The sequence below is a fragment of the Crassostrea angulata genome, chromosome 2 (genome assembly GCF_025612915.1).
Source record: "Crassostrea angulata isolate pt1a10 chromosome 2, ASM2561291v2, whole genome shotgun sequence".
In the NCBI taxonomy this organism is placed as follows: Eukaryota; Metazoa; Mollusca; class Bivalvia; order Ostreida; family Ostreidae; genus Magallana; species Magallana angulata.
The window spans coordinates 46,294,355-46,438,533 of record NC_069112.1 but is presented as its reverse complement, the minus strand read 5'-3'; the positions used below and the strand labels follow the sequence as shown (position 1 = coordinate 46,438,533).

Sequence of the window (144,179 nt, the reverse complement as noted above, 5' to 3'; positions counted from 1 at the left end):
ACAACATCTACATGTATGATGTGCAAACCTACCGATATTTACTAATTCTGCACCACGACAAGCTAAAACTCCGTTGGGCATGTGAACAGCCTAAGTGGATTCTTGACTATCAGGCCCGTTTGCGTGTCATCACAGAACCCACAGGTAAGGAACCGATACAGGCGCAACCGGAAAAAAAAACGACAAGCGTGGCGAAGGGTCAGTGGTACCCAAGACCGATAATCCGATTAATGCACCGGAGCCGGACTCAGTATGCATCGGAACTATCGCACTAGCGCCGGAGAACAAACGCAAACGATATGAATGTTGCATTTGTAAAACCGGACATCCTGTTAGTCTTATGGTACAATTTCACCAGTGTAAAGATTGGTTCCACCCCACCTGAGGAAGTCGGGGAGTTGTCAACATGCTACTGCCCTGATTGCACTCTGGTAGTAGAGTAGGCTTTGGGATTTAGAGGGGCCTTAACTAGGGTTTAGAACTATAGCATTAAGGTTTGGTATATAACCCTCACGTCGAGTAGGACCCATGTATAGGACCAGGGAGCAAATAGGGTATTTGTACCGCCGGCTGACGGAGATCCACCAGGTGAGTTTGGCTTGGCTTTATTGCTCTGTTCGGCCAACAGATAAGTAACTCTCCGGTGCCGTGATCCAGGAATGCCACCCAGAGGAACACCAGAGGACACCAGTGTGTCGGAAGAAGAACCAGGAGTTGTCAAAGATGAGACATGTGGGGTTCTTACTAATGTCAAACCCTCACTTTGGATGTTTTTTAAAAATTAAGTTTGTTTAATTGTGATTTTGGACTTTAGAAAATTCTAAATTTTCAAACCAGATATCTTTATTTACGTTACATTACGAAACCAATACATGTAAACGTAATCATAACGGTTAACTTATAATTGACAAACATTTTTGCATCCGGAATGAACGCAGAATTTATAAACGTTACTTTGTAGTCGTGGCCAGAGGTCGTTGGATGGCAGCGTAACTTTTTTTTTATTAAAAATCTTTATTATGTTTCTTTTACTCATAATTTTAAGTCGAGGCTTATACTTCTTTAAACGTGTAACGCCTTTATAAAAAGTTTCGCGGTGGTACGCTATCACGTCCTTTAGATAAAATGACTTCTCCTGTATCTACGAAGCTATGTTTCTAAAAACTGCAATAACACATGATACAATTTGACGAATTATGATAGAATCTACAGAGAGGTAACTTTTGAAACATAAATATTCAAAAGAATTGCCAGTTCGTCTTCCACCAGTTATTGGTCTTGATCAAGTGAATACTTCAAACGGTTTACTGTAGCCAAGTAATAATTGTTTGAGATTCCTGGTGCATATTTAAACGCTTAAATATATATATATTAATAACAATAATAATCATCACAAACATTGCAATAACTGTCAAATTGACATATACCTGCCCATATATTATACGGTTACAAGAATAAGGTCTGAAGAAAATCTATCGGCATATAGAATTACACGCAAAATATAAAATGGCGAGTGTAGAACTTTTAATAAAATTTCTCTCAGAAAAATACAAGTAAAAGCGAGATTGTAAGATCTGCGAGGGGTTTATCTCGCAATTTAACGCAGTTTCATTAATTTATTTTGTTCCTATCCCATTAACGTTATTATTAATTTGAGGTACATATATTAAAATGTATGCTGCATGTTAGGAAAAAGCAAAGACATAAACACTATCAATTGGATTGCAAAGCAATTTGTGATTTGATAATTGTCATTTTCAAGCAACGCAGACATGACAAAATATCGGTTGATATTCACATATTTTTAGGCCAACACAGAGACAGACTGCTTCAAATTTAGACATATAATTGATTAGTTCCTTTCTATACTGAAAAAAATTTTTTTGTAAAGGACGTAATTGTTCAAATCCAAAATACAATGTGAACACTTGAAACGCTGAGCATTACCATCACTCACAGTTGGAATATCTGATGTTGAGGCCAAGATAAGACAATGCTAATATTTGCCCTGATTGTTTACCTGCTCTTAAATACAAGTGATAACCATGCGACGTCTGCTTTCAATATGAGTTTTTCAAAATGAGTTGTTATCATAAAAAAAAATCGGTAAAACAAACGGAGAGAGATTGACTGAAAAACCACGATAAAGACTAAAATCCTTTGATTTCACCGGTAGGGGACTATTGACTGAAAAAAAAAATCAAACCATCGTTCGTGGTGTGTTCGTTTTGCTTTGTAGTTTAGTGATTTGTTGAGATTAATAATTCACTACTGACGTAGAATAAAGAGCACGTTTTTGGTAATCAATAAGCCTTTTTGTAACTTGCATAAGCTGCTAAAAATAGATACATGTATCGATGGTAGAAGATTAATGTCTCAATTACATTTTGTATTTTTCTCTTATTTCGAGCGCATTGATTATATATCAATTAAAACAACTTGTTTACAATTTGTTTACAACTTGATAAGATAAGTAGATGTTCAGCAATAAATACCGGTAGTCAAATTAGAAGACAGATGTTACTTCAGCAGCTTTCCAAATGTTACTTTTAAATGGGAGCAAAGACTAATGAACATTAAAGCAATTTAAGTGACTTAGTGACCCCCCCCCCCAAAGTATGTCAGAGAGATTGCCTATGCAAAAAATGAAATCAAATTAATCATAATTCAAAAAATTATTGGGGCACTTATGTCAGGCAGTTGAGGAAAGAAAAATACACTGGCAGCTTATCATTTCATTGAAAGTGCTTCGATTGTTCTGAGTGAATGCATTTATCGAACACTCTATGAATATTTCAAACTTCCTCATCCCATTTACAGGTGGAATCACTGTAACCATTATAATTACACAATTTACAAGAGAGCTAAATACACATTCTATCGTTGTATAAAAGAAGCTGTTTTAGATAACCTAGCTATTATCAAAAACAAGTTTTCAGTTCAGATGGTGGATTGCATTTACCTCTGATTAAAATGGGTAAGAGAGCTTATTTTCTATAAAACATTTTTATTCAGAGCAGGGTTAATCGAATTGGGACATTGAGATAGACAATGGTTTTTTTTTTCAAATGGAATGCATTTTTGTATTAAAGTTGTAAACTTACAATCTCATTTCTTCGAGTGTTAAAAGTTAAGATAGTTTTTATCTTTACCTTACTTTAAAAATATATGTCCGATAAAATAAACTTATCCGGAATCTAAACATACTTTAATTTCATAGACCAATGTGAAATATTATCATGAATGGCGTATAAATGGAGTATTATAAAATTACAATCAGTCAGAATAGATCTGTATGATTGTCAGGAAAAAAATTGAAATTATCATTCGCTGTGCACTGATAAAAGACAGTTTGGACTATTAAAAAACATAGTGAAAGGTTTATTGCATAGTGGCAGAGTAGTGTAAAGATTGTCATATGGGTGTTTATCGTTCACCAAACCTTTGCGCCTTGTACATGTAACGGTGTGTTTACGCAGATTCCTTTTGGTCAATATCTATACTTATAAATTAAGGCATTTTGCAAATAAACTACAAACTGCTTTCACCAGAGAGCTTGCTTACACCTATGGTATTTCAACACATATAAGATGATGTACGTAAGATGTAACTGAATTTTAACTTATAAGTTATTATTGTGAAATTAATCAAAAATCTACTTTCATTTTCGATAAACAAGCCCGAAATAGAAAAATGAGAGTACGGTGGTGGACACGCTTTAGCAGATCCAAGTCATGGATAGTCTCGATCAAAATATACACTTGCAATGAAATAATATTGAATGATTACGTAAAGAGTTAATATATTTACTGTTAGCCTATTTAGAGAATACATAGAAGCTAATATTTGACAAATTGTATTAGGAAAAGACATAAATGGTAAACTAACAACAAAACTTTATGATTTACATAACGACTTCAATTTTTCTACCGTCAATTTTCCTTACTTATGTAGCAACTAGATGTTACCCCGCGCAAGCACGGAAATGAACACTTTACACAATGTTATCATATAATGCGTAATATGTTGAACCATATTTTTTGGATGTTTAGGGGAGCGAGCAGGGATGAAAAATTTAAACTGAAATGGGTAAAATACACATGTACATGTACGTGGCTTTTATCCGGTTTGTTTCCGCTGACTTAAAAAAAACCCCTTTTTTTATTGTACAAGTATTTATTTCAAACCAGTGATTAGGTATTTACTGTATCTCTCCTTAGGTCAATTTTCAATATTATTTCTATAACTGTCGCAAATAAGCATTTCAGATAAACGAAAAACAATCTGGAGGGAGAGGGGAGGCATCACCATTTCACTTTCCCGTTTTATGCATACATCGTTTATCCATATAGTAGAGCATTCGCAACTTCCCCAGAAGTTGCAAATGACAGTATATAGACGTAGAATACATTTATCTGTTCATTAATTGATGTTTAAGGTGTACAACCCATCTGTCGTGGTATGAAAATGTATGAATTCAAATTAAAACACGCTAGGTTACGCATTATTATTCATGCATTTGCATGCATATTTAAATCCAAAGTTGTCAGATTCCAAGTAGCTGGTCAATACCGATATTTAACTTGCCCTACACTTTCTGACATCGTGTCAATTAGTAAACCCGTTTCTAGGCACTCCGTTCTAGAAAGTTCTTTCCATTAATACTAAAATCGTATTAATTGTTCCATTTTACTCATCAACTTTTTGTAATAATCGAAGTCCGATCCAAAGTATCTGCCTGCGATGCATAATGAACTCGTCCTACACTTTTCGTTAATTAGTCAATCTGCGTTCTTGGTTACCCCGTTCGGGAAAGTTCTATCCACTTCTCTCACCAGAGGTCGTGTTTCGCAAGCGAATGAGTTTAAAAACTAAAATCGACCACTAAAGAAACGAATTAACTTATTTTATTTATTCAACATTTGTCAAATCATAATTTTTATATGTTTTCTAAATAGGCTCACAGTAAATATATTCACTCTATACGTAATCATTCAATATTATTTCATTGCAAGTTTTTATTTTGATCGAGTCTTTCCCGGACTTGGATCCGGCAAAGTGTGTCCACCACTTTACTCTCATTTTTGCTATTTTGGGCTTGTTTATAGAAAATGAAAGTAGGTTTTTTTATTAATTTCACAATAATAACTTATCAGATAAAACTTATCTATACTTTCGGGACATCATCTCACATATGTTGAAATACCAAAGGTGTAAGCAAGTACTCGGGTGCAGGCATTTTGTAGTTTATTTGCAAGATGCCTTAATTTATAAATATAGATATACATTCATCACTCGCATTTGGATTTTTGTCTCTCAGTTTATTCGATACACAGGGCATGTTGTTCGTATGATCAGTTTCTAAAATGAAGCAAGCTGTTGACAAAACAAGATTGGGGTCGATACAACGACCTTGTCAGCGAATAAAATGTTCTGCTAGGTCGAATACTGATGAGCGGTTTTCATACTAATTGTTAGAACATAAGTAATCACCTAATTGTGTACAGACTTTTCCGTTTTTCCGGATCACGACAAAGAGCATTACTATTCACCGAATTGTCTACCAAGTTTTACGTTTCTCCGATGATGACAAAGAAAACACGGTTGGTGCGACTGGTCAGCAGAGAATGCCCACTCCTTCATGGCACCTGATTCTATTGTTAATTTGTGTAGAAGGCCGTGTTTGTTCTGCTCCTATTATATATTTTCCTGTTGAATTTGAACACTTTTATCATCACATTTTATTATCAATCTATGTTGCAACTAAGTCTTGTGATTGACTTAAACTCTTTATGGCATGAATATATGTATAGGTATAAGCTTTTCACCTTGTCCTTCCTTGCAGAAACCTTGCATATCAAAGACTAATAAAATATTCATTTGCTTTGAGCTAACGTAATGTAAATAACATATTTTTATGATATCTTTTTAAAGTTTGAGTTACGTACAGAAGTAATATTATTTTTTATATTGGAGAAATTAAAATACTTCAGAAAGACAAAGTATAATGGAAGCACAAATTTTTGTGAAATATTGCTATTTCCTATTATGATGCGTTCTGTCAATATGTCGCTATACATTCAATACTCATCTATTTTCGCATTATATACAAAGGGTTTTTTTCTGTGAGCATACCATGCCCAAAAAAGAGCACGGCAAATGTTTTCAACGAAAACTTTGCAAGCGCCGACAGCTGGTATCGAACTCTTGACCCTAAAATCATTACGTCTGAAGCCCAACGCGTTATCGTTACGCTTCATAATGTAACAGATGGTATATATATATATATATATATATATATATATATATATATATATATATATATATATATATATATATATATATATATATATATATATATATATATATATATTTATATATATATATAACGTAGAAACATACGATTCACGTCAAGCAATTAAAATTATTAATCTTTCCAAAAACACCTCATTATTGACGGTAATTTTATAAGTTAAAGATTTGATAAACTTTTGAACACTTATCAAACACTCATCATGACGCTTGATAAAGATTGTACAAGAAAAAAATCAATGAGATTTCGTCTGCTAAACCTTTCGAGTTTTCTCGGTAAGATGAAAGGTCTCTCGTTTCGTGAAACGAACATAAAGCTTTATTGATTTTTTTTTCAACAACTTGTTTATTAAATAATCAAATCAATTGATTAATTTAAAAGAACAAACGCTAGCTTTTCCGGTGATTATTTTTGGGGACAAGACAACACTCAAACGCCAAAGCTACTTATAGCAAAGCACGTCAGTATATGCAACACTCGGCATAATAATAACAATAGTGTTGTGTTGTGCATGTACTATGCCTAAATAGTAGTCGGGGTTTGAAACATAGTGCACTCGCCTCCGACTCGTGCACTATGTATCAAACCCTGACTACTATTTAGGCATAGTACATGCACAGCACAGCCCTATTATATAAAAAGTAATACTAGAACTTTTGAGTTTTATTTTGCAACAATTTTTTCCATAAACTTGGTATGATTTGAATTTTTTTTTTTTGATGGATATCACATAAGGGAAATACATGTCTGTTGTTCTCCTTTCTTAACAATCAAGGAAGAATACAGAGTTTATGGTATTGGTGATGAGATGTTTATGTCCTCCTGTATGACTTTATAGCACTATTGTTCTTCTCAATCCTTAACCCAGGATAGATAAATCAAATTCTCGTAAATCTGTTTTATAGCTAAAACAGGTTTACATTTTTGAAGAGCCTCTATCGGTTTTCATCTGGATCAGAAAGTAAAGACTGTGTGGATACCTTGATCCACAACATATCAATTGTATGTATGATTACGACAAAGAGCACACGGCGGGTGCGACTGGTCAGCAGAGGATGTTCACTTCTCCATGCAACCTAATCCTACTTCTGATTTTTGCACAGGTCTGTGTTTGTTTTGCTTCTGTTTTGTAATTTTTCCTTTGGACTTTTGATTTGGAATACTGTTCGTCATCACCACATTTCATATATGATATACTTTACATTTTTTTTTTCATTTGTCAAATAGAACTACCTGGGGTTTTTGTTATACCTATACACTGTATGCTTAGTTAACAAACTTGAAATAACAATAGATAACCGGAAAGTATTGCGGTAATTTTGTATCATAAAACTTTATTTAGTATGAATATATAGGGAAAACGTAGTATCGTCATGAGCAAAACTCAAACCACACCAGAAAGTACCAAATAACATGTTTAATTTCTCACTTTCGTTAAAACCAACTCTATCGGAAACGTTTCAGCATTGCTCAGGTTCTGTAAACCCAGTTTTGATGTCCATGATATTTGAACACCGGAATGTCATAAATAGGAGTCCACTGTTATCTAACAAAGTTTTAGTCAACAGGTAAGTCAATATGATCGATTTAAGTCAAATAAGTAATCTCATTTATGTCCTTTGTAACGTTTTTGTAACGTTTTAAAGTGTTGGTTTTGGTGCGTTGCCCGAAGTTTTTTTTTTAATTCAGAGTCACACTGAAAATGTTTGTTGAAGTTTTTGTTGTTAGACAGCCCGAAAGAAGTCTCTCCATGAAATATGTACCTTAGTGCATCTTGCATAAGGTGGTACAAATAGAATAGATATGAGTCCTTATCATTGCAAGAAGCGGTCATAGAATGTATAAATATAAAAGAAGTGCAAGCAAACTCAACATTCCTAATGAATTGTAAATAAGTAATCCTTACTTAGAAACTCACGAATCGCCAACCAGATACATGTTTAATGACATTAACTAGAGATGATAGTAAGATAAATGTGACAAGCTGGAGAGAAAGGTTTTAATTGATGTTATAGCCAAAAAGGTTAGTTACTCTATGTATAAAAAACAAACTTTCAAATAGATAAACGTTTATATACGAAATGATAAAAAAAGCTCTGATACAATGGGAAAACGGTATCGAATTGTAAATAATAACACCTAAAATAGCATGGCAGTGTGTATTATCCCCACGGAACATGCATTTAAATGATATGTTTGCATAGTGAGATAAAATCATTGCTACGCCACTGGTAGGTACATTGATTAATGTATGGACACGTAAACCAAATATTGATAGGACCAGTAATTTAAATACGTTCCTTCAAAAAGTTGTTTGACGTGATTTTTGTGGAATATGGACTAGTTGCTCCATTACCTTATACTTATGAGAGCCTGTAAAAAAGATCAAGAAAGTGTATCTTAAAAAAGCGAAAGAGAATGGGTAAGATGATTAATACTTCATACATTAATACATAAATGAAGAGTTTTTTATTGTTGGATATGTAAAAAAAAATAGTAGTATTGATTACAGAGCTCAGAAAACAATTCTGTAACTTTCTAATTCTATGCTGTCGATCTCGATGAATTTTTGTAGAATTTCTAATTTTTCATCGATAAAGACAATCTCTGTAAACTTAACGTGTGATAATATGTATATCATAAAATAATATTACTATACTACACTATTACATGGTGGATTTTGGTGTGAATTTTAAGTAACTATGAATAATTTGCATATAGATTTCTTTGCTGGATAGCAATGACTTATAACTTGGTTGACCAACTTTGATCTAAAGGATTATACTATTAAAATACAGGGGGTTAATATATACGAAAAATTATAATGTATCAAATTCCCAACAAAAACAGAACATGTTGTCAAATGTTTAAGCAAAATATGGCTTTGCACGTAACAATTATTTTTAACCTTTTTGGAGGACGAACGTTTTCACTGTGTTCTGTTGACTTTAAAAAGTTATATTACATTCATAAAAAAAAATTTTAACATCTAAATGGCGTACCTTAGAACTTTTCAAACAAAAAATATCAAATTTGTTGTAGATAAGTGTTCTTTTCACATGAAGCGCATATCAAATTCATGGTTGATAATATTTTCTACAGATGGTTTTATAGTAACGATGACTTAAGCTGGAGAGAAAGGTTTTAATTTCTGAAGTAGCCGAACAAGGTGAGTTTATATATTCAAAAATCATGTACATAAAAAGTTTACAGACGAAATGGGAAGAAAAAGTTATTATACAAAGAGAAAATGGAATCGATTTGTTAAAGATATTAATATAAACCATACGATGTTTTACACCTAAAAATAGTTAAGCATTATGCATTGCTCTTTATCACCACGGCATTCCTAAGCCCCTTGAAGGTACATTGATTAAACGTGTGGACATTTAAATCAAATATTGATAAATCCAGTAATTTGAATACGTTCCTTTAGAAAATCGATCGTAGCCAGAGGCGGATCCAGGATTTAAAGTGATAGGGAGCGCCAGTTGTAGGCAAAAGGTCTTGGCAGCCTTATTGGGGGCCTAAGGGATGCATTTTAATTTATAAACATTTGTAAATAAAAGACAAGCAACATTCCAACATTTCTGTCTACTTTTTTCTTACGAATGCATGTAAATCAATTAGTTTTAAAAAATCATGTTCAATGGGACGATGTTTATGAAGTTGAAAAATATTTGTGATAACCATGCCTATGGTGGCATATTTCTGCCATCACTTGTCAGATAATTATGTCCACTTGTCAGATAATTGTTGACTTGTCAGATCTTTAAGTCGACTTGTCACTTATTCACATATTTAAAAATTCAAAACTATAACATTTCTGACAAGTCGACATAAGGACCTGACATTATACTTCACCTTTGAAATCGGTTTAATGTAGAGAAACCCTAAGAGTTTCCAAAAAAGTTCATTTTTAAGACTCGCAAGTTTTACATTTTCTTTGATCAAAGGAGTATAATTTAACTTTATTCTGGGAATCCGCCACTGGTCGTCTTAAAAGTATTGATTAACAGGATTTATGTGAAACATTGACTAGTCACTCGATTTTCTTATACTTATTAGAGCCTGTGAAAAAGACCAAAGAATGGTATCTTAAAATAGCGAAAGAGAATGAGCAAGATGATGAATATTTTGAACATTTATTTATTCATTAGGAGTTTTTACAGTTGGATATGTAAAATAAATACACTGTAAAGGTATTAATTACAGAGCTCAATAAAACAATTCTTTACCTTTTTTATTCTATAATCACACGTTAAGTTTACAGAGATTGTCCTTATTTATGAAAAATTAGAAATTTTACAAAATTCATCAATATGGACAGCATATTATGAGTACATCATAAAATAATATCACTATTTTAAGGTGGATTTTAAGTAAGTAACAAAGAGTTATAAGTTCTGTATATTGCTGTATATTGCTTTTAACTCTACGACGAATATTCAAATTGTGAAAGATAATTAGAAATGCATTACTAACACATTCAAAAGAATATAAGTATAAAAATAAATTTATAAAAAAAAATTGTGATTATACCCCTTTACATTAAGAAAATGGAATTCAGGAAAGAAATGTTATACAAGGTTACACATTTAATTCATTTCTTAATATTCCATCTAAACTTGGTAAAAAAAATTCTGGATTGCCGCATGTACAGCATATGAAAATAATCTTGTCAATTATTCTTTCAGACAATGGACCAATTAAAAAAAATTGGCTTTGTGATAAAAGGTATGGTTTAATATAAGATCATTAGAAATATTGTTGTTATAATTTTGAAATCTAAGAATAGGTTTGTCACAAAAATAAAGTACACCATTTCAATAGAAGTGGATGTACAAGGCCATTATCCTGAATATTATATTTGGAATATTTACAGTTAAATGCTCCCACTTTTATTTGATATACAGTTGTTTGAAGATTAGCAGATAGAAAGAACCTTAAGCTTGAATAATGCGATAAGACACATATTGCATATTTTCATATTTGAATTAAAGTATGATAATCTTTACAATTCCTACAGATATTACTTTGAATGTATAATAACTTTAGATTTTAACGTAATTAGAAACAGAGTTAATAAATGGTTTCGTAAAGGGATGAGACGTTGTTCACGTTGATAAATGCTTACCTAACCAATGGTTTCTTTAGGGTTTTCTTTCCTTTCTCAGAAGCCTTTGGTCTTCTCAAAGTAAAAAGAACACAAAGCGCTCCATCAATTGTCGGACGAGTAGAGGAAGACCATGAAAAGAAAGAGGTTTATTGACTATAGTCCTAAAATTTAAAAACAAAAACAAACAATACTTCATTTTTAAATAAATTTATTTTAAGTTTAAATGAATAATTGCAGAGATATCCAAAACAAGAACGTTCATCATCATGTGGAGATTTGATTTCAAAATCCAGAGAAATTCCAAAGAATTGTTCAGAAACTAGCAAAGGTAACACGACCGGAGTACATAGCTAAAACATTATCACTCAATTCTTCTTCAAATTGTTTACAATGATTACTATGACCATTGTTAACTAAAGTTTTGAATATTAATCACAGCTGTATAGTCTTAATGAAACAGTTCTTTTGAAACTTATCCATTAATCAGAAAAGACAATTTTAAAAATTCTTTTTTTATCTTAAATGCCTCATTCTTAAGTCACCTGGTCTCTGGATCATGAAGCAATTTCAGATTTAAGTCAAAATATCAACCAGTCATAAAATAATGGTTTATCATAAAAAAAAGATGGAAATTTGTAATTGACACCATTATATCGAGACACTTTTAATAGTATTTCACTTTTGTCAGTGTTTTCAATCAAGAGACATTAAGACAGCTTACAATTTTTGACGTAAGTTAACGTTTGCTTTATGATCCTGGGGCCAGAGTCCCTGTTTCTATTGGCCTTTGTCGGTCGTCCTATGGCTTGCATCGTGCGTTTACAATTCTACATTTTAATTTTTTTAAACTGCAAGGCCATTTATTACAATTTTTGGTTTGAAACATCTCTTTGATAAAAAGAAACTAAATGTAAAATGCGTGACTTTACCATCCCGGGGCTCATTGGTTGAGCCATATATATAAAAAGACATGCATTGCTAGGTGTCCATGAGCCCTTTACTTCAATTGAAAAATTCATGGCCCCTGGGTCCGGGGTTCAAGCCCTATACCAGGGCAATATGAACATATATTAAATCCTAAAACTTTCCTCTATTCCCATATACATTAGAGGAAACTGAACTCATAATCATGAAGTATATGAAACCCTACACTAAAATTGTGAAATTCCCTTGGTCAGGGGTTCAGACATGAAGGTGGGACAAATATGACCAAATTGTGAAAATGTATTTTATCTTAAAAAATCTACTTCCATATATATTTCAGAAAATCCATGTAGCTCTCATCCTTAAATTTATAACCTTTAGGTGACAAGTTCAGGCCTTTTAGATTGGGCCAATTTGGCAACATTGTGAAAATTATTAAATTTAAATAATTTCTTCTGTACATTCATTGTTGTTCAATATAAACTAGATGTATTTTCATTATTTTCATAAGGTCTTTAATGAAACTTTTGACGATTTAATTGTATGTTTTTCTTCCTATAATAATACACATCATACTAAAAAATGGTACTTGAGCAAACCTGCGCTCGATGTTTCCCAGTCGAAAAACCATCGGAAAACACCCATATTTTGCTACAAAATCTGATTTTTTCAAAAGAATATGATTGTCATGACGTATTTTCTACATGATGACGTCACTGTGGTGACAACTTTTTGAAAACTTGTTTTCAATATGATTTCAACTATCTGCCACCTTAGTTTTAAAGCTCTTCAAAAGACTTGAATTTGGGGGGCAAAAATTGCATAATACCGCACATAGTCCTTTGATAATATAATGAAAAAAATTGAAAATGTATTAAATCCTATACTATCTTATTTTGTGCTAATATCCATAGTTGGGGGAATAAACTGAATGCATTAATCTGATAATCATGAAGCCCTCCACCGAAATCATTGCTCATGTGTTTGGGGTTCAGGAACTGAGGCGGGGATAATATTACCATAATGTGAAAATACATTAAATCGTAAAAAGTTGTTCCTCTTCATCCAGGGTAGGGGAAATAAGTGTTTGCATAGTTTTGATATTCATGAAACCCTCTACTTAAATTTTGAAATTCACAACCCCTGGATCAGGGGTTCAAAACCGTTGAACAGATCTGTTATGTCCTTATAGTACAAATGTATTGAATTTTATCAGTTTTTCCTCTGTACTTTCACAGTTGTGTGAGAAAACTACATTCATTGTTTTTATGTGCATAAAATGAAGCTTATAATGTAAAAATAGGACCTTCTGACTCGTGAAGCTAAGCCTATGGTAATCAGGTGACCGTAATTTTCTGTTGGCTTCCTCTTGTTTCTTGGGGATGAAACACACGTGAGGTTATTGCTGATTTCTTATTTAATAAAAATAATAAATGATGTGGCATTCTTATATTTAGAATGTTCTTTAAACAGGTTTTAGTAAACAAATGAAGCTAGCTAATTCAATACTTAAAATGACAATTTAATCAAAGTGTTCGGTTTTAATATAATGAGGCTAGACATGAAACTAGACATTAAAGACTGCCAACTTTGAACCGTATAACTTTTAAAACGTCCCACCCCAACCTTACAGAGTATTACCAAAGTTGGGATGATATAAATATCGCACTGAAAATGATCTGCTTACTATATAAATATACTTTACAAATCTATGTTAATTGAGTTTGTGCTTTACATTGTAAGAAAAGAAGCGAATTGACCCTAAGTTAATTTTTATTCCAAGGTGCTCGAAAGCTGTTGAAAAAAATCAAAGGTCGAACTGGAGTTTTTTCACCTGAAGAAAATGTGGTGGGTTATTAAAACCTAATATCCTTTGATATTTTCATATAAAAATGTTTAAATTTGTTGATGTCTTTTAGGAAGGCAACCATTTTTAAATGGGGTTTTGATATTGTGGTATATATTTTTAGAATTATGAAAATCGTAAACAATCATTAAATAAGGATTCAAATCCAAATGTCTCAAAAATAGATGATCCAGAAGAATCGGATAAAACAACAAAAGGTAAAACATTAAAGAGAGTCTAACTCATTCTTGTTAAACCCTCATTAAACCTGATTTAATTTCAAATTCAATTACCGGTAAATGGAAATAGTTCTCTTATTATTAATTCAATTCAATTTAATTATTGTCATGGAACATTGAAAGTCTCAAGTGTGTTTTTTTTAAACAAAACACTAAGTAGACGAAATGAATTATTGTCTGGATCTTTAACCACTGCTAAAGATAGTCAGACAAAAGTCTATAATTTGAAAATTTTTACAGCTTTTTGTCACTTTATATAATCTAAATTATTGATTCTTACTGCAATATTTATAGGTTTTGTTTTAGTTTGAACTTTTCGCATTTAATTCTTAAATTTGTATAAACACTCTGATTGATAATTTAATATTATTTCAGATATCTGTATACTGTATGTAATCGAATTGTAATATTTTTTTTAAAAAGCATTGGATAATTGAATTTGTTTCGTACATTTGCAGGTTCAAGAATTTCTTCACGTTTTAGTTCTAAAACTGGGGTTTATTCAGTACAAAAAAATGAGGTATGTGGTATAAATGTTGTTGGCATTTTTATTTTTATATATCATATGCAATAATGTTTTTAATTTCATTAAACTTTAATGTTTACACTTAAAATTATTGTTTCAGAGTTTTGAAAAACGTAAACAATCACGTTTTACGCGGCTATGTTAAGGCTGTCCGAAGCTAAATATATATCGAAAAATGATACTATTTTAATTATCGAAAAATGCTTTAACCGAGTGAGTTTCTTTAAACTTTTATTACATAAGTTAACAGTGTCATCCAACACTATATTTGATGTATCTTTGTGACGTCATATATTTTTCTTAAGCACGTGACGGGTGTATTCTAACACGGTAAATAATCTATAAAAATCGCATCGCCACAAGTGAATACTGACATTTAATCAAAAATATTTTTATGACAAATCCTTCGATAAGTAATGTATTTTGCAGTTCTTGCTGGGGGTTCATATAAATATTTCGTTTATTTGAAATATTGTCAAAACATTTCGCACCGCCATCGAATTTAGGCACATTTTTACCTTTTAGGCTCGATTTACAAAAAATCGGGTCAATCGGTAGGTTTCCCCCAGCAAGATTCACAGTGGTACCTATTTTCTCTCCCGATTTCACGTAAAATATACTAAGATTGTTTTTATCTTTCACTTGTGCCAAGCCGTTTTTTATATGCACATACATATCACCATTCATTAGATTACACGTAGCAGGGGGAGTCTCAAAACCATAAGTTTATGAATAGTAATTTACCTATTACGAAGCTTTAAAACTGTTGATTTTTTTATACTCCATATCGGTGATATTGAATTTAGTATCACTAGTATTTACAACAGTGTCTATGTAAAGGAATGAAACGGTTTTATTATGCACAATGAATATCACTTATTACGTTACGATACATTCCCTAAGAACGATCGAAAGGAATGCAGATCGTGACGTCAAAGTTAACTATGACGTCATATCTTATGAAGTACAGACAAGTGACTTTCTACATATCTCTGTGAAATTAATCGGGCAGCCTTAACATAGCCGCGTAAGCGTTTGAAATCAAAGGTTTCCGTAGGCGAATGTTCAGAAGGATCATTTGAATTTGAAACAGAAACAGGTAAAACCATTTATCACGTTTTCATCAAATATGTTAGTATTTTTTTGCACAAAGTTATTCTTCATTGGTTAAAATGAGTCAACAAGTACATTTCGATATATTATAGATCATTTTTTCGATAGTATTTGTAATATTATTTGTGTTATGCATTGTTAAAAGTAAGTGATTTTTATTTTTATTTGATTTATCCATTTTTTTAGGTGTTCCTGAGCTGACAGTTTTCACGGTGAACATCAATGACAATGCTTCGGTTGGCTCCCTATGTCTGTCTTTATTTATTGAGAATTTAGATTCATAGATTTTGAATCTAATATTTTTATTGAAGTTGATTAGTAAATTACCATTTGTACCCATAGAAATATTTTAATTGAAAGATATTAATTTCAGAGTTATAAAAAAAGTGAAGAGGTATCAGATGAAGAAACTAACCCACTTCTGAAGAATGAATATTCACTGGAATCAGTAGAAACAAGACAAGGTAATATCATCATGTAAAATTTCTATAAACATGTTTTGTTAAAATTCATTATAATCAATGTCATAATCAAATTATTTCACTTTTTGAAACAGAAAATAAATTAATTTCACGAAATTCATCGTTCGGCCTCCACTAAGTATATCATAATTATTTGTTTTGTTAAAGGAATATCTAAGAGAATTATCGGGAAAATTAAATATTGGTCAGAGAGTTTTTAACGTATGTCCTGACAAACCGATTTAAAAACGAATAAGAATAAATCAATCAATCAATTAAAACTCTTTTGGTAAATTGAAATAAAAAAAGTGGTGTTTTTTTTTTTTTTGTTTAAGATTTTTGAAAATTTTACGTCGCCACGATTATAAAAAATAATTTAACAAAAGAGTTTTTATCACAAATTATTTTTTAAAATGAAATATTTAAAAGGTGTGCTTATCTTTGTCTAATTTTGATATTTTAATCAGTTTAATTATCTGCCTCGAAATATTAGAGAATTATGGCATAAAAAAGCAATAAATACCTGTAGAAACTTTAGAAAATTTGTAAAAAAAAAATTGAATTAAAAAAAGTAATTTGTAACCTGTAATTTGTTAAAAAAAAAAAGCATCACAATCCGGAGAAGATAGTAGATAGAAAAAATCATTTTGTACAGTAAACTGAAACTACATTTTGCATGTCAATTTGGTAAGTCAATTGACAAAGGTTATTTTATCGTTATTTTCTTGATTGTATTTAACTATTAAATTAAAACTGATGTCTCTGTGATAATTTTTAAATAAGTTATGATGAATTACAGTTGTTTATTTATAAAACGATATAGAAAGATAAGGAAAGAAAGTTTTAATCAATGAAATACACTGTTTGAATTATAATTGTTAAAATTCAATAAGATGTACGGTATTAAACCTCCTTTTTAGCTGAAGAATTCAAAACTGCTCAAACTAAATTCCATTCCATGGCTGAAAATGTGGTAGGTATAATATATATTATTAACATGAATTCTAATTTTTTTTATTATGTTTGTAAAATTCAAACGAAAAAATAAGATTCAAGAACAATTTAAATTAAGATATTTATTATTACATAATATTAAACTGAATTTCAGATAAGATTGAAGTTATTTAATTTCTAAACTCACTTCAAAATTAACGTTAAAACCAAAACATATTTATTCGGCGTATTCTGTCTTAAAATGTGGCTATCTCTACTTCTTAAATAGCTTTAAACGAAGCCACAGATAAAGTGATGTCATTTGATGAGAGGATAATCTTCTATACCTGTCTTATTAATCTAGGAATTCTGCTTCGATGATAAATTGAAACAATGTTCACCTTTTGGAGAATCATTACGAGAGGAGGAGGGAAATCTACTAAAACATCCAAAGAGCAAAACAATAGCGATCACCGAAAGAGACTCGGGTATATGTGGATTTGTGGGACTTTCAGTTGGAATTAGATTTCATTTAAAGCTTGTTGGAAGTTTTAATGGTTGTGTAATCATTTTTTTTTTATTTTGCTTATTTTAGATAGGGAATCAAAGTCATCTGTACAGTATATTTATTACAACGCCAAATATTTTCAACATTTTTATTATATTTACAATCTGACGAGGGACTGCCATGATCATATAGAAGGTTTGAGAAAGGCCAGTGATCGTGCGAACTTTATGGCTAAAGACATTGTCATAAGAATAGGGATTGTTGGAGAGTTTACTGAAGACAAACTAAACTTATTATCTAAAAGAAGAGGTAAAGTGTACGATAAAATGGTCTAAATGATTTTGATGTTAAACATAAATGCTAAAAATAAATTGCTAAACTTTTTTTGTAAAAAGGGTCAAAAGAAATGCCACCACATAATCAGAAAATTTGGGAACAGTCCCCGATTCTCTGTTTTCAAGAATCAACAAAACCAGCGTTAAAGGTATTTTTGCTTTGCAATTAGATATTTAATGTAATTGGTTATGTTAATATTAATTACATTGTAGTCAAAGAACCTAAAATGTTGTTAGGCAAAACTCTTATGTTTTGAATATAAGTGTTCGCATGTGTTAATTCAGATGTTACGCAGGGAGAAAGCCTGCCACAAAATACTCATCATATCTGATCCCAATTACAATGAAACGAAAAAAGTTGAAGACTCAATTTTCATCATAAGAGAAGACAAAGAACACATTCTCAGAATGATATCTATCTGTTTGGAGGAACAAATTCATCAACTATTACAAGAATGGTTGTTAAATCTGCCTGTTGAAGGTTTTGGTAAAAATCTACCAGGAATCGTGACCGAAATAAAGGATATCCGTAAACAGATATTGACTGATGAAAACAACCAACACACAACTGATGCCTCTGCCGTACGGGGTGCTGTCAATAAATCAATTGTTCCAAGCAATGTGAAGGAATACCTTTTAGGGTAAAGGCTTTAAACATTTTTTTTTAATTTTCATAATAATATTGCATTTCTTATCTTTTAAAAGGATAACATTTTTGTCCTTATGATTCTTATTTAAATGTCTAGTGTGGAAACTTAGTAACTGACTAATAATTCAAATGGTCAAATCCTTTCAGTTTTTGAATTATTAATCAAAATTTTATAAGCTCCTCGTGAAATTAGACGAGATGGTTTTTAAAAATCAAAGTATACTTTCACTTTTTAAAAAATGTGTAATCTTTACAAATAATTCGGTGCGTTATATTATTGATTAATGAATACTAGCATTCATTAGTCAACATCAGACACCGTCACAATATATCAAATGGTCCAGAAGCCTATATACTCAATTAACATAACATTTCATTTGATTTACAGAAGTTCTGATGTTAATTCATTTGGAATCTGGAATAATTCCTCAGTTAAAGTGTTTGTAAAGAAAACGACTAATGTCAAAGAATTAAAACATCGCATTAAGAAGTTAAACAAAACCTTCTTTAAGACATATAACTTGGAAATTGTAAAAGGAAGATTGGTAGCATTAAAGTCCTTAAGGCAGGGTGAAAATTTACTACTTAAAGATGGAGAGACCAGTCACGCGGGAACACTTGGTGGGTTCGTTACAAAAACAGATAATGAGAACAAGATATATGCATTGACTTGTAATCATATCTTTCCTAGTGAAGAACTTTTAGCGTATACGTGTAACTCTACCGATGAGGATATACATGTTGGTACCTGTGTGTTCACAACAAGGGACGGTTCTTGTGATTTTGCCGCTATTGAAATAAATGAGTCTTTTTCAAATAATTGCGAAATATCCTTAAGAAGGGAAGACAAAAAGAAAACGAGTGCAAGAATCTTTGATGAAAGCTTAGAACATATAAGCATTGTGCATAAAATAGGAGCCACCACAAACATAACCAATGGAAGTATTTGTTGCTCGGAATATTATGACAGGGATATGCCTGACAACCTTTTTCTTGTGAAGGGTACAAGAACAGTGTTTTCAGAAAAAGGGGATAGTGGATCGCTGGTTTTTTCCAGACCAAAGACTGGACGGCAAAACTACATTAATGTCGTTGGAATGGTATTCGGCAATAACTACCTGTCACGTGAAGATTATAGTGATGATGACCAGAAACTGGAAAAGGACAAAGATTTGGAAGGTTCTCCGAAGAACGATGCAGAAAAGGTAGAAGCAAACGTAGACGAAAAAACAAGCTCTAACACTCCCGCCTCTTCTGTTGGAGACAATGATCAAAATACTGAAAATTTATCTTGTTGTTACCGTATACACCCTGCTTTTGATCTGTTTAAAGAAGAAAAAGGTGTGGAGGTAAAATTTAAGGATGACTTGCCAACACCTTCATCTTCATCTGACGATTCGTATGAAGAAACCAATTAAATAAATGCAAGATATGTTTGGCATTCTCGTGTGTTGATATAGAAGCCGACTTATAAGGATTTTTTATGTCTTAGAATTACTGAAGTTACTTAGATATTTGGATAAATTAATTGTTGAGTACAAATCAAGCTAAAAAACAACCATTTTTTTTATTTAATAATTGTGTTTGATTCACTCATTGAATTTAGCTAAAGCCGGGTCATTTACCATAGCACATAGACATCATCAAATTTGTTCTTGTGATATTTTTTTTAATGAAATCTTAAACTTTATAATTGATCTCAATCAAGTGCCATTTCTTTTTTGTATGTATTGTTTTTTCATGGAATGCATGAATTTAAATAAATTTTAAAGAATTTCTGGATTCTTATTTTAAAGATAAAACCTGCATTATTTTGGAAAAAAATTCCATACAAACTTTCCGCCGTAAATCAATAATATCAACTTTTGCTTAATTTTACAGCAAAACAAATTGCTGGGAGTTAAGATATTCCAAGTATAAGGCGTTGAAAATCCCATACACTAAAGCTCGGTTATAGGACAGTCCTATGGACCTAATGATTTCATTCCCAATATGCATACCAGTGTAATTTGTATATATAATGTGAAATAAATCAGAATCTAAACGTTCTCTTATGATGTCAGGATAGGGCCATTTGCGTTAGCGCGACATCGCGTTCATATAAACGCGAAACCACGCTACCAAAAGACACCGTCGCGCTAACGCAACGTTTAACGACATGCCGTCGCGTTGACACACAACACACCGTCGCACTTACGCAGTTTTGCACAAGCAGTCATTCTTACACAACTTACCACAACGCACCGTTTTTTTACACACAACATGTCATCGCACTAACGCAATTTTTGTAACACGCCATCGCACTTACTCAAAACATGCAATCGCGCTAACACAAATTTGCACAAGACGCTGTCTCGCTAACGCAGCTTTATATTTTAACAGTCTAGTAGTAAGTCGTGTATGGAAATGGCAATCAGAAGTTAGAGAGTTAATCGCTTTTCAGTAATCATTGTTTGAATAGCGAATAATATGTATTATTTGGTTAATTCGCTTATCAAATGACCGTCAGTATGCAAACTTCAAATCCAAATTAATTTACTTTTTATATAGAACAAGCAGTGATATATAAAAGAACTGACCTGATATTTAGATAGCCTGGCAAAATGGTAAGAAATAAATCATATAAAGTTATAATAGGATTATTATTTAAGGGGCTGGCTTACATCCTGTTTCCTATATTTGGGCTTCATATTCGGTGAGGATGGGGTCACGGGAAAGGGCAGTTGACTCTGAAAAGGCATTGTGTGTACACAACCAGTAACAAGCATAGCTAGCCTGCTGAAAAAGGGAAATTTCGTATATCATTTGTAATTGGACTGGCTTACACCCTGTATCCCCTATTGGAGGCTTCATATTCGGTGAAGATGGGGCACCAGGGAGACCAGTCGACCCTTAGAACTGATTGTCTTTACAAGACCAGTAACAGGCATAGCTATCCAGCTGAACATGCGAAATTTAGTATATATAACATTTGACATGTAATGAGACTGGATAATACCCTGTATCCCTATTTTGGGCTTCATATTCGATCAGGATGGGGCCTTTATAAAATATTTTCGGGTATGATAAGGCAACTCTCAGCGATCGATTTAGTTAACATTTCTCCGATCGATATGACGTCACAATAAGCGGCATGATGTCATATTTTAATCAGAAACATCCAAAATTTATCTTTATCTCTGTTTTAAATTATCAAACTACAGGCATAAAATGTCACATGGCACTCCTCCAACTGAATACTAGTATATCTTCGATTTCTCCGTATTACGTATAAATATCATACATATAGGAGATCAATGCCGGTAGACAAATTATCGGAATGGAGTGAAACTGAAATAAATATAACAGATGACGGATTTTAGTAAATGCCCAGATCTAGTTATTTTTACGGTTGAAGATGCAACATACACTTTCTACATTAGAAGTTAAAGGAAATGTGCATGCAAACAATGACAATTTAAAGAATTTCTTTTAAATTGTCTGCTGTAGAAACAAACAAAACAGGCAATTCTGTATTAGACATCGTCCGATGATGCATGTAGCACAAACCTACTTTTATCTTTTAAGAATTTGATAGCAAAAGTAGCAAAAAGCAACAATACGTGCTGTACATGTATGACAACAAAATTCATTACCATTGTAAATTAAGAGAGCCCATTTCTTTACACGTCTCCGATTAAATAAAGTTATGATGTTTGTCATTTATATTCCACTAGCAAAATTTCAAAAACATTGAGGATCTTCCTTGGAACTTCCGTACACAGAGGAAATTTTCTAGGTGAACATGTAATACATGAAAATGTGTTAATTCATAAATCCAACGCCTACTTCGACAACGTTTTCGGCTGAAATCTACAATTCTTACTGAATTTGTATTACAATTTGCATTTATTTGAGACAGTTTGAAATTGGTTCTATATATAAAGTATATGCTTAATTGTAATTATCCATGTGCGCTGGTTCCGTTTTTTTCTTTTTCGTTTTTTTTAATTGATAAGGTATTGCACTGACAATGTTGACATTCTTCTTTTAAACATCAGAGAAATTAGAATCTCGTGGGATATACTATTTCAGTTTCAATAAGTAACATATCATTACCAGTTTTCAACAGCTTTTTTCAATCAAACGGTTTAGACGTACAAAAACAATCTGTAACACAGTTGAACCAGTATTATGCATGGTGATGAAATACAGGCAAATATAGAAAATGATCATGAAAAGTGTAACCCATGTACACTAGGTAGAGTTATGACGAAACCTGACGACCAAAACAAAAACTATGCATTGATATGCAGCCATAAGAAGAGGATCACTCATAAACTAAAGATTTTGAAGATATCGGAACATGCATATATACAACAAAAACCTCAATACTTTTGTAATTTCGATGCCATCAAGATACAAGAATCATTTTCAAAGAAGTGTGATGTGGTCTTTTAAAGAAATAATGGTTTAAAAACTGGCTCAGGCCAAAAGCTGAGAAAATATTATCATTTGTCATAAAAAGGAGTAAAACAAATGGAAGTAAAGGCATCCTTTTTTATCCTGGATATTTTTGAGAAAGTTATGATTGATGACAATCCTCAGTGCTTTATTTGAATGGCAGACATAAACGGAAAATTCTCCAAAGAAGGCGACAGATGGTCGCTAGTAAATTTGCAGATCAAGAATTGCACCCAGAGCAATGTAAATGCAAAAGTCACATTTTTATGCTAATAAAATTACAATGTATGATAGTAATGAGAATAACGAAAACATCGAAAATAGTCCCCATGTTTCGGATGGACTTGATCGTCAAAAAAGCAAGCAACTGAAGAGGGTGGAAACATAAAGGGAAAACAAGTCACGTCAACTTCTATTAAAAGTGATAGTGCAGCTTTAGATATTCAAGACGCTGAAAACATTTCTTCTTGCTTTGTATACACTCTGATTTTGAACTTAAAAAAAAGAACAAGTCACGCCAACTTCTAATAAACGTGATAGTGCAGCTTTAGATGTACAAAAACGCTGAAAACATTTCTTCTTATTTTGTATACACTCTACTTTTGAGCTTAAAAAAAGAAGATTTGGGGGTAAAATTCATCTATTTTATCATTATTTTTGTCTTCACCATGGTTTTCAGTTGATGCAGCATTAATGAACCTATAAGTTTCATATTTCAAAGAGTCCCTTTTATGCAAAAATGCTATCTTATGTAACCCTACAACATGTTTAGGATTACATTGGGAATAAATTGCTTCATTAAATTTCGAAACTATACCTAGCTTACTTTAAATAAGTGATGAGTGTGTAATCAAACACATGAACATTATAGGTTTCAATTGCTTATTGATCCTAAGCTTATTCATTCTTGGCGCTACCAAGTCGTTTTGATTTCTTTATTCTTTATTTTAATATAATCCTTTTAAGTACTATTGATTTACCACGTGAACGAATTCTCATCAATTGTTAATTGTAATTCACTACTTCTTCAAATATGCAGATTTAAATAACCAAATAACGTGCACGTGTTGAAAGTATCACATTAGACAAAAATAATGTAATGTTCCTTTGTTTTTGTGAACCCACATGTAGAATGCTTCTACTTTCGAAATCAAAGATAGTTGAAATTCGTACAGTAGTTTTGAAACATTAATGAAACTCAGACACTTTCAAAATCTCAGCAAGCTTCTTCATTTTTGTACGTATTGATATGTATAAAATTAAGAAAACTCCTGTGATATTGAATAATTGCAATATTTAGAAATTACTAGCTGATTTAAATTGTAGCAGTGATCAATTTCGAACGTTGTTGTAAAGAAACATTTAACTGTTGTGTATTTTGTCTTTGTGAAATAATTAAATAAAATGAGAAAGTGAAGGTCTAACGACTTGTTTAAATACTTGCCATGACAAATTAAAATCTAGGATATTGGATATTATCGACAGTTGTTTCTTCAATAAAAACGGAACTCATAGAAATTGTAAAAGTACCTTGTCATTGGAAATCTAAAAAAAAATGTTTTGTTAAAATCCATTCTGATTGCACACACAAGTAAGTACTCTGTAATTGACATTAAAAGATGCTTGAGTTTCTAATAGACAACATCTAAGTAGCTTTTGGACATCAGGTCTTCCAACAATCTTTTGGAATTCCAATGGGTACCAATTGTGCCTTATTTTTAGTAGACATAGTTTTGTATTCTTGTGAAAAGAATTTATTAAAAAAAAATCTGTACGTGAAAAAAACTTAATCACACGCTGAGACCTTTTACTCAACATTCAGGTATATCGACGACGCATTATCAGTTAGCAATTGCTATTTCCATACTTACGTAGACTTGATATATCCAAGTAAACCTGAAATAAAAGATACCACAGAGTCTGTGTCATCTGTATCATATTTTGATATTTTACTGCAAATGGACATTGATGATAACCTAACAACAAAACTTAAGGTAAAACGTGATGACTTCAATTTTTCTATAGTCAACTTTCCATACGTAGCAATATACCTAGGTTCATCACCTGCATATGGTGGTTTTGTCTCTCAGTTAATTTGATACGCAATGGCATGCTCTTCGTATGAACAGTTTCTAAGGCGAGGCAAGCTACTGGCAAACAAGTTGATTAAACAGGACTATCGACACTCTCGTTTGAAGTCATCTTTTCGTAAGTTCTATGGTCGATACAACGACCTTGTCAGTGTACAATCTTCGGCTTTGTCGCATGCTGACTGACGTTTTTATACTTATTGTAAGACCATAATTTTTCACCTAATAGTTTACGGACTCTTCCGGGTTTATTCCTGATTACGACAATAAGGTTTAGTCATGTTGACTTGAGAAAAAGTTTGTGTGTGTGTCTCTGTGTGTGTTTTTCTTACTTGGCCAATTTTTAGACCATACAACTAGAGGAACAACATTGCTTTACTTTATCATTTCAATCAACTTATTCAAGCCTACAAATAGTTGTCGTTATACGATTATACCCTTGGGCATTAATCTTCAATACTCACGAGCTCTAATCTCACTTTTTTAATTGTAATAGCTTAATGGTATATAATCTCAACATATAGTCCTTTTCTCATGGGTGTAGCTCTACTGGTGGTGCAGACTATGCTGTGCATAGTCTCGTGGCGGCATTCTGGCTCACCAGTAGTGCTTATGTTAACAATATCAATTGACAGTTATTTGCATTTATATATATATATATATATATATATATATATATATATATATATATATATATATATATATATATATATATATATATATATATATATATATATATATATATATACATATTATGAACTAATAAATAGTAAATAGTTGAGCATCTGTTTCCAAGGCTCAAGCATTTGCTTTGCTTGTTTGATAGGAATGCCCTATAAGGCAAGAATTGATGCCTGGTCCACACATTTTTAAGCAGCCATGGCCAATCATCGCCAAACAAAACTTAAATTAAAATACTGAGTAGTTATTTTTCATTGGTCGAATCCCTAAATTTATTTTGTGTTCTGTATTTCATCTTTGATATAGAGCACAAGGCGGATGTGACTGGTCATCAGAGGATTCTCAGTCGTCTTAGGCCCCTGATCCTACCTCTATCTTTTTAGAGGTCCGTGTTGCTCTGCTTTGAAGTAGTATTTCGTTTTATTGATTTCTGAGATGGTTGACAGTTTGTTATTGTCATGTTTTATTAATGAAATTTAGTAGTTTGAATTTGGAAAAAAAAACAGAATCCAGAATTATAAAGTATTTAAATTGTTCTTTCATCTTAAGATATTTCTTTAAAATCTTTCAAAGTCTTTATGGTTGATGACGACTTCAGCCTTCCCACTTCCGGAAGAAATATCCGTTATTTATTATTTCTTTCTATAGATTTCATATTGCTGAGCATTAAGACATTTAAGCTGGTATCTTTTCATTTGAAAATTTATACGTTTCATAGTTAAATAGATTCTTTATGCATATATTATTCTCATTATATAACGACAAGTACAAGCTTGTCTGAAAGCTAACAAAAAAAGATTGTATCCATTGTGAACAAGAAGAATATTAGGTAATATTGTAACGTGCAAGGGGGTCACTGCCTGTGTTCCCCCGCAGGCCCGTACCCGAAATAGAATCGGATAGACCTGTTTGCTGCCAATATTTACAAGTGCAGTCTTCAATTACCGCGCCTGCACATATATAGAGACTCTACATCACACAGGCAGGGATAACCGCACACCTACGCAATTCTACAGGAACAAATGTTACTGCAAGCAGGTATGACCACACTTGCGGCAACAACACAACCTAACGCAAGCAGGGGAAGCCGCACACTTGCGCTAGAAAGGCCAGAACACCAGCAGGGATGAACACACACTAGTGCTCCGCAGCAACCACCATCAAAACAAAGTAATTAGCAAAATCAATTATTATTTATTATTGAATTAACATTAACATAAACATTAACTACATTATCAAAAATTGATATTTCAAAGGGCGATAACTTTAACCAAAAATACATTGATAAGGTTGTATTGTCGAGATTATGATGAGTTCAATATAAGTATTTTTCATATTTGTAAACTAGTAATATATATACCGATCTGAGTTGAACAGATCTAAATATGTAGTCAAAAACGCACAAGTAACCTCGTGTAAAGTGCAACTACTGACCTTCACTTAGAAAAAATATACACAAAAAAATCACATTTAGATCGACAAAAGGTGTCTTCAATTTCTTAAGGGGAAGTTTAAATCCCCTCTATTGAATATATAAAGTAAAACTAAACGCCAGGTGTTCCAGAGGCAATCGTTGCACATCAGATTTGTATATTTTTTTTTCATCTTTATGTTATCAATAAGGGAACGATCATTTACAAAAACAGCTGTATATTAGGTTGTTTAACTGTAACTGGAAACCAAGCTTATGTCATTAGCTAAATATATATCAAATTTTGTCAAAGAGAAAAACCTAGTAACGAGTCGAGATGTCTATTTATATGTTTCTTTCGTTTTAAATGTGAGAGAAAGATATCTATCTATCTATCTATCTATCTATCTATCTATCTATCTATCTATCTATCTATCTATCTATCTATCTATCTATCTATCTATCTATATCTGATTGTATGAATGTTTTGTTTGATTTAAGAGGGAAAAAAGTTGGCATTAAATATATGATATTCATGAACTTATTATCACAATGTTTTCCCTCCTACGCCTTCTTCACCTTCTGATTAAGTTTGGTTTGAGAATGCTCTTCTTTGGGAACCGTCAATTGTCAGGAATTTATGAAAACAATATTGTATTGCTTTCATCTGCATATCACGATTGAAAAATATTCGAGTACGCTTTGCGTGGTAATCCACAATTCAACAGTACTGAATAGAATGCACTCTTTTACTAGAAATTCAAAATGTTATTCAATCGGTTCAACTGAATTGAATATTTTTGAAATCCGACTAACGCTTTATTTTTTTATCTTTTTTCTCTCGACTGTCGAGCACTCTTGGTGTTAAAACAAAATATTTGTGTCCGATTAGTCATCGGCTTTCTAATCAGATATATCACTAATCTCTCAGAAGGTCAACGTTCAGGATCTTTTTTAGCAGAAACCTTTTCGTCATATTATGCAACAATTATCAAGATTACAAAAGAGGGTATTATTTAGATAGCATAATACATGTAAGTTAACCAAGTATTAACTTTTCTTGTTTTAAAATAGCAAGACAGGCAACCTGAAACCATCAGTAAAAATAAAATGTTTTAGGATAAGAAATTGATCTCTCAAACATGACCACAGCCACTAGCTATTTCGTCTATTGTACTAAACGTTTAAATATTAATCAACAGTTGGTAATATTTGCATCGTTGTTATTTTATTTCACAAAGAATGGTAAATTCTGTGGTTTTTCAAAACACAATAACATATTTTTAAAATGATCTAGTTTCACTAAGATTTGAATTTTGAATTTATGTTGGTTTAAAAGCAAGTTAAAAACAAGTATCAGCTTTCCTTCAATTTCGTCTTATGTAAAATGATCTCTTCCCCCTACCTATGAAAAGGTATGAATTTACATAATCCTTAACCTTGGTTAAAATACCCTTCAATTTAACTTGGGGAAATGTAATATACACACCATCTAATGTTGCAGAATATCGTCCCTACATATTTAAATATAACACAATGAAATGGCCCGCAACTCTGTATTTATTAATGTAGGTAACTAGGCCTTGTACATTTAAATAGAGATCTTGAAGCACTTAAATGCTAGTAAATTGATGAAAGATATACGCAAACTAAATGGGTAAGCCATTTTTTATTTAGCAATCGACTTTTAAAATAAAGCAAAGTGAATTCGAGAAATTGTAAAATTTTATGTCGGAACAGAAACAAAAACTTCCTATCTCCAAAACATAAATTGTTTAAGTTCTAACTGCACGGAAGCTACTCTGGGAATTTTGACATATTAACATCCATGGCTATTTTGACTGTATAATTTATCATAGCAGTATCATAACATTTCTGAAAAATGGGTATAACAGTAACGACTATATTTAATTGAACCTTTTTAAAGTTGATAATTCTACCTGTAATATGTCAGTTAAACTTTTATAGTCTATTTTTTCATTAATACGTATCTTTTATGTTTTTAAAAGAACTTTTGCCGAGACACAAAAATTAGGTTTTATCATATGACATACCCTTTTACACCCCCCCCCCCTTTTATTTTTGATATCTTCATAATATCCGAGAAGATCTATGTGATACTATTATCATTACTACATGAATGTTTTTGCTAAAATGAGTATTGACTTGGATTTCGTCTTGACTTATTTCTCTTCCTATCATAAAAAATTTAGTGACATTTATACAATAATACTTAAACAATATGAATATCCAGAAACCTAAAATTTGAATAGTCTAGAAGTAATTCATTGAAATGTACAGAAGTATAGCTACATTTTATTAAAATAATAATGTAGCTTTTATATTGTTGTATTGAAATTTCTTTGCCAGAAACCACAAAAGTTACCCTGGCGCCCGTCAACAGTTAAAAATGTCATAATTAACCCTATAATCACATCGTTTTTGTGTGGAAACAATTAAAAGACAGTTAACACGACAAAATTTGAATTAGATCTAGATACATGTTCTGTTTTTGATACCATTACATTTAACACCGATGAACAATTACCGTAACACAGCCAATTATTGTTTAAGATAAAGTTGTAATGCTAAGAAAATAAACATAGAAATAAATTGCGGAGAAACGTATGAATATAAATAATTATATAGTTGTTGATGGTCAAATACTATTCATGTACTAATGTATTATTTCTCTGTACAAAAAAACGTTTAAATATTCCAGGTCTGAGGGATACAACAGGCATTTATGCACTTGTCCTTTACATCTAGGCAGTCATTTCTGTGGGGGACAAATATGTATTTAACTACTGTTGTTGCATGGTTCCACTCTAATGACCGCAAATTTCCACTTAATTGTCCGTTATATATCACTGATGCCTGCACTTGTCTTTTTGAATTGAACGTGATCATTGATTTATCATTGGACCAATCACTTAATTCTGCTTTAAGATTGTCTTTCTCATAGACTGTTTAACAGACAAATTATTTAAGTAAAACAAAAGAGGCATAGCGCCATTTTTACGCCTACACTTTATCGACGGAAAGTACCTGTTACTAAAAATAGCTTCACCTATTATCGAAAACTAGATACTGATTTAATAATGGTGTCCGTAACAAATGACTTGTCATAAATTTGGGAAACGCTCTGTAAAATGTCAGTTGATATTTTAAAACCTTATCTGTTCAAGCAAAATGCAATGTATCTCAGTGTAAATAGAGTACATGTATAGTGTTATTAATGAAAAGATCTGTTTATATTGGGTGTGCTCATACTCGATTGAATTAAAAAAAAAGATAATGTAAAAAAAAAAAAACAACAACAGAAGTCTAGATACATATACATGTAACTTAATATATGTATTCTTTTCGTGTTTAAGTTAAAAATAACATATTTACTACTTCTTGGGTTCAATCCAGCGACCACAAAATAAAAAAGACCGCGTTACCACCAGGCCACGCAACTTATACTATTAAAGGACTTTTTTTTCAATATATATCGCTATATACATGGTTATACTAGAAAAGACACTAATTAAAATACATGTTTTATTTTCAGTACAAATACCATGCTAAACTAAAACTAATTCAATGTAAACGTGTACTACAATACCTGTGGAACATAATTTTTAATCGGATTTCTTTTGTTAAGAGTGGTTCAAATAGTCCAATATTATTATTTTTTATCGTAAACTGTTTTTCTTTATCCATAACAAAACCTGAGTTTAGTTACTTGCAATTATTCTTTCCACTGAGTATTTCACTACTTCTGTTTTAGAATTTAGAAAAAAGTGTACATAGTTATAGAAAAAAGATTACGTCGAGAACGAGAAGAATTCAGAACGAAAGGTAAAAATGGTTTATGTAATTATTTATTTGTTAACAGATTAACTGACGAAGGATGAAAGATTATATCTAGTTCAATATGAAGCATGGTACAAATAATAGTCAACCATCGCAGTTGGAACAGTGTAGACATAATGTCAATCTTAATTTTACTTAATTTTCATTTGACAGTCACTTTGGAAACAATTTGTAACGTGACAATCTGATACGACTCTTCTGTTGACATTTTATTGAAAAAGTACTGAAAAATTATGACCGACAAAAATGTTGTTCGATAAAATAGATTTTGAGAATACAATTCAGTATTTTATGATTTATTTCAAGGTTAATTTAATACTGCATTGAATTCATTACCAAAATAATGAAATATCGCATCTTTGGTGGTATGTTTGTTATTGATTTTATATAACAAAGTTTAGGATATTTATAGCCAAACCATTAAATGACAAATGACATTCGGTATTGTAATAACATACTGTATCGCAAGCTTGGTTTTATCACTGGTCTATAAAAGTTGTGTACAAATATCTTTATCTTAAAGATAAAAAAAAACAACGAGGCATAAATTATACATGTATTTGAATGACAATTACATTGGTTTAATCTTGTAACCTTGGATTCTATCAATTGTCTGTTGTAAAGAAGGTAATTTTTCTTTTTAAGATAAACATTTCCAACCAAAAAATGTGCGTGTAGATTTTTATTCCATGACATCGAAGTAAATTAAAACAAAAAGTAAAGTATTTAGATTTTATATGCAGATACATGCTAAACCAATGAATAAATACATAACAATATCTTTCAAATTGTCAATCATGAATGCATTTTTACATAATTGTTATTCTTACCAATGTTGTAGAGCAGTTTCCCATAAAGTAGTTGCAAGATATAAAATCATATGCACAACTATGTGCTCTGAATTTGTAAATGAGAAATGTTCGAGATTTTTTAAATTAATTTTAAAGTCAGTCTATCTGTTTGTGCAATTATGTTCAGGCAAGACCCGTTTAAGAAAATCTTTAGAAGAACTGATATATTGTTCAGATCTTTCTTTAAGTATTTATCATCTGCAAGTAGATTAAAAAACCATCTATGAAATAATTTTATCAAAGTGGACAAGAAATATATTTTCTTCAGGCAGATTTGATTAGATGTAATCATTAGTTATCTCTATTTACAGATGTATTTGTGCGCATATGTTCAAAATTTGAAATCAAATGAATCGTAATTTTATTTCATTCTTGTTCCGTATAAATTCACATTGAATTAAACGAACAAGCAAGTAGCATCTTTCACCGGAAAAGGGGACCGCAGACCCTTCCAAAAAACAAGCAAAATATATAAAAAAAACTTCCGAAACTCGTGAAAATACTAAATCGTGGAGGGGTGTGAGTCGCAGGATACCTGATCACTATTCATTTCCTAATTTTCTATTCAGTTTTTATTTGTAAACTTAAGAAAGTCGAGGGGGGGGGGGGGCTCCTCTCTCTGAAGCTACGTGCCAGACGAAATTGTAAATACTCGAGAGCTATAATCAAAATATCTTATATACATGTATGTATCAGAAACGATTAATTTCTTTTTAACTGTAATATTTGTCAGGTTTTTTATTGGACTGATATTGCATGCAGAATGTGTACTGTGTAATAAAATTGATAACTGCAATAGGGGTTTTGTTCCTAAATTTCCAAGCTACGATCCTGGTGACTTGATTAATTTCTAATTATATGCTGTCGATCTGGATACATTTTGTAAAAATTTCTAATTTTTCATAGATAAAGACAATCTCTGTAAACTTAACGTGAGAATATAAGTACATCATAAAAAATATCACTACAATATGGTGGATTTTTATGTGAAATTTAAGTAACTATGAATAATAGATTTATTTGCTAGATATCAATGATTGATAACTTGATTAACAAACTTTGATTTAAAATATGACTCTACATGTATACAATTATTTTTTTTTTTGCACATCACTTATTTTGAAATGAGGAAAATGTCAATCGAGTAATTTAACAAATACGAAGAGGATAAAATGCAAATCTGTATACTTTTTTTTTTCAGGAATCCTTTTTTTTTGAGACTGTAAATGTGCGTTGAAATATCAGACTAAAGAAGATCTATTTACCTTAAAGAGGCATGGTCATGAATTTGGTCAAAAGTATTTTTCCGATTTTGATGTTTACTATGCTTTATTTAGGCATTTATAATATTCAACCAAAATTTAAGTGTCAGTAATCGAGATGTAAGCGCGATACAGGTTCACAATTCTTTTTTTTTGTAACCAAAGTATCTGTTAACATTTTATATTTTATAACAAAGTTCCGAGTTTACACATAAAATGTGACAAACGCGAAGAACTGTTATTTTTTACGTTCAAAACGAATTAGCAGATAGAAAAAAATCAGCTTGAAGAAAACATTTTAGCAGTTTATCGACCACTGTAAACAAAAATATGGCAGGAGTCTTGCTGCTTACATACATGATGTAACATAGAGTTATAAATTCTGTATATTGCTTTTAACTCTACGACTGACATTCAAATTGTCATAGATTTTTTAGTAGAAATGCATTACAAAGCATTCTAAGCAATACAAGTAAAAAAATAAAATTTGACAAAACTGTGACCATGCCCCTTTAAACTAAGAAAATGGAATTCTTTATGCATAGTTACACATGGAATATGTTTCTTAATATTCAATTTAAACTTTAAAAAAAACAAATTGGTTAGAATATTCTGGATTGATACACATGAACAGCATATGAAAAACAATCTTGTCAATTCTTCTTCCAGAGAATGGACCAATTAAAAAAATTTGGCTTTATGATAAAAGGTATGTTTAGATGTAAGATCATTAGATATATTTTGTTATTAATTTAAAAATAGAGAATATGTTTGTAACCAAAAAAGTGTATACAATTTCCATAGAAGAAGTTGCATGGCCATTATCCTGAATTTTGTATGTGGATTATTAATAGTTTTTGGCTACAACTTTTGTTCATATACAGTTAATTGAAGATTAGGAGATAGAAAGTGCCGTTAGTTTTAATTATGCAATATGTCACATATTACATATTTTGATACTTGAATTTAAAGTATGATAATTATTATAATTTTTATAAATGTTATTTTGAATATATAATAACTTTAAATTTTAACGTAATGAGAAACAGAGTTGACAAATAATTTTGTGAATGGATGAGACGTAGTTCACATTGATATACGCTTAACTAAGCAATGGTTTCTTTAGGTCTTTCTTTTATTTCTCAGAAGCCGTTGGCCTTCTGCAATTATCAAGAACACAAAGCGCTCCATCAGTTGTTGGACGAGTGGAGGAAGACCATGAAAAGAAAAAGGTAAAGTTCAAAAACTAAAAAAAAAAAAAACAATACAACTTGATTTTCAAATAATATTATGTTAAGTTTAAATGAATAATTGCAGAAATATCTACACCAAGAACATTCATCATCATGTGGAGATTTGATTTTAATGTCCAGAGGAATTCCAAAGGATTGTTTAGAATCTAGCAAAGGTAACACGACCGAAGAACATAAATAAAACAGTTTTCCTCAATTCTTCTTCCAAATGTTTACAATGACTACTGTAACCAATCTTAACTTAAGTTTTTAATATTAATCACAATTGTATAGTCTTAATGAAACAGTTCTTTTGAAACTTATCCATTAATCAGAAATGACAATTTTAATACCAAATTTTTTTTTAAATTTTAAATGCCTCATTCTTAAGTCTTCTGGTCTCCGGATCATGAAGCAATTTCAGAATTAAGTCAAAATATCAACCAGTCATAAAATAATGGTTTATCATAAATTAAAGATGGAAATTTGTAATTGACACACCATTATATCGAGACACTTTAAATAGTATTTCAATTTTGTCAGTGTTTTCAATCAAGAGACATTAAGACAGTTTACAATTTTTGACCTAAGGACGTTGTTTACTCAGGGTTTGAGTTCTCAAATCCGGATAGTTAAAAAGTTCAATTTCATGAGTAAAATTTGTTTTAAATACAAAATGTATTTATAAAACGAATAATTATTAACATAACAATCGATATTTGTACTAAATTATGGAATTAGGCTCTGATAAAGTTTGACTTTTAGCAAAACAGAGGAAATTCGGACTAAATTTTTCAAATTTTATTTTCTACTGAAATATTTTTGTTAGTACTATAATATTTAAAGTTTAGATTTTATTTGTTAGTCAACATAAATTTGCATATTTTCTGTTGGTTTTATCTTGCTTTTTCGTTTGAATAATTGTATGGCACACACTACAAAAATATTGAAAAATGCTTAAAAACGATAAAAGACACCATATCTCAAAATTTTGATCATTGACCTTATATAAATTTTATGCCAGCAGAGAAAGGTCAATATACTTAGTTTAGTACTATAAATGTTTTAGCATTATCATCATTAAGATTTTTGTTATATTGAATCAAAAATGTGTAGTAATTTGAAAACTTATAGAGGAAATTCGGACTGGAAGATCTATAAAAATTGTGAATGAAAACTTAATGCTTTGTGTCTATTTATTGTCACTGCCATTCATAAACTGTATTTCATTTGTTGAAGAGTTAAGCAATTTGTATTATTTTCACAATTAAGAAAATCTCAATCATAGTGTAAAATTTTTATGGATTTTTCTTAAATTTTCAAAAAATATTCAATGGTCATTAACTCAAAAAGTAGGTCATTGACCTACTTTTTTGAAAGTGAAGAATAACACTACCATGTAAGGTCTATAACACACAATAGTTGTTTTTTCATTATCATCAGTGGAATTTTTTTTCATTCTGAGTAAACGTCATCCTTAAGTTAACGTTTGCTTTTTGATCCCGGCGCCAGAGTCCCTGTTTCTATTGATATTTGTCGGTCGTCCTGTGGCTTGCATCGTGCGTTTACAATTCTACATTTTAATTTTTTTTAAACTGTAAGGCCATTTATTACCATTTTGGGTTTGAAACATCTCTTTGATAAAAAGAAACTAAAATGTGTGACTTTACCATCCCGGCGCTCGTGGCTGGAGCAATAAATATAAAAAAAACATGCATTGTTATGATGTACATGGCCCTTTTACTTCATTGGAAAATTCATGGCCCCTGGGTCCGGCGTTCTAGCCCTAGGCCGGGGCAATGTAATAAATATATATTAAATCTTAAAATTCTCCTCTATTCCCATAAACATCAGATAAAACTGAATTCCTAATTATGAAGTCTATGAAGCCCTCCACTAAAATTGTGAAATTCATAACCCCTTGGTCAGGGGTTCAGATTCGAAGGTGGGACAAATATGACTATATTGTGAAAATGTATTTCATCTTTAAAAATCTACTCCCATATATATTTCAGAAAATCCATGTAGCCTTTATCCTTAAATTTATAACCTTTAGGTGAGAAGTTCAGGCCTTTTAGGTTGGACCAATTTGGCAACATTGTGAAAATTATTAAATTTAAATATTTGCTTCTGTACATTTATTGTTGTTCAATATAACAGATTTGAGAATAACTAAATTCATGAAGATGTCCATAAAACCCTCTTCAAATATGGGCAATTCATGTCACCTTGTTCAGGGGGTCAGGGCTTAGGACGGGGACAGTATTGTCATAAAGTGAAAATGGATTAAATCTTATAAATTATAAATCCACTCCCGTATATATTACAGAAAAACTAAATGCATATTTATAAGCCTTGTGAAATTAATGGACTCGAGTAAGGGGGAAATTTGATAATATAATGAAAAAATTGAAAATGTAAACTGAAGGCATGAATCTGATAATCACGAAGCCTTCCACCGAAATCATTGCCCATGTGTCTGGGGTTCAGGGACTGAGGCGGGGATAATATTAACATATTGTGAAAAGATATTAAATCGTTAAGCTGTTGCTCTTCATCCAGGGTAGGGGAAATAAGTGTTTGCATAGTTATGATATTCATGAAACCCTCAACCTAAATTTTGAAATACACAACCCCTGGATCAGGGGTTCAGAATCTTTAAACAGATCTATTATGTCCTTATAGTACAAATGTATTGAATTTTATCAGTTTTTCCTCTGTACTTTCACATTGTGTGAGAAAACTTCATACATTGTTTTCATGTGCATAAAATGATGATTATAATGTAAAAAAAGACCTTCTGACAGGTCATGCTAAGCTTCTGGTTATCAGGCGACCGTAATGTTTTGTTGGCATCCTCTTGTTTTTGGGGGGATGAAACACATGTCAGGTTGTTAAGCTGATTTCTTATTTAAAAGAAATAAAAAATGATGTGCCATTCTTTTATCTATAATTTTCTTTAAACAGGTTTAAGTAAACAAATGAAACTAGTTTATTCAATACTTAAAATGTCAATTTAATCTAAGAGTTCGGTTTTTATATACGTAGGCTTTAACATGAAACTAAACATAAAAAGATTGCCAACTTTTTACTATAAAACTTGTATACTTCTCATCCCCACCTTATAAAATAATACCGAAGTTGTGATAATATGAATATCAAACGCACTGAAAACGTTCTGCTCACTTTAATTCAAAGTTGACATAAATTCATTTAAACAGTTGGTCGCCATATCAGTTTCAATCGCTCCTCAACTGTCACAAGTTACATACTAGTATATAGGCCGAGAAAATTACAGCCGATGGCTTTCCGATCGAGGCATTTAGGTTGCATGGACTTTTAAATAATAGAACTAAACAATGTTGTAATATTTTTGTAAAATTGAATCTAGAAAACTAGAATCAATACAAAAAAGATGGTTTAGTCGTAAAGAGTATCCGTCATATTTTGCATAGACAGTGATATGCTGTCTTATTTCACATGTACATCGAACACGTGTGTTGTTTATACTGAGATCATAACGTCTGCAGCTAATTTTAAACACGACTTCACTACATCCAAAACAGTAGATAAGTGAAAATTCTTACATAGTGCAATTCCCTCCATTTCTTACGGAAACTAATAGTTAATTCATAGCTATTGGACTGAAATCTACACGCCTCGTTTATTGATTGGTCGAAACCTACAGTGACCTAGAAATATCACAGACTGCACGAAATAATCATAATGATGTAAGACTCAGATTTCCAAAGAAGACGATTTTGCTGTTTCTTTTAGCTAATGTGCTGGTGTACATTAACAGTGTTTTAGTGAATTTTACTTATTGTTACAATAGATTTATTTGTTTGTTAAAATAAAATTAAATATAACCAGTGAAATGCTTTCTTTGATGATTCATCCGGGGTTTACATATAGCGATCATTGCAGAAAAAATTACATAACCCGCTAACACGGGTTAACCCTCATATCCTGCATGGATCACCAAAGGAATCAATTTAATGTTTAAGTAAATCCAAGAATTATAAACAAGGTAACGTTGAGTGTATAAATGTCTAAAAAAAACACTCTGTTTAATAAAGTCCATGCTGTCACTGCACGATCTGTTACAGCCTTGGTTTGCGCATGTGCTATATTATACCAGTAAGAAACAGGAGAACATCCTACAATGGTCAGGGATTTCGATATATGTGTACTCAAATTTTAGTCTGTTTTGTTTTGTCTTTCATTGAGCTTTCCTTACTAGTGCTGTTTTTGTCATACTATTTTTATTCAACGCACCTTTTTTTCAAAGCTTTCCGTCCAATGTAGCGGGTAAATGAAATGCCTGTATAGGGCAAATCATAGATAGTGTTATCGACCTTATATAGGGAGTGTGTAGCAATTAGTAGAACAATAAAAATCGGCGTAAAAATATTAAAAAAAAAGTTATATGGCGGTAGTCTGTATAAAAGGGAAATAAATGTGTTTAGGAACTCATGTCAGCTTTAGAATCAAGTATTTATTTTCATTGAGTATGTAAATATACTCTTAAAAATCTATGTTAATTGAGTTTGTGTTTTACAATGTAAGAAAAATGCGATTTTACACCAAGTTAATTTTTATTTCAAGGTGCTCGAAAGCTGTTTAAAAAAATCAGAAGTCAAACTGGAGTTTTTTCACCTGAAGAAAAAGTGGTAGGTTATTAAAACCAAATATCCTTTGATATTTTCATTTAACAATGTTTAAATTTGTTGATGTCTTTTAGGAAGACAACATTTTTTAAATGGGGTTTTTAAATTGTGGTATATATTTTTAGAATTTTGAAAAACGTAAACAATCATTAAAAAATGATTCAAATCCAAATGTCTCAAAAACAGATGATCCAGAAGAATCGGTTGAAACAACAAAAGGTAAATCATTTAAGAGAGTTTATCTAATTCTTGTTTAACCCTCATTTAACCTGATTTAATTTGAAATTAAATTGAATGTATATATTTTTCTAATTATTTATTTAATACTCTTTCAGATATCTGAAAACTGTATTTATCGAATTGTTATGTGTAAAAGAAATTTGGAAATTTAAATTGGTTTAGTATATTTGCAGGTTCAAGAATGTCTTCACTTTTTAGTTCTCGAACTGGGGTTTATTCAATATGTAAAAGTGAGGTATGTAGAATAAATGTTGTTAGCATTTTGATTTTCATGTATGAAATGAAATCATTTTTGATTTCATCAAACTAAAAATGTTTATACTTAAAATTATTGTTTCAGAGTTTTGAAAAACGTAAACAATCACGGTTTATGCGTTTGAAATCAAAGGTTTCCGTAGGCGAATGTTCAGAAGGATCATTTGAATTTGAAACAGAAACCGGTAAAAACATTTAACATTTTTTTCATCGAAAATGTTAGTAATTCTTTACAAAAAGTTATTCTTTATAGGTTCAAATGAGTCAACAAGTACTTTTCGATATATTCTCGATCATTTTTTCGATATCAAGTGATAGTATTTGTGCTTTGCATTGTTAAAAGTAAGTGATTTTGATTTTTGGCTGATTTATCCATTTTTTAGGTGTTCCTGAGCTGACATTTTTCACGGTAAAAACCAATGACAATGATTCGGTTTGTTACCTATATCTGTCCTTATTAATTGAGAATTGATATTCACTGAGTTTGGATCTTATATTTTTATTGAAGTTGATCAGTAAATAATCATTTGCACCTATAGAAATGTTTTAATTGAAAGATATTAATTTCAGAGTTATACAAAAAGTGAAGAGGTATCAGAAACTAACCCACCTCCAAAGAATGAATATTCACTGGAATCACTAAAAACAAGACAAGGTAATATCATCATATACTTAATGTATAAACATGTTTTTTTTAAGAATTCATTATAATCAATGTAATAATCAAATTATTTCAATTTCTGAAACAGAAAAACATTAATTTCACGAAGTTCATCGTTCGGACTCTACTTAGTATATCATAATCATTTGTGTTGTTTAAAGAACATTAGTATATCGAAAAGAATTATCGGGAAAATTAGCTCAGGTAGTTATCAACTTATGTCCTTACAAACTGATTTAAACATGAATAAGAAAAAAAAAATCAATCAATCGGTCATAACACTTTTTGTAAATTGAAATAAAAAGTTGTTTTTTTGTGCAAGACTTTTAATAATATTAAGTCGTCACGATTAAAAGAATAATCATACAAAAGAATTGTTTTCACAAATTGCTTTTTATTTGAAAAAAATTTAAAAGGTGTGCCTATCTATGTCTAAATTTGATATCTTATTCAGTTTCATCATATGCCTCCAAATATAAGAGAATGATGGCATAAAGGAAAACTATAAAAAAAAAACCTAGAAACTTTGATGAATGATAAAAAAAATTAAATTAAAAAAAGTATTTTGTAACTTGTTAATAAAGTCATCACAATCCGGAGAAGATAGTAGATAGAAAAAATCATTTTGTAAACTGAAACTACATTTTGCATGTCAATTTGGTAAGTCAATAGACTTAAATTATTTTATCGTTATCTTCGTGGTTCTATCTAATTATCAAATTACAACTGATATCTATGTGATATTTTTTAAACAAGTTATGATGAACTAAAGTTGTTATATTTATAAAACGATATAGAAAGATAAGGAAAGAAAGTTTTAATCAATGAAATACACTGTCTGAAATATGATTGTTTTAAATTCAATAAGATATAAGGTATCAAACCTCTTTTTAGCTGAAGAATTTAAAACTGCTCAAACTAAATTCCATTCCATGGCTGAAAATGTGGTAGGTATAATATAGATTATTTCCATGAATTCTTATTTTTTTTATGTTCGTAGAATTCAAACGAAAAAATAAGATTCAAGAACAATATAAATGAAGATATTCATTTTAACATAATATGAACCTGCAATTCAGATAAGATTGAAGTTATTTTAATTTCTAAACTCACTGCAAAATTAACGTTAAAACCAATACATATTTCTACGGCGTATTCGGTCTTAAAATAATGCTATCTCTACTTCTCAAATAGCTTTAAACGAAGCCACAGATAGTGGTGTCATTTGATGAGAGGATAATCTTGCAAACCTTTCTTATTAATGTAGGAATTATTCTTCGATGAAAGTTTGAAGCAAGTTTTAACTTTTGGAGAATCATTACGTGAAGAGGAGGGAGATCTAGTTAAACATCCAAAAAGCAAAACAGTAGCGGTCACCGAAAGAGACTTGGGTAATTGTGACTTTGTGAGACTTGCTGATTGGAATTCAATTTAATTTAAAGCTTATGGGAAGTTTTAATTGTTGTGTAGTTATTTCTTTTTATTTTGCTTATTTTAGAGAAAGAATCAAGGTCATGTGCACAGTATATTTATTACAACGCCAAATATTTTCAACATTTTTATTATATTTACAATCTGACGAGGGATTGCCATGATCGTAAAGAAGGTTTGAGAAAGACAAATAATCGTGCGAACCTTATGGCTGAGGACATTGTCATAAAAATCGGAATTGTTGGAGAGTCTACTGAAGACAAATTATGCTCATTATTAAAACGAAGAGGTAAAGTGTAAAAAACACATGATGTCGAAATGATGTAGGTGTTAAACGTCCATGCTGTAAATAAATTGCACATTATTGTCTTTAAATAGGAATAAAAGAGACACCATCTCAAAATCAACAAATTTGGAAACAGTCCCCAATTATCTGTTTTCAAGAATCACCAAAATCAACGATAGAGGTATTTTTGCTTTGCAGCAAGACATTTTGTGTAACCGATTTTTGTAATAGTTTTTTTTTTTATTAAAGAACTGAATTTTTTGTTGGTCGTATGTGTTAAATATAAAGATCATTGCATCTGTGGATTTAGATGTTACGCAGGGAGAAAGCTTGCCACAAAATACTCATCATATCTGATCCGAACCACAAGGAAACGGAAAAAATAGAAGACTCCATTTTCATCATTAGAGAAGACAAAGAAGACATTCTAAGAATGATATCTATCTGTTTGGAAGAACAAATTCATTACATACTGCAAGACTGGTTATCGAATATGTCCAAAGAAGATTTTGGAAAACATATACCCTGGATTATTGACGAAATAAAAGATATCCGTAAAGAGATGTTTGATGAAAGCATTTGTCACACAACTGGTTCTGTCAACGAATCAATTGTTCCACCCAACGTGATAAAATATCTTTTCGGGTAAATGTTTATACAGCTATAAGGAGTAAAAATTGTTACATTTTAATTAAAGGGGCATGGTCACGATTTTGGTCAAAAATTATCTTTTTCGATTTTAATGTTTACCATGCTTTAGTAAGGCATTTTTAAAAGCAGCCAAACTTTGCACGGGATGAACCTCTGCCATTCAGTTAACTGAAATGTGACTAAACGGTAACTGAATGGCATAGCTGTGTCATTCAGTCACCTTTCCAGAGCTTTCAGTTAACATTCAGTTGACTGAATGGCAGTGGTTCATCCTATGTTGAGTGTCATTCGATGAGTTATAAGTGAGTTTCAGAGCTTACAATTCTTCGCTATGTAAACAAAGGGTTTGTTTACATTTCGAATGTTGAAGTGAAAATTCCAGTTTTAGACCAAAAATAAATGTCTTAATCGTTAGGAGCTGTTTATTTATGCTTAAAATGAAATAAAAAGATAGACAAACCAGCTTTAAAAAGATTTTTACTGGTTTATTGAACCTATGTAAACAAAAACAGGGCACGAGCCTTGTTTACATGACGAAAAATTGTGAGCCCTGTATCTTGCTTAAAACTCAACGACTGGCACCCAAATTTCATTTGATCATTAGAAATGCATTACTAAAGCATTGCAAATAATAAAAACAGAAAAATGGTATTTGAACAAAATTGTGACCATGCCCCTTCAAAAGACGATTTTGTCTTTCTGATTCCACGTACAATAACTTAAGTGAAACTATTTTCTTTTGTATTAAGCTAAACGAAATTGAATAATGGCTTACTTTATTTCGTAAATTCTTTAAAATTAAATTTCATTTACATGAAGAAAAATGAATAAGTTGGTCAAATTCTTTTTTAGAGTCCTAAACTATTAACCTACATGTATAGATACGTCTTTGAGAAATTGTGTATAAAATTTCAAAATAGATGCACACTTATAATTATAGATTTATTTGTAATCATGTTCACTATGCGCTTAACCTCGTTGATTCATAATTATTTTTCAATCCACAACCCACATGGTCATAATATATAAATCGATCTAAATAAAAGTCAATGTACTGAATAAAATATTGCAATTCAAATTTCTTTACAGAAGGCCTGACGTAAATTCATTTGGAATTTGGAGAAATTCATCATTCAAAGTGTTTGTTAAGAAAACGATTGATGTAAAAGAATTAGAGCATGCACTTAAGAATTTACAGCAACTATTTTTTGAAAACTACAACTTGGAAATTGTAAAAGGAAGATTAGTAGCATTAGAGGCATTAAAGCAGGGTGGTTCTCTTTTACGAAAAGATGGAGAAAGTTTTGTGGGAACTCTTGGTGGGTTTGTCACAAAAAGAGATGATGAGAAAAAGATATATGCGTTGACTTGTAATCATGTATTTCCTAAAGAAGAGCTTCTTGCGTACACGGATAACTGTACTGATAGAGATATCGGTACCTGTGTATTCACAATAAGGGACAGTTCTTGTGATTTTGCAGCTATTGAAATAAATGAGTCTTTTTCAAGTAAATGCGACGTAGCCTTAAGAAGAGAGGACAACAAGGAAATTAGTGCAAAAGTCTATAACGAAAGTTTAGCAACCATAAACTTTGTACATAAAATAGGAGCCACAACAAATGCAACCAAAGGAAGAATTATTAGTTCCGAATATTATAACAAAGCTTTGCCCAAAAACACTTTCCTTGTGAAGGGCACAGGCAAACGTTTTTCCAAACCAGGAGATAGTGGATCGCTGGTTTTATCCATACCAAGGACTGGGCGGCAAAACTTTATTAATGTCTTTGGTATGGTATTCGCCGATAACTTCGAGTTCCGTGAAGATGATAATGATAGTGATAATAATCAGCACCTGGAAAGGAACAAAGACTCGGAAGGTACTCAAAATAGGGATGCAGAAAAGGTAGAAGCAAACGTAGACAAAACAACCAGCTCTAACGCCCCCACCTCTTCTGTCGGAGACGACGATAAAAATAAGGAAATTCTATCTTGTTGTTACCGTATACACCCCGCTTTTGATCTTTTTAAAGAAGAAAGGGGTGTGGATGTGAAATTTAGGGATGACTTGCCAACACCTACGTCTTCACCTGACGATTCGTATGAGGAAACCAATTGATTAGATGCAAGAAATGTTTGGCATTCTCGTGTGTTGATATAGAAGCTGACTTAAAGTGATTTTTTAGGGATTAGAATTACAGAAGTTACTTAGGTAATTGGATAAATTAATTGTTGAGTACAAATCAAACTTAACAACAAGCACTTTTTATAAAATAATTGTGTTTGTTTCACTCATTGAATTTAGCTAAAGCCAAGTGATTTACCCATAGCACATAGACATCATCAAATTTGCCTGTGATATTTTTTTAATAAATTCCTAAATTTTATAGTTGATCTCAATCATGTGCCATTTCTTTTTATATGATATTTTTATGGAATGCATAAATTTAAATAAAATTTAAAGATTTTCTTGATTCTTATTTATAAGATAAAACCTGCATTTTTTTTTTAAAAAAAAAAACCTTCGATACTGACTTTGCGGCGTAAAACAATAATATCAACTTTTGCATAATTTTTATAGCAAATCAAATTGCTGGGAGTTTAGATATTCCAAGTATAAAGCTCTGAAAATCTCATACACTTAAGCTCGGTTATAGAAAAGTCCTTGAGACATAATGATTTCATTCACCATATGCATACGAGTAATTGTAATCTGTATACACATGTATATAATGTGAAATTAATCAGAATCTACACGTTCTCTTATGGTGTCAGGATAGGGCCATTTGCGTTAGCGCAACATCGCGTTCATATAAACGCGTCACCACGCTAACATAACACACCGTCGCACAAACGCAACGTTTAACGACATGCCGTCGCGTTGACACACAAAACGCCGTCGCACTTACGCAGTTTTTCACAACAAGCTATCGTTCTAACACAACTTACCACAACACACCGTTGCGCTTACACACAACATGTCATCGCACTAACGCAATTTTTCATAACACGCCATCGCACTTACTCAAAACATGCAATCGCGCTATCACAACTTTGCACAACACGCTGTCGCGCTAACGCAGCTTTGCATGTTCCACAGTCTAGTAGGATGTCGTGTCGGAAAATGGCAATCAGAAGTTATAGTTCTAATCGTTTTTTACTTATGTCTGTTCGAATAGAAAATTGTATTCTGTGGTCTATTCGCACATCAAATTACCGCAAGGATGCAAAAACCGTTAACTAAAAACCAAAATTAACTTACCTTTTCATAAGAAACAAACAGTGATATATTAAAAATTCTCACATTCTTGAAATGACATTATAATTAGCTAGCCTGGCAAAATGTTAGAAATATATCATATAATGTAATAATAGGATTATTATTCAAAGAACTGGCTTACACACTGTATCCTATATATGGGGCTTCATATTCGAGGAAGATGGTGCCCTGGCAAAGTCCAGTCGACCCTGGAAAGGACCAGTAACAGGACCAGGACCAGGCTAGCCTCCTGAAAACGGGAAATTTAGTATAAAGTATTTGTATTGGGACTAACTAACACCCTGTATCTCCTACTAAAGGCTTCATATTCGGTGAAGATATGGCTCAGGGGCGACTAGTCGATCCTCAAAATAGATTGGGTTTACACGACCAACATCTTCGCTAGTGAATTACAAAACACTATGAATAAAACATTTCATGGTTTCCCCAGGTTATAACTTTATTTCTATTTAATAACATCGTTAATTATGTTCCGATATTTGGTAGTCAACATGTTTTCAAGTTGTATTAATGCCGTAGTGTGTATATAACCCGTTGTTTTATTCGATTAAAATGTGAATATGCAAGGGGCACAACTCAAGTTGCTCGCTAGATAGCGCCACCACATCACTGAGTTTTCTTAATGAAATCCGCCAAGAGTTTATGGGGAGCAAAGTGGACCGAAAACACTTGGCAAGCAAAGATGCACGACCAGTAAAAGGCATAGCAAGCCAGCTGAAAAATGCGAAATGTTCTAAAAAAGTATTTGCAATGGTACTGGCTTACACCCTGTATCAACTTTTTTAGGGCTTCACATTAGATGTAGATGGGACCTCAATCATTTTTATTAAAAAATGTCATAAGTAATGAATATTTAACTATTTTCTCTGTAGTCACTTCAGATTATTTTATGAATCTAATTAAACGCCAATGAAATGAAAGTATTTTGTCGAATATAATACGCACTGGTCTAAATTGCGCACCTGACATATTGGGCCTAAGTTTAGGTAGAAAAAAAGTAATATTGGACTCCAATATTAAATTTAAAAGCGAACTGCTCAATATGAATACCCTCGAAAGCAACATTGTTATAAATTATGTTTAAAAAGTTTTTGCACTGAGGTGATATCAAAAATAAAAAAGAGACAATTAGAGTACGTGTTCACAACAATAGTTTCGATAGTGCCGCAGATGAAGTTAAAAGATAAAAGTGAAACAAATTCCATTATACTTTGTTGTTTAATAACATGAATTGTATATAATATACATAACATCCATGCTTTTATTAGTCCCCTACCGGTTTTCACCGGTAGGGGACTATAGCTTTCCTCTGCGTCCGTCAGTCAGTCTGTCTGTCTGTCCGTCCGTCCGTCCGTCCGTCCGTCCGTCCGTCCGTCTGTCTGTTCGTCCGTCTGTCCGTCCGTCTGTCTGTCCCACTTCAGTTTTCCACATATTTTTTCTTTATGCGTTTGAGGAATAATATGAAATTCGCTGAACAGCTTCAAAATGTCAAACTACAGATCAAGTTTACACTTTTGTATCGTCTGGTTGACATATTTTCGAGAAAATTAAATTTTTATATTCCAATTTTTTAATGTTCTGCTTCGATATTCTGCATAATAGTGCATTGTTTTCACAATTTCTACAAACCGGTAGGGGACGTGTATTGCTTATGCAATACTCTCAGAATGCTTGTTTTTAAATGCCTCACTATCAGGATAATCAAGATTCCACTCTTAATCTAAACTAGTTTTTTATATAATTAGTTAGATTATCCATGCAAATTGTACAAGGTAAGGGTCATTATCCACCTTGATATTGACCTGATTCCAAGTATTTATTTTTTTAGATTAAATCTCGATAAAAGTGAAAAACTGAGTGACCAAAGATTTAGATTGCTGAACAACTTTCAATTAGGATTTAGGAACACTCGACAGTCCTACAATTTTCGAGTTGTATACAGTGTTCAACTGAAATAAAATACATGTATAATTATAGTTCTACCAAAAAGTGAAAGAAAAAGTCAATCCGAACGTTTTTACAAATCTCAATTTTAACCTGAAGACATGATTGGTATTCAATTTATAAACACCTTAAAAATGCATTAGTTTTTGTAGGTTTTGACATTTCAGCTTTAACATGCTACTGATACAATTAAAATTACTTTTAATAAAATTCTCTTTCGAATCTTTAGTTGTGATTCAAGAGGTTTTTTTTCTATCGAAAATGTTGGAATTAGAGTTGATCTTATATATTTTTTAAGAAAAAAATTACATGTTTTGACTAACACAGGGCGAAAAACCATCTTTAAGCAAGTCCTTAAAGGTGGCTTAAAGGTGACTTAAAGGAGCTTAAAGGCTATACAACCTTTAAGCCGCCTTTAAGTCACCTTTAAGCAAGTGCTTATAGGTCCTTAATGTCCAAACTTCTTTAAGCTACCTTTAAGCCACCTTTAAGCCACCTTTAAGCATCTTTAAGTGGCATTTACGCTCTCTTTACACTGCCTTTACACTGTCTTTAAGTGGCCTTTAAGTCAATATTGATCAAGCTGAACAATAAAATCATATATTAAATGCAAAAGCTCTTTTATAGAGATGGGAGGGGGTCATCCGAGTGATAACATAATTTCCAAGGAAGGGGGGGGGGGGGGTGTTCCAGGCGGTTTTAATCGTCGCTCCATTAAACACAGATCGCTATCATCAGCACCGCTCTGATGGACACAGATTGCTGTTATAAAATTCTTTATAATTTTTTGGGGGTTTCAAAATTATTGTAGGTATGAGCGCAGTCTCTGTATCTTAATATGTGCATAAAACTAATTAAAGTATGTTTGTTTCCTATTACATGTATAAATTAATCGGTGAAAAAAATCTCTCTCTCTCTCTCTCTCTCTCTCTCTCTCTCTCTCTCTCTCTCTCTCTCTCTCTCTCTCTCTCTCTCTCTCTCTCTCTCTCTCTCAGTTCATCCGGTTATTAAACAAAAAAAAGATAATGAACCAAAAATGCATGATTTAATTTGTTAATCGGTTTAAGGTTTGTAATTTTTTTTCAATTTTCATTATTTCTAACTCTAGATCTGCTAGATACATGTTAAAGATGAAAAGACTCTCAACTGCCTTTGTTATATCGGGCAGGATATTACTGCTTTGTTTGTCTAGACATAGTTTTGTTCGTTTGTGTATATCTAATTAGAGTCTATTGTTTGTCCAACTTAAGAAAACCCCTGGAACTAACACAGAATATACAAGATATACACAGCAGTTGTGTCGTGTGCCCAGGTGCATGTTTGTGTATATCTAATTAAAGTCTATTGTTTGTCCAACTTAAGAAAACCCCTGGAACTAACACAGAATATACAAGATATACACAACAGGTGTGTCGTGTGCCCAGGTGCACGTCAGGGTTTCTAAAGGCGTTGAATCTTAGTATGTACGAGTATACGATAAGTCTAGTGAATAAAAGTTAATTTACATTTGTAATTCATTTTCAAAGTATTATTTCCTAGCTCTGGGTTTCAAAGATGTTACGTCTACAAATTAACGATACATGTATGTAAGAGTAAAATCTTGAGGCTAATTAATTAATGTACCGGTGATCATAAATAGGGGTTGATTATTTAAATATATGTATAAGGGTAAATATGTCAAATATACCCGGCCTGGCACATCATACAATTGTATGTACAAGTCATTTGCAATTGCCACATGCAGTAAATACGTCACCGGTAATTGGTAATTTTGTTTGTTATAGAATTGATAGTTTAAAAATCATGTACATGTACATACAATTACATGTAAATATTTAAACATATTGGAACGGCGCCGCGATCATGAAAACCGGGAAATTGCGGGAAATTGAACAAATACCCTAATAGTATCAATGCATTTAATAAAAGAAATGATTTCATTTTCTTTCTTACATTTTTATAGCTATAAATTAGATGAACGTATATCTACTCAGTTTAAATTTATTAACTAACAAAGCCTACTATAGTGAACCTAACGGTTTCCATTTAGGTATAATATATTTTTGTTCACTGAAGACCAAGTTCCGTATTTCATTCTAAATACATGCATGCATGTAATTTATAAATTAGATATAATTGATTGTTACAAACTGAATGGTTTGTCAAAATCTTTTCAAGTAAACACATTCAATACAGTGAATCAATATCCACTGATATATAGGATATAAAAACGATCATATATATGTAAGTTGCCGTGGCGCAGAGGATGTGTGGTGATGCTAGTAAACCAAGGGTCCCGGGTTCAATTCTCGCCCTGGCCGGTTTTTTTTTGTGTTTTTTTTTTCATTTTTCTTTCTAGAACAAAAACCGTTTTAATACCTTTTCTTTCATAAAGTTAATACATTTTGTTGGAAATTAAGCACAATATTGAATTAAATTTTTTTAATGGCTTAAAGGTGGCTTAAAGGTAGCTTAAAGGTGGCTTAAAGGTGGCTTAAAGAAGTTTGGACATTAAGGACCTATAAGTTGTCCTTAAAGGGGGCTTAAAGGTGGCTTAAAGATAGTCTTTAAGCTGCCTTTAAGCCATCTTTACGCTTTCTTTAAGCCACCTTTAAGCAATACTTATAGCTTAAAGGTAGCTTAAAGGTGGCTTAAAGATCGTCTTTAAGCTACCTTTAAACACCTTTAAGCTATCTTTAAGGAGGACTTAAAGATGGTCATTCATCCTGTGTAAATTTGGTTTATTACGTCGATATCTCAACCTATTTTCAAAAAAGTCACCTCTTCTTTTTTTTAATCTTTTACACTACACAGTGAATTTATGTCTATTTGAATTTTATGTTTTTACAAAATAGCATACTAATATTTTTTTATTTGCGTTAAAAATTTGTTTACTTCAAAGTTTGGTAATAATCTTGCTTTATGTTCATTACAGACTCACATTTTAAACCACAAGTGAGGCAGGGGTTTGTAAACGTTTACTTCAATATACTCACATAATCACTTCACACGTTCAACTTCATACTTTATTAAAATCATAATCAGTTTATAGTCTAAACTACTTGATTTTATTAATTATTTCAGGAAAATTGTAATTTCTGTTAGTTGCTTAATATTTAAAAAAATGACGTGATTTAGATCACAAATAAATTAAATGGATATTTCAAGTCCCATCTTTATATGGATATGATTTCCAAATTATTGAGACTACTTGTATTTCAAGTGCCAACCTCCTTAATCTTGATTCTTTTAATTTAAAAATCTGTCTTCCAAATAACTATAAAAATAGTAGTTTTAAAATAAATATTGTTTTAAAGTGTACAAACTGTAAATAATATAAATATAAGTAAAAAGGAATCGTTCTTTGAATATTATGAGGTAATAATTTCTGTCGGAGTGTGGTAAAATCTATCATAAATCCCTTCGGGCTTTATTGGATTTGACCACGCCTCGACCGAAATTATCACCTCATAATACTTAAAGATTCCTTATTCCTTAAATATAGTAGTATCATGGCAACGCACTTTGAAAAAAAAGTGTACACTTTGAAAATTATGTTCAAGCGTCCCTAAAATTTTGGAATGTAAAAAAAAAAACAAATTGCAATATGAGTGTACATCAACAACGTTTATCATCAAGATACCTAGCACACTTTAAAAAAAATGTATTAATTTCAAAAGATTGTTCTTAACTGACTTCGTCTAAGTCAGATCGGTTGTTTGTAAATCTTTGAAAACACCGTTTCATATGGTCTATCGTAATTGAGAGCGGAGAAGAAAAAACTATAGATAAAGTATACTTCCCAATAAATTTTTCAAATTGATAACATGAAAATTGCATCTGCAACTTTACTTCAAAAAATCTTATAATGTCCAGAAACTTATATATCTGCAGGTTTCTAAACATAACTCACTTCTCAAGTTAAGCCAAATAAATTAGTTCAATGTATATTAAGTAAGATAGTTACATTTACTGTCGTTACAGGAATATTAAACTAAAAAATCGGCATTTGGGTATGCATTTTTTTTTTTTAATTTTCAAAAGATATATAGTATATCACTTGATACCGTTTGTCAGCATGTTTGTTTATTAGCTGATAAACGCCAAATATAAGTCAGCTATTGTTTGCCATAAAATTGATCATTTTTCCCTTTCTTTGATATGAAAATCTCGAAATGACTCCAAATTTAATGCCCTTTTTAAAATAAATACAAAGTGCGAAAGAGACATAGCGCACTAAATATACGATTTGGCCTCAAATATAGCCTTTTGCAAACATCAGACATTTTTCAATATTATACAATATTTAGTTTAAATATAAATAAAGAAACGCAAATTACACAACCACCATGCTCTACGAGTCTTAATTATCTTACACGACATCAGTAAAATATTCAGGTTTTGTTAGGGATATATAGGAAAGTAGTTATTATACGATAAAAAAACTTGGATATTTGACTTTTTGAACCACTCTAAACCAAAGACATCTGATTCAAATTATGTTCTACAGGTATTGTAGTACACGTTTGCATTTAATTAGTTTTGGTTTAACGTGGTCTTCATACTGAAAAGACAAATATTTCAATTAGTGTCTTTTCAAATACAATCATGTTTATAGCCATATATATTAAAAATGCATCTGTCGAAAATGTTTGATGCTTGGTCTAGTGGTAACGCGGAGCTCTTTTCGATTTTGTGGTCGCTGGATCGAATCCACTAAGTAGTGATTTTTTTAAAATTGAAACATGAACAGAATAAAGAGATTAAGTTACACATACATGTATCTAAACTTCTGTGTTTGTTACAAGATCTTGTTTAATTCAGTCTGAGTATGAGTACATTCAATATAAGCAGTTCTCTTCATTAACACTGTACATGTACTCTATATACACTTAGATCCATTGCACTTTGCTTGAACTTATCATGGTTCAGAATATCAACTACTGTTATACACAGAGTTTCCCGAATTTATGACAAATCAGATGTTACAGACACCATTATAAAATAAGTACAGTGTATCCAGGTTTCGAAAATCATATTGCGACAGCAAGGTAACTGAAGCTATTTTTAGTAACAGGTACTTTCCGTCCAAACACAGGTAGGCGAAATAATGGGACAAGGCGCTATACCTCTTTTTGAAAGTGCGTTGTAATATAGCTTCTCTCTCAACCTTAGATACTTGTTTTGTATTTATAATTTCCATTAAGGTAATTTATATCCAGCATTATTCTAGTATCTATGCTATCTTATGTTTTCAGCATGCTAAAGACGGTTTTTAAATTTCTGTAAGTTGTATTTTTTACGGACTACTTCTTTAGCGCAGTTATACAAGTAGTTGTTTAGCTGTAGTATATATATAGAACCGATCAGGTATAGACAGGTCATCGAAGAGCAATCAATCCTTTCGAACACGATATTTTTGTTTTTGTTTATAGGTACATGTGCGTATGATGAAGTATAATTGATAAGTATTTATATATAAAATTTACATTGTATTTTGTAGATATATTTGGAAACATACAATTATTGGGCCTAATTCCAGTTCATCGCTATTAAAGTCGCATGCTGATTGTATATTACGACGAATAAACTGGTTGATAGCTCACTCACTTTAACAACTGTGTTGTTGTTATTTATAAAATACTTAGAATAGAAGTACTTTATGTTCGGATGAGTGAAACGAAGGAAAACATAAAATGAGATATTTTCCTGAGATGAGGTGCACTGTGATAAGTTAACAATATTTTTTCCCCTGTTGACCTTGTCCTGAAACGCATTATAATTTACGCATTGTAAAATGGTAACATATGTCTAAATGAGGCGATAATGAATCCAAAAATAAATATTAATAAATTTTTTCATTAAAAAAGTATTATTCAGATCTTCAGAAATCATTTTATAATGATATTTTTTCATAAATAATAGACATTGCCTCTCCTTTAAAGTTTTTAGATGAAAAAACCTTCCTCATTTTATAAAATGTACGATAGCTAATTAAAGCCTTTAAAATACTGTCAAGGTCTCCGCAGCTTTTTTAATTGGCCAAAAGCGGTGAGACCATTTGAAAAAAAATATAAGGTGTATATACAGAACTTAAAGCAAAGTTTTTATCGGCATCCATCTATAAGCACTTTGTTGATTGATCTACAGCAAACTTTTTTCTAAAGATCTGTAAATTCAGCACATGTTTCCAAATGTCTAATTATACAAAATATTATACAAAACATATATTGAAAATTCAAAGTATGTATTAAAAATATATTTAATATATTCAATTATGCATATTTTTTAAATAATTTATACAAGCATACACAAAATTACACCCACAAAAACCACGCACAAACACACCAACACAAGCACCTCCATATTTTAAATAACAATATCTATGTACATGCAGTTTTATAATACTAGTGGTTACTTGCTTGCAGAAGAAAAAAACCAAAAGTACAAGTTCACAATAAAAGTAAGAAAAAGGAATAATAGTTGTTAAGTTAATAGTAAACAAATGAAGGAAACAGAAACAAACAAATATGCTGTTCATGATTATTTATAAACAAAAAGATATGTAAAAATCATACTTGAGCAGACGTGCTCTCTATACTTCCAAAGGCAGAATATGATTGGAAAATGACAATATTCATCTGTTTGCAAACTTGCGATTTTCCCCATTTAAATGACGTCAAAGATGCACAGGTAATGGACAATGATGATTATAGTCTGTCCCAAGATATTTATGCAGCATACTAGTATTTTCTTAAATTGTTCTACATTTATAAATACATCAGTGTTCAAAAGATGTTCTTTTAAACGTATAAAAGAATTTCAATATTTCTCCTTTAAAAAGCCCATTTTAGCTTGTCAGATTTAAATACATTGCTGAAAATAAATCGTCTAAGGGGATATTCAATTGCAAATGAAATGGAGGTACCTGGATGATAATGTTGAAATGTGCGAGTGATTTTTGACACTACTGAATGACATGTATCGTTTTAACTCTTGAGTCATTTAAAAAATATCAAATACATTTTTTGGTAATTGTGCTGCCTTAATATATCAGAACAGAGTATAGATTGGCTTTGTTTGTTTGCTTGTTTGTTTTTGTGTAGGTTTCATTTTCTCTATGTGTGAATTTATTGAAGTATTTATAATAAAAAATCCGAATAATATAGCATGAAATCATGCAACTCAAATTTTATTTTTCTCATTCTCAACGCTTTGTTCATACTCAGTAAAATGACGAAACACAATGTACATGTAATATACAAGCAAATAGTTAAATATCCAAATGTTTTAATTTTGTCGAATATTACAACATGTATATTTACAGTTTAATTGCATTGCCACGTGGTCTGCAGATGTGAAAAGTGGTACATAGTAAATGAATGGTAGCGTCCTTGGTTTCACTACCATTACACAAAAAATCCATATTTGTTTACGCGTCTGGAGTGTTCTCTCTGGAGTGATCTGGAGTGTAGATATCTCAGGTCTTCAACAGAACAGAGATAGACGTTATATAAAACCAGGAATGTTTGATACAATAACTACCACTCTAAAAAATAATTTCACAAAGTAATCAATGTAATATTCAATATCTTTTTGTGCAGTTTTGCAATTACAAGTGCGTTTACAACAGCATCGAGAGCAAAATCCACCATTCTCTTCACATCGAGATCGATAATTTGGATTATCCTCATATTGAGATTGGCGATTATCTTGCGGTCCATATCGAAACTGACGATTATCTTCCCATCTGTATCGATTCTGACGATTATTTTCCCGTCCATGTTGATACTGACGATTTTCTTCCGGTCCATAACAATGCTGACGATTATTTTCCCGTCCATATTGATACTGACGATTTTCTTCCGATCTATTTGGATATTGAAAATCTTGTTCTGGTCTATTTCGATAGCGATGATTATCTTCCGATTGAAACTGATATTGACGATTTTTTTTCGATCGAAATCGAGATCTGTAAAAACGACCTGGTCGACATTTACTTTCACTTCTTGGTCGAGTCATATATTCTGACTCAATCATTTTGTATCCGATTCGAAGGAGGTATTGTCCTATTCGATTGTTGTTTATTTCAGACGATACTATTGTCTGTACTTTTTGATATGTGTACGACTTTGATCTAATGTTCTTAAATCCTGATCGAAAGTTTTCCGGTAATCTTAATCTTCTGTCACTCAGTTTTGATCGAGTCTTGTCGAGATGTAATATCGTTTTGCTCACTTGTGATCGAACGTTGTCCAGCTCGGATCGAGTTTTTTCAAGCCCTGAATCGAGACTGTTTCGAACGTTGGCCAGTTCAGATCGAGTTTTTTCAAGCCCCGAATCGAGGCTGTTTCGGACGGTGTCCAGTCCTGTTCGAGTTTTTACAAGCCCTGAGAAGAGGCTGTCTCGAACGTTGTCCAGTTCTGATCGAGTTTTTTCACGCCCTGAATCGAGACTGTTTCGGACGGTGTTCAGTCCTGTTTGAGTTTTTTTAAGCCCTGAGTAGAGGCTGTTTTGAACGTTGTCCAGTTCTGATCGAGTTTTTTCAAGTCCCGAATCGAGACTGTTTAGGACGTTGTCCAGTCCTGATTGAGTTTTTTCAAAGCCAAATTCGAGGCTTTTTTGAAGCTTTGCTCGACTGGTTTGCATTGTTGATTGCAAACCTGCTTGAATGTTTTCAATTTCTGGTGTAACCGTTTTAACCTTCGATATAACATTGTTTAATCTAGATTCGGCGCTAGTTAGTCCCATTTGCAAAGTGTGGTTTGCTACTGTTGTGCAGATGTTCAGTGATGACTTCAAATTGTCGAGGCCAACACGGGTGCTTATCTTCTCTGTTTTGAAACCACTGAGCTTTGTTCGAATATCAATGGGCCTTCGTCGAACATTTCTTAATCCTGATTCAGTTTTGATAAGTTCAAGGTTTTTCAGTGGTGATCGGGTACCGTTTGATTTAGATCGAATGTTGTTCAGTTTTAATCTCAGCCCCATTAGAACAAAGGTTGTTCCTTTCCGAAAATTCATGATACTGCTTTTGGCTAAAAATCGTTCAATAGTATTTGATCAATTAAAAAATCAGTATAATCCTCTTGTCTGATTCAACGAATTGAAATTCATTGAAATTCATTCATTGATGAGAAAATAGAAGAACAAAAAGGTCCAATTTGAAAAGAGATACACCATCCTTTAACTCATGAACGTTAATGTTCAATAATTCCAAAACTCCAACACTTATACATCAGTGTACATACACCCAACCTTTGATAAAGGAAGTATTTCTATCAAATATTATGAGACCAACGCTGTCTGCAATTTACCGATATATTACAGTTCAGTGTTAAAGTGAACCACCTTTTGAACAATCAGACCTGGGGTTTTAAATACATTTTAAAATTAAATGGCAAAACACTCTTTGTTGGCGATAAATATCAATTTTAAGTCATTGTGCAACTTATTGAGTCCCATGCTGCAATCGATATTCAAATTTTTTAACAGCTAGCTAAAATATATATGCCCTTTCGTTGATTGCACTTCATGCAGTGCATTTGTTGTACCTTCTTTGCGCAAGCCGCCGACTTCAGTTTAAAGGTCTCTTCAGTGTTATGATCTGATTTTTCGACCCGGAATCGTTTTTAGTTTACATGTATCGATCTAAATCAAATGCCAATCCGTCACCACCGAAAAAAATGAATGGTTCATAATGTTGATGTTTAATCGTGTCTAGTTCCCTGTAAGGTAGTTCACTACATCAAGGCTTTATACTTTTAAAGACGGTGTGTCACAATATGGCAATCTTAATGGTTTGATAAATTGTGTGCATCATCTGTTTAATGGCTTAGGCAACGTTCCTGGTTTCTGAACAAATGTTTTCATAAATTCTTAAATGAATTTATGTGTCTTTATAGACAACAACAGACACTACAGACCCATCTTTCCATCCTTACTAAAAAAATATTTCCAAAAATATTAATTTCGTAAAGTTGGTTGTTGAAGTAACTGTGGGCAAGTTGGAAGTTTCAATGGTACAGCTACTAAAAGTTGAAGTAGTTCTGTGTACCAAGGCCTTCTTGGCCAGAATGGAGCTATCAGAATTGTTGAAGAACTTTGGGGATCAAACATATTGGGGGATATGCATAGAGAAACATCCCTTTCCAAGAAATTGTCAGAGCATCTAGTGCATAGGCTTGATTGTGGGGATACCATGCAAACATGTCTATCAATGGATGTCCCCACATTTGAAAAATAGTCAGACTACTTCTTTGTTCAACATCCATTCTGTTTGTCTGATCTTGACCCTGCTCAAATGATCTGCTAAAACATTCAACTTCCAAGCTATATGTGCAGCCTTCAGTTTGATATTTTGACTTATTGCCCAATTCCAATGATCCCAAGTTTGGAAACAAAGACGAGGATATCTTGTTCCCCCTTGTTTGTTTATGTACTGAACTACTGTTGTGTTGTGCATCTGATCAACACTGTTTTGTTTTGAATTTGTTTTTGAAAGTGTTTCAAAGTCAAAAATACTGCTTCCATCTCTAGACAGTTGATATGTCATTTCTGGTGACAACTGTCCCATAATCCTTGAACTATCTGATTGTTGAGTTGACCCCCAATACCCTGTTAGAGATGCATCTGTAGTTATGGTCATTCCTAATTCTTCCAGTTGCAGAGATTTGCCCCTGGAAATGTTTGCTGTATTTAACCACCACTGTAGGTGTAATTTGAGATGTTGTGTAATAGGAATTACCTTCTCCAAATCTAATGAACTTGGTTTCCAAAAACTTAGGTGTAATTGTACTGGTCTCATATAAAGACGAGCATTGGGAATTAGATCTATGCAAGAGGAAACTATTCCTAACCAATGATGAAGATCTCTGGTTGTTTTCTGACCCTTCATTAACATTTTGGTTGTGTGTACCAAATTTATCAATCTGTCTTGAGATGGAAGTACTATTTTTTGTTTGAACAGAAACAAAGCTCCCAGATAAACAATTGAATGACAGGGGTCTAGACAAGATTTCTTTTTGTTGATTATGAAACCTAGTTCAGGTGAGCTAAAAACGATCAGAAAAGCTTACTTGAGCTTTCAGCTCAGGCGAGTTGAAAAAATTCACAAATAAAAAAAAATAATAATCAATTTCTCAAATTATATCATTTACTGAGTAGTAATATATAGTAATGTTCAAACTAATACTTTGCTATCTGAGGAGAATTTTATTGATGAAGTTGAAATATGCGATTAATACACAAAATTACAAGTCGCAAGTCAATAATGATAAATTCACATACAAAAACGAATGAATTATCCTATTTCAACATGTAAACCTTTGAGTTACTGATGAGTTACTACTTTGCAATAAGCACTGTCACAAAATATAATTGAAAATGGATGACATATGCTATCAAATATTACAAATAGAACTCATACAACTTCACATTCAAACTTGATTGTGGTGAATTTTAACCTTAACAATGCATTTTGAACAAGAAATTCTGATGCATTTCATATACGTAAACGTGTTAGAATATATTAACACTAACAAATTGTCAAATGCTGCACTATGTATACTTTGCTACTTTGGATATAAACAACAAACTCAATCATCATATTTTTTAAATCATAAAATTAAATTTCTACAAGAAATCCAATTTATTAAAATGATTTTTTTATGGTTCAACAAACTCTCAAAAGAGTGGTATACTTTTACAAACTTCTAATATTTCATGCTCTCACTCCATAGTTTTGTTTTGAAGAGTTATTTCCCTTTTACAAACTGTTAACACAGACTTCAAATCTAAGAGTCATTCCCTTTAAGTAGAGTTCTTTCACTTTACAATATATCCATATATAATTGGTTCTTTTTTGGTCCTTCCCCATCCACTCTTTTCAGAGTTTTTCAGCGGTGTGTCTTATTTACAAAACATAATTGATCTTTCTTTAAACAAACATCCTTGCACATGTAAATATATGATGAATTTTTTACACTGTTATTTCCCTTTGTACAGTGTTCTGTGAGAGTAATTTCCCTTTTATAAACTGTTCACAATATATGTTCTGGGAATTTTTTTTCACTGTTATCCCAGTTTGTCAAACCAGACTGAGATTTTTTTCTCTCTCATTATTCCTCTGTTTAAAGTTTTCCTTTTAACAAATTAAACAGTCCTCATGCATGAATGATTAGTTTTCTCCACTGTTATTTTATTCCTCTTTGTACAAAGTCTGTGGGAGTCATTTCTCTTTTACAAACGGTCATCATACATGCAACGAAATTTACCCCCCCCCCCCACCCCCTGTTAATCTCCATTTAACAGTGTTTGACAAAGTTGTTTCTCCTTATAGCCAGGGGTGCCAGGCGGGGTCCATTCTACACAGATTGTCGTGGCTGTTGGCGGCAGCCACAAGGGTACTAACTCGGCTCTCTGCCCCGTCAAAAGTAGCCAGATCTGAAATATTGCAAAGTGAGGTGAACATCAATAATTTAGAGTTTCTGCTGTTTTTTTCTCTCCTTGACTTATCCTACGAGGGAAATTAACTTTAACTTAATGTCTATTAGAACGAAAAAATATCCCGTCTCAAAAAAAAGTTAGTCCAAGGAACTTAAAGAAGGCACAATACTGTAAATTTGCAAAAATGGGATAAAGAAGTTACTTTTTTATTTGTGCAAGTCATGCTTTGTGATTAAACTTTCTTAGTATAATACATGTATAAGAATTTGAATAAAATATGATTTTTGCCATTTTTTTTCAATGCCAAAAAAGCAAAAACTAGATCATCACAAAATTAACCGGATATATGACATGTGACTAACTGTACAACATGCGACTAAATGTACTGTATGTTACTAATTGTACAATATATGACTTATTGTATATTTGACTAACCATACAATATGTGACTAACTGTACAATACATGACTTACTAAATGGTATGTGACTTACTGTATGGTGTGTGACTAATTGTGCAATATGTGACTAACTGTACAATTCATTACTTACCCAATGGTATGTGACTAACTGTACAATTCGTGACTTATCAAATGGCATGTGACTAATTGTTCAATATGTGACTAACTGTACAATTCGTGACTAACTTTATGTTATGTGACTTATTGAACCGTATGTGACTTACCAGTACTATACAATATGTGACTAACTGTACAGTATGTGATTATTTGGTATGTGACTATTTGGTATGTGACTAACTGTACAGTATGTGACTATTTGGTATGTGAATAACTGTACAGTATGTGACTATATGGTATGTGACCGACTGTTTGGTATGTGACTTACTGTGTAGTCTAGTAGTGATGGCGGACACTGCCTTATTGACCATGGCGATCAGCTGCTCACTGTCCATATCTGTAGGCTCCACACCTGGCTTCATCTCCTCCTGTTTCTGTAAAACAGATTTTTAATACTTCAATTAGTTTACATATATATTTGATTTTGGTAGACAAAGATGGATAAATAAAATAGTGAAGAGAAAGAGAAATTTGCTTTAAGCAATTTCCTGCCCAGCTTGAAATTTACGTTATTCATGCAGGTAACCCCCTGTTTTTACAGCCTATAAGAAATATGAAATCTTTTTTGACAACCAATTACCTCACCTGTCAAATAAAAACATACAGAATCTATAAAAAAAAAAGATCAGAGCAATTTCTTGACCAGGTAATACATTTACTTGCATGTAAATAGAGTTTTAAACCTAATTCTGTAGATTCCTTTTGGAATTAATATCCGCGTAAAATCGCAAGAAGCACCCTTTGCAGATTTTAAATCTATCCATTATTTTTTGAGAGTCGAGAACAAAAAGAAATAAGGAAAAAAGGTTCCATGTTCACTATTTTATATTATCGCAATTTGATACAAAACAGTGATAAAGCGCAATTGTGTACTCCCGTAATATAAGGAATTTACAGTACTTTTTTGTGCCAGGTGATGTATTCGTCCCTGAGGATGGCCCTCAGGAAGCTGGGTAGTTTGTACTGGGGCTGGACCAGACATCGCGCTGATGCCACCATGGAGGCCGTGAGGGGGCCGGTTACACCGGTCATCGTCAGGAACTCGGCAATGTTGGGGGTCAGGCGGAAGGGCACAGGGCGATTAGCGTCCAGGTCACCTGAAAGATCAGTCGCAATCATTACATCTCCAGCTCACTTTTTTATTTCTAAAGCATACAATTCATCATTTACGTCCTTGTGCATTTGAGGGAAAACTTTTGACTTTATCAAAGATTGAAATAGATAAACAGTGACTACCATATTTAAAAACCAAAAAAAGGAAACTCTGTATTCATTTATTATTTTTGTTTGCATGATGGAATAATTTTTAAAAATGCAGTATGTATCATAACTATTTTTTCTCCATTCACATTTTCTCTTTCTTTTCTTTTTTTTTTCAACATAAAATTCCAAAGCCTAGAATCTTCAGACAACTGCCTGACAATGTGATAAACTAATTCTTTATTGCCCATTGTGGAAAGTTTCCCTCTTTATTACTCATTGTGGAAAGTTTCCCTCTTTATTGCCCATTGTGGAAAGTTTCCCCCTTTCTCACCCATTGTGGAGAGTTTCCATCAATTTCCCTTACCTGACTGGTCGTCTATGTCGAATTTGAAGTAGGAGATGTTGATATATCCACAGTCCTGGTGGAGATAGATCATGTCGGGGTTCATCCGCGTCAAGTGGAGCACAAACTCCGCGAACCCCATCAGGGCCAGCTGTATGGTCAGCTGTGGACAGAGAATGCATCAAATAATGTTATTTTTTTTTCATACAGCTAGGTAAATGTGCTTCTTAGTACAGCTAACTTAATGTGCCTCTTATCAATCGGACTTAATAGTGAGATCCATACGCCAAAATTACAAACTTTTTGATCTAGAGATGGCAGTTTAACTTTTTAATCATTTGTATACCCCCCTTACAATTGGTGGGTAGAGAATTTTAAAATTTGATCTAGAGTCCAGTTCCATGATTCTTATTTCGCAAGAATTGTTAGCAAAAAATATGGGTTCAGTCATCTTAAAGAAATTCAAAATTGCTACCATGACAAACTATGCCCCTACGTTGACAACAAATACTTCAGCTCAGAATTTTTTTTTTTTAGAAAAGTGCATAAATTTGAGATAAAAATTCATACTAGGCTTGAGAAAAATTGACAAAATTCGGAGGGAAGTTGGTAACAACAGAACATAATAATTATCATTTAAGTGCATTTCATTATCTATCTTATAAAAGATAAATAACTGTTAATTACGACGAAGTTCATCCCACCAAGTAATGTATCTAAATACTGACCGTTTTCCTGAAGGTCCAGTAGTCGGTGGCGGTCTGGAACGTGTGGACCGCCCACTCCTTCAGCAGACCCCGGGGCACCATGTTACTCTGGACATCCTTCAGAATGTCCCTCAGTACCTGGTGACTTGCTTGTGACCCCCGGGCCTGGACCGTCGCCAGGCGCTCGTAGTACCTAGCAACCGGAGCGTCATGCTCGATTCCCCGCTTGGTACACCTCTGTGAAATAAGAAAGAGACAGAAATGGACAAATGATGTAAAAATTACAGGTAGAAATATTATTGATAAAAGGCTTCTAAATAAGAAGTAAGATTTTATTACATCACACTTATTACGAAAAGTTAACTCCAGTTTGAAGACAGTTGTGACGGTTTGAAAAATGGGGGGGGGGGGGGGGATAAGGGGGAAATTGTGATCACCAACTTGTTTGTATAGTCATCCAGCAGTTCTATACTTGATATTTCCTTAAGGGGAGTAGAGAAATAAAGGGGGAAATTGAATCACCAACCTGTTCAAAGATATCCAGTAAGGTCTTAACTTGAAATTTGTTCCACAAGGAAAGGGGAAAGTAAGATCTCTGAACTCTTTGAAGACATCCAGCAGGGTCCTATACTTGAAATTTCCATAAAGGGGGTTGGGGGGGGGGGGGGGGTAAGGGGAAAATTGTGATAATTACTGACCTGTTTGTAAACATCCAGCAGTGACACAGAGGCGGGATTATCCTCCACCAGCCTCATCTGTGGCGATATGGCTACCACGCGTGGCACTGTGAAGTACAGAAGTCGCCGCAGGGTCTCCTTCTGCTTGGTCAGGAAGTGGTTCATCATGCGTAACAGCTGGAGGACCCGCTCCTCGCGGCGAGACTCGGTCAGACACGCGTCGTTGACCACCAGGTAGGGGTACACCTGTGGGGGGAAAAAAGGCTATTGTGAGATGATGTGAAAATATGACTTACCATTACTGAAATATTAATGAATAAATATTGATTTGATTGAAATGAACAGGAAATATGAAGAACTGAGTTTCATATAAATGCCATACACTGCAAACCAGGGAATCAGGAAAGATGCATATTAAGTGTATATCAGATATTGCATTGAATATGATGATGCTACATCTATTTACCCTTAATAAAAAAAAAAAACTTTGATCTTGCACTGGAATCATCAAAATATTTGATACAGATGCTGTATCAAGCATATAGAGTCAGTCAAATATTAAATCAAGGCACGTAAAACGAATCAAGTAAAACGGTGTTTGGAATAAATAAGACAACGTGACTTTATAGTTCAATCATCGGACACAATCTCGTGATAAACACAGCTGTTACTCAACAGTTTAAAGATATCCACAAGCTTTTGATTGTGATGCAATCGAATTACGTGATAAAAGTCACCAGACTCCCATCACAAAATTACATCGCACTTTACCCACGCCCAATTTGTAAACAGGAATTAAAGTGACATTAACAGCTAAATATGGAGTCTGACTCAGATCTGTTTATTCTGCTAGAGTTACATGTTTTTCGGCATTGAAAAACTATTAAGACCACACTAAATTTAATTATTGTTCATAAGACTTCCCTTCTTAAATCCAGTTGTCATTTCTGCTAGATGGGTGACTGTGCGACTTTTTTCAGAGTTTTGAAACCAATCAGACCAGACTAGACTTAACGATCAAGCATAAAATGTCCTTCTTAAACTTGGCATTAAATTTGACTATTAACATTTTCCACTGTCTTTGTCTGTGATATCACTACAAATTGACTTGATAGTGTGTAATGACTGTAATCCGATTATTATTTTAATATTTTTGTGTATAATTGCTGAAAATTACCCGTAATATAAGTATGAGTATTAATATGGAATTATTCTTTGAATATTATGAGGTGATAAAGTACAAATCAAATCTGTCATAAAGCCCTTCAGGCTTAAATGAAAAACAATTTGACATTTATTTGGTATTTATGTAGGGAAAGCTTTCTGCAGGTTGAATACACAATAGGACAGAAGTAATGCTTTTACCAGCGCCAACCAATACCAAAGAAATATTTTGTCATAAACATTCAAAACAAAATATGGCAAAATCATTAGCCCTGTACACTGTATATATACAGTCAAACCACGTTATTTTGAACTAGATGGGACTAGTTAAAAAACTTCCAAGATATCCGAGTATTCGAGATATCAAGGGTAAAATACTTTAAGCGTTTGGGACTTAAACATCTCTTCGACATATCCATTGTATTCGAGAATTATCGGTGTTCGAGATACCAAATTTCAGCTGTACATGCATGGGAACTTTGTGAAATTTTACAATAACTATTATTGTAGTAATAGTAACCAGATCCAATATATTTGGTCTGTCATAAAATTAGAAAAATTCCAGAGCAAATCTACACAGATATTCTATACAGAGAAGTATAAGCCTATTTCATTTTCTTCCCTTCAATGTCAAAGAGCGAATTTCAGACTAAGCAAATTTAAAAAAAAAAAAAAAACTTAAAGTAACTGTGTTAATCAAAAAGAGTGTTTTTTCTAGGTGTTTTGGTCATTAAAGATGGAACAAAACTGTTTGTAAAAGGGCAAAAAGAAAAAGAAAGAAAGAAAAAAACCACAGCTAGGCTAAAATAACTACATTTGTATGTATACAACACTGAATTTTAGAGTAATCATTATTCATTATGCATGCCAGCTAAAGAACCCAGCACTCCAGGCAAAATTTGGGTAGACATGTATCCTTAATTATCGTTATTTATTCATGTGAAATTATGACATGAAATCGTCACAACTGCTTTGTAAAGAAGATTCACATATATTGTAAAACAACTTTTATTCGCATACAAGAAATTTTCGCGAGGTTAGTGAGAGCCTTGTCGTCACGAATATTTCTTGCCGTGAACCAATCCTTTATAACGATAAAGGTCTGGAGAGGGCTTGGTCGCAAACATTAGTCGTCACGAACCAGTTTATCGGCAGTTGATCGCGAAAAAAGACGCCGAGAATAAAAATTGGTTTATAGTATAATTTTTTCTAACAAAATAAGAAGCATGCAGTTATCGTACAGTTATTATGGTTTCAGTAACTACATTAGATCTCTTAATGTATTGTAAATTGTTTATTAATCCATACCTAAATTTTAATATGCAATACTTTCTTTCTAATATGATCAATAGTCCAATCTTGGTGAAACATTACAAACACAGGTGCATTCTATTAGCATTTGGTATCTGAGGCGCCAATAAAAAAGCTAGTCCCCAACGGTTGTTCACACGTCATTAAGACATTTAATGTCTACCTTTTTATTGTCCAATCATTGAAAAACTATTAAGACCACACTAAATTTTATTATTGTTCATAAGACTTCCCTTCTTATATCCAGTCGTCATTTCAATAGTAAAATTAAAATTAAAATTTGTTTTGGATGAGAACCAATACATAATTTCTTTTTTCTCTAGCTAACATTTAATGTCTAGTATCTTTCTTTTGTCCAATCTCCATCAATTTTAGAAAAAAAAAACCCAAAACCCCAGCTATTTTGTTTAATAGTTAAATCAAAATTAAAATTCGAACTTGATTTGGCCAAGAACCAAATTGAATACATTAATTTCTTTTTACTCTAACCGCCGTAACCGCCACTTACCTTGCCATTGTGTCCGCGGATGTACAGACGCCGCGCGGCGGTGTTGTGCTTCTGGACAATTTCCACCCGCGGCATGAAACGGGCAATCCTTACGTAGTAATGACTGTGCTGTACATAGAACGTAGAAAAAAATAAATCAGAAATCATAACTCCACCTCTGCTATATTGTGGTACAGTTAGGAAAGTTTCTATCTATAAGTATATTAAGGAGGCTGATCGAGAGGTCAACAAATTACCCATCAGGCCCCGGGGCCATAAAACTTAGATGCATGAGCTCACTTTTGATTTCAGTCTCATTTTTTAACCATATATTCCTTTTGTTAAAGTGAGACTGAGATTATAAGTGACCTTGTCTAACTTTCATGGCCCCAGGGCCAGATCTACCTTTAGTTTAAGTTTTGAAAATGACATTTTTAACCACCACTAAAAGTCTCATATTGTGAAGTATACATCGGAATCTCATATTTAAGCTTTAAGATTTGATTTTTTTTTCCAGACCTGTATAAATTATATAATACATAAAAAGCTCTCCCTTTAAAGGAGTAAAATATAGTCTTAAAATGGCAACAGCAATCCAGCCCTCTTAATTGTGTTCCATGCAAGAGCTGATAAAAAATATTCCTTGACCATGAATAATTTTCAATGGCAAAATATTGTGGTTTTACTGGATTTTGAATGAATTAAACATTTATCCTTTTTCTTAAACACAGAAAAGTCTTCTTTTTTTTTTTTTTTAAAGTGTGTTTGTACTCCTGAACATTTACATAAATATAAATAAAATCTAATATCCACCATTGAAATGGCTTCTGTGTTGTCCTTTTTAACATTGAAATAACGTACCTTTGGTAACAGGAATTCGCCCGGCAGTTCCACTTCCGCCGTGTGTTGTGAAAAGTTACTCAAGAATCGGCATTTCTCTTCGATCAGGAAGGACCTGTCAACAATCAAACTGAGACTAATAATTCTATGAGGGCAGTAGGAGGGCACGCAGAAACAGAAGAGCTCCAAATTCATTGTGTGAAAAGAAATGCAGATTCTCTGATCTTCATAATCAACAAAATAATGCAGATTCTCTGAGTCTACTGGTATTTGAGGAGTTATTATACTTGTATATAATTAATAGAATTTCAATAACTATGTTGAATTTTTCGGTAACTAGAGTATGAGTATTACTTTTTCTGTGATACATTTGACGCATACAATACATGTTACATACATTGCTTTAAGTATCAAAATTGTGAATTCTGTACGCGATTCTACTTGAAAATGGACAAAGTACAGTAAAACACGCATATAACGAAGTCCAAGGGACGGGCAATTTTACTTCATTGTAAGTGTAATTCGTTATATCCGTAAAGTTTACAACATGTAATTACGTGACGGGGAATGAAATTCACTTTGTTGTAAGCATCAATTCATTATAAGCATGTTCACTATAAGCATGTTTTACTGTAACATAACAATGAATTAAGAGGAAAAAAAAACAACCCTGGCCAACAGCGAGTTAACAAATGAGAAATATTGCGAATAAAATCTTACTTGGGTAGAAGTTTAGTTTTGGCCTCCAGAATCTTGATCCACTTCTTCAGTTTGTTGATCAGGTTGTGAAGCTTCGTGGAACCAGGGACACTAAAAAATAAAACCACAAAGATTTAAAAAAAAAAGATAATTTTGAAATCCTAGACATTAACATTAGAACTTCAATTCAGGCCCCATCATCATCAAAATTTCTAAATCACTCAACTCGGTCCTCAACTCAAAGCCTTAAAGGAATATTGCATGAATTTGAGATAAAAAACTTGAGGCTGAGTATTGACTTGAGGAAAGTAGGTGAGGGCGGAGCCAAATTACCTCAATCTCTAATCTGCCTGGTTAAAAAAATCCCCCCTCCCAAAAATTCACTGTGCTCTTTAGCTATCAATAACAAAAATCTAATAATCTTTTATCTAAGTGCTGAATTAACCCCCATCCCCCGTCCTATTTTCTTTGTAATTTAACAAGAATTTCAATCTAAAAATTACCATCTGTGATATATGAATCTAAAAATCGTTACTTTTAGAAATGAACCATCCCTCACCCCACCCTCCTCAATAACTTGCTTTGTAATTTAACATGAAGCTATTCACCCTGCATCATTTAACATGAATCTAACAATCTCTACTTCCCTAGCCTACGTAAATTAACATGAATCTAGCCATATCCTTACTTGAAGTCAAAGTCCGTAGTAAACTGGCTCTTCATTTTCTGGAACACCGGATCCTGTGCGGTGGCCTGAGCTCGGCGGGCCAGGGACTCACTTGCTGCGCTTGAGAACGTGGTGCTTACGCTCGAGACATTCTCGATCCCCACACCAAACGTGCTGACCAGCTTCTTGACAAAGTTCAAGGTGTGTGGTGTTATGGTGGCATCAGCAACTGAAATATATACAGACTGTCAGGACACTGCTTGACATGTTTATTGACTAGCAATGAAGTCCAGAGTGTTTTGGTTATGAAGATTGTTTGAGTAGTATTAAGACTAGGCAGCTAAAAAAACATGAATAGTAGAATATTGAAGAAGTTAAAGATGTGTAGTGTAAAAAGTGGAATCAGCAAACCTTAGATACACAGAACACTGTTTAATAGTTTTAAATACTGTTTAAAACTATACAGCAAAATCCTGACAAATTAATTAAAGGAAAAAGATTGGATAGATCACTCCTTGATGGCACAGAGAAGAGAAGCAGAGAGAGAATGAGAGAGAGGGCAGAGAGAGAATGAGAGAGAGAGAGAGAGAGAGACGTACCTGCTCCGCGGTTCTCGAATGCCACGGCGTGACACTTGGCCAGTCCCTGCTTCAGCTGTCTCAGGACCTCCTCATACCAGTTCTCTCTGAACCACACCATCTACACAAAACAAAAAGCTTATACAGTTGAACTTCGATATCTCGAACACTGATATCTTAAATACAATGGATATGACGAAGTGATTTGTAAGTCCCAACCCTTATCTTTTAAAGTATTTTACCCTCAATATCTCAAATAGTCGGATATCTAGAAGTTTTTAAACGATTCAAAATAGTTTGAGATAACGAAGTTTGACTGTATATGTAATGACAAGGTCTACAACATCAGAACCAACATAAACATCCATCTCCTCTTTATCGGTACCCCCCATCCCCTCCTTCTCTTCACTTTTTAATACCCACCATACCCTGCCCCTGCTATTTTACAACTGTCTTTCAACTAAATGGCTTATTTAGAAATAATTTTGCTGAAAACTACAAGGTAGATTTATTCAATAACAAAATCAACATATAATCAATCTTCTAAACTTGACTAAAGCATCAGGTTTTTTTTCAGCTACAAAACATGTTATAGAATAGATTAGGTATGGAGGCCTTTCTTCTCTCTATGTATACCTGACTAACGATAACCTCCGGTGAGTTCAGCATTGCACGTTTGAATAAAATATAACCTTATCTTTGGCTAAAAATGAAATCTCCTAAACAATTAAATTTAAAAAAAATTAGGTGTTGAGGCTATTTTTCTCCTTATGCATGCCTGGTCATCCACACTCTCCAGCAAGTTTAGCATTGTGCATTTGAATGTCTGTAACTATCTTTTCGTAGCAAAAGAAATTTCAATCTACTGTTGACATTGTGTCAAGATGTCAATTAAAGAATTTCAACAAAAAAATATGAGGTGTGGAGGTCCCCTTAATATTTTGTACATACCTGGTCAACAATCCCCTCCAGTGAATTCAGTATCGTTGGATGGAGCTCTCTCTGCAGATGCATGATTTTGCTGCACCTCCACATGGGGGCGGGGGCCCTGATGGGACCACCATCTGTCTGCTGTCCGCTCTTCTGACCCCCAGGACCGGCAACACCGGGGGTGGTGCCTGCTGAGGCGGGGGTGGCTGCCTGAAGGGGCTCCTCTGTCACAACAAAGGGAGAGAATTTTTTTTCGAAATATTAATTTCAGGTGTGGATAAACTAGTGATACATGTATCCCTCGCAAAACTGTTCCCATAAAAGACAAAAGTAGTAAGCATACATGATTTTATCTCTCATGGTGTTAACATTTTCTTTGAACTGAAGATATCTTCTAGTTATCCAAAAAATAAAATTAAGCCTTTACCCATCATTATGAAAGAAAGTGGAATAACTTTCATATGTATATGCATATGTATGAAAATTTTTTCATTCACAACTTTAAATTCTGAGTGCATAAGCTATTCAAATAATTATATTTGAATCACGATCATTAATTTGATTTACATATGCCATGCTATTTTCTCCATCTGTTTGAAGAATACTGTAAACCAACTGTTATTCGCCTGTGAGAAATTTTCGCGAGGTTAGTGAGAGCCTCGTCGTCGCGAATATCTCTCGCCGCGAACCATTCCTTGTCATATGTTTGTGAGAACAACATGGGTCTCGATAAGGCTTGGTTGCAAACATTAGTCGTAGCAAACCAGTTTCTCTGAAGTTAATCGCGAAATAAAGTCACCGTAAATAAAAGTTGGTTTACAGTACCCCCTACATTTATCATCCTAAACAATGTCAAAGTCCCTTACCTGTCAGGGATATCCCTGGAGTGGTGGGGGTGGAGGGTACAGACGACCCCGGGGGACCAGAGGAGGTGGTGGTCACCGTTGTTGCAGTTGTCGTGGTGACCGCTGAGGACTGTTGGGTCGTGGAGGGGGTCCGGCTGACTGGTGCTGCACTTGGATCACCGCTCTTGTCTTTAAAAAAAAAAAAATCACATGCCACATTTAATAACGTTTAATCAAACTGCTTTTCAAAATTTCTGCTCTTGGAACACTGCTTTTGTCTTGGAAAAAGAAAAAGCATGGAATTGCCACATTACACAAAATCATGTTGCAGAATCAAAACTTTTTCTTTACCGTAAATCGACTTCTATTCTCAGGTAACCATTCTTGTCTATAAAACATGGCACATCACACAACAAGTAAAAGAGTTTCTACAATTTTCATTCTTTTTATATATAACAATAAAAGGACTTTATATCTGCTGAAAATGAAAGAAGAATAATCTTGACCAATCTTGTCTTTAAATAAATTCTAACATTTCTTTGACATTTTTTATAATAAAAAAAACATAGGTAATCACAGATTACAAAGCTCACCGAGACGAGGCATCAACTTTATGAGGCATCACCTTTAAAACCACCTTTATCATATGATATGAAAATCATAGTTAATGATCTTGGATATTCATGGATACTGTTTTGACACAATATCGTATATCATATGTAAAAAATTGTATGATAATCCTATGTTCATTTCATACATTATTATAAGATACAATGTTTATCAATACAATAATATAAAATATGATATTGCATCCAATGATACTTACAATATATATCATTTAATACAATATAATACTGTAATAAATATTGATGCAATATGATTTTGTAACATATAATATGACATTGTATCGTGTTATACATTATTGTATTTAATCACATAATACAATATCATAATATCTAATATAAATACAATATAGCATTATTTGATACTATATCATATCACATAATACATCACAATATTGTAACATATGATATTATATTGTATAATATAGTATAATTTTGTATTGTATGATATTGTATCATATTTGATACACAATATTGTATCATATGATACAATATAATTTGATAAAACATTGTTTCATATCATATGATACAATATCATCTGATACAGTACGATATTATATAATACAATATCATTTTATACAATATCATATCAAATGATACAATATCATATTATACAATATCATATTATATGATATCTTATAATATCATATAATACAATTTCATGTATTATATAACAATATATTATATAAACCAATATCATATTATACAATATTTTATCATACGATATGCTATAATTATAATATACAATATCGTATCATATGATACAATATCATATATTGCAATATAATATGAAACAATATCATTCGATAAAATCATATATTATACAATATCATATTCTACAATATTGTATAATAATATACAATACTATACATAACAATATCATAATACAATATCATATAATAATGTACAAAAAAATTGATACAATATCATAACATATCATATAACTTTTTACAATATAATGTATGATATTACATTGTATCATATAAAACAATAGTGTATCATATCATAGAATACTATATCATAGGAATCATGTTAAATCATTTAACAACAAACACATCTATCAAGCAGGTTTGAGTGAGGTAGAAGAATTTTTAGCATCCTTGATAATGGAGATCAGGCTCTGCATCTGAAGCTACCTCTGCAATTCATTTATATTATAGTTAAATCAATTATGCAAGCTATTATCTATAAAACATGTAACCTGTTCCAAAAAACTAAACCTCATCCAGCATCCGAAACCTATGGCTCAGATTCAGCATTCAAGCCTGTCAGATGCATCAGTATCATGAGATGCATCATCCCTGCAAGTTTGGTGATGTAAGGACCAGTAATAACTAAGATATAATCATCAGAGGGCACCTGCTCTAAAAACTTTAACCAGCTCTTAAAACCTTAACCTCATCCAGCATCCGAAACCTATGGCTCAGATTCAGCATTCATGCCTGTCAGGTGCATCAGTATCGTAAGACGCACCATCCTTGCAAGTTTGGTGAAGTTAGGACCAGAAATAACTAAGATATATTTTTTAGCATCCTTGATAATGGAGATCAGGATCTGCATCTGAAGCTACCTCTGCCATTCATTTATATTATATTTAGATCATATATGCAAGTTTGAAATAGTGCTATTACCTACACATATTAAACATGTGACCTGTTCCAAAAAAACTAAACCTCATCCAGCATCCGAAACCTATGGCTCAGATTCAGCATTCAAGCCTGTCAGGTGCATCAGTATCATAAGACACACCATCCATGTAAGTTTGGTAAAGTTAGGACCAGTAATAACTAAGATATGATCATCAGAGGGCACCTGCTCTAAAAACTTTAACCAGCTCTTAAAACCTTAACCTCATCCAGCATCCGAAACCTATGGCTCAGATTCAGCATTCAAGCCTGTCAGGTGCATCAGTATCATAAGACGCACCATCTATGCAAGTTTGGTGAAGTCGGGACCAGTAGTAACTTAGAAATGGCTATCAAAAGGCACCTGCAACAAAAACTTTAACCTGCTCGAAAAACCTAACTTCATCTAGCATCCGAAACCTTCGGCTCAGATTCAGCATTCAAGCCTGTCAGGTGCAAAAGTATCATAAGACACACCATCCATGCAAGTTTGGTGAAGTAAGGACCAGTAGTAAGTAAGATATAATCATCAGAGGGCACCTGCTCCAAAAACTTTAACCAGCTCTAAAAACCTTAACCTCATCCAGCATCCGAAACCTATGGCTCAGATTCAGCATTCAAGCCTGTCAGGTGCATCAGTATCATAAGACACACCATCTATGCAAGTTTGGTGAAGTTTGGACCAGTAGTAACTTAGAAATGGCTATCAAAGGGCACCTGCAACAAAAACTTTAACCTGCTCCAAACACCTTAACCTCCTCCAGCATCTGAAATTCATGGCCCAGATTCAGCATCCAAGTCTCTCAAGTCCATTAGTAGGTCCAGATGCATCATTCATGCAAGTTTGGTGAAGATAGGACAAGTAATAAGTTAGATACAGGACCTGCAACAAAAACTTTAACCAGGTCCGGACGCCGACGCCGACGCCGAGGGTATAGCATAAGCTCCCCCCGACTTCGTCTCGGTGAGCTAAAAAGGATATTATCTACAATGAATTTTATTTCAGTCTTTTGTCTTAAAATTCACACACCACAGTCTTGTTTAAAACAACTACATCACTTGTCAATCCCAGAACACAGTTGTTGTGAATAAATGTTGATTTACAGTGGTTTGCAGTTTTGAACCTGATTACATATGCAAACAAATTATGACTTGCATCTCTCCTTCTGCTTTGTTAACAGCAATTTCCCGTAACTCTACTGTAATTTACAGTAAATTGCTCCTTACGACTGCATCTATCCCTCTACCTACAGCAATCTTCAAATTTAACAGTTAACTGGAAATGTCTCCTTCCACTCTGTTTACATCAATTTGCTGTAAATCAGCAGAAAATAAAGTAAATTTGCTCTAGACTGTTATATACATCTCTCCCTCTGACTTGTTAATAGCTATTTATTGTAAATCTACTGAATTTACAGTAAATTTGCCCTAGATTATGACTTACATCTCTCCCTCTGCTCGATCTTGAGGGTGAGGTACAGGGTCCTGATGGGGAAGTAGACAGCCTGGGGGTACATCCGGCCGACCTGACTCAGCAGGTTCATGATGAGGCGCCCCTCACTCCTGACCAGACAGGTCAACAACTGGGGGATCCTGTAACAGAGAAGACAGGGGGATGAAATACTGTAAACATAGTACATTTAGTGTGTACAATATTTGGTGGGAAATGGTTTTACAACAGGTTCATTAGTCTTTGACTTTCTGAATGTATCTATTAATCTGCATGTATGTGTGATCATATGTAAATTGTTTTATGTAAGCCTCCTTCTGCAAAAATATGTTAGAAAATATACACACGTCAGACAAATGTAATCTGATAACAGTACCCCTGGACAATTGAATTGACACTTTTAAGTGTGAAATGCAAATGGAGCCCTTAAACTGAACACTTTTTTGTACAAACATGTAATTTATATGTATGCTAGTTGCCACATCTGATCAACATTTATGAATGTTCGTATGCACTACACCTGGGTATTTATATGATTCACAAACGAGTATTACGAATTACTCTATACAGGGTTATTTTTACCCCATGTTATTTTCGCCTTCTACACTTGCAAAAGGTTTCACCCTGTTTTCAACTTGATTTGACACAATATTATTGTATTTAAAGAGAGATAATTTGATACATTTCAATTCGCCCTGTCTAAAATTCACCCGCTGACAACGACGGCGAAAGAGGCAAAAATAAAACAGGGCATATATTTCTCTATATACAATACTGCACACGATTGGTCAGGACTAGATATACACATGACAAACATGCTAAAATGTGACAGAACTGCCTAACATGAAGACCCACCATGGTAGCCACTGTATAGGTGGCACCCCAACGCAGTACTTGTCCACCGCCTCTGCCAGCGACGACTTCTCGTCATCATACGTCAGGAGCCACAGAACCTTGGCCAGGTACTTGCGCGACTTGCTCTCGTTCTGGTGGCGGCATGCGTGGAGGAAGCAAGTAATGGCCGACACTCCCAGCTCTGTCTTCCTAAAATGAAAGTAAAAAGAATGTAATGTTTTATAACTACAATTCATCTCATCTTCTTGTTATGTGTGGAGAATTGATTTTAAACCTGCAAGTTGCAAAACCAGGGGACATTATGATAATAATAAAACAGGCAAAAAGAGATTCCTCCAAAGACAAGTGGTTACACCCCCAAACTCTTAAGACAAGGATATCCCCTCCCAAGAAAAGTAGACCCCCCCCACCCCCTGTAACAAGGAAACTCCTTTCAGGACAAGTTTATCCCCTCCTGACAAACCCCTGAGAAAAAGAGATCCCACCTTCTGAGAGAAAGAGATCAAATCTTTCGAGACAAAGAAATCCTCCTTCCAAGACAAAGAGATCACCACTCCTCAGAGAAAGAAATTCCCTCTCCAAAGACAAAGATATATCTTACCTCCTGCTAAATTGTAAGGAAATTATTGGCTAACAGCGGTCACATGGAGACCACGTATATTCTATACAGCTCCCCTTGGAGCATTATGACATTATTCTTAGAGTATAATGACGTTCTTTTTTATCCTCATACTGAAACTTGCAATATTGTTATGAAAGCTTAATTTTCATTTTTTATTTACTTTTAATCATTAAAACAAAGGCCGTCGGTAAGACATAATCATTACGTGATTTGTAATTGACCTAATATAGTTTTCACATGGTCAGTAAATTCCATATGGGGGATCAGGCTCCTCATTCACTCATCTGGAATTTACTGACCATGTATAAACCATATTAGGTCAACTACAAACCATGTAACTAATGATCCTTCGAAGACATTGAAATTTCTCCCTTCCTGAGTCCAAGGATAACTCCTCTCCTTGGACAAAAAGATCCCTCCCTTTGGAGGCAATGAAATTCCCCTCCCAAGACAAAGAGATTCCCCCTCCTGAGAGAAAGAACCACCTCCCCTTGAGACAGAGATCTTCTCTCTCTCGAGACAAAGAAATCCTTCATCCTGAGACAAAGAGATCCCCTTTCCTGAGACAAAGAAAACCCCTTTTCAAGACAAAGATTCCCCTCTCCTAAGACCAAGAAATTCCCTCTCCAAAGACAAAGATATCCTCCTTCAGAGATATTGAAATTTCACACTTCCTAAGACAAAGAGAACCCTCTCCTGACACAAGGAGATCCTACTCCCCAGGAAAGTGACCCCCCTCCCAAAACAAAGAGATACCCCCACCTAATAGAAAAAAACCACTCATCCCACTCAAGACAAATACATGCAGATCCCCCTCTCTGAAGACAAAAAAAATCCTCCTCACAAGACAAACAGAACCCCTCACCTGAAAAAAAGAAATCTCCCCTCCTGAGCCTTAGAAATTCCCCCTCCTGAGACAAATAGATCCCCCTCCCAATGCAAGTAGTTCCACTAGTCCCTCTTACTTACTTTTCTTTGGTGAACACACTCTCTAAGTAGTCACCCCAGAGTGCCCAGGCTTTGACCAGCGTGTCATGCATCTGTACAGCTGCGCTAAATGCCTTGTTGGCATCATCTGATCGGCCGATCTGGGCGAGGAACACCCCCTTCAGCGCGTAAAACTCAGCTGTAAACTCCTTGGTAAAGTACTTGAGATTGGTTGACTCGATCACCTCTAGGCCCTGTGTGGGGCAAGAAAATACTGTTAATAGTAAATGACATACAACTCAACCTCTACTCTTTGGTGAAGAACAGTACTGATCAGACCAAACCTAACAGAAAATAAACACCTACTAAACTCGGGGTTTACTTTTGGGGCTTACTCTGTGTTTACTGGTGTAAACCCAAAGTAAACCCAAAGTAAACCTAGATGGACCTAGAGAGTAAACTCCTATCAGAAGCATACCTCTGAAAAAAGACATTGTGTGTGTATTTGGAATATACATTTAGGAGCAGGAATTACAGGACAGGCAGTAAGATGGTAAGATAAAATAAGAGTCTGTTTCACGATTTAGTGCGTTAAGTGGACCCCAAAAGCAAACCCAGAGTAAACCCAAAGTAAACTCTGAGTGGACGCAAATGGCCATTTTTTTAGACTATATTTGTTTCCTTAAGAAGAAGAGTTCTCTATAAAAAATATAGTAAAACACCAAAATTTTCAAATGAAGACAACATGTATGGATTTTTTTTTTATTTTTTTTGATTTTTTTAACAAAATTGAAATTTTGTAGGCTGACAAATCATGTCTAAAATTACCAGACAGATCAGGCCCCGGGGCCATAAAAGTTAGACAAGCTCACTTTTGATCTCGGTCTCACTTTTACCAGTGTAACATATAGTGGAAAAGTGAGACTGAGATCAAAAGTGAGCTCGACTAAGTTTTATGGCACCGGGGCTTGGTGGTTAATTTTGTTGACCATCCAGCCTCCTTAACAATATAAGTAGTCCATTCTTTAAGGGGAAAAATTTAAAAAAAACTCTGATGTAGGTTAATGTAGGTGACTGTTTGAAGGTTTAAAGACCTTCAATTCATTTCCAAGTTCGTCATTCTGTATTTACTCAAACAATATGACCTTAAATAAATGAAAATATTATCTTAAAGTTTAATGTTAATATGTATATATTGTTAATAAAGCACATTTTCATTTCAATATATTAAACAAAGTTCACCTGTTTGACTCAAATAATAATATTTTTCTAGACACTAAGTATGTACTCTTACATATATTAACAATTTTAAATGTTATTGCATGTTAATAACCTGTCAACTAACATATAAAATGTTTAATATAGATAAAAGGTCACACTCCAAAAAAAATAACATAAGGCTTGCAATTATTTCAGTACCATATGGCGAAGACCACAATTGGCAATACAGTAAAACAGGGTTATAGTGAACATGCTTACAATGAATTGACGCTTACATCAAAGTGATTTTCATTCCCCGTCACCTTATTACTTGTTGTAAACATGATGGATATAACAAATTACGCTTATAACGAAGCAAAATCGCCGGTCCCTGGGACTTCGCTATAGGCGTGTTTTACTGTCAGTACATAATATTATATATAAATTATAATTCACTGAAATTTTGATAATTACTCATGTCCAATTCATTAGCAAGTTACTGTGGAATCATTAAATTTCCCGGTGGCTCAACTTTTGTGGAATTCATGGGTACTTCTCATCCACGAATTTGCATCCTCCACGAATTAATAAATTAGTGTTATAAAACCATATGTCCATATGTTTGTATAAAAGAATACATGAAATTACGTCCCCACGAACCTGTAAAAGTTCACCAATCCACGAAAATTGGCCCCCACGAATTATAATGATTTCACAGTAAACTGTGTTTGCTCAAACATTATGTCAACCTTTAATGAATGAAAATATTGACTATTATATAATAGATGCAAAAAAACAATGAAAAATTTATTAGTTCACTACAATATCAATTGAAAAAATAATTGGCAAAAAAAATTTAAACTAACTGTCCAGAGCTCTTAAAACTTCAGTAATTTACATTGTATATCTCTTGTATATACTGTAGAAGCACATATTTTCGTTGGGTCCAAATTTCGTTGTTTTAGAACCAAATAAAATTCTGTTGACATTTAAATTCGTCATATCGTAATCTCTTTGCATTCATTAAATACTTATACCGTTGTGTAAAATTGCCATACCCAGTAAGCAAGACACGCAAATTTTAAAATCTTGTTTTCTTTTCCAGACAGATATAAACTATGAATTAAATTCAGCATTCGTGATAACATTTTATATTCTCTAGATTTAATGAAAAATATTTTAAATGTTGAATAAATTACTAGTGTAGAATTAGGAATATACAGTACACAGCCAAATGTATTTCATTTACAGTACTGATATGACATAAATCTGTAGTTACAGTATTTACATCATTTACAGTACTTATCACATGTTTAGCTCAATATGCGGTGGATATCACTCATTGGATAAATTTTTGATATAAGATTCCACTGTGTGTTTTTAATTAAACATTACATAGATTCAGGCAGATAATTAAAGTAGAATAAAAAAGTAACAAAATAACTCAGTTGAAAAGTGTAGAGTTATAAATGTGAAACATTTAATGCTTTTTCATTTTTATTTTCATTAACTGATTAAAATATCTTAGAAAATTAAAGACATGTTTGTTAACACAATTCTAATGTTTACAGAAAAGATTAATTAATTAATTAACAAAATATGAGGAAAACAATGTGATAAGAAGAAAGATTTGCAATGATATATGATTTTTATCCAACTCATTATGTGTTTTCTATCCCCTAGCCTTGGATAAAAATCATATATCATCGCAGATCATGAGAGATTTTATAGCAGTGCATGTATTTACATCATTTACAGTATTTACCTCATTTATGGTATTTTCCCAGAGTTTTGGATAAAAATCATATACCATCGCAAATCATCAGAGATTCGATACAGTATTTACACCATTTACAGTATTTACATCATTTACAGTATTTACATCATTTACAGTATTTACATCATTTACAGTACTTAACACTGACCTCTTGGAGCTCGTTCTTGCCCATAGTGCCCGCCATCTGGAGATAACACTTGACCTGCTGCCGTATTTTTTGGAAGCAGTCCACAATGGGCACACTGGGTATGGTGTGAATCCTGGAAAACATTTTAAAATTTACAGCACTGTGAATTACTGTAAACATATTTCATTTGGCATCATTCTACAGTTACTGTATTAGAAATTGATTTTTCAACAAATAAGCACCTAACTGAATTAGCATATCTTTTAATGTACTTTGTTTTTACCGTGCACATATTAACATATATGCATGGTATAGCATTAAAACTTGATTCAGAATGCACCGTTTTCTGAACACAAAAAAAAAAATACAAAAAGCAAAAATGACCCCGAATACAATACGCAGTAAAAGGGATATCTTGGCAAAGCTAAGTAAACATAACTGTTCCATCTCTCATATGATCTAACACAACTGCTTCAAGAGCAAATTTTTAATATTTTACATGAGACAAGCTGATTGTGGATAGAAATTACAGGATGAAAAAAAAACTTGTATGCAATGTACTGTAAAAATTATATCTATAATTAAAATTTCCAATTGGTTAACTCACATTTTCAACTCATATATAACGTTTCCAATGCATTCCAATTCATAAAACAGTTTCGATGGCATTGATACCATTTTCATAGCTAAGGGTAAATAACTTTTTCATTGAGTAAATAACATTTCCAAAGAGTAAATATCATCTTTATAGAATAAATAACATTTTCATTGGGTTAATAACAATTCCAAAAGGGTAAATAATATTTCCTAACCTGCTTAGCGAGTCCAGGCACACCCCTGTCAGTCCGTGCTTGCGGGCAATTTTACCAAAGTGGATGATAGCTTGGGCAGAGGCATGGACCCCCAGCATGGAATGGTTACTGTTGGCCTGCAAGGTCAAAAAAAATAAAATAAATCATTCAAACCACCATCAGAAATCCAAAATTAAGAGAGCTGAATGGACATGGTTATTTTTAGAATATATTAATCTCCTTAAGAACAAGAGGTCTATATAGAAAAATATTCAGATTTCAAGTTTTTGAGTTTTTTCTTTACCATATTAAGTTAACAAAAAAAATAGTTAATGGCCAAAATATTCATAATAAGGTAGACCTATGAGTAATAAGTTGACAACCCAGCTTCCATAAGTTGGCATGTTGGTTAAAAATTGCATACTATTGATAACTCATATACATGTAACTATGTAAAAAAAAAAAATATTTCAGTTGTACAGTCCTGTGTTTACTCAAAAGTATTGAATTTAACTTTAAGTTATTTTATAAAATGTGGTCTCTTTATACAGTCAGAGGGGGATCATTCCATATGATAAGAATGTATATAAAATTATCTATTTTTGGTGTTAAATGCATTTAAATGCCCTTTTAACTAGTAAAATTAGCAATGAACAAGGTCATATGACCTTACCGGGTCCTGCTGGGCATGAGAATCGTAGTGGTTGACGATGAACTGATAATGGTGCTGTCTCCATGTGAAAATGTCGCTCCAGTGCGACAAGTCGTCGGACACCATTGGCAGACGGTTCCTAGTAGAGAAAAAAAAAATAATGTGGTGATAACGAACAGTGTTTAAATCAAAAGTCCAAAGGATAAATACAAAACAGGAGTAGAGCAAACAAGGACCACTAATAAAATTAGAGTTCAAAATCAAAAAGTCCAAAGGATAAATTCAAAACAGGAGCAGACCTGAAAAAAATAAGAGGTAGGATCTAAGTACTGAAAGTGCATAATAAAGCAAGCACCCTTTTTTTTTTTATACTTCTGATCATGATTATCTAACTTTAGTGGAACCTTGGGTTGTCTGCATGAAACTATTGGCAGACGGTTCATGAAAAAGCATGACAAGGAAATCAAAGATGCCGGGTCTCTCCTACAGCCAACTATCTTAATCTCCAAATAATTCGACAAAACAACTAGATTATTTTCATTGTGAGCAATGAAAAGGTCATTCATCCTATTTGTGAAAAGAGATGGAACCATAAATCTAAAATCATAAATTGAAGCACAAAATGAGGGGGAAAAAATGTCATCACTTAGGCTTGAACACAGGTCACCTGGGTACATGTCCATGACTCTAACGATTGAGCTACGTAAACTCTTGCCTTTGATGCCCATTATTATATCCTGTTATTGCGATGACCTATTGCAATTGGTCTTCATGCATTGTGCGTCAGGCAGTGTGCATCGTGTATTGTGCGTAAACAATTTAAATTTTTTTTTTTTAGTCAATACTGTATTGATACTAATTTACTTTTATATGGCAACAACAACCAACCTTTAAATATCAACAAATTTTAAAGCATTTTTGCTCCTGTACAAAGTTTATAGACGTATCCTTGATATTTAAGTAATATTTCTTTGTGTATATCAATATTATATTTTCTTTTGTTCTAAATTTATATTCATGACGACTATTGTTATATTTAAGGAGAGGAACTTGTAAGTTGCTAGAAATTGTTTCTAATCAATAAACAAAACAATTTTTTTTTTCAAACTTTCATTTTGAAATGATGGTGATGCAGACAAGGAAATCGGGGCTGATTGGTCTCTTGTATAGCCAACCATCTGAATGTTTAGTGACATAAAAAAAAGCAATTAGAAATGTTGCTTTTAGCTGTTCTTAATACCAAGGATGTCTAGGAATTATAAAGGAGTACCGATCTTATTTCCAAAATAAAGCACCATAATTATCTGTCAAAACAAAATGTATTATAATAAGGCTTCCTTAAGTTAGGGCATTGACTTTTTCAATGATCTAAACCTTGAGTAATTAAGTAGCTGTAAAGTTGAATACTCTGAGCAATGTTTGAACCCAATAAGTTTTTACTTCCTTGTCTGCACCTGCCTTTAATCAATGGAATGAAAAACAAGATATCTGTGAGGCAATGCTCACTAGTGATACCCCCGCTCTGATGTGAATATGCAAAATAAGCAAAGTCGACATTTAACAGAAAGCTGGCATCCGATTGGTACAGAAATACATCCCACAATTTTGCATGCCTAAACAAATAGTTTGTTAAAATTTCAAGCATCTGCGATAAATAGCTGCTGAGAAATCTTTGAGGAAAATTTGTTTGAAAATTTTAGCTAAAATAAACAAAGTACTCTAAGAGATTTTAGTTTAGGTAAAGAGGACCACTTTATGGGCAATTAATTGCAAAATAAAGTCGCCGTGAATAAAAATGGGTCTACAATAATAGTTGGTTTACCATGTTTACAGTATGTAAGGTACATGTTTCTGTAGAAACCAATCTGTGCCTTATTTCACGTTTCTTTTAACTCACCTCCAATTCTTGATGATGGCCTTTAACTCATCACTTAATTAACTTACAAGTCCCTTAAGTTACATGAAAGTCTCACTTCCAAGTACTATAACTTAAAATTGGACTCTCATCCATGTCTCGCCAGAGGCCTTTAAGTCGTTAATTATTCAGGGCCTTTTATTTAACACATGTTCAAGTCTTGTAACTTAACCATTGACCCTGTCTTGATGATAGCCTTGAAGATATTACCTTACACAAGATTTAAGTCCAAGTCTTGTAACTTAACCTTGACCTAACCTCCAAGTATTAACCATGGCCTTCAAGTCATTTATTATTAAAGTCCTATTACCTAACACAAGATTTAAGTCCAAGTCTTGTAACTTTACCTTGGACTCACCTCCAAGTCTTGACCACAGCTTTCAAATCAACTATTATTCAACTCCTAATACCTAACACAAGACTTAAGTCCAAGTCTTGTAACTTAACCTTGGACTCACCTCCAAGTCTTGACGATGGCCTTCATATCGTGGAGACTGGAGCTGCGGTTGATGTTGGCGGGCTGCAGGCCTTGGTTTATCTGGGCAGCCTCCTGAAGCTCCATGATCTGTTGCGCCGCCTGTAGTAGCGGGACATGGATGTGGGACACCACCGATGGCAGGCGGCGCCATTCCTTGATGGCCAGGTTACTGGAGACCTCCACCAGACGCTCAATCTGTGGAGAATTAGAAGGGGTGTAATCGTTTGCTACCTCTAACTGGTCATGCATTTCTCCATTGTCTAATTGCTATTCAGAAAGTAGACGATGGAGATCTCCATACTGCAAACGAGCAAATTAGGATTACTCTTGCAGCTTTTCAATCAAATAAACAAATACACCCATGTCAGAGGTAAAAAAACACAAAAACCTGCTAAGTTAATAGGTCAAAACCGATACATTGATACAACTCCTAAATTCATGGTTTGTCGAAGTCAAAAAACCCCTGTGAAAAATTATATCAACCTCCTACACAGTCACAAATCCCAAATCTGTGGTGAAGTCAGAAGGTCAGATATCACAAGACCACCACTGGAAAAAAAAGCTTCGGCCAGTTTCAAATTAATTTTGATTACTGACCATGAGCCAACTTATTGAACTTTTCTCATTTTCAAAAACACGTTATTGTTCTATTAAAAATCAATTATAAGTCTTTGAGAGGAAAAAATCTTACATTAATTTTTTTTTTTTTTGATGGGAATGAAACTCAAAAATTGTCAATGGTCAGTATGGGTATGCAAACGTAAGATTAAATTCTCTGATAGTTGGGGAAAATTGCCCTTAAAAACCTGATTTGTCAAAATCCAAAATTTAAAATTCAATATTCAAGGAAGTATGGGTAAAAAAAAAGTACTATTTAAAATCTCATTTATCAATTGAAAGTTAAAAACTGCTGCAATAATAAGACTCTTGTAAAAATATGTTCTGTAAAAGGTTTAAAACTACCATGCAAGAAAAGACTTGATCAATCTTACACAATTTTCTTTCATTATAAAATTGTCATGTTACCATGGTAACCATGTTGAGATGATGGTCGTCAGGGTGACAGATTGCGATGTAGCCTCGGTACAAGTTGACCTTCCAGGCCATTTCCTTGGGACAACTCAGTTCCACCTGTGTAAAACAACAATTTGACTTGAATTTAATATGTTAACTTTGTATATGTATATACAAGAGGCCTTCAAACCCACAATTCTGCAAACTGTACATGCAATCAATGCTTTCCTCTTATGTAACTCAATTCAAAGTCAATTTTTTTTCATTAAAATTTAATGTACAGACATGTATAATTAACTTTATATTTATTATTTTCAATTTGAATCTTGAATTTCTTGCTCTTAGTCAGAATAACTTTTGTAAGGTTTGTATTAGTTTCAACAAACCAACATCTATTAAAGTTACATGTTTTTTTGGTGCTGGTGGGGGGTGGGGGTGGGAGACAGAATTTCATTGAGGCAAAGGACAGTCAGAATCAATAAAGAAAAAAAAATCTGTAATTTCTTGTAGGGGAAAGGATAAAAAATTCAACCTAAATAGGATGTAAAAAAATCACTGTATGTCTAGTCTATGACTTCTTCAGTATCATAAATACAATTATAAAATTGGGAGAATCGCCCCCTGGGGTTACCTGGGCGAGGGCGTCCTTCATGACGGACCAGTTGGGCACCCTCCAGGCACTCTCCAGCACCAGGTGGGGGTTGGTGTTCCCCTTAGAGGTGGCGTACTCCAGCAGCAGGTCCCACTGGTTCAGCTCCTTACAACATCTACAAAAACACACATACATATATGTAGCTAAAATTATGTTATCATGGGGGAAAATAATAGCATTGCAAATCTCAAAATATCTGTGCAGGGGTTTATTTATTCAATACACAGATCCCAATCAAGAAGCTCGTCACAACATTAACATAGAATTATAGTACTGCAAGTCTTGAAATTGCCATGCATGGGTGTTGCTGATGCAAAGGTGTTTGAGACTACATACTAGTCGAGTATTTACATTAGCAAGATGGGGGGGGGGGGGGGAGGGGGAAGGGAACTATGGTTAAGCAAAGAAAAAAAAACTGTCAAAGAAAAGAGAGTACCTGATCCAATGGTCCTCCCACAGTCGGTACTCCGGTAGAACAGTCGGCTGGGCCGAGGTCGCGTTGTGGTCCTGTCTGGCCTTGGTCATACACTGAAACAATAAACCATTAAAATCTGATTATCCAAATACTGCAGATTCCTAATTTGACGTAATGAATTAATATCCGCATAAAATCGCATGGCACATCTCGCAAATTTTAAAATCTCACTTCTCTTTTTGGGACAGATGTAAACTTTCCGTAATTATGATGAAACTTCGACATTCGCAAACTTACGCTTTCGCGTTTGATGAAAAACAGTAGAATCATGGCAATAAGTACTCGCATAAAATAAGGAATCTACAGTTGACAGCATCTAGTAAATAAAAAAGGGCTCACACATTTAAAGTAAATCAAACCTGACCTGTTCATAAGCCGTCTGGGCCTGTTCAAAGAAGCCATGCTGTTCGTAGGCTATGGCGGTGTTGGTCTCAGTAAACTTTGACCTTTTTTGCCAGAGTCCGGTCCACATGTCTGACTCCTTAAGAAGTGAGTAGAGTTCACACAGGCAGTCCAGTGTCTCCTGTAATGTATCATACTATGGGTCAAACAACATGGTCGAAGAGAGGCAACTCTTATCGTAACCTATTCTTGGAAACAAAGGTACAAGGGTTGCTTTTCATGTTAATAGATCTCCTGGAATCTTAGCATGCATGCATTGATGTACATGTTTCACGTAATGTAATGGTTAAATATCAGCTAGGGTCTAGGTGAGGCAACTTTTTCCAGAATCTGCATGCATGCAGAAGGTAGGATGTTTATTTATGTTGATGGAGTCAGATGAATATCAAATAACATCTTTTTGTCAAAAGGAAAATTAAAGAAAATTAAACAGAAGTTTAAAAGTTCTTTTCATTACTGTCTTAAAGTTGGGTTATATAATGTAAAGAAATGCAATGCTACATGAAAATAGTCTCAATGAAGAGCATCAAAATGTGGCATGATGATAAAGTTTTACAGAACTGTACTGTATTGAACTAAATTGATAATCCATATAGCCACAAACTTTCAATTCAAAGCAAAAAAAAATTTTTTAAAATATACAGCAGTTGTATAAACATATGCGTTTATCACTGTTACAAGCAAGGGAAAATTAAAAAAAAAAAAAAAACCTTGCTCTCATAATGAACTCACCTGCTGTGAAGACTGAGTTGGCTCAAACTCGTACTCGCTGCCAGGGCGATTCTTCAAGGCCTGCTGAGCGTTGGTGTCAAAGGCCAGCTGCTCCAGCAGCAGACAAGCTCGATGCCACAGGTTGTGAGTCTTACCCAGGTACTGAGAAAGAGAAGAAAAACATGTATTATCTGAAAAAGGTATTTCATTGCAAAGATCTATTCAGTGGACATTAGAAAGATGAGTTTTGATAGTAGTCGACACAGGTTACGTTTAAACGAGATAGTGTTACTGAGAATAAAGAAAAAAATGATTCTGGGTTGGGATTAGATTAAAGTATTTCTCAAATTCTTCTCTTTTTTTTTTTCTATATGGAATTCTTCTTTTCTGGGAAGTTTAATTAGTCTAAAAATATGGTCTTGGCAAAACAGCTTCCTTAAAACAAGTTTTTTTATATGGAACTCTTATTCTACAGGAAATTTAAATGGTCAGTGATATTTTTACAGCTTGATTAGGTCCGAATTTTAAAATTCTTCTATTATAATACATTTTTTCTATACTGAATTCTTCTTTTCTGGGAGGTTAAAACAGTCTAAAAACCGGGTCTTGGCAAAACGGCTTCCTTAAAAAAGTTTGAATATGGAACTCTTCTTCTCCGGGAGGTTTGAATGGTGTAGCAAAATGGCCATGGTCATAGAGCTCCCTTTATAAACCTCCTATTACTGACCTTGAGCACCGCAGGCCTAATCTGTACGGGGGGCACCACATTAGAGAGCCCCTCCAGGAACGTGTGGATGGAGCTGGGGTGGCAGTCCTTCTGGATGACATGGCTACCACTGCACATGAAGGGGATCAGCTCGCCCGATATCATCTGTCCAAGAAATTATCAGGAAAGAGAAAATTGTAAGTTATCAAATTTGTCAAAATCTGCATTGATAGCACAGAGGGGAATCAGCTCATATGAAATCTTCTATCCAGGAAGATTTAGGGAAAGAGAAAATCAGTAGTTGGCCAATTTGCTCAAATATGCATCAATAGCAAAGAGTTAATTTATCTAACCATCAAAATTAACAGCTTTCTCAAAAATATTTGTCTTAATTATAAATTGAGAGATTTAGGAAAAAAGACTCGGTAAAAAGCAAATCAGTCCATTAGTATCACAGTGTTGATTCTTTTATTTTTCATAATTGACAGCTTTTCAAAATGATGTATGATAATAAATATGGAATCATGAGCATAATTTAGACACTTCATTAAAATCAGGATCAAATGCATAGAACTTTTTTTTTAAATCAACAGTTCTCTCAAAGCCATCTTCGCCTGGCCAGAAGATATAAGGATAAACAATCAGTAGTTAGACACTTTGTCCAAATATCACATCAGTTGATTTTATTGCATAATAGAAGAATCCCTGCCTGCTTGATATTCTAAAATCTTTGGTCAAAGAAACAACCTTAAGGTGCCTCACTACACCTTGAAATATTCTCTCAAATCAGCAGAAAATTACACGATTATGATAGATGGCATGATGGATAAGAAGTATATGTGTCAAATAGGCGAAAAAATGTGCAATTTTAGATAAAATATGATATTTTCAAAAATTTCATTCAGTAAACATGAACAAAAGCCGCAGGCAGATTCGAACTCATGACCTGCGGTTCACAAGCCTGATACTTTAACCACTGAGCTATCACGATAAACATCTGAATCGATTGATAAAAACAGTTTAACAAAACATTTAAATCGCCATCTTTTGACGTAGTGTCTTAAAAAGTATAAGTCTCGGTGTAGTGAAGTACCTTAAGACACATTTTATTTTTCTATAAGCCTCTATATTCAAGGTTTTTAGAAAAAATATGCCACCTACCCCTTGCTGTTTCTCGGAGAGGATTTTCCAGATCCTGGGGAAGATGTCGACCCAGATACTGTGGGTCAGGTCGGTGGTGCAGTGACACAGCTGTGAGAGGGCGGCCAGGTACGATACAGTCTGTGTAAAAGAGAGAAAGAGAGGTGATAAAGTAAAATTCTCTTTTGAAACATTGCTGGTAAGAAGTTTTCCATTCAGATACAGTGTATTGTGTGCTATTAATAATTCCACCTTGACCTCAGCATTGAGAGCTATCTACAACTGACCTTGATGTCATGGTTCAGTGCTATTTATAACTGACCTTGACCTCATGGTTGAGTGCTATTTAAAACTCACCTTGACCTTGATCTCATAGTTGGAACTATAACTTACCTTGACCTCGCGACACCCCTCCAGGAACTTGGCCTGTCTCTGTAGCAGTGTGTTAATGCTCTGTTTTGGTTCTTGGAGTTCCTTTTTAGGGGGCTCTTTAGAGGAAGTGTTGTCATCAGAGGACACGCCCCCTAGCTCCATATCAATCTCCTCCTGAAACAGAACAAACTCAAAGGTCAAAGGTATAAAGTTAAAGGTCAAAAAATGAATATGCATGTCCATGAATGCTCCACACAAAGACATGCGCAAATCATTTTTCCACTTCAGATAAGTTACAGTACATGTACATGCGAAATATACACACTTTGCAATCCCATCATTGTACACAACGTAAAAAAAATGAGTTATGATTTTCATGTATATGGTAAAAGTAATATTATAATAATCTATGAAATAAAATAAAATCCAGCAGTATAGTTACTCATTCCCTACTCTTAGACTTCAATGTTTCTCTCCATAAGAGTAGAAGTGATGCATCCCTCTTCAATAAGAGCAGAGGTGAGTTATTCCCCTTTCCCTACCTCTTCTTTGTTGGAGTCCACGGACTCGACGTCCATCGGCTCCTCCTTCATCTTCATGATGTTGGCGAAGGCGGCACGTTCGTGGCTGTCTGCTAGATTTACAATGCTGCTGGCAGAGGGCAGGAGACTCATGGGAGATGAGCTCTGTATCGTGTGTCCGCTCATTGCTACAGCTAGCACCAACTGTAAAATAAACCACATGGAAACGATGTGTCAAATTGGTAATGTTGTAGGATTCAGTCAAGCAAAATTCTGATTTAAGGCCAAACATAATTTATTTTCTGTTTCACAGGCATCCCAAAAGGATTGCCATATTAAAAAGGGGAATAACTCAATATTTTATTTAATTTCAAGTCAAAACATGAAAAAATGAGTTATCACCTTTTTGCAAATTTTGTAATAGCGTTCAAATTAAAATCTTGCTTGCTGGATTAAACATTTGAAATTTTTTGCCAGAGAACCTAAACATTAATCGTTTTTTTCCTTACCTCCAGGCACTGTTTGATCCAGAAGTGGCCGCCCATGGACTCCCAGTTCTGCGAGCAGGTGATGTACAGGAGGCGGTCAAAGATCCTCTTGGGAATACTGTTGTCAAACACCTGCAGGGGAGAAAATTCAATTAGTCTTACTAAGGAGGCTGGTCGGACAACAAAGTTACCATCATTACCCCCCCCCCCCTCCCCCATATATCCCCCTACTTCAAACTTTCTACTTTCTTAAGGGGGAGTGAAAGAGGGTATTTTAATGACTAACAAATATTCCTATACACATAAGATACCGCAAAGTCTTGTGCACAACACATGTATAATACATATTCGCCAAAATTGGGTTGGGCGTAAAATGCTGTAAAAAAAATATAACCCCCTCCCCCCAACTTTTTATTTTCTTTATGGGGAGTGGAAGGGGGTACGGTAAAACACGGTTATAACGAAGCGCCAGGGACGGGCGAATTTCCTTCGTTATAAGCGTAATTCGTTATATCCGTCAAGTTGACAACATGTAATATTATAGTCACGGGGAATGAAAATCACTTCGCTGTAAGCGTCAATTCATTATAAGCGTGTTCGCTATAACCGTGTTTTACTGTATATAATAATGAATGAACGAATATTCTTATATTAGCAAGAGATATCCCTTACCTCAACAAACTTCTGTCTGATGGGTGGCTGGTTACACCTGAGCCCCGCTAGAAACGCCGGCTCCAGCTTAGAGGTCAGCTCTGTTCCACTCAAACTATCATCTCTGATATTCAAAAAGAAAGTGAAAAGCACATATACATTTGTTTTTTTTAAAAAAAAAATCAATTTGAAGTCAATACAATTCAATTCGAAGGGTTGAGATATTTTTCTCTCTGAAAAATTAATTTCTTTAGCCAAAACCCTATTATTTAGTACAGAAAAAAATCTTAGCTTTAAATTAATATCATTTTTCAGAGCTCTTTTTCTGAAGGAGATTTTGCAATAATCTAGAAATGGCCTCCTACGTCTAGCCCTCTTGAAAGAAACATAAAATTTCCAAGCTCCAACCTGTAGATGTAATTGACGAGTTCCAGGAACTGGGCGTTGAGTTCCTGCTCCTCGGGGAACCTCTTCTCCACATGCTGCATCAGTTTCACCAACAGTATGGCCTTCTCCCGAATCACGGGCGACTGGTTAATGGCGATGGGAGTCTGGAGTCATACAAAATATAGAAATTAAGGCATTCCAAAATTTATTTCGGTTTGTTTTTTAATGCACCACCACATCAGGTCCGATGCACTTGGCTTTTTTTAGGATTTTAAGATTTTAAAAGTAACGTCTGTGGTTTTATTAGTATTTGTGGGCTTCAATTATTTTGTGGGTTAAGTAAAATTGACAATATCAAGAATACAAATATTTCTGGTCACTGATTCTATCAATACATTACCGGGTATTAGTTTTGCACGTTAGTTAATGAACATTTATATTCGTGGATCAACTGAACAACAAAATCCACAAAAAATTTGGCATTCAACAGATATTGATGTAATCACCTATTAACCATTTCTTATAATAATGACCTTGACCTCAAAATCTGAGCTATCATTCCTTTGTTTTGACTTAGTTTACAACCATTTTGGTGATGATTGTCATGACCCTTTGGTCATTTGTAATACAAATGACCTTGACCTAAACAAATGACCTTAAAATTTAACCAATCATTATCAATGTAAAACCGTGTGACTGTATACCTTGGTTTTGACCCAGTCCTCCACCATTTTGGTGATGGCCTTCATGACCTTGGGGTCGGACGTCTTCTCGATCAGGCCGACCAGGATCTGACCAATGAAACTCTTCCTCATCTCAAGGGACATCACTCCTACCCTGTTCTTTACCAGGTCCAGGCTCAGAATCAGCAACTCACTAGCCACTGTAAACAAAGAGTATAATTAGAGATCCAGATCAGAAAAAATTCGAAAAATAGAAAGGAGGGACCCGATGTTTGCTTAGAAATTAAACTAACAATTTGCCAAGGGTTTGGTGGCCACTAAGGATCTACTAGTAAATATGAGCAGAAGACATTTTTTTCTGGCAACAGATAAACAGGACCTTAGTCCTTACTTGTGATTGTCCACCAGACCCCGGGACCATAAAACCTTAGACTTGATAGGACTATTTCACACTTACCGGGACTATATTTACATATTACCGGTACTTGTTTACACTTACTAGGACTTGTCTCAGTGGAGGTGGGTTGCAGGTGCTCGCGGGCCATCTTGTGGAGGACCTTCATGAAGGTTGTGATGAGGCGGTCTATGTAACACTGGTTGTGCATGCAGGCCGCCTTCAGGATCATCAGGGTGCTGAACAGCTGGGTGGGGGATCCATTGGTTGACCTGAAACCAGGGGTGGGATGTGTTATGACTTTAATCATTATATGTAAAAAAAAAAACAAGCATGTAAATTCAATTTGATCAAAATCAGGGTGGGGGATCTATTGGTCAACCTGAAACCAGGAATGGTACATGTTACAAATCCCTTTTTTATCATATCTAATTAAACAAGCATGTAAATTCAATCTGATCAAAATCAGGGTGGGGGATCTATTGGTCAACCTGAAACTAGGGGTGATACATGTTATGAATACCTAATTTTTCATATCTAGTAAAACAAGCATGTAAATTCAATCTAATCAAAACAGGGTAAAAAATATTCAAGTGCGGGGATTCATTCGTTAGCCTGAAATTCGAGGGTGGGGAAGGGAAGGTAATGAATTCTTTTTTTTTACTGTCAGCACATGTAGTTACTGTATGACAAGCAAGATACTTCAAATTATTTATGAATGACTCAACTGCAGAGCATCATAAACGGATCAAACCATGAATTTTTTTTCTACATCATATGAACATTACCAACAGTTTTAAAAACAAATAGTACAATTAAGTCTCCAAAATTCAGGTAGGATACCTAATAAGGCCATATAAAATTTATTTTTAGATTCTTATTCCTGCCCACCCCTCTGAAAATGGCCCGCCTTGATGCATTTTATTTTGTTTTGAAAAAAAAAATAATATGAAAATAAATTTTCAGGGAAAAAAGTTGGGTTTGGTAAAAATATTTTAATGGCTGCCTGAACATGTGGATTACCGTGTCATTCCGGACATGTTTGTATTCATAAGGATACAAATGTCTTCCTGCATTAACACTTAAGTCGAAATAAAATGGAATTAAAAGATTGCAACTGGGTCTGTGTACTCATATAAGCATTGACAACTTAAAGGAATAGAGCAGTTGTTATTTCTAGAACATGAACTGTGAAAAAGGTGTTTTTAAAAAAATAAAGAATAATAAATAAAATCTGCCCACCCGCCCCATATTTTTGCAAATTAGGATGAGAATCTAAATTTTAATTCTATATGGCCTTAACAGTGTAAATAAGCACCTCTTTTAATGGCAATGAACCATTTTAAAAGTAATATGATTTTCTTTCCAGTAGAATATGTTAGAATTTAAAAAATATACAATTTAAAATGGAGTAACTTTTAATCAATATACAAATCTGTCAGAAAGCCTTGAAAGTCTTTCACATAGAATACTTTGAGTTCAGCCAAATTCTCATCATATAATACATTGCTGGTCGCAGCCCTTCAGGTATAACAAAGTTTAGAGAAGGAGGGTTGTCATAGATACCTACATAATGCATCCAAACCTGAAGTTGTTTTTCCACTTGTTGGAAAGACCCAAGCAAAAAACACTGTGATTGTTCATTCCCTTAACTAATACTACTTAAACATTTATTTTCATTTCACTTTACCAATGCTACTTTCACTTTAATTCTACTTTCACTTTACATGACCTACTTTTCATAGTTGGTGAGCCCCTCGTACACTACTTTGCTGACACAGGCGTACAGACACTCCAGCTCCTCGTATTTTGAAGCCACATTCGAAGTCACCGGCTCAGTGGGGAAGAAACTCATCAGGCGGGACAGCAAACCGTGGACGCCACGAATGACCTTCGTGTTTGGGCAGGTCATGCATGCCGCAATTCCACGCTGGAGGGGCTTGAAACTGGATAGGATTGTGTCTTTCTTCTGTTTAAATAGATAAAAAGATTGACACAAAGATTATGATTCTGTCCATTTTACCATGGCAAGTGAAATACAAGCAATTAAATTCAAGACAAAAATCGACAGATTAAGTGTGTGGAGTTCACATAATACCTACCTGAAACACATTTAACATGAATATTTAAATGAAATATGACAACTCATTAAAATATAGAGTTCTACTGACCAGTATGGTAAGCAGGAAACTGAGCAGTTCCAGGGCAGTGCATATGTTGTTGAAATTAGGCTGGTGGTTCTCCACTGTGGTCAGGAGTTTGTCGAACCAGGCCAGCTTCAGCTCCGTGTTCGCCCAGAAGTCCGGGCGCAGCGCCATCTTCAGGAGCACCACACATTTCTTTGACAACATCTCTCCAGGGGAGCCAGGGCTCTCGTTCACCTGTTTAAAAATTATTCATATTACCATCATGCATAATTATGCAAATGATTTCATGAATATGCAAATGTAAGCAAAAATAGGCAAATGATAATATAAATATTCATTAAAATTATGTACAGTTCACATACATTAGATAAATAACTTCTTTTTACTTACCGTTACGGTAGTACAAATGTACATGTATATTAGGCACATATTATTGAATCTGATATTCAAAAGGAAATGAAATTTTATATAAAACATAAATAAATTGGCGGTAAAGTTATTGAGGTGTTTCTACCTGACAGGCAATTCGTAACAGGAAGTTGACCACTGCATCACAGTAATTCTTCTCTATGGGCTTATTTTCTGTCACACTCTTGTTGCTCTGAAGAACAAAAAATGAGAAACTGAGGATTTTTTCAAACAGCAAAAATGATCAATTTTCACCTAAAATATCAAATTTTCAACACAAAAAATGTTATTGGATTAAGTCCTCATCAAATTGTTAATTATATCTTTTAAAATTGGCAGATTTTAATATATCAACATTGGAGAGATAGCTATCTCTGACTTTCACCAACATTCAATCAAAACATTTAAACAATAATTAAGAGGGCTAAATTAAATTAAACGGAAAACTTTTTTTTTTTAAATATAGAAAAAATATTAATATTCTAAGGCTTAAATATTAAGAATTTTTCCTTATAAAAAATAGTCTATGGTTAAGGAAAAAGCCTACATGAAATTTTCAAGTAGATCAAATGGTTTTATTATTTGTTGACCTTCAAGCATCCTTAAGGCCATATAAAATTAAAATTTAGATTTTCATCCCGATTTGCAAAAAATATGGGGCGGGTGGGCGGATTTTATTTATTATTTTAAATTTTTTTAAAAACACCTTTTTCACTGATTATGTTCTAGAAACAACAACTGCTCCATTCTTTTAGTTGTTAATGCTAATGTGAGTACACAAACCCACTTGTAATCTTTTAATTACATTTTATTTCGACTTAACTGTTAATGCATGAAGACATTTGTGATAAGAAACATGACTGGAATTATCATGTTTAGGCAGTAATCAAAATGTTTTCTATACCGTGCTCGATTTTTTTTCCCAAACATTTTTTCCCACACAATTCTTTTTTAAAAATAAAATAAAATGCATCGGGGCGGCCCATTTTCAGAGGGGCTGGCGGGGTGAGAATCTAAAAGTTAATTTTATGGGACCTAAAGCTTAATATGTTTTTTTTTCGGTTTAAAGTCAGTCTACAGTTCATGCATATGCATGCATACCTCACTAGGAGCCCCTGAGGAGTGGCGCGATCGCTTTGGTTCCTGGGGCGAGTCCACAGAGAGGGGGGTTCCTGGGGCGGGGCGTTTGGTTGGTACATTCTGGGGCAATGTCTGGGTCAGGTCAGGGGGAGGCTGTAAGAGAAACTAATGTCATACATCAACCTTTCAAAATTTGTCTGTGGTTATACATGTTAATGAATGCATTTAGAAGACTGAAGATGATTCTATTTTATTGAGTATAGCGTAAATTATTTTATGACATGCAGTTTTTCTAATTATTTTTCTTGGCATATGAAAAAAGGAACTCAACAACAAAAAGAGGAAAAAAACAAAGATGAGGGAGTGATGTGAACTCTGACCTCTGTGACCTCTTGCTCCTCCTTGACCCGCTGAACCTCCCACTTAATCACCACCTCCGCCAGGTCCACGGCCAGCTTCCTGTGTTCAATGGTGGCCTGTGATAGACAGAAAGAGATCAGGATACTGCAATTATATCATGCATACTTGTGGAGGGCAATATTGTTTAATTTTCCCGGATGTTCCAAATAAAACCATGTACCATTCAATGTCTTAATTTATAATAAAATGTTATGCGAAGACTTTTGAAATATTCCTAAAAAATGTCTCAGCCAAACAAATTACTACTAGTCAACTGCAAAATAAACAATGTATCATTGCAAATACAAGTTAGATACTGTGAACCTACTTTTATTTGTGACGACAGTATTTCGCAATTTACCACTGATAAATTGGTCCACGATGACTAATTTTTGCGAATAAATTTTACGTTGTTATTACAATGATCATACAAAAAAAGCTAGTTAGTGGCAATAAATTTTCACGACCATAAAACTCTCAGGAATATTGCCAAATTTTCTTGCTTGCAAATAAATTTAAAGTAGGTTTACAGTGACAGTAACGAGTAGAGTGGACGTACACTGGAGGTGAATCCGAGCCGCTGAAGGGAGTTGACCATGTGTGGGATCAGGTGGTGCCTGACCGGGTAGTACACCTTGTAGTGCCGCACCACCAGTTGTCTAAAAATAGTAACAAAAATAAGGTTAAGGTCATTGTCAAATTTGAAGGCAGAAAAAAATAGGAATAAATAAATATCCGTGCATACATTAAATGAATATCGATCATGCCTTTACAAGTTTAATATGTTGCACAATGTGACACAACGTGCAAAAAAATAAATAAATGCCATCAATTTCATTAGATACACAGATACATATAGTGTATAGATTTCAACGCTTCATATGGGAAAGTTTCTAGATTAATTTCTTTTTTCTAGACAAAGTCTAAATTGTCAACCTTTATTTTGTTAATAGTTTAAACAGTTATGGAAAATTCTTTAGCCATATTAAAACAAGTTTGTGTCATTTTAGGCATCACATGAAATTAAATGTACATAGTCCAATATGGGGGCTACTGAGTTTTATCAAAGTATATTTACATTTTCAAGTGTCTTTTTCTGTGATAACACTATATAACCCAAAAGTACAAATGATGCCAAATTGAGGTGCCGGCGGGGTTTGCTTATTTATATTTAAATATTTAATCGTACGTTGGATTAAAATTATATAAATATTATAAAAATATAAGTAATAAGGAATCATTCTTTAAATATTATGAGGTGATAATTTTGGTCGGGGCGTGATCAAATCTATCATAAAGCCCTTTGGGCTTTATTGGATTTGATCACACCCCGACCGAAATTATCTCCTCATAATACTCAAAGAATGATTCCTTATTACTTAAGTAAAAAAGGATGAGGAAAACTCACAGAATGTGGACCAGCTGAGCCACAGTGTGTCCTTCCTCTACGATGATCTTCTTAGTCCAGTGAGTCAACATGCCCTGATAAACAATGCAATAGTGGAATAATGAATGCTGTAAATTCCTTATATTATGTGAGTACTTAATTCCGCGATCCCACTGTTTTGTATCAAATCGCGAGAATATAAAATCCCAAAAGCAGAACTTTTATCCTTATTTCTCATGGTTTTCAACAGTCATAGAATAATGGCGTGATTTTAGAATTCGCGAAGGGTGCTCCACGCGATTTTATGCGGATATTAATTCCTCGCGTTTAATTAGGTATCTACAGTACAAGATAAAAATTAAGGAACATGAAATATGCCTTATAGATCAAATACTGTAACAGTACTTTCTGCATGAGGAAAATTTGACGTCTCTTTAGTATTCATTTCGCATAAAAATCTTACCAGAAATTCTTGCCCAATGAGAAGGTTTTCATCATTATAAAATTCTACAAAATCCCATAGCACTTATTCATAACAAAGGGATTGTATTCAAATCAAAATTTTTCAAGAAAAACGCATGCTAAGTGCTCCTTTGAAATGTCTATTATCAAGAAAAATCTTTTGCAATTAACAAATGACAAGTTTTGACATAAAAATAGTGAAATTTACACGATGCCCAATAGCCCGAAATGAATGTGCATAAAGACTTAATATGAATTATGCATATATAGACTCACATTGCCATCCTCCATTCTCCCGGGCATGGCGGGGGTCAGGATCTCCAGGGCCTGCTTCACCACGGCCCGGGCCTCCACCGCGTGGGCCTTCAACAGGCTGTGAAAGACCTGGGTAAATAAAATACACAAAGACGTACTACATACAGAGGAGCATATCATCTTATTGTAAATAGGTGTATCCATGTATAGGGAGCCATGGTTTAGAAACAATTAGTTAAACAACAATTAAATGACCATAATTTCAATACCAACCAAATCAAAGTTTAAAATACAGAGAGTAGCAGACAAAGAATTTATTTTTCAGCAGTGGCATCCCTCAATACTGAAAGTAAGATGCATTTGTGGATGGCAAACTCAGAGATGATGATGTGGGACTTTCACCATATAATTAAATACATTGTGAAATATAAACATTTGTGCGCAGTGGTAGCCCTAGTTACCTGCAGCACGATGCGTTTGTGGATGGCGAACTTTGCGATGATGTGGGAGAGCAGCAGGTGGCCGTGGTACTTGGTGGCGGGGTCCACGCAGTTCTTACTGAGCAGGCAGGGCCACGCGAACGTCATCAGGCGCCGCAGCTTGTTACCTTGTTTTCTGGGGGTAAAGTACAGAAAATGTAACAATCTGAGCATCAGGTCTGACTTCGGAAAATAATAAAAGTAACATACTTATGTAAAACTAGTCCAATTCTTATAATTTTTTTTTTTTTTTTACCCCCTCACCCTCTCCCAATTTATGTTTTTTTGAGGATGGTGGGTGGGGTGAGGGGGTTAGGGGGATGGGGAAGCTAGGAAGTGGGAGGACATTTCCTATTATACAGTCATGTAGTTACATTCGCTGTATTGATTGGAACTGCTTTTAGAAATATCTAAACCTCCTTAGCAGCCTAATAATATATACATACACAAAAAATAATACAGCAGACAAACACAACCACCCCTTTCAATGATTACACATAACACAAACATGTTATAGGGTATTTATAGTCTTATTCAAAATCTTTAAAAATCATTATAGAGACTCTCTCTCTCTCTCTCTCTTTCTCTCTCTCCACACGCTGCCCATTTGTTGTTGGCATCATGAATATGTAAGGAGACCAGCTACACCAACTCTCTCTCTCTCTCTCTCCACACACTGCCTACTTGTTATTGGCGTCGTGGATGTGCGAGGAGGCCTGCTCCACCAACAGGGAAGACAACTGCAGCAGGAGGATACGCACAGAGTCCGAGGTCCCGAAAGGATTCTCGGGGTCAATGATCTTGGTGATGAAGGCGCTAATGATGTTTTCGGGGTTGTCCTGGTCTGGAGTGGGAGGTCCACCAATCAGCTTCTCTCCCTCGTTCTTCTCAAAGGCATGTTGGAAGCAAGGGATCAACACGTGCTGAAGAATCTATGAGGGGAAAAAATATATCAAAAATTTGTTGTATTAGAAAAAAGTCATTTTGGCTCTTCTGCATTTAGTTTTCATCATTCCCCCCCCCTCTCTCTCTCTCTCTCTGTAATAAATACGTTTGTCATTCCTTCCACTCTCTTTCTCTTTCTCTAGCTATCTTTTCACTTAGCACTACATGTACTCTGTTCTTCTTCCTTTATTAATAACTTAAATACAATTTTTATGTGGGAAAAAAAACCCCTCTTTTAGCTTACTTTGGCTTTCAAATCCTGGGTCCATGTTTGGTCGTGGAAGATGTCCACAAATTTGAAGAAAGCTGTTCTTTTCCACTCTATAGTGTAGGTCTACAAAAACAAGAGTTTGGGTGATGTTCATGTGAATCATTGAATCAATATTCATTGATTTAAAATATCCCTTTTATCTATCAAAACCTAACTTTTCATTCCATTTTTTTTTAAATACTCTCAAATGTTCCATTTCAATTAATCATTAGAATGCCTTTGAAAATAGTTCCACAAAAAATGAAAAAGATAGAATGTGCAAAATCTGAAAACCTTGATTCTATGAACAAGCACGCCACATTGAGATCTAAAATGAAATACAACGCAAAAACCGCCCGCCACTCACCCCTGCCACCACATTGTCCAGAAAATCCTTGACAAACTGGAACTGTACGATGAACCGCGAGGTGAAACACCGCAGGATGTGGAACAGGAGCTCAATGTCATTGGTGTGGTACCTTAAAGGAAATTAGTTGTCACTGTATAGAGTCTGACATGTTAATATTTTAATTCACAATACTCAAATTTTTGCATAATAAAACATGATAAACAACTTGATGAAATTGAGAAAGTTTATCAATGACACAGACATACATGTAGCAATGCTTTTTAAAGATGTTAAATCATGACATTGATTGATAAATAAAGTACGAGTTTTCGTGAATGTTGCAGAATAACCTTCGAGGTCAAGAAATGTTGTTTTGAAATATAAAAGCCGAGGCTTTTATATTTCAAACAACATTTCTAGACCGAGGAGGTTATCCTGCAACATTCACGAAAACAAGAACTTTATTTCTATTCTATTAACAGACCAGTATTTCTACAGATCGTTTCTCCTATAGAGAGACGATCTAGGTCATTTTGACGGCTGTTCTGTGTATCCCCAATGGTTTTGTTCGTAATGATTACATGTGTATCGATCAAAGGAATCACATGCAGACGACAGAATTTTACTTTGGATTTTTAATGCTCTTTACTTATTTATGAAATATCTTTGAATCATGTTCCTAATATTTTAAGGGCAATTTAATACGATTATTACTACTACACGTTATATATTTGATGTAAAAACACGCAGTGAAAATGTGCTAGGGAGGTGATAGGAACAGCCGCATTGTCCTCTTAAAAAAATAAACATTTGAGGCAGTACACATCGTTTTGACTGGAACTAACACGTGAAAATTGACATAGTTTTAAAACTTCTTAAGGTTTTAAGTTGTACTTTCATGGTCAGTGCGAGACAAATAGGTATTTCTGATCTGATAATTTACTGACGACATTCGTGCTAAATTGGAGAATAATGTCCGCTGCATCTCTTCAATCTCGGCAATAACTGTAGTTACTGTAGAATATGCACCAAAATGATATATAACCAACATCATATCATTAAAGTTAGCATGAGGTGACACAAAACCAATAGTTGGGTGGTCAAATTCAAATGCATAATCATCACCATTATTTCTATGATGAGGAGTTATGGTTAGAGAGAGGGTAAGTAATAGATATAAAAAAAAAATAAACCCTATAGAACAACAAACAATGCTCACTTGAAGTAGTTCAGCAGACATTTCACGAGTAAAGCAGGCTCCTTCCAAATGACAAAGTCCACAGAGTCCTGAAACAGGGCCAACAACTCAGCTTAATAATATGTTACTATCTAATTCGGTAAATTGTTGAAAGCTTCTCTAGACTTCCCAACTTCATCGTGTTTACAGTGGACTAAACAAGTCTTATCATTGTATACTGTAAACGTATTATATTTGGCGTGTACGATAATTGCGGAAATTAGTTTTTGAACAAGTTGGCTTGGATTTGATTTAGCGTATTCCTGATTGTGACTATTCTTATACATACATGCATGGCATTTAGCGATGTTCTTGATTTAGCAGAAGTCGCATTCCGCCAAAAGCGCTAAATAGAAAACACAGCCAAATGTAGTACGTTTACAGTATCCAAATGCTCTGAGACAAGAGTTACTTGAATGTGTCATAATGTGGAAAAGTAAACGCTTAAACATTAATTCAAATTATGGTAGAATGGTACAGATACTGGGTCAATTTATTCAAGTACATCTCTGCACATCATTCTTGAGGCAGCACTTAAGGTACTTCACTACACCCAGACTTATACTTTTTAAGACACTACGTCACAAGATGGCAATTTAAATGTTTTGATAAACTGTTTATATCGTTCGATTGGGTTGTATATCGTCATAGCTCAGTGGCTAAAGTATATGGCTTCTGAACCGCAGATCATGAGTTCGAATCCGCCTGGAGCTTTTGTTCATGTTAACTGAATTACATTTTTGAAAATGTAATTTTTCATCCAAAATTGCACATTTTTTACCTATTTGACTTAAATACTTCTTATCCGTTATAATATCTCTCATAATCAAGTAATTTTCTGCTAATTTGAGAAAATATTTCAAGGTGTAGTGAGCCATCTTAATGTAACTTTGCAACACATACAGTTTTTACATACACACATGTTTGTTTTGAAACCCATTCAGAAATTATTTACGTACCACTTTTTTGTGTCTTTCGATGAATCCTTCACTTTTCCAAATGGTCAACAAGTTGGTGATCTAAAATACGAAGCATAGAAATATCAGCCAATCTGTTTAATTGGGGAGGATAAATGTACATGTTAATAATACAAACTTAGGCAATGGACAGAACCACAAGAAACAAAGAGTTTTGTTCAGCCATTTTCCAGATTTTTTATGTTTATGTTCTTAAACATTAAGGGGGCTGGGGGTGGCTGCCATTTTAGACAATATTGATCTCCTTTAAAAGAAAAGCTCCATATAAAGATAATGGGAAATGATGAAATTTTATATTAAAATAAATGAAATTTTATCAAATTATCAAATCAAATAGTAGTTGATAGCTTCAGAAATCGCATATAAAATTTTCAAATAAATCTGATGGTTTTATATTATATTATATTTTGACCCCCCAGCCTCCTTAAGGAGACTTGAAATGTAAAGTGATCATATGCCAATGTTGAACAGAATCAAGCCAAAAATTGAAAAATTAATATACTGTATACCAGGACCCCCTTTTTTAAATTTTCGCCCTTCCACATTTGCAATCAGTTTTGCCCCGTCCTGAATTCACCCAGACACAGTTGTGTTTGAAGACAGATAATACAAGACATAGGAATTTTGTCCAGTCTTAAATTTGTCCGCCGACAACGAAGGGTAAAAAAGGTGAAAGTAAAACCGGGGCGAATATTTCCCTGTGTAAAGTATGCCAACAAATATCACAAGCCAAAGACATTGATATCATAGCACTGAGTATCTGCATCTAGTCCTGATACTTATTTACTTTGACCAAAAAAAAAATCACATTTCGCCTTCACAATTTTATTTGGGAATAGTAATCAATTTTTAACCTTGAGAGAGTTACCTCCCTTCAGAGTGTATCAATGTGCCTTAATGGGCCCCGACACTTACTATCACAGCGTGCTGTGACAGCCACGCCTCCTCGAACCGGGTCAGCACGCTGATGAGTTTAATCATCTGGAACTGTAGGTCGTTGGTGCCTGACGTCACAGGGACACCCTCAGCCCCCTGAAAATATCATTTATTATATAACATGAATGTTTATGGAAATTTATTTATTTTCAAATTAACCGTTCAGATCAACTTTTACTTGCAATGTACAAATGAAATTTCACAAATCTTTTCTTTTGAAAATGATCTTTCTGTATTTAACGTACTTCGGTACTAGAAATTTTCTGAACATTTCTTGTGATATCGGTCCCAGAGGTATGTTACACGCATGTCATACATTCGTAAATTCATTCTTCTGCATTATGATTTTAGCCTACTTTCAAGAGACTTATAACTCGCAAAAAAAAAAAAAAAAAAGGGATCTTACAGTAGGGACAAAATGATCTTAGAGTGTACATTATAATTCCACTTTACCTGTTGCTGGGCAATGTTTAGTAGTTTTGTGGGGTTACTCTCTAGAACTTCTCTGAACTTTTTACCATCACTGTGGGTCAGAATAAACTGTAAGGGAAAAAAAAAATAGAAATATTAGATACTGGATCTTAACAATTACTACAGAATATATATAATAAGTATGCACACTTGTATGTATATATAAGATTCATACAGTCATGTATTTCATATTCATGAGAAAGACTAAAAAAAATTTCAATGTCAGTTCTAACAATTGTCTTTCAAATTTAATAATAACACAACCCTGTTTACCGGTAACCAACTTTTATTCTCATGCAAGAAATTTTCACGAGGTTCGCTAGAGCCCCTTTGTCGAGGATTTTTTTCACCGCGAAAGGGTCCTTTCCCTATGGGTGTAATAACCACATGGTTGTAGATCAGACTTGACCACGAAAATTAGTCGCCGTGACCAGGTTTATAGCATGTTATTCGCAAAAAAAAGTCGATGTCAATAAAAGTAAAACAAATTTATCTAATTGTGTACTATGCAATTTTCACCATATTCTAAAAAAAAATCATATAATATACAATATATCTCTAATTACAAAATTTGAAAATTTCCCCTAAAGTACCTCAAACAGCCGGTTCCATTGGTGATCCTTTAACTTGGCCTCACTCAGAAACATATCAACCGTGACATCTGGATATCTTGAGAGGAACTTGACAAGGGGGTCCCTAAAGGGGCTACCAGCCTGTAGAAAAATTCACCACGATTGATAACTTATAGCAAGCTTCATGTGTCAAATTATCAAATATTTACTGATGCCTTTCCAAGAGAAAATGTCAACAAGATTGTAAGATTGTTTGTTTTAATATAAATTTAATGTAACAACAAAATATGGACATATTTCAATTATTAGTTTGATATAATGTTTCTCTCTTTCTCTCTCTCTCTCTGTCTCTCTCTCTCTCTCTCTCCCCCCCCCCCCCCCCCCCCCCCCACATACAATGTAGGACCCCTAACCTCCAGAAACAGTGACTTTTCCCCGCTGAGCGTGACCAGTATGAGGGGCTCTATCAGTTTACTGCTGGCCGCTGGAATCATGTGGAAGATGTTAATAATGGCAGCACAGGTCTTCAATTCCTGTAAAAAAAAATATACTTTAATTCAGATTAAGCATAAAAATCACATATGAATAATGATCATTTTTATCCATCAATGGTTTATGTTGGTTATAACCTCATTCATTCATAATGTATTTTCCTACTGTGTACTCCCCTATGCATATACATGTATTAATAAGATGGGTGGTAAATATGCATCCAACATACTAAACTTACTTCAAATATCACAATTGACATGTAAGTAAATAAAGAAAAAAAAATGTATCCTGCTAAATTAATTTCCACATAATCGCAAAACTCTTCTTTGTCAAGAGGTATACTGATCCTGTACCAGATAAGAATACTTTTACTACATGTACAGGCTTCTTACTTGGATAAAGACTATCACAATTGTTCAAAACTTAGTCTAACATAATGAGGCCGTTGGCGTGCAATACGGTACAGTACAAAAGTTTGACAATACAGACTGACAGTAGACTGACAGTTGACTGACAGTGGTGTGACAGTACTTGCTTTTTGCTGCGGAGACGGTTCGACAGCCTGCTAACATTTAGGTCACGTCAATCAAAAATGGTGGTCAATTGCATCAGTCATGCATATTCATGAAATGAAAAGAATGTCGAAGGAAAGAAAGAGAGAACAAAAATAAACACTAGTGATGTTGACCTTTCTGCACTCACCTGACCTATGACCTGTCCGTTGGATTTGTTCTGTCCCGATTTCTGACTAATGGCTGCCACCTCTAACCATTTCTTAAGATGAGTCTGACAGAAAAAAAAAAATTGAAATAAATGTCCTGATTTATAGTTTACATTTACAGTCAAGATGATCATGAGTGTACAGTATATTAAGCAAACTTTCTAATATTCAATTTTAAATCGAAATTTTCAAAAAGTTTACTTTGAACATACATGCACTAACCTTTTCAAAAGTATTTTAACCTAAAGACAATAGTTGCAGATCTACAGATTCTAACTTAGGAAGAGCTGTAAACATGTTTTGAAGTTAACAAGAGTTGATGAAAGGATAATTATCCCTTTGTTTGCTGTTCACACACAGTTGAACTTACTAAGAGTTGTTCAGACAGTTTTGAATTTACAAATAATACATGTACCTATTCAAAGATTTGAACTTACCAGGAGATATTTAGAGTTTTTGAACTGTTCACAGAGTTTGGAATTTACCAGATGTTCAAACAAACTGAACTTACCAGTAGCTATTCACAGAGTTTTGAACTTACCAGTAGCTGTTCACAGGGTTTTGAATTTATTAGTAGTTTGTTCACAGAGTTTTGAATTTACCAGATGTTCAAAGAAACTGAACTTACCAGTAGCTGTTCACAGGGTTTTGAACATACCAGTAGCTGTTCACAGGGTTTTGAACATACCAGTAGCTGTTCACAGGGTTTTGAACATACCAGTAGTTGTTCACAGGGTTTTTGAACTTACCAGTAGCTGTTCACAAAGCTTCTCATTGAACGTGTTGGGGAACAGCTGGGTGATGTAGGACAGCCTCTGTATGACGCTGGCGTTCAGGCTGCGGTGGTCCCCCAGGGTAAGCAGCAGGGGGCGGATGGCCGTGTGGACACTCTCCATGTCAATCTGACAGCCCGAGATAAACTACACAAAAACAGAGGGAATCATGTTATAAAATAATACAAATACACAGTTAAAATAAATCCACAGAACTTCATATAAGCATATTGTGTAAGTAGATATCAACTGTAAGTTAACTCTTGGCAGAGGTTATTGTGACCTCTGAACTTGGTAAATGAATTTAATCTTTCATCCCCCCCCCTCCACACCCCCCCCCCCCCCCCCAAAAAAAAGAAGAGAAATTTTCATTTTCAATTATGGAGCATAATTAATCAGTGTTACACCAAGAACTCATAGAAATACCTATGATATTTCAAAATTACGGCTAAATCTAAATCCGTTCGCTCGAAGACAACAATGCAGTGATTTGTAATGAGAAGGTGGTCCTTGCTTTGTGTGGGTTTTGGATTGATTCTTACATGTACCTTCTTCATGCAGTCATGAGCCACCTCTTGTAGCTCTGTACTGTTGCTGTTCAGCGCCTTGTACAGGACGTTGAAGATCTTTTCCCGCTTGTTGGAGATGTAATGGCAGGCCGCTAGGGCTCCTGAAAATAACAACCAGTCACCACGATTCAATCCTTCATTTTTACGATTCGGAAAAATTTCCGTTTAAATTCAACCTCCTAATGCATGGCTTTTTAAAAAAAACAGTACATTTTTTTTAAAAAGTATCTTTCAGTGCAAGGCTTATCTTCAAAATTGGCTTATTAATGAAATTGACTAATTTTCAAGATTTCAGGGTATGCTAACTTTTTATTTCTCAGGTCTAAAGTTGTACACAATAATGTGGTAGGTAAGCTCAAAATTTCCATTTCAAGAGTTCTAGTCAAGAAATTTCTTTGGATATATATCTAACAATACAACAATGTCTTTGACTTACTCAATGCGCTCTTCCTTAATGGAACTAGGTCAGTGACCGACTTGTAGCATGGGAGCTTTAACAAAACTGCGTCTTCTGCCTCACAGAGGCTCAGCAGCTGTGTCAATCAAATGATCAGAGTTAAAAGGTTAAATCCAGCCAATCAAATGGTGGATTCGTCAACAAAACTTTTGCTGCATCGAAAAAGGCTAAGAAGAACTAATGGATCAAAAAATGAAGAAAGTATAATATTTTCTATAAATTATATTAACTATTATCTTGTATTTATATAATGCACCTTTACAAAATATTGATGCAATGTTAGAATAAACCCACAATTCAAAATACATGCACAATCATTATACAAGTTAATCATTAACTTGCTTGAACTAAGATAAGGGGAAAATGAATTTTCAAAAATAGATAATAAAATCATTCATTACTACATGGCTTACCTCTGTAAAGAAGACTTGATGTTCTAGCACGTTGAGGTCTATGGTGAACAGACGCGGCTGTAGGGTGGTGCAGAATGTGTTGCCGTCCTGTACAAACAGACATTACTGTGTAACTAATAATACTACAGAAATATGGTGCCCTTGCTCTAGGACCTCATTTGAAAATGATTTTAAATTTGCCATGTTTCCTCATTTTTAAGGCGACAAAGCTGAGGTACCTGGGAATGTTGGCAGAATAACACATTTTGTTCATAACTACAGAACCACAAGAAATCACCATGATTACAAACTGAAATCATTGTGTGACTTACTAATATTACAATAGAAATACAGTGTTTGTATAATTGTGTGGACAACTACAGCTACTACTAGAGAATACAGAAATAGAATGTTTACAAAGGTTACCAATATTGGCTTTGGGAACAAGGATAATATGAAAGATAGACGACATGCATTAGACATGTTCACTTTTCTGTTATGAACAGAATGTATTATTATGCCAACTATTCAACATTCCAAGGGACTTCAGCTTTAAGGTGCCTTTGTCTAGAACCTCATTTAAAAGTGAGGTGCCATGGGACCTCATTACTAAGGCAAAAAATCTGAGGTCCCTGGCAATGTTGGCAGAATTATAGATTTTGTTCAGTACTACAGAACCACAGGGAAATACCATCAGTCCTATTTGGGCATTGGCGGGCTGGTGCCTCAGCAGGTGCTTCTTTGGAGGTATCATGTCCTGGAGGACCTCCTTGTGAGGCTCCATGATGTCTGTCACCGACTTCCCTGTTGTCTTGGCCAAGGTCTCCAGGGAGTTCATAGCCTAATCAAAACAGTAGCACAGTAAATAGAATAATCAATCCTCCAAAGTACCACTGATTCCAACGATAAGTTAAGAATATTCAGTAAACGATGTCTGAAGAATGCACTTAAAACATAGAGATTGACACTTGACCAATAGCTGGATTACTATACCACTGTCACTTCATTTCTTTATCATTTAACATTAAACATGCTAAGCTAAAGTATCTCTCTGACATTGCATTTTTTTAACCCATGTCTTTTTTGTCCCTTGAAATGATTGATAAGAGTAATTAAGCCGACTAAACAGATTTAGATCAAGTATCAATAGTTAACAATTATTCAAACTTTACAATCCTCTCTGTTTTTACTTTTTCAAAATTGACCTTTCTTTGTCCTTGACCTTTGACCTACCTGTTCCCTGACAATGGTGTTGGGGGAGGTGATCTGTCTGACCAGTTCATGAACCACCTCGTGCAGGGACTTCTTCTGGGCCGAGAGAATTTCCTCCGAGGCTTTGTCACCCTCAATTTCGGTAGCACACTTAATCAGCATGTTCTCCAGATTATACTTAGCTAAGTCAACTGCTCCACTGGACACCTGAAAGTGAAAGTTGAAAATGAAAGTAATATATAGAGACACAGTCATCATTTTTTTCTCTTTTTATCAAAAGATCACTATGATATCTTGTGCAACTTTTTTTATCTTAGTGATAATTGCTTGTAAGATTTTTCAAAATCTGTTTCTTAATATTTGTGTCTTAGTTTTTAAAGACAATCATATACATGTACCATGCAGAAAAACAAGACAAATTCCATATCTCCTTCTCATAGAGAAAATATTCAATTATAATTGAAGAACACAGTTTTACTTGTTCTGATAATAAATATGGAATTTATTCCCTTCCCTATCTCAAATTTTAGGCTAACAAATGAATCCCCATACCCAGATATTTTATACCCTGTTTGTGATCAATACAATACAGCTCTAGAATCATTCAATCTACAGTACATAAACATTAATTTTTTGACATCATGAAAAGATTTGATAATGTTTGAAAAGTTATTTGCTGGTTCCCATACCTCTTTTGTCAGGTCCATCATCACAAAGAGAAGAGCCTTCAGGAAAATAAACTGGTGCTCCAGGACCCATTTCAGAGCCATCCTCTCATACATAAATCTTATGGCCAGGCATCTAAATCAATAGTATATTAGTTAACATAAATACTATGTTTATTTACATAAAAAAACACCTATTATTTGATTGCAAACTAAATGTAACAGAATGAACCGATGACACATTGACAAGATCATACATGTATACACTAACATTTTAGCATACAATATAATAAATGAAAAACAAAAATATATTCAAAACATGCCAATCTTTACAATGGTTGGACTTAAGTTACTGGTACCCACTACACATAGCCTCTCGGAGACTTACCCTCCAAACTTGGCGTACCAGGCCCGGTCATAACACAGGGAACACATCCTCTCTACCAGGTACTCAAACAGAGGCAGCTGGCAGGCCTAAAAATTAAACAGCATTTGAATGTGTCAAAGTAAAATGCTTGTTTACTACAATAAAAGTTACTACAAAATGATAATTCTTCCCTATATTCTATGTACTACATCAATACATATATTGTTTAGCAACTTTTAACATACCTGGCAAGTTGAATGAATTATATTTGATACCACTGACAATATAAGACAAACTTCTCTTTGCTGCCCAATCCCTCCCATCTCCCAAACTTTTAAATCACCACCCACCCTCTCCTTGCTGCCCAGTATCCCTCATCCCCCACTATTATATTGACACCCACCCTCTCCTTGCTGCCCAGTACCCCCATCCCCCACTTTTAAATCATCACCCATCCTCTCCTTGCTACCCAGTCCCCCCCCCCATCCCCCACTATTATATTGACACCCACCCTCTCCTTGCTGCCCAGTATGGTGGTGGCTGTCTCCAGGATGAGGACCAGGGCCAGGTTTCCTGGTTTACACAGCTCCTTCTCCTCGTGGCCCATGATGACCGCCAGGGCGTCGATCAGGATCTGTGTATCCATCCCCTGGAGTTTGTTCTGCTTGTCACCCACAGGGAACGGGCCTGGAAAAATGAGCCAAATAAAAGTCTCCTCCCTCAAGGTATCTGTCATTGTGAGTTTTCAATTGTTACTATAGTCTTGAATGCTCATGTACGAGCTTGCAACTTTGGGGGTTTTTTTGTTTTGGTATGGAACCCCCCCCCCCCCCCCCCCCAAAAAAAAAATGAAAAACAAAACAAAACAAAAACAATCCACAACAACACAAACAACACAAAATAAACAAAATTCAATACAAGAATATAAAATCTCTTTGAAACTCTTGAAAAATCTTCGAAAAACATTTTGGGTTGTTATATCAATCACACTTTTCTGTGGTCTCACAGTTTAATCAATAATTGTTGCACACCAATTTTCTTTGATGTTTTCATCCACCCTTTTGATGCAAAAAAAAAACCTAGTAAATACATGTAGATGGAAAATTGTCTTTGCATGCTCACATTTTTCAAGATCTTGATGTGAAGAATCCGATTCTAAAATTTGACCAGAATCAAACAAGAAATAAAAAAAAAAGAAATTAGATTTTATCTCGTTCTTCTTAAATAGAAATTCAAATAAGAAACACTGGAACCCAGTTCCAAACCTTATTTGCAAGACATCTCAATGTTTGCCATTAGTTGGTAAAAACAATTATTTCAAGTAACATTGCATGATTTTAGAAAACACTGATCAAATTCATGATTTAAAAGAAAAAATTAAAATTTCACTAAACAATATATCAATCCAATATCTATTCCTCCTTGTGTGAATTAATTTTGTTAAAAGAGAGCTTTTCTAATGATGGTCAAAAAGCCCAATTATCAATCAAGCTTAAAGCTTACGAGGAATAGCTTTTGTATTCTACATGTATTTAGATACTGTGGTTTCATCAATAATCGTTGAATACCAATTTTCGTGGATTTCGTTGTTAAGTTAATCCACGAAATTAAATGTTCATTGAAGTGCAATTTCAACTAACATTTTGTATTGATAGGATAATGCATTGGCCACGAATTTACGTATCCTTGAAACTGTGATAGTTAGAAAATCCACGAAAATTGATACCCACGAAAATTAATGAAACCACAGTAGTCGATATTTTGACATACAAGAAATAAAGCACCAGGCCTCGGGGCCATAAAACTTAGACGAGCTTACTTTTGACCAAGTCTCACTTTTCCACTATATGTTCCTTTTGTAAAAGTGAGACTTAGATCAGAAGTAAGCTCGTCTAAGTTTTATGGCCCCAGGGCCAGGTCTTACCACACTGCTGGGAGATGGCTATCATGATGTAATGCCTGACCATACAGGCCATGAACGGCAGAGCCGTCTGTCTCAACTCCTTGATGGCTGCCGCCACTGAAATGATGAAAATATACACATAATCTGATAAAACCTCATTTTATCAAAGAAGCAAAACTGCACAAATCCCATCAATACAAATACATGTACATGTATGTCTAGGTGATAAAATGAAAATGTTCAAATAAAACCTCATTTTATTAAAGAAGCAAAACTGCACAAATCCCATCAATACAAATACATGTACATGTATGTCTAGGTGATAAAATGAAAATGTTCAAATAAAACCTCATTTTATTAAAGAAGCAAAACTGCACAAATCCCATCAATACAAATACATGTATGTCTAGGTGATAAAATGAAGAACATGTACTTTCTTTGCTAAAACTGTATTTTCAATTAAAAAAAAAAAACATGTGCTTTAACAGACATATTAATTTTGTTCTTTAACAAAATAATATCTCAACAAAAAAAGATATCATTTAAACTTTGAGCATGCGCCAAGGTATAAAAATTACACAAATACAAGTATGTAAGCTACACAGTCATACATGTATGATCAATCCTTTTCTGCAAAATAAATGATCACAGCCAGAAAGTTAACCCCCTTTCTATGAAAAAAAAAAACGCAGCCAGAAATTAACCCTCAAGTTAGATTCCATTGGTTCATGAACTCCTGCTTCATGAAATGTACAAAATGACCTTGACATTTGACCTTGCTTGATTGACCTTGACTTTGAGGAGCTTACCAAACATTCCGGTGAGCGCCTGTTCATGGACTTTCCTGGAGTGTGAATCAGGATTCTTGTACAGCTGACTGGTCTGCAGGGGAATCTCTTTCTCTGTGAAGCTACAATTAAAATCATCATCATCATCATCATCATCATCACATTCATCATCATCATCATCATCATCATCATCATCATCATATTGTCGATGATGATTCCATAGTAGGTCAACAGGTGTGCATTACCTGGATAAGGTTAACAGGTGTACATTACCTGGATTAGGTTAACAGGTGTACATTACCTGGTGTGGGTGAACAGGTTGGTGAGGGTCAGCTTTTCGTCCTCTAGGTTCATCACAGACACCAGGAAACACTTGATCAGTTCCCACGCCTGGCGCCGCGCAAAGTTGTCGGTGGTGCTGCACTTCAGGGTGGTCAAGGCAAAGTCCACCGCCTTTGGGGAAGAGAAAGATTTATCCATGTAAATAAACAAGAAAGCTATTTCATGGATGATACAGATCCCTTAACACGGAGGTAAACTTAAATGTAAATCTATCTCCAGCTTGTAAACCAATCATATCTTATCTTACAAGCTAAATAGGGAATAGACGTGTTACCTTTTCAACAGGTTTGGTGATTGGTGTTTTACAGTCCTGGAAATATATGGTGATACAAGGCCCCACTGTCTCCCTATCATTGTAGTTCAGCTGAAGACAGAAACAAAATATTGAATGACAGATAATGTCTTTTATATTTATAGTAACTGTTAAGCTTGAGATAGAAAAAAAAACTCCTTTCCATACCACTTAATCTATCAGCTTCAGCATCTTACCTTCTGTGGTTCTCGCAACATCTTTCTATTCCCACCTCCAAACTTCCCCAGGACCCTGAATGCTACATGAGCAATGTTATCAACAGGGCTTCTTAGAGTCTTCCATAGTGCCTGTGTAAAAAATCATCAAACAAATCATTTTCAATTGAGAGAGGTAACTTTCTTTGACAAATCTTGTACTTTACTCAGTCTAAAAACTAAAAAAATAGAGTTGATTACATTAAATATGCTAGATTATATTGGTTTCATGTACATGTACATGTATCTATTTCCAATTTTAAAAGCAATATCTTTCTTGTCTCTCTCATGAAAAATGTTCACACTGAAAAGGTGTTTTTATTTTGCACCTTCCAGTTGAAAGGTTGTGGATAGAATGAATCTTTTTTTATTATAAATGAATAAAATGAAAATTCAAACCAAAGGGGCTATTATATGGGTTTATTACAAAAATAATTATAGCATCCCCACGGAGGAAAAAAAAGCCGCTGACCTGCATGAGCTCGGCCCTGACCGGCTGTATGTGGTCGTACAGGAAGTCTGGCTGGAGGTTGTCCACGCACAGCTCCAGGGTACGGAGCCCCTGACTGACCAGTGTCTGGGAGCCATTGAGGGCGGACACCAGGGGGTCCATCAACATGGGCAGGTAGGGTAGGAGGGAGCTCAGGCGGACCGGAACAGTCAGACACAGCTCAACGAACAGGTCCTTCATGTGCTGGCGATGGAGGCCACTCTGTAGGCTGTTCAATCCTGTGAATCATTGTAGTATATTACATAGTACATTAGGGACCTTTATATTAGAACAGACCTTTTATATGCCAATGGTGTAACCCATACTAGGCTGTTTAGCCCTATGTAGGCTGTTATGTCTAGATTCTTGTGATGCAAGAACACAGATTAGGTGTATAAGCATTATTTCTAACATACATAATACTCTTTGTCCCTAAAGGGTTAACATTTTCCATTTATTTCAATCTCCACATGTTTCCATCTTAAAAGCTATCTGTTATAGTACTGTAAACCATCTTTTATTCACATTTGAGAAATTTTCGCTAGGTTCGAGAGGGCCTCATTGTCACGAATATTTCTCGCCACGGACCAGTATATGCCATACACTTGTAATAAAAAAAAATGTGTGGATAAGGCTTGGTCGCAAAAATAAGTCACCGCGAACCAGTTCATCTTGGGTGAATCGTGAATAAAAGTTGGTTTACAGTAATTCTATGATGAACTACATGTACATGCAATCACTTGTTTGCAAACTCGTTAGATTTTGTAGTGGGTCATTATTTGTTTGAATTTCTCCATAAAATACATGAAATACATTAGGTTTCAAAACCTGTACCTTGATCAGGCTTGTTTTTAATCATAAAAAACTCCTAAGACCACTGTTTTTATGGTGAAGTGGTCATCTCTAGATTTTGAGAATTGGGGCCCTACTGAAAATACACTATTCATTATAAGGGGATGCACAATTTTAAAAACCCTACCTTGAAGTAAGTTCGGAAGCAAGGGAAGGAACTCCTGATACAACAGATCATGACTTCCTCCTCCGATGGAGCGGAACAGCGCCCTCAGCAACAGGAAGTAGTTGTACGGCTCCTTGGCGCTCATCGCTAGCTCCATGGAGCGGTTAACTATGGTGTGTAGGTGTGGCTGAATAAAAAAATCAAAGTACTGAAAGTCATGAGAGATAAAAATACATGAGCTCTTTGCTAGCTACATGGAGTGGTTAACAAGAAAAATTAACAAGTTCATTAGCTGATTAGGTAAAGATGTGCCTGGATTAGAGATTAGTGCAGACAAAGATAAGTCAATGTTAAAAATTCTGTTAATTAAAAAATAAATCTTTTTTTCCAATGGCCTCACAACCGTTCCTGCCATTTGTATCGAGAATATATTTAAATTGAAAAATATTATAAAAAGCTGTACTTCTCTTCATTTTCACTGTACCTTCAACATCTGTTCATTCTCATTGGCAAACAAAGACACCGAGCCAAAAACCAGCTTAAACAGCTTCAGGTATAGGTTAGACCGCTCCAGGTTGGCTGAGAAAAGTATCCATAAAAAAGCAAATTTAAGGTACATTTCATGAATCATAAAAACATCATTTCCCCAATTTTTGATAAATACCCAGCCTTACACATGCCCCGAAACATTTTTAGCTCTGTTTGCCAGATTATAAAACATAAAACAATCTCACAATATCCCCTCTATACTAACTTATAAATTCTTTTTTTATCAGTGTGCTTGTCCAACTGAAGAAGGCCATGAAATGTAATGAAGTACAAACAACTGTATGCAATTTTCTTAGTTTTAAATAAATACAGTATATGAACATGTTCTCCTTTACAGCCCTGACAGATCTGATGATGACAAAGTTAGTCTTAAGTACACATGTACTTACAACCCATCTCTTCCAGTCTAGCCAGTAAGTAGTCCACTAAGATGGTGGCAAAAGTAGCAGATGTCGTAGGATTGGCCAGGAAAGAGTTGGCTACGATCTGCCATAAATGAAATATGAAACATTAGTACTGTTATCATCATGTATAATTATGAAGATTGAAATGAAATTTAATCACACCATTCATTCATTGAAGAATTTGAAAGGCATTAAAAAGACAAGAGTTATTGCCCTTACCTGTAGTGCATAGTTGTTGTGGATTCGATTCACCATGTACTGAAGGAAAAATATACATTTTTTTTATTGAGAAAATATTCCTAATTTCATTTAAAGACACACATATGTAAACAGTTTAGCAGATTGATAAACTACATCATTATTTTACATGAATATAAAATCATTAAAAAAAATGTTTAGCTCAAATTTTTTCTCCTTTTCAAATGCCAAAATGAACATTCACCAAAAATAAAAGCATAAAAAAAATAAATTTTTGTTAAAAGCAATATTTTTTTTCTTAGAAGTACTGCAATAAACATGCACCGAAATGAAACAAAACATTGGACATCATATAAAATTACATACCTCCACAGTTGAGGAGAAAATCTCCTTGAAGGTCAAAGGATGCATCATGGTGAACTACAAAAAAAGATCAATCACTCAATGTTCTGTGAGATATACTGTACACAAATAAAATGACATGGATCAATACAACAAACTCAACTACAGAGGAATCATTTAAATTCATGGAGGCCAATTTTCGTGGTTTTAGTTAGGGTTTTTTTTGCTTATCCAAGAGGAGGTAATTTTGTGGCTGCGTTGGTTTTCAGTTTCAGTAAGAATACTAACTCTTTCAAAATTTGTTTTCGTTGAGGATGTAAATTCAAGGAGGACTACCCATGAATACCATGAAAATTGAGCCACCACATAATCTAATGATTCTACTGTGACAGTATTTCATGAACTGTGACCGAAAATACTTACTACTCCAGCAAAATGTTCCAGAACTTCTTTCTCTTCTTTTGTCCTGACCGTCTGAACTCTGCAAAATGTTTACACATCATGAAACATCATGAAACACTATCTTCAAGAAACAAATTGTGTTTTTCTCCTAATCTTTGACAATAGGGCCATAAAAATGCATTAAAAAACAATGTCTGAATATTTTGATGTAAATGACCATGAAATTGACTTTTCAAAACAACATTCTAAATTACTATGATCATTATATAAATGTATCTTTAATCAAAAACAATAAAATGCATTCTAAATCACTAAATCACAGAATGTTTTTTATTAAAAAAAAACAAACAAATAATCCCTTACACAGCTGGACGAATCACCGCTTGGCCATTGGCGCCGATGTTGATGGTGTAAATGTCCAGGGCCTGCAGAGCAAACTTGACCAGGCGGATGTAGACCAGGGCCTCCTTCGGCAGGAACTGCTTGTTCTGAACAGTTGCAGCTTCTGTAAACACAAAATAAAAATATTACAGTGGATTCTACCATTCAGAGATAACTCGGCCCCAATTCAGGAGAGCTTAATAACAAGTACAGTACTGTATGTTTGCATTGTATGGGCATTTGAATGATGGACTAATGTGTATACTGGAAGACAGGCTTAAAATTTCCGAGCTCATTCATCATAAATTTTTCCCAAAATTTAACAACTGTCAAATTAATGCAAACTATTAAATACAGGTACTTGTTTTGAAGTAAACAGTACATATGCACGTAGATAAAACATAACCATAGCACTGGAACCAAACCAGTATGTACAGTATAATAATACAATGTAGTAAATGTGTATTGTACAAGGATTTCAATGATTAACTGATACACACACATTTTTAGGTGGTATGGGACATCTGTAGATATCAATGTGGATTATATTACATTATAACTGAAATACTTTCACCGGTTTAAAATGTTCAAATTTTACAATATTTCACCCCCAAAAAATAGCTTTTAAAAATATTTGGAGAAGTAAAAATTGTATAAGCCCCAGCAGGATTCGAACTCATGACCTACAGATTAGTAAAACCTCTAACCCACTGCAGTGCACTACGCTGTTTGGTGACTACGGTATATTGGGAAAGAGACTACGTATAATATCAATTACACTTGGTTTTATTTATTGTTTTTTTCAAATAAACAATACAATCACAATATGGCAGTGTCCCATACCACTTTAAAAGAACATTTTAAAGTTGTTATGCCTGTAAATGTACATGATAAATCTTCCCAAAAATGAAACACAAGTGCCATCACATTAATGAAAAATTTCAGGCAAATTTGAAATCTGAATACCTTTCCTACTGATAGACACAAATACATGTAAAATGTCAACAAAATATTTTTTGGTCCACCTTTTAATAACATGGATGGCCAAAAATTCTTTATTTCCATATTTGTTTACCTGTCCCCACAGCTTTGCATGAGACGATGCCCCAGGTGATGGTCTTGACTCCACAGACCAGGGTCTTGACCAAGCTTCTACAGTCACTGACCGAGTAAACGGTGTACTGACTCGGAGTCACTCCGAATCTATTCTGTAATGACTGTTGGAAAAGAAAAATTGTAGGCTATAGAAAGTGTCTTGATTTGGCACCAAGGAACTTAACTTATGTATAAAGGAAATTACAATGATATGTAAGTCTGAGATTAAAAAAAAATCTGCTCTCAACAATTAACTTAACCTCTCAATTTATTCTACCGGAATTCTTATTTCTCAACAAACAGGGCTTGCAACAATTCTGAAGTTATGAGGTGAATTACATGTACTCATTTGGTGAGACTTAATTAGAATTACTACCAATAGATTATATATATTGCCATTTACAAAATTGAAGTGGGTATTTCTGAAAAACTATGGGAAATCGCCTCCTGCTTCCCCTTAATGAAAGCCCTTTGACACAACATCAATGATTTCACATTTTTTTTTTCTCTCTTGTATAAGGAAGTGTCTTTCAGATTCTGAAACCACAATACTCAATCACACAAACATAAAAATGCATTACAAAGTTTTTCTAAATGAAGTTTTCCATTTAAACTAAGTTTTCCATTTTCCAAAGTTTTTCGTGTCTGCATGCCTTTGACCTCTCACCGACCTTTTCTGTCCAGGCTTTCTCCGTGTCCTTGGTAGCTGTGTCACCCAGCAGGGAGGAGGAGGAGGTCATGGGGGGCTTACTCTCCTCCACCGTCGGGGTCTTGGGCGCCTCGACCTTGACCTCCACATTTTGTTTTGCGTCGGTCAAGGCCGCTGGTTGCTGAGTTGGGCTCTGTGGGGTCTGCTTGCTGTTGAAAAAACGATCAGCTTTGTTTATTGTTATTGTGTTTGAAATGTTCATTTTGATATAATTTTAAGATTACAATATTTCATGTGTAGGATTTTTGGTGAAAATGTTGAAAATTACAGATTATTTGAAATATGTTTCAATATTAATTTTTTTTTTATTTTTATACAAATTACAGTAAAACAGTCACGCTTATAACAAAGTCCTAGGAATGGGCAATTTTACTTCGCTGTAAGCGTAATTCGTTATATCCGTCAAGTTTACAACATGTAATAAAGTCATGGGTAATGAAAATCACTTCGCTGTAAGCGTCAATTCATTATAAGCGTGTTCGCTATAACCGTGTTTTACTGTATTGTTTGTAACTTGAATCTCCAAACTTTAATTTGTAGACTAGTACAAAATAGCAATGATGAGAAGATCCTGAGCAGATACAGTGGTTCTTATGAAAATTAAATAAAAGAAAATGAGGATTAGAAAATTAAAATGAATGGCATACTGAGAGATTTAAAACACCAAGTCTTATAAAAGATTCTTTTGTTTACCATTTCTGGAGGATCTGTGGCAGCTGTATCTTGGCGATGGTTTTAAACTTCAAGACAAAAACTTCAAGCATCCTCATTAGCAGTTCTCTCCCCTGAAATGAAAAATCGAAAATCTTGAAATCATTTTCTTCATATATCATCTAAATACATAACAGATTCTTGTTTATGAACTTGTATATCAATTTCATGCCACTTTCCACGTTTTCTTTCCTCCTTGCCCCACCTACATTTACACCTTAGCCAATCCTTCCCTAAATTTCCACCATTGGTGGGCATTTTCTGTTCCCAGCCAATGTGACTAGCATTTCCACTTTGCTTTTAGACTTCTGCTGTGACTTACATTTCCACTGAGAATTACATTTCTGTCTTGCCTTCTTTTTTTCCACATCAGTGATAAAAATTTCCACTGGAACCTATTTTTTCTACAATTAGACTGCAACTTGCATTTCCTCTTTGAATAAAATTTCCACCATGACTTACATTTCCACATGTACCTTGCATTTCCACACATACCTTGCATTTCCACATATACCTTGCATTTCCACATACACCTTGCATTTCTGCAATGATTTACATTTCCATTTTGCCCCTAAATTTCTGACCCTAACTTACATTTCCGTTTTCCAGCTCGCTCTTGGCGCGGATACACTCCACCAGGTTGAGGAGAAGTTTACAGGACATGGTTTGGATGCTACTAGGGAGGGATTCATCGTGGACGTTCTTGGAGAACAGACTGACCGCCATCGACAGTTCCTTAAGGGGCAGGGCCTGCCTCACATGGTGGACCAGGTCCGCTAGGGTGCTGTACGCCAGGGGGCTGTAAAAGTTATCAAAATGTGAAAACCTTTACGAAAGTTTCTTCCTAACTATATACTGATAAATTGGCCTGGAGGCTGGAAGAACTTCGTAAAATAATGACATTCTCTATATTATGGATATTAACAATATTATCATAAATGTATTTACCGTAAAGATTCATGAGTTGTCCATCCTGATCCAATCAGAATCTTCTCATCGAACAACTTGTCAATACACTGGACAAACTCTGCAAGGAAAAAAATCATCCGCACATTTACATCTATCAGCTACAGGCAATGCTTTTAATCAGTAAAAAAGTAATTGAATTCAAATTCTACATCCATACATTAATGTTACAGGAGTTGAATTCAAGATCTAATTTCAAATTAGTCTTTCACTGAATAATGCTATATTTTTTTTTTTTTATGAACAGCTCACAAAGTACATGTACTTATAAGGACAAAACAAAAAATTACATTCAGTTTTTCAGGCACTGCTGCATCAGGCAAACATTAGGTCAATGATGCTGCACTGAAACCTTATTAAAACTAAATATTTGTTCTCACTGTTTCTGAGGTCAGTAGCCAAGATGTGGCGGGCGGCGATCAACAGTTCCTTGCGGAGGTGAGCCACTTCCTGTGGACAGAACTCCAGCAATCCCAGAAGTCCACTCACCATGTGGTTGGCGTGCTGCTGGACTTGCTCCTATGAACACAAATAAAAATTCATTACACAAGCTACCTTCAATTTTGTTACGTAACCATACTTGTGCATAATTATATACACAGCTGTTAACAATACTCAGTATTTTATTGACATGTAGATTGAATGATATGATGCGAGATTGTCTGCAGAGAGGAGTATGATGGTGGAGCTAAGGGATGTGGACTTTGACAGTGCATGTGGCTGGACAAAGACACTTCAAAACTATTTCCTGTGAACTGTTAATCACTTGTGTTAAGAAAGAATGAAATTAAAGTGTTGTGTCAACAGAAATGACCATGTCTATCACTAATGTATTACTAATGTGTCAAGATTGTATTCTGCGTATCAGTCATCGATTAGATCTGTTTTATTTTCAAGTGCATCAGATATTGGCCATGAACAGATCAACTTTTGTGGATCAAGCACACACTACCATGGTCACACAATTAAAAAGCATAAAACATTATGATATCATCCACATAAGCTTCCAATCCTGACTATGAGAATGATTTCCCTAGTTCATCCACAAAATATCATTAAATTCTCGGCCAAGTGTAAATCCACCTTACTGCCATGCAAAGTAAACACATGTACCAAACAAAAGTCCCTTCACTCTGAGCGTACCTGATATATCCTGATGATGTAGGCAAGGAACGAGAGGGTTTTGATCTGAGCTGCAATGAAGTCCACAAACACTTCTTTGTTGAATGAAGGGCTGGTCCTACGGAAAAGATCAACACACACATTTAATATATACAACATGACTGTTTGTATTTGATGTCGAAAAATGTAAGCATGTGAAATTGTTTAATGCATGTAAATCTCATGTTAATTCAAAAGAATAACAAATTCAAAAGTCAATTCTACTTGTACATGTAAAATCATGCATTTCCATCAAATATAATTTCTTTATTGATATTTTTTCTATTATATGAAAAATAAATAATTTTTAATGTGAATAAATTTTCAGAGAATAAGAGAGAGAGAGAGAGAGAGAGAGAGAGAGAGAGAGAGAGAGAGAGAGAGAGAGAGAGAGTTTGTGTCTTACTTGTGAACGGGTGATGGCTGCAGTGTGATAGTGTTCATGATCAGGGGAATGAACTCAGCCACCTCCTGGTGGACGTTGGGTTTATACAGCTGGTACATGAGTACTACGATGATGGGCAGCTCCGCCAGAACCTTGAGGGACAGGACGCCCCGTGGGATGATGTTGTACTGAAATTAAGGAGCCAGGTGGGTTGGTCAATCAAAAAGTCAAAATGAATGCATTATTGCCGATTTGAAATCGGGGATGGAGTGGTCAATCAAAGAAGTACACACAAACCTCGTTATCTCGACTGAGTAAAAACTGCGAGATATCTGAGTATTTGAGATATCAAGGGTAAAAATTTAAGTGTAAGTGGTCGGAACTTACAAATCACTTTGACAAATCCATTGTATATGAGATATCCGTGTTTGAGATACCGAAGTACAACTGTACATGTGTTGGGCCCATAATACCACAATCCCTCCATTTCCCTTGGCTTACATAAAAGTTCTTCAAAGTTTAATGGAGTTTTTTTATGTAAAATACTAACATTTTTCGATGAAACCTCAACAGAGTTATGTTCCTTGGTTTACATAGGTGGATATTTTTTTTTAACCTGATACTTACATGGTACTTATTTAGATTAAGTTAAAAAGAAAAATGTAAAAAAAAAAAATATACTAGTAAAGATTTGAATTCAGTGTTTGACCTTCCCTTTAGAAAACATATTCGAATCATGATCTTCTGTTTTAATTTTCTTTTACACATTATCATGTTGTTTACTTGTACCATACATGTATATGTTAAAAAGTAAAAAGAGTTTCAGTAAAAAAAAAATTAAAAAAAATTGTATTCTTAATATATAATAGCTCTAATGTAAATGACGAAATTTAACATCTGACTGCACATAAATTAAAATACTGATAGTACAATGCTTCAGCACCACTATGAAAACTCACGGAAATGTTCTGATTGTCGGCGTTCTTTTTGTCGGTCAGTATGGTGGTGGTGGTGAAGGTCTCCGCCAGTATGGTGTCCACGTTGACCTCTGTGACGTCCTTGACCTTGATCTGACTGCGCGGCTCGAAGATCTTGGACAGGTGGCTGGGGATGGTGTTGTAGATTGTCTTGACGAATTGGAGAAAGTCCTTAATCTGAAGAAAAATGAAGAAAGATTATGAAATCAATGTTGGAGATCGTCTTGACGAATTGGAGAAAGTCCTTAATCTGAAGAAAAGTGAAGAAAGATTATGAAATCAATGTTGTAGATCGTCTTGACGAATTGGAGGAAGTCCTTAATCTGAAGAAAAATGAAGAAAGATTATGAAATCAATGTTGTAGATCGTCTTGACGAATTGTAGAAAGTCCTTAATCTGAAGAAAAGTGAAGAAAGATTATGAAATCAACGTAAATGCTTCACACCCCACTAAATGAGTTGAGAAGATAATTTAAGGCTAGGTTTGCAGCTTGAATAAATTTCCACTTTACTTTTAGGAATTGTACCAAAGTTATATATATATACCATTTTGTTCACTATACTAAAGTTTTTCTTGTAAAAAAATTTAAATGCTTTTGCTAGACTGGTTTTGTAGCTAGAAATTGTCAAAGTTCATCTTTAAAAATGCCATTTCGACGAAATCTTAAATGTAAACAATCTCGTGAAAATATACACATTTTATATGTGACTATGATGAGGGTTATTTATGCTTAAAATGTTACAAATAAATGCCACTATTAATCTCATGATTCTATTCTATTAATTCATAATGAACAACTTAAAAAATAAAATAAAATGCAATATAAAAAGTCAGAAATTTTTTCTCTCAAAATTTTGAACTTCTTCTATGTCAACAATTAGGTTATATAAATCTTGACATCAAATATGAAAGAGTAGCTAGTGTAACATAACAATGGCAAACTAAGTTATCTCCCTTTAACCACAAACCTAACCTTAAAACTTAAGGGTACCAAGGCCAGCATCATTTTATTTTTTCCTTAACCTAACCCTACATTTTGAAGTTAAGAAGATAGAACATTAACAAATATTATGTCATGTGATTTGAAAAGATCTCAAAACACATTGTGGTTGTCATTTTATTTCAAACAAACACTTGACTTTATCATTGCATGTAGATTTTTTAAAACAATTTTTTTGTTTAAAAGAGATTTTAATAAACTCAAATTTTGCAAAAAGTTTAATCTACCGTAATTATTTTTTTATATTGAGATACATTCAGATTTCTTTTTTTACTGTTGCCAAAGGCATTCATTACTTTGATAAATATTTCTTTTTCTGATGTCGTTCTTAAAAGATTTGTTATTTGTAAAGATCATAGGCTCAATGTCTTACCTCTTCATTCATCTGGGGTCTGTACTGCTTGTGAAGTTCAATAATGATCCGTAAACACACCAACACATTTTCCTCATTTTCAATCTAAAACATAACAGTTCAGCATATAGACCATTTAATTCCAAGATTTGGGTATGTCATATATAATCTTTATAATTTATCCAGCCTTTGTTTTGCCCTTCTCTCTAATTACATTTTGAACTGTAGTTCGTATTCAAGTATATGAAAATTTAATAAGGATAAATTTAAAACAAGAATGGCTGATTGGCCTTGGAATAAAATTTGACAGAAAGAAAGAGAGATAGATTTAAACTTATTATATTTATTACAATATATTTCTTGAAATTTTTCAATAACACATCGATAATAGTTCATGTAGTTGGACAGAACAGTTTAAAATGAGAGACATTTCATTCAATTATAAAATATTAAATGCGTGGTATCTTCACGTGTTTAAATATATACAAAAATTTAATTGCAAGATGGTGTCTGTTATTCTTGTAATAGTATTTTTGGAAGTTTGAACCTTACCAAAATGATTTCTTGTTCTGATGCTTAGTTTAATGTTACCTTTAAAAGTTTGAACATGAGAGACAGAATCTGCTGAACATATTTCTTCAGGTGTTCATTGCTTGGAATCCGATGAATGATCTCCAGTAACAACTTTCGCAGTTGCTGAAAGAATAAAAAGAACAAACATTACATTACAAAGCTACTTGTACAAACACACTGAATATGCTTCAGGTCTCCTTTGATCTGATGATCTGCGCCTGGCATGGCAACTCTACGTGATCCAGCTCTTTGGCTATAATCATGTATATTCATCTTTCATCCTACTAATTGAAACCTGTATTTAAAAATTTGACTTACCTAGAGTTCCAAAATCAATTTTACTTTCACTTCACTGAAGTTTTTCATTATATATTCACAAATTGATATCTAAATGAATATACAACTTCTTAAATGAAAAAAATTACCTAGACTTCCAAAATCAATTTTACTTTCACTTCACTAAAGTTTTTCATAAAAAATTCACAAATTCATTTCTAAATGAAAATACAACTTCGTTAATGAAAAACCTTGTAGTTTTACCTGAAGTAAGATATTAAAGAAAAGTTCACAATCATATGAAAGTAAAGACATTCAAAGTAAAGAATAACATGTACAAAGTAAAGCGTGTACCTACCTGCATGTTTTGTTCAGCAATGAACTGAGGTTCTCCATCATCCAGGATTTTGAGGAAAACCTTCAAGGCCTCCCCCAGGAACTGGGAGTACTGGGGGGATATAACGACATTCTGTGGAAGAAACACCCAGAAATAAATGTATCATGTCATTCAAGTGGAATCCATGCGCGATGAGAATGTAAGAGAGAGAGAGAGAGAAAGAGAGACATTAGAGAGAGTGTAATCCATGCGCGATGAGAATGTAAGAGAGAGAGAGAGAGAAAAAGAGAGAGAGAGAGAGGACACATAAAGAGAGGGATTTTACTCCATACTAGATAACGTAATAGAGATACATGATATTATTTTTCTTTAAAGTGAAAAATACTGAAGGGGGGGGGGGGGAGGGGTCAATAAATACCAGTATTGTATAATACATATTGTAAGAAAATAATTCAACGTGAAATTCATTTTGATCATTAAAAATTATATCCAACAAGGAAAAAAGAAGGCAGCAAATGACTTTTCCACAATGAGAAAACAGACGGATTTTATAACAATGATGAATAGAATACAAATGTTTCGAGCTATATTTAATGTCTTAAAATGCACGTAAAATATCTCTTTACTGAAGTGTAGATAATGAAGGTACACATTCCACTTACTTCAAAGTTTTCACTAAGCTCCTGGGCAGCCTTCAGTTTCTTTTCAACAACTAATGAAAGAAAAGTCAATAGAAAAAAAAATGTGATTTGTACATTCACATAAAATTTCATCACTCATCAGATATATTTTTGAAAATCTAGATTTATTATATGTTCTAAATTTCAATCTTTTACATCACTGGGATATACCGTACATCCGGTAATTTTCGCTATGATCTAATTTCCACTTTTCCTGATCAAATATGCAGAAATTATATCCTGTATCAATCTCTATAACAAACTTTTAAGCTTTTAAATCGCAAAAAATGACTGACACATATTAAAAATGTTACAGATTTCCCCCTTTTTTGCAAATTGCAAAAAAAAACCTTGATATACAGTATAATGATGGTTTCCATTTGACTGTATACTTTTTGTGGTCAGATCTTATCAGCAATAGATTGTCATGTCTGCCTCAACTCGCAAACACGAGGAGTCAGATCCAGATATTTAGGGTGTAATCATTCCACAAGTCTGTATATATATATATACTGTAAACCAACTTTTACCCCTATACTGTAAACCAACTTTTACCTGTGTACTGTAAACCAACTTTTACCCCTATACTGTAAACCAACTTTTACCCATACACTGGATTTAAGTACATGTACTCATGTAAAATAACGGTTTTACCATATATCTTATTGAAAAAGACTTTAGCTGGTTGTGAAAGTTGGTCACCATGAACCAATTTATGACCTAATGCTTGCAATAGACATCTTTATTATGTATATCCAAACTTAAAGCAAAAATTGAAGAACATTGGGACCTTGGCCAAAAGGGAAATATATTAAATTTGTTACACAGTATACAATACAAAAAGATGCTTTGTCTTAAAAAAAAGTTCCGCTGAATCAGTTTATCAAAAACTTGTTTTTATCCCAGTGTTAACCAATAGAAATAAAAGTTGATTTACAGTATTCATTAGAACAACACACATGAAGCTACCCGGAAGTTTATTTGTTACACAGTATTCATTACTTACTCCCAGGGGTGGGGTCGGCAATGAGGGCCACGTAGGACCTGAATGTGGTCAGCTGCCCGGTCACATCATGAGGACTGAGGGGCGACGCCATCATTTTAAACTTCTTGTCTAAAAAATAAAAAGTTCATTTACAAAGATTACAAAATTCAATTGTTTGAATTTTCTTGAAAAATCAAATGATAGATTGATATGTATTTATGTACAGTGTTTGGTGTGTTTAACACCAAGTTTAAGGACTTCACACAATACCCAAACTGATCTCCATGGTCCATGCAAAGCCAGAACACTACAGCATTACAGTGAAATCCCCCTGTCGTCTTTGACTTTAGTTAAACTCCTGGAAATGTGGCTTTATAATATTACCCAAATTTCATCTCAATGTTTTTGTGGGCAAGAAATAATAATAACCAGTTCCTACGTTACATATTTGTTCTCATCAAAAACTTTTGGTTAGATTTTTTTTTCAAACGACCATTTTTGAGTCGTATGTTTCTTGAAAAGAGTCTAATTTGAGGTGGTAAAATGTTAACTTTTCTTTTGTTGATTTTTAACAGTTTTAATAGTTTTGAATAGCTTCGTGGTGATCGTGTGAAGGGTCTGACGTCTAAAAAAGAGGAAAATACATGTAGAAAAAGAAAAAAAAAGTTCCTGACTTTGTTAGTTTGTACTGAAACGTTTTCGTGAGTCAAAGAACAAAAAATAAAGGATAGTCAGGATTTCCTCTGACAAAATTTGTCTTTTCTGACTTCCTATTTAGCAACCGTTAGACAAATGCAAATATATTCCAGTGATATGAAGAAAAGTATATATACCTAGTTATCTTAATAGCAGCATACTTTCCTTCGATTTTAATGAGTAATCTTTTCAAATAATTTGCAAAACTACCGCTAACGTGATGCGTCCATCTTAATTCTAACTTGTAAAACCACGCTTGATGACGTTCTTCGTTCCGGATTAATATCATCTCTATATTTATTAATTAAAATACCATACCATTTTAATGGTAAATATTGTAATTCTACACATATGGAAAAAATGTATAAGTGGTGATGGGTTACGATTGGTGATCTGTTGCCTTGAAATGCAGCAAATTTGCCCGGATCACTTTGAATATTGTACTTTCTACTACACAAGCGCCATCTATCGGACTTATATATAATTTCAATAAAGTTAACGATTACAATAGCAATTTTCAAGCTGGCGAATCTTATTCTGAATCAGATTTATTCATTTTTTAGCAATATTATGTATATTTTGTTCGAAATTACAATTTTCTTATTGAGCAATACTAAAATCACTTTTGATGTTCTTGAATGCTGGGTAGAGGTCTCAGCAGGGAAATGAGGTCCTTTAAAGGGTTTAGCATGTTTAGGAGAGAGAGAGAGAGAGAGAGAGAGAGAGAGAGAGAGAGAGAGAGAGAGAGAGAGAGAGACACAGAGAGATATCATGTATTTCTTCCCTTATAAATGTTGAAAATCCTTTCACTTGGCACAATAAGATTGACTGTCTTCTATAACACAACCCAATAAATATATAATCGCAATTTATAAGGAATTTTAAACCTAAGTAAGCAGGACTTATATGCTCCTAATATCTATAACTTATTAATATTCCTGATTTCACTATTCAAAACATTTATGTATATATATATCTAAAACTTCAATTTCACTCCTAATTTCCTTATTTTCATACCAATTTATTACATACTTCCAAACAAGAAAAAAAAGGAGGGACAACTCCATGACAATTCAATTTTTTATATGTGAATTAAAATTAATGTGTTGCTGCGAGAAAAAGTGGTGCTACGTGCCTGGCTTGAGATCATATTGTAATATGTTAAATAAAATAAACTTAGAAATGAAACAAAGGAGTTAAGTATGAAGTGTAACTCAGGCACGTAGCATCGTTTTTGAAAGTAGGTGGGCCAGACTCATCCGAAAAATCTTGACAAGCAAAATAAAAAATAAAAAAAGGAAGGTTACTTTCCAAAATCCTGAAAATCCTAAACCGTGGGGGGGGGGGGGGGGGGGGCGGGGGGGGGGGAGTTACTTTAAACTTCAGTGAACTTATTTTCAATTCAAATTTTAACATGGTACCATAAAAGTGGGAGGGGCCAACTCCATCTTGATTCAATTTTTTGTATGTAAATGTAAGAAAAATCTTTGCTGCCCAAAAATGTGGGGGGGGGGGGGGCCCTGCCCCCCCCCCCCCCCCCCCCCCGATGCTACGTGCCTGTAACTGTATAGTTATTAATGGTATGACAATGATGCAGTTCTATATCATACAAGTACTGATGCACACCATTTAATATAAGTGTCACGGTGTGACATTCAATCTTTCGGACTATTTCTAATTATTGTGTAAATTAACTTTTTCGGACTTTGTGTTAATTCATATTGCTACAAAAACTTTTCATCTATTTCGACAACTGTTTTATAAACGTTATAAATTCCGCGCAGCATTTATCTCACCTGAGGCACACTCACTGATGGACAGCTAATCTTTTAATTGACTTCTGTTTATGTTTATTGACACTTAAGCTTCTTTCGTCTTATTAATCCGTTTATGTACATGCTGCTAAAATGTCCCGAGTTACTCAATAGCTGTTTGATGATTGATTTACTTACATCTGTACTTCTTATGTTAATCCTTCATTGTGTTGTTCCATTGTTCATTATATATTATTCTGAATTGTAAATTATAGGCAGTTGGAATCAGATCTTCGGTGCTGATGCATACCAAACTCACGTAAAAGTATATTTCATGTAAAGTCTATATTAAAGTCTGAAAACTAAAACGCGTGTTTGCTTGTTGGAGGTTTTATGAGGCTGTGTCCAACAACAAGAGAAGAAGCTCACGGTTGGCCCAGTATAAGTCCTGTACGGGAGCGGGCGCCCCGTAATATAAGATTTATTAATACTAGAAATGCACATGCGTCGTTTAAATATCATACGTGCGAATTAAGATTTCGACAGGCATTTTCCGCGGCTCTTCTCCTTGCAAAATTCAAATTTTCTTAAACTAATAAAATAATACGCCTCACATTCCTCTGGCAAAGTCAAAGACCCGACGGACACACCCCATCCCTTATAATCTTATAATCCTTCCATCTCTCATTAGCTGCAGGTCTGTAGCTCTATGTCTGAAAAAAAAACAACTGCGGATGGACGATATCCATGTAAATCTCACATGTATAATTCATTTCATAGGCATAATATTTTGGGGGAGGGAGAGGGGCGACTACCGCTGCCGATGCCCTTGTATAGCCTCTGAGGGACTAGTCTCGCATAATGAAGTGGCCATGGCCTGGTTTCCATCGCTGTGGGCCTACCCCTCTATAGTTTCCAAGTGCAACCCAAAATCAGGGTTGATTGATTTTGAATGTTTTACTGTTGCAATCATATTAGTAATAATTTGATAGATGATAATTAAGATTATGTTCGTTTTTGGTATATTTCTGTTTGCTGTTTGGTATAAGGTGTTTTGAGGTCACGTGACATGGTTAAATGAATAGTAATTACGCGGGCTTTATGGTCATCATACCGCTCGTTAGGACGTAGAGAAGGTGTACATGTAATGGCTACCAGTAAATTGTTATAATAATTATACATGTGACATGTGTGTTGATATTATGGTGTTGGTTTGTGTTTCTTTGTTATGAAATATACTATATAAACGTTCTAGCGAGCAGCAATCCATACAGTTGTATATATATTCATTTGTTTATTATTTTATGATTGGTTCAGCATAGTCCAATCCACACTTTGCAAAAGTTGTTCCCCTTTGCGGGGTCAACTCAAAGGTCAAAAGGGAAAAAACAACTTTTTCCTTCTTTATGCAACCAAATATTTGAGCGTCCTGTGAAGGAACCTGTTGGAATTTAATTTATTCCTTCGATGTGTAGGTTGCCCCAACATGGGGCAATTAAAATGCACAGCGGAAACGGATTTCTAATGTCAAATGACGAAGTTACAACCCTCTAAACTACAAAGGCTACTGTGAGAAATATATGGGTTTTTCCCCAAAGATAGCGGCCAAGGGACATAACTTTTGTAAAGTGTGGATTGGTCTATTTTCCTACTATAATAGAGTATAATTATTTATATTCGGACGAACGAAGTGAGGGAGAATATGATAATAAATTTGAGGGTTTGCATATGGTCTGTTGAGTCAAATATTGTGCGAATTTACGATAGTTTGACATGTTGGAGAATTTAACATATGTACACTTTGTTGATACAGTCGGTACACTTCACTAGACCTCTTGGCCTTATGCTTTGCTGAAAGGTTTACCTCATTATACGAACACCATACTTGCTTTAAAAATCTTGTTCATTGCATAATATTTAGATTTCTTGAAAGGAGGAATATCCCTAATCCTGAGCGAAAGAAATAAAACCTAACATATGATTGTTTTCTTAAAAGGATTTAAAGATGGTTTTATATTATATTTTTATTGAATATAACTGATAGAATTCTAGAAAAATCTCTCAAGTTTGGAAATTAATTGATTTCTTTAAATTTCCAAGGTGACAATTCCGTTGATTGCAGCCGAATCAGCTGTGGATGGAGCTCCCGGTCTGAAAAAAAAATTCGAACGCCTTGGACGTCATCCATCTGTGAATGTTCTGCAACGTAAAATTGTCAACGGAGCAGAAATCACCTATCAGAAAACTTTATCTTAAACGTATCATTCGTTGTTATGAATTTTGAATGGTTTGCGTTTGAACCATTGCCATTTTATAATTTCGAATATACCTTAATTGTCATTTACTATTTACTGCTACAATTACTACCGATCTTTTACTCTGTATACATATCTACTTTGTATGCCAAACTCTGTAAAGGGTCCATGACAATTTTAATCCATTGCGAATCTACTCTTTTATCGCCTGATTTCTATACCTTTGTAGCCCAGAGGGTATAGCTTTGATCTGCCGACTTGCAGTCTTCGAGTTCAAATATCGCGTGGACTTTTTTTACCTGTATTAATATGAGCGCTATTTTTTTTATGTAGCCCCCCCCCCCCCCCCCCCCGCCTTAAAAGGATCCCTTTTCCACAATGTTCATACCAAACTCTTGCTAGATTTAAGAAAATTTATACAAGTTGGAGCTTGTATTCAAAACGTTTCCTAATGGTGTGGAGTACACTTAATCTTTTAGACCTAATGTCAACACGTAATAAACATGTTACAGATAAAACTGTTCATTTATCCAGAATTCTACTGCAGTTATTGCCGAGATCAAAGAGATGCCGCGGACATTATTCTCCAATATACCACGAACGTCATCAGTAAATTATCAGATCAGCAATACCTAGGCCCCTATTTGTCTCGCACTGACCATGAAAGTACAACTTCAAACCGTAAAAAGTTTTAAAACTATGTCAATTTCACGTGTTAGTTCCAGTCAAAACGATGTGTATTGTCTCAAATGTTTATTTTTAAGAGATCAATGCGGCTGTTCCTAGGACCTCCCCAGCACATTTTCACTGCGTGTTTTTACATAAATATATAACGTGTAGTAGTAATAATCGTATTAAATTGCCCTTAAAATATTAGGAAAATAACTCAAAAGATATTTTATAAATAAGTGAAGAGTATTAAATATCAAAAGAAAAATTATGTCGTCTGCATGTGATTCCTTTGATCGATACACATGTAAACATTACTAACAAATCCGTTGGGGTTGCACGGAACAGCCGTCAAAATGACCTAGATCGTCTCTCTATAGGAGAAACGAACTGTAGAAATATTGGGCTGTTAGTAGAATAGAAATAAAGTTATTGTTTTCGTGAATGTTGCAGGATAACCCCCTCGGTCTCGAAATGTTGTTTGAAATATAAAAGCCTCGGCTAACGCCTCGGCTTTTATATTTCAAAACAACATTTCTCGACCTCGGAGGTTATTCTGCAACATTCACGAAAACTCGTACTTTATTTCTTAAATAAGCAGAAACATTGACATATACGTTTATACATATACATTAAATATAGGGAAATTGGATTCCACATGCGCCCCTGGCGTTGCTTGAACTCCCGACCATCGGAACCCCTTCTCCTGGCATTGAGCGGCTGTCAGAAGATTTTAATTCACCTCAATCTCAAACGACTGTGTAGTGCGCGACTCGCATTGCTGTGTTCCGTTCATCATCGAAATCAAGATGTTTTTGTCTTGTCTTATAGGTAGCCGAGTGGTTATCGTACTGGGCGCGATCACTGCTATGAGAGTAAGTTCAGAAAGTATAGATGCAGTAGCTCCCAGTCTGAAAAAAACAACAACAACATTGGAATGGACGACCTGTGAGCTGCAATTGTACAGTTTCTTACATCCATTCGTGACCAAAGTATAAAAAAAAGAAAAAAATTATGTCGTCCCTCTGAATTAACAGCCTGCATGGCCCTGTCAGTCTTATTATATGGCTGTAAAACACGGGAAACAACAGAGAGAAACAAGAAAAAGAGTAACACCTTTCAGAATAGATGCGTGAGAAAAATCCTTAGGGTTAGATGGCCAGATAAAAATTCAGTTGAAGAACTCTACATATGAGAACAAAAACAACCGGAGAAAGAGACATCATACTTATAAGGAAATGGAATTGGATTGGCCATGTCCTAAGAATGCAGAACACACCAAAATTTGTATCACCGCACTGACATGGCATCCAGAAGGAAATGTTTACAAAGGGGGTCCGAAGGATAATTGTGTTTGCCAAGGCATATTTGCGATAATTTTACTATTTATATCTAATATTTTTTTAATTTTCCAGGGGGGTCGGGACCCCCATGATCCATCCTCTAGATCTGCGCATCAGTAGGTGGACCAAAAACAGCATGGCGCAGAACTGCAGAGCAAGAAAGATCACAGCTAGGGTGGAATGGCTGGGTGTCAGCGAAGCAGCAGCCAAAGACATGGACAGTGGAGACAGCTAGTGTATCCGGGCCTTATGTGCCAGCGGACACGAAGACGCTAGGTGAGGCGAGGTCTGAATTTTTCAAACCGGGAACTACAGACATGCAGCTACCGATAGGCATGAGTTCAAACCCTAGCCGAGCCGCAGGTGAAAATCCGACAAGGAGAATTTTTCTGTTCTAATAGATGTATATCTATTTCTTCACTATGGGCAGGTATATTTCAAATTGAGAGTTTTTGCAATGTTTTTGCTTTATATACATTTATTTGAATATATACATGCAATATGTTTTGTTTCGATACTCTCAGATTGCATTCGACCTCAAACGACTGTGTGGTCCGCTGCAGGTGTAATGAATTTCTATTTCACGGTGAAATCAAGGGGTCGCCATGTTTACCCGAAAACAAACCACACAGTTTCACTTTTACAGGCCCGTTGCGGGTGTTTAAGGTGGAATAACACACCACCTGGGAAAAGTCACTCAAATCAACTGTAAATTACTTGATTATGAAAGACTTAATGATAAATAAACTGTACATATATCAAGTGAGCGAAAAATTTGCAGTTTGGGGATAAAAATATTTATTTACATTTTCAACTGTCATTGTCTGTGATAACATTACGAATCAATTTTTAACCATAAAACCCAATAACTTCATATAACATGAGTGACACAAAATGGGCGTTTCTTAGAGCATAACCGAAAAACGGTATTAGCTTCGCCGCGTAGTAATACAAAGCATGTGCCACATAAAAAAATTAAGTGTTTAGTGGTTTCAAAATAAGTTTGTTTTATAGTTTACAAATTGAAAATAAAAAAAAAATATATTACAGGAATCATTCTTTGAATATTATGTGGTGATAATTTCGGTCGGAGCTTGGTGAAATCTATCATAAAGCCCGATCGGGCTTTATTGGAATTGACCACACCCCGACCGAAATTATCACCTCATAATAATCAAAGAATGATTCCTTTTTCCTTAAATATACCACAAAAATCAATTCAGTAAGTATCAACAACAATTAACAGGACATTATTTGATAATGAAAGATATAATGATAAATAAACTGTACTAATGTCAAATATGCGAAAAATTTGCAGTTTGTGTATAAACATTGAATATCTAAAAAAATATTCCAATAAGTATCAGCAAAAGCCCCTGCGTGATTCGAACTCGGGATCTACTGGTCACAAGCCCGGTACTTTATCCACTCGGCTATGGAGAAAATTACATGTTGCTGTCGTTAAAATCTTTTTTAAAAAAACGGCATTTCGATCAGAATTCAGCCGTTAATTCCGTGATGATGTGTCATTCTACCTAAGAATAAGTTGAAAGGCAAGTAAAGTAATGACAACTGAAGATAAATGTCTCAGAAATATTTTGGTTTTGACATTTGTGCAAAATATTCCCCCAAATGAGTTTTATTTATTAATTCGTATAGAGCTTTTCCCTAATGATAAACAGCATTACTTAATTGTATTTTTATTATTAACATGTCGCAGGAGCGCATCAAAATGAGGAAGTTAAATATGCGTTGACGTCGACTGCACTACGAAAGCCGAGAAGGATCATTCGAGATTCGAGATTCGAAATACGAGATTCGAGATTCGAAATTCGAGATTCAATATCTAAATTAACCAATCAAATCATGGATCTGAAACCTGTATCCTAGCAACATCAAACTGTTCTAAATAAAGATCATTCGTACATGCTCTTTCCTACAAATAAATGTCTTAATAGCTCTTATATAGTGGTTATAAAATGGTTAAATTAACATTGATGAATTAACCCCACACAGTATAAACAATTAAATTAGAAATAACACTGTTGGCTTTGCGAATCTAAGTGGTTTTGTTTGCCCTGTATGTATTTCCCCCCGAACAAAATTAACCCGAAGTGTATTCGCCCCAACTGTGTAAAAATCGGCTCGCGAAGAAAGATCTGTTTAATCTAAATGTTTTACTATGAAACGAAACTCAAAGAGAGAGAGACAGACAGACAGACAGAGAGAGAGAGAGAGTTTTGTAGTGTCAAATTCAGTTTGATTTAGAATTTAAAATTGATTTGATTTGTTACAAGCATATTTAGACAATAATTAAGCCTCTAAAACGAGAAAAGAGAGGAGGTAGCTAGGGTAGGGCAGACGAACTAGCAAGCTTTAATTTTAACGATGTTAGCGCACCTGTGATTTACATCGACTCTCTCTCTCTCTCTCTCTCTCTCTCTCTCTCTCTCTCTCTCTCTCTCTCTCTCTCTCTCTCTCTCTCTCACCTAGCATTTCCTTTTCCGCGAGGGGGCTTGGGGTATTTGTGATGTCTTACATTAGCTAGCAAAAATAATAAAAAAACATGAAATTTTCTTTAAATTGTGTGCGGATGTTTTACGCCAATAATCTGTTTTCAGTATATTTCAAGAGGGGGGGGGGGGGGGGGGGCGCGGCTATATAGTCCTAATTAATTTGTCAGTTATTCTGTCCCCACTTTGTTTTCTCTTCGTTTTCCATGGTTTTTTTTATTTGGCTCGGCAAATTAATATAAAACTTTCTGTGTAGCCCCATAACGATGCACTGTAGATAAATTATGAGTAGTTTTACTTTTGATAAACAGGTACATATCCGTACTTGATTTTTATTTTGACTCTTATAATCGGATTTAATATTCCAATAATTATAGGGTAGGAAAGAGTAGACGGGACTTTTTTGGGCATATTCTACTGTACCATTCATTCAACACAGGTCTTAGCACTCATCGAGTTCGACTTGCTTTCCTTTTCTTTCATCCACTGGATTTAAAGCTATTAATTTTTGAAAATATTTTGAATTTATGGCCTGATTATATATAAATTAGAGCTGCGCTGGTGCATCTATTTACCCAAATGGACCAAAATATAACCAAATGAATCTAAGTTTTGACAATTTTTTTTTTCAATTTTTCAATTCTAATCGGGTATGTCCTATAGAAAAATCTTGAACCACACACATTTTAGCAAATAAAACGACAATTGTTTCATTTTTTTATGGGGAGGGAGGTGGTGCCGGTGAAGGACATGTATTGCTTGTGGCAGTTGTGCTATACTCTCATTTGTTATAATAGGTAATACTACATATTGATATAAAATGAAAGTTTCCAATTACACTGTACATAGCTTCTATCACGCATTTTGACCCGTGCGATAGTTTAAAACAATTTTCAAAGCATTTAATGTAATTCAACCGATCATTTTTGAAATTTAATTTTCTGGATCCCCGCCTGATACGTCCGCCTTCTTGTATATTAGAATTACATGTACGTTGACCATATGTACACATTAACTTAATCGGCTATGTTATGGGACGATAACATTTTTTATCAATGTTTTTGCAGGATATGTAACAAATAACAGCCTATTTGTGGGTTTTTGCACTGATTATTTGAGATAATTTGCCGCCATCTTTTATGCATTCCACACACCACTCACAGTTTCTTTATTTGGTGTTCTGTGTGTATGGCGACAAATTGGTAAATTTGCACCACTCACCCCTTGTAGCTTCATCCTGATTACATTTTATCTGGCTAAGTGTAATGTCACTGGCGGATTTAAGGGGGGGAGGAGGCGTGGAGGGCGCACGCCCCCCCCCCCCCCCCCCTAAAATTTTCAAAGTATGCATGACTGTAGATGATTTGATAAATTTTACATAGAAAAGTTAGCATTTTGTGTTTCACTTTATTTATAATTATGCCTGACTCAATACTACACCTCATTGATACACTAGCTGTGCTATGCTGACTGTAATTCTGCTGCTCTATAAACATCTATACATCTAATCCTAATGCATGTTGACAGGTTCTGATAACAAACCAATTAAACTGTGTTTAAAACAAGCAGTGTTGGTCATTTTATTATGGTGGCTGCATCAAATTCCCCAGGGCCCTTAACTTGGGGCTTCGACCAAGAATCGACTCGAAATCCCAGCAGTTTTGTTTCAAGTGTAGACTGCGCTGTCATTTCCATATTGCGATGCAAGCAGACATTTCTGAATAACTGTATATTTTTTGAATTTTTGTATAGGTAAATAGACTATTTTAATATAAGAATATTGAAGATTTGATGCATCAGATATTTCTAACAGCTATTACAGGCACGTAGCATCAGGGGGGGGGGGGGGGCCAGGGGGGGCCTGGCCCCCCCACTTTTTCTCGCAGCAGCAAATTTTTTAAAATTTACATATAAAAAAATGAATTATAATGGAGTTGGCCCCCCCACTTTTTTGGAAGTTAGTAAAAAATTGGTATGAAAGTTAGGAAATGAGTAGTCAAATTAAAGTTACCGCCCCGCCCCCCTCCCCACGGAATTTCATGATTTGGAGTGAAAAAAATTTTGGTAGGGAAGAATTTTTTTTTTTTAGGTGAGTCTACCCCCCCCCCCCCCCCCCCCGGATTAGGATTTTGAAGATTTTTGGAAAACTTTAAATTTCCCTTTTTTTGCTTGTCAAGATTTTTTGTTTGGATGGGTCTGGCCCCCCCCACTTTCAAAAACGATGCTACGTGCCTGTAATAGGGGGTCTGATACCGTAACGTCATTAGAATGTTGTAACTTTGATAACCTGGTTAATTTTGGGAGTTCATAAATGCCTAAAATATTTTGTTTTTAATCCAATACAGGTATTAGGTATAAGTAACAATACGTGTCAAATTGTTATATACTTTTGTGTAAAGTGTACATAACTGAAAAAATACCACTATTTTGAGCCTGGTTTTACCTTCAAAATACACGAAAACCCAGGAGCTTCCAGGGGCTTCGCCCCCTGGGCCCCCACCAGGGCTTTGCCCTGGACCCACGGGTGGCCTCAAGGCGCCCCCAGACCCCCTGACTCAATAATTTTATCCACGCCCCCCCCCCCCCCCACCCCTAACTACAAATCCTGTATCCGCCCCTAAATGTAGTAGTCTATTAAATACACACATCTTTGTTTGCAGTGCTTATTTACATCTTTAGAGATTTACTTACAAAAAAAGTAAACATTTGTATGACTTATATGTAATTATTGTCAATTTTGGTGCGGTGGGGGATAGGGGGGTAGGAAACTACAGAGAAACTTAACTTGGCTGTGAAACATATGCTTTTATTCTTTCTTGTTGATATATCAATGAATGAATTATAACAAAATATATGTACAACAATTAATTTTGAAATATTCATTCACAATCAAATAAAGGGTTTTACTGTTCTCTGCACAAGAAATCGGCAATGTGAACAAATTGGCACCCTATCATCCCTACCTTTAATTGTAGAGAGTAGGTATCCTTCTATATTGAAAACAATTCCAAAAGTAAGACTCATAATAAGTTGTTTACTGAGGAAAAGGAAAAAAATTGCATTTATTAATAATTCCGTATGATGTGATAATATCTCAATGATTTGTTTATAATCATAGTACTAGTGTATCACTGTATGCATACATAAAAACGATAAATAATGCTCATATTTATTAGTGAAACAGGACAGATTTTTTATATTTAGATTATTTAGATACATGTACTAATCTTCATGCGGGGATCTAGAAAGGAGGGGGGGGGGGGGGGGGTCAGGGGATCTGGACCCCCTCCTCGGGAAAATTGGAGCTTATTAAATTTACATAGTAATTTTTTTTAAAATTGGCCTAGGACCCCCTACAGAAAAAATTAGCTACGCTTATGAAGTTCTCTACCATAACCGCATTTTTACACAAAAGGGGTGAATAAACCCGGGTTTTAAACTATTACTGGTGGTGAAATACCTTAGGGTTCAAACGCATCAGGTGGAAATGCACCAGGGCAAACAAAATCACTTAGATCCGCGAAGCACACTGCATTATTACTAGTCTACTTAGATATTCTGTGTAAAAGTAAATACAAATAATTATTTAGTTAGGTAGGGAGAAGTGAACATAACATTTATTTGTATATAAGAGCATGTACGTATAATTTTTATTTAGAACAGTTTGATGTCGCTAGGATACATATTTTCAGATCCTTAATTTGATTGGTTAATTTAGATATTGAATCTCGAATTTCGAATCTCGAATCTCGAATCTCGTATTTCGAATCTCGTATTTCGAATCTCGAATCTCGAATCTCGAATGATCCTTCTCGGCTTTCGTACTGCACAAATGTAGGTTACATTAATATATATTGTGTTTCAAACAATGAATAATAATGTTTGAGATATAGAATGACACAAACACATGTAGTTAAAATTAAAAAAAATATATATATACAACTTTAAATCTCTGCATATTTTTAGAAGATGATGCAAATAATAAACAAATAATTAACAGTAAACAAAACACAAAAAAATACATGAATGTTATTTTTAAATATTTACATTTTTTATTGTCGTTGTCTGTGAGAACACTACAAATCGATTTTGTACTGTAGAGTCCAATAAATGACGTATTTTCATGATTAAAAGAAATAAAATTCACATAAATATGTCAATATGCTAATTTAATCGTACAATTGCTGAAAACTATATAAATACAAGTAATAAAAAACACTTTTTTGAATATCATGAGGTGATACTTTTGGTGGGAGCGCGATCAAATCTAACATAAAACTCGAAGGGCTTTCTTGGATTTGACCAATTCCTGACCACAATTATCACCTCATAATACTCAAAGAATGATTTCTGTTTAAATGATAGTGTTTTGAAATTGTGCATCCACTATACCTAAAACGAAGTCAGGGTTAGAGTTCAGTTCAGTTCATGTATTCACTCAAAACCACCTTAAGATCAATTTTATGTAAGAATCAAAATTCGGTGGCCTTTGATAATTTATATTAGTGGGCAAAACCTCCTAATATGGCTTCAAAGTAGGTAAGTTTTGCTATTTTCCCATTTTTAGCCTCGATTATTATGGCAACGGTTACGCCCAGCAACCAAGTGGTTTTTTGCGTTTTACACTTAAGTGTGTCTATGTATGAAATATACGGAAAATTGGTGACTATGCGTGGCCAGACCCTTTTATAAATCAATGATTCTTATATAGAATTGATCTTAATCATATGGTACATGAGGACAAATATAACATTAAAATATACATATTAATTGGGTCAGAGGTACAAAAGTATAAACATATATAATTGTCACAGTTCATATACATTTGTTTTGCCACGGACTAGAATGTCTCGACGTCATTGGATAAAGATATGTAGTACATGTAATTGCCATTTTACAACGTGTGTGTGTGTTGTGTTGTGAGTGTGTTTTCTGTGTTTTCTAGGTTTCTTTTCTTATATCACGTAAAAGCATACATTAGCACGAATCCATACCTCGATCCTTATTTCTTTACGACCCTGTGACATAATTACAAGGTTTATTAAGTTGGAAAAAGTTATATAAGTTGAAACCCATGGAGGACAGACTTCCGCGTATATATGTACATATTGCAAAAGCCGGATACTTAAAACTTTCTTACAGAACATTCACCGAGCTCTATTTTGGCAAAGTATGCATATCCTACATATATCCGTTGTATACTACCGGTATGGAAAAGTAGATGAGTATTTATAACATATAGTGAACAACTGACTGGAAGCAAAGCACTTCACATTATCAGATACTTAAACCATAAGATGGTTTATTTGCTGGTCCACACATACTTTTATAGTTAAAAATATATTTAAAAATTATGCTCTATATATGTATAGTTTTTATAATACAATATGACTTATATGTTTATTCGTTGTGCAGCGTGTCCTGCAGTTGACTTTTCAGTGAATGTTAGGGAATAATTTCTAATGAAGCCATTTTTTCATAATAATTGGCTACAGTGTTAGTCTCCCCCTTGTTTTCTATATTGAAATGTGATGAAACAGGCTTTTGTGTGTCAGTGTGACATTTTCTCTTATTGAACTTCAATGTTAAATACTGAAATCTGATTGGTTAAGACGCAGTTGATAATCCTTTTTATTTCCCTCAGCGTAAGCAGCACACTTGGCAACGGGTAACACAACGTATATTACATGCACGTAAATTATGCGCATACAATTTGCCGTAGAATTCATGCCATTTCTATATAAAAGCCAAAAAAAAAAAATTCTAAAAGTAAGACATTCAGTATGATAAAAAAAATAGTGCCTGTTTGGGAAGGGAACAGTTGACATTGACACCTCGCGATTGACACCCCTCGAAATCCATTGTCATCCTCCGCTTCGCGTTTCAACTGCTACCCTCCGAAAAAGCACTATTTATATTCATTGTACATGCATGTGACTCTTGATGGCTCGAAGTCTATGGGGCCGAGGAAAAAGGGTTATAACGGGACTTCGAGGTATCAAAGGTTTTAAGAGATAAAGAGTTCGAGAAATTAAGAGTAAATTTCTTTTGTTATATTGGCAAATATCAGGACCTGAAACTCACTTCCAGCGATCAAGAACTCCGAACAATCGAAGTTTGACCCTCCAAGAGTTACTTGTATATGTGCATGTA

The 144,179-nt window shown here is 34.1% G+C and overlaps 3 protein-coding genes across 12 annotated transcripts; 2 read left to right on the top strand and 1 right to left on the bottom strand.

Annotated features, from left to right (window-relative positions):
* The first annotated feature begins 2,864 nt into the window (after nucleotides 1-2,864).
* Nucleotides 2,865-18,166, top strand: LOC128173474 (uncharacterized). 5 transcript variants are annotated; one of them, XM_052839171.1, is made up of 16 exons: nucleotides 2,865-2,977; nucleotides 7,244-7,416; nucleotides 7,778-7,881; nucleotides 9,416-9,482; nucleotides 11,011-11,050; nucleotides 11,491-11,576; nucleotides 11,670-11,760; nucleotides 14,140-14,204; nucleotides 14,327-14,420; nucleotides 14,900-14,961; nucleotides 15,068-15,098; nucleotides 15,998-16,066; nucleotides 16,267-16,316; nucleotides 16,454-16,544; nucleotides 17,462-17,514; nucleotides 17,839-18,166. In XM_052839171.1, exons 5-16 carry the CDS (start codon nucleotides 11,014-11,016, stop codon nucleotides 18,067-18,069), a joined length of 960 nt encoding a protein of 319 aa, XP_052695131.1. In that variant the 5' UTR covers nucleotides 2,865-2,977; nucleotides 7,244-7,416; nucleotides 7,778-7,881; nucleotides 9,416-9,482; nucleotides 11,011-11,013; the 3' UTR covers nucleotides 18,070-18,166. The 5 variants fall into 5 exon arrangements, with proteins under 5 accessions (XP_052695131.1, XP_052695133.1, XP_052695134.1 ...); XM_052839173.1 differs by having other exon boundaries at nucleotides 7,244-7,881; XM_052839174.1 differs by lacking the exons at nucleotides 2,865-2,977; nucleotides 7,244-7,416; nucleotides 7,778-7,881 and adding an exon at nucleotides 7,966-8,336.
* Nucleotides 18,167-31,365: 13,199 nt separating this feature from the next.
* Nucleotides 31,366-45,456, top strand: LOC128173472 (uncharacterized). Of its 2 annotated transcripts, none has more exons than XM_052839168.1 (16): nucleotides 31,366-31,437; nucleotides 34,235-34,274; nucleotides 34,712-34,797; nucleotides 34,883-34,973; nucleotides 39,406-39,470; nucleotides 39,593-39,686; nucleotides 39,881-39,942; nucleotides 40,048-40,147; nucleotides 40,346-40,371; nucleotides 40,533-40,617; nucleotides 41,518-41,570; nucleotides 41,891-42,014; nucleotides 42,122-42,343; nucleotides 42,433-42,521; nucleotides 42,651-42,985; nucleotides 44,081-45,456. In XM_052839168.1, the coding sequence occupies exons 2-16, from the start codon at nucleotides 34,238-34,240 to the stop codon at nucleotides 45,105-45,107; spliced, it is 2,496 nt and encodes an 831-aa protein (XP_052695128.1). In that variant the 5' UTR covers nucleotides 31,366-31,437; nucleotides 34,235-34,237; the 3' UTR covers nucleotides 45,108-45,456. The 2 variants fall into 2 exon arrangements, with proteins under 2 accessions (XP_052695128.1, XP_052695127.1); XM_052839167.1 differs by having other exon boundaries at nucleotides 40,346-40,395.
* Nucleotides 45,457-59,406: 13,950 nt separating this feature from the next.
* On the bottom strand, nucleotides 59,407-129,421 carry LOC128173471 (transformation/transcription domain-associated protein-like). Of its 5 annotated transcripts, XM_052839166.1 has the most exons (90): nucleotides 129,067-129,421; nucleotides 128,818-128,925; nucleotides 127,794-127,843; nucleotides 127,153-127,263; nucleotides 126,537-126,641; nucleotides 125,967-126,050; nucleotides 124,576-124,770; nucleotides 123,638-123,804; nucleotides 123,214-123,310; nucleotides 122,451-122,589; nucleotides 122,053-122,131; nucleotides 121,699-121,903; nucleotides 121,087-121,178; nucleotides 120,356-120,542; nucleotides 119,665-119,806; nucleotides 118,572-118,713; nucleotides 118,230-118,287; nucleotides 117,831-117,884; nucleotides 117,486-117,524; nucleotides 117,252-117,348; nucleotides 116,798-116,892; nucleotides 116,335-116,500; nucleotides 115,338-115,594; nucleotides 114,848-114,958; nucleotides 114,633-114,722; nucleotides 114,318-114,469; nucleotides 114,038-114,138; nucleotides 113,250-113,345; nucleotides 111,837-112,012; nucleotides 111,347-111,432; nucleotides 110,983-111,094; nucleotides 110,315-110,500; nucleotides 109,773-109,922; nucleotides 109,103-109,189; nucleotides 108,669-108,765; nucleotides 108,212-108,333; nucleotides 107,640-107,810; nucleotides 106,872-106,955; nucleotides 106,091-106,210; nucleotides 105,699-105,818; nucleotides 105,088-105,174; nucleotides 104,614-104,730; nucleotides 103,681-103,740; nucleotides 102,704-102,771; nucleotides 101,503-101,614; nucleotides 101,130-101,219; nucleotides 100,625-100,872; nucleotides 99,923-100,076; nucleotides 99,483-99,590; nucleotides 98,766-98,839; nucleotides 97,917-98,016; nucleotides 97,339-97,434; nucleotides 96,980-97,111; nucleotides 95,985-96,071; nucleotides 95,495-95,704; nucleotides 95,060-95,292; nucleotides 93,429-93,595; nucleotides 92,951-93,129; nucleotides 92,268-92,410; nucleotides 91,881-91,983; nucleotides 91,230-91,340; nucleotides 90,742-90,924; nucleotides 90,221-90,373; nucleotides 89,849-89,968; nucleotides 88,709-88,852; nucleotides 88,003-88,143; nucleotides 87,233-87,391; nucleotides 86,830-86,921; nucleotides 86,373-86,508; nucleotides 85,754-85,858; nucleotides 84,708-84,922; nucleotides 82,356-82,473; nucleotides 81,704-81,819; nucleotides 80,913-81,024; nucleotides 77,830-78,041; nucleotides 76,239-76,427; nucleotides 75,378-75,526; nucleotides 71,707-71,874; nucleotides 70,862-71,064; nucleotides 69,932-70,031; nucleotides 69,354-69,561; nucleotides 68,687-68,776; nucleotides 67,988-68,081; nucleotides 67,148-67,255; nucleotides 64,186-64,410; nucleotides 63,509-63,724; nucleotides 62,802-62,943; nucleotides 62,135-62,331; nucleotides 61,503-61,608; nucleotides 59,407-60,656 (listed from the first exon to the last, which is right to left on the bottom strand). In XM_052839166.1, exons 1-90 carry the CDS (start codon nucleotides 129,080-129,082, stop codon nucleotides 60,547-60,549), a joined length of 11,736 nt encoding a protein of 3,911 aa, XP_052695126.1. In that variant the 5' UTR covers nucleotides 129,083-129,421; the 3' UTR covers nucleotides 59,407-60,546. The 5 variants fall into 5 exon arrangements, with proteins under 5 accessions (XP_052695126.1, XP_052695122.1, XP_052695121.1 ...); XM_052839162.1 differs by lacking the exons at nucleotides 118,230-118,287; nucleotides 118,572-118,713; nucleotides 119,665-119,806; ... (12 more) ...; nucleotides 128,818-128,925; nucleotides 129,067-129,421 and adding an exon at nucleotides 112,448-112,480 and having other exon boundaries at nucleotides 108,206-108,333; nucleotides 117,831-117,879; XM_052839161.1 differs by lacking the exons at nucleotides 118,230-118,287; nucleotides 118,572-118,713; nucleotides 119,665-119,806; ... (12 more) ...; nucleotides 128,818-128,925; nucleotides 129,067-129,421 and adding an exon at nucleotides 112,448-112,480 and having other exon boundaries at nucleotides 67,988-68,096; nucleotides 117,831-117,879.
* Between the last annotated feature and the right edge of the window lie 14,758 nt (nucleotides 129,422-144,179).

Coding starts and splice junctions, on each gene's coding strand:
- LOC128173474 (XM_052839171.1), top strand. CDS start 11,014: ATGGACCAATTAAAAAAAATTGGCTTTGTGATAAAAG. Junction 11,051..11,490: donor AATTGGCTTTGTGATAAAAG/GTATGGTTTAAT, acceptor TTCCTTTCTCAG/AAGCCTTTGGTCTTCTCAAA. Junction 17,515..17,838: donor ATTCCATGGCTGAAAATGTG/GTAGGTATAATA, acceptor TTATTAATCTAG/GAATTCTGCTTCGATGATAA.
- LOC128173472 (XM_052839167.1), top strand. CDS start 34,238: ATGGACCAATTAAAAAAATTTGGCTTTATGATAAAAG. Junction 34,974..39,405: donor TTGTTTAGAATCTAGCAAAG/GTAACACGACCG, acceptor TTTTATTTCAAG/GTGCTCGAAAGCTGTTTAAA. Junction 40,396..40,532: donor AAACCAATGACAATGATTCG/GTTTGTTACCTA, acceptor TATTAATTTCAG/AGTTATACAAAAAGTGAAGA.
- LOC128173471 (XM_052839166.1), bottom strand. Junction 114,723..114,847: donor TGTTGCGAGAACCACAGAAG/GTAAGATGCTGA, acceptor TTCTGTCTTCAG/CTGAACTACAATGATAGGGA. Junction 93,596..95,059: donor GGGCTCACCAACTATGAAAA/GTAGGTCATGTA, acceptor CCCTGGTTTCAG/GTCAACCAATGGATCCCCCA.